This window comes from Xenopus tropicalis, chromosome 6 (genome assembly GCF_000004195.4).
Source record: "Xenopus tropicalis strain Nigerian chromosome 6, UCB_Xtro_10.0, whole genome shotgun sequence".
NCBI classification, from domain to species: Eukaryota; Metazoa; Chordata; class Amphibia; order Anura; family Pipidae; genus Xenopus; species Xenopus tropicalis.
Window position 1 is genome coordinate 40,978,788 of NC_030682.2, and position 114,453 is coordinate 41,093,240.

Below are 114,453 nucleotides of genomic sequence, written 5' to 3' on the forward strand. Positions count from 1 at the left end.
GGGTCCCTGCTATAATGTATTCTGTATTTTAGTGCTACAGTTATAGTGGTGGTGTATCTGTAATTGCTTTTCAGAACATAGTGCTACTGGGGCTTCTTTGCAAAATGCTATGTGCCCTGTTGTATATCTCACAAAATGTGCAAATTGCAGTGCATCATTGCCTGGGTCCGTCACTGGCATGTTATGTCATGTATCAGTGACATAACTAGTACCACATACTCTGGGGTGCAGGATTTCCCCACCCCCCACCGTGGGATGCCCATCTGCACGAACACCTTCCCATTATTTCAATTTTTTTTAATTGTTTGGTAGAAATCCCCTTTATTCACAAATCAAAATTTCCAGAGCCATTATTTTCAAAGCCAAAAATACCACAAAAGAATAAAATGATAAATAGCGCAACTTCCTTTTCCTCGACTGATAGTATAACCGCAGCATAGGTTTCCTGTTCTGTGAATTCTACCCTGACTCATTTCTCAGAGTTTCCCTGGTGATCAACTCCATGCAGAACCGCTCGGTACATAAGGTTTTTTAGCTCAGTAAGTTTTTATTAGTTTCTTTTAGGTCTAACAAATAGATTGCAGTACAGGTATGGGATCCCAAATTACGGATAGCCTATCTCCCATAGACTCCATTATAAGCAAATAATTATAATTTTTAAAAATTATTTTTCTCTGTAATAATAAAACAGTACCTTGTACTTGATCCCAACTAAGATATAATTAATCCTTATTGGAGGCAAACAAAGCTATTGGGTTTATTCGGTATTTAATGGAGATCCAAATTAAGGAAAGATCCCCATCTGGAAAACCCCAGGTTGTGAGCATTCTGGATAACAGGTTCCATACCTGTATTAGTAGAATTTGGTTATTATTCAATCATTGCTTTAAGGGCATCTAAATAAATGATTTTATGGACTTCCTGATATTTACTCGGACACCCCCTACTTTTGTAAATTAATTTATATAGAGGTATTACTGCATTGACTAGCTGCTTCCATTTTCTGACTGAGGGTCTTGTTTACCCCATCCAGGGCTTAAAAGAGAAGGAAAGGTAAAAAAATCACGGGGTGTGCCAAATGTTAGGCATAGATTGTATTCTCTTACCTTATACTCTAGGCTGGTGCTCCTGTTAGGAGAAAACCGCACCAGTCTGGGGTAGCTGTGAGCCAGCTTTAACAAAAAAGCCAGCTTTTTCAACCCAAAGATGGAAGAGAGAAGGAAGAAGATTGCTCTCTTGCAGGTACCCCGGCTGGTGCAGTTTTCTCATAAAAGGGGGGGGGGGGAGGCACCCCCAGTGATTTTTACGTTTACTTCTCCTTTATAAAGTATTTGAATTAAGCTATGGGTGGCTTTGTTTACATTATTTAGTCCCTGAATTTGCTTAGCCTCTGGCATCTGCAGTAGGCCTAGCTTGATATTTAGTAACGGTTTCCCAATATTTGGTGACATGGGGACATCCCCACCACACGTTAATTCAGTTGGCTGAGGATTGGTTGTATCTATAGCATGCACCATGTCCAGGAACTTACACTGGATGAGTTTATCTCTGGCAGACACATGGTGGACATATGGATCGTCAGTAGTTTCCTCCCAGTCTTCTTCTATCTTTATGCCTGTTTTCATAGAGAGCTGGAAATTTCAAAGTGATTTATATATCCTAGACACAATTTTAGAGGGGGAGGTGTTACGTATTTGATTGTCTATTGTATTTGGGCACTGGGGTAAAGATAGGATGCCAAGTTGTTCAGTGCAGCTGCTTGGTGGGACTTAAGGCCCCCATACACGGGCCGATAGAAGCTGCCGATATCAGTCCCTTGGACGGACTCGGCAGCTTATCTGCCCGTGTAGGGGCAGAAACGAACGGGCTGGCCAGGTTAGAAAATCCAGTCGGATCGGGGACCGAATCGGCTCGTTGATGCGGTCCCCGAACCGACTGCCCCATTGCCGTCTACATAATCTGATCGTTTGGCCCCAGGGCCAAACGATCGGATTTTTTTTTTTTAACTTCAAGCTCCCCGATATCGCCCACCCGTAGGTGGGGATATCAGGGGAAGATCCGCTCGCTTGGCGATCTCGCTAAGCGAGCGGATCTTACCGTGTATGGGGACCTTTAGTCTGCATTTATAGCACAGATGGCATGAAATAGTTAGAGGTGGTTTTGTGTAGTTGTGCATCATTTTAGCTAACCTATTTGGAGAATAAGTGGTGATGTATTGTTGCTTTTTCACAAGCCCTCTATTCCTCTGGACAATTTCCTCTTATTGCTATATAATCCAGTTATTGTTTTTGACTTTTTTTCCTTCTTCATCTCCCAAGTGTCTGTGAGGCTATAATTTTTTTTTTTTTATTGTTACATTTTAGAACTTATCTTTCTTTTCAAGTCCTCTCCTTTTTAACTTCCAGTCTCTCATTCACACCACTGCCTGGTTGTTATGATAAATTGGAGCCTAGCAGCCAGATATGTACTGAAATTCCAAACTGAAGAGCTGCTTAACCAAAAGTAATATAAAAAAGACGACTAATTGCAAACTGCTTTTAGAATATCCCTGTCTAGATCATACTAAAAGTTTTAAGATGAACTACCACTTTAGAAAGTGTCAGTGGTGGGAGGTACTGTGGACCCGCCCTTACAACAAAATGAGTACCTGTGTGTATATATATATATATATATATATTTTTTTTTTTATACAGTACAATTACCGTATATACTCGAGTATAAGCAGAGTGTTACAGCACTCAAAATGTGCTAAAAAAGGTATCCTCGGCTTATACTCAAGGCAACTAATTTTGTTAAATATTACCGCCGCCAGAACCCTGCCCGGGCACTGCAGGACTACTCGTCACAGCAGTGGATCCGGCGCCCGAGCGTGCACCCACCCACCCACCTCGCCCAAGCATGCACACACAGCGTGCCTTGTTTGTGCGATGCACGGGGGGTGGGGGGGTGTGCATGGCACACTCGAGCGCCGGATCCGCTGCTGTGACAAGTAGTCCTGCAGTGCCCTGGCAGGGTTCTGGCAGCGCTACAGGTGACGTGCGGCAGTGCGGGCTGATTGCATAGGTGGAGATTTCGGTGCTGCTTGCTTCCTTTGATTAGCGTTTCTTGTCATGCCTACACTCCTCTCTGTATGTAAAAGATTAAATGCACTGTGTATCTGATCGCCAGTATTGTAGTAGTCTCCTAAAATCCTTCTAATGTCAGCTGTTGTCTTTTTAGATGCTCTTAGGTGACATTCTCTGCTAGATTTTTTTTTCCACAGCCTTTTTAAACCACACTTTAGCATTTTTTTTTTCTTAATGGGTGCTTGAAGCTTGCTGGATAATGTGTTTCTGCATAAGGAATTCCATACCTATATTAGCATCCTGGCGGCGCTACATGTGACGTGCGGCGGTGCAGGGGGGGGGGTGAGACATGCGCGTGTACCTGCCTGCTACATGGTATGATCATTTTTATTTAACACAATTAAAAACTAGGATTATTTAATAATTCAGTTAACTCAAATTGTTATACTGTGGGCTATACCGGGTGCGTGCGCATGTGTTGGATGCACCTCATTTTCCATATTCAGCTCTGTAGCACCTGTGGTTTGTGGTGGTGTGGCCAGTGCTCTTTTCAATCCTATCCTGTACTTAGATTTTGGATGTTGGGATTCCCCATACTCCTCATTTACCAGAATCAAACCTCTTGCTGTCTGATTCAAAGCCAAAGACTGAATTTACTTACAGCCCTATTATTTAAAGATTCCATGTTCTTTTATTGACACGTACAAATGCAAGCTTTGCACACGTTATGTTGAGCCAAACAAATCTAGGTCAGTGCCACCACATCGGAAGCATTTGCTTGTTTCTCACAATGTGGCCTGACTGCAAATTGAAACCCCCAAAGCCTGACCAGTTTACAGAGAATTTAATAAAAAAAGTATATAAGAAATATTTATATACCTGTGGGCTACACAGTTATTCAGCTTCTAGCTAGCTTTAAGTCCAACAATGCATGTATTGGAGGTTGCCATATACAATGGCTGACTCTCCATAGTTTCCAGATCAGATGGGCCAAATGGCACCATGTCTGTCTATAAACAGCATGTATGGTCCGCTCACCTGTACTAAGAAATGCTTACTCCTACAGTACAGCTTCCAGAGTACATTTATCTGTCCAATGTGTAACTCTTTTCTAATTGCTGAATATATTCCTTACATAAACCCTTGGGTGTCTCCTGGTACCACCATTAATTCCATTCAACTTGCTCATTTAGAGATTGGTAAATAGATTATTGCCTTCAGTATTGATGTTCTCTGGATCTTATTAAAGGGATTGTTATGATTTTTATGGTGTACTTTTCTAAATTACACTTTTTGCATAACAAATAATTCACTCTACCATTTAAAATGTAATTCTTGAACCAACAAATGCATTTTTTTTTAGTTGTAATATTGGTGCGTAGGCGCCATCTCAGTGCATTGTGCCTGAGTCTGAGCTTTCAGAAGGAACCAGCGCTACACATTAGAACTGCTTTCAGGTAACAGAGCACAAGCCACATGGTTGTGGCAACCTGAGAAATTAAAAATATGGCTAGCTCCATGTGAAATTTCAAAATTAAATATAAAAAAAAATCTGTGTTTTTGAAAAATGGATTTCAAAGCAGGATTCTGTTGGAGAAGCTCTATTAACTGATGTGTTTTGTTACGACTGATGTGTTTTGTTACGAAAGTATTCTTTTAAGCACCAGTCCAGGCACATAACGGTTTCTTTATGTAATTTTACTCTTATTTGTGTGCTCCTTAGGTTCCAATGACAGGAAATGGGGGAAGGGGAAAGAAAGTATGGCTGCTGAAGTAACCAACCATTGTGCCAACCACAATGGGCTTTATTACACAAGCTGATGCAGCGCACTGACTCATGGCATTTTTATGGCATTTGGAGACAGAAGCAAAGAAGCCACTGTAAGTAACTCCAGTGCCAAAATTAGTTCTTAGTACCACCATATTTATTTACAGGCAATTTTTTTTTATCCCCATGTTCCATGCCATAATGGAGCGTGAAAACATTTTACTGTGCATGGCAGTCCATTGCAACCCTGCAGAAAATGAAAGAATAATAAGGATAAGCACACCTAACAATCCACTGGTCTTCCCCTTTCTTTTGTTGGTAGTCTTAGTTCCGTCAGCACCCAAGCTCACGGTGTCAGCCCAAAACATTGTGCTCTGCCTTTAATATAGACATGGCTCCATGCCTTGCACCTTTCTCATCTGTGTGGCACCCTGGTTCCTCTTCTGCAGCAAACCCCACTTTGTTATTTTCCCTTTAATCAATGCACAAAAAGCACTTCCTGTGAAATAAAGTTTATTTACACAAAACAGCCATGCAAGTTTCAAAAGACATTCCTGCAATTTGGTATTCTTCTACAGTCACTTCTTTATAGCAGCTTATCCGGTTAAAATATTTCATAATAAAAACTAAGGCTATAGATATTATTGGTGAATTGTGGAAGACTTTTTCCTGTGTTGTTTTCCACGGTCTTTTATATTATATTTTATTTAAAAATAAAAAATATTTATATATATATATATATATATATTCATCAGCACATTCAAGTTTTTTTTTTTATTATTGTCCTATAGAGTTCAAAGAGTTTACATATTTTCAAATGATGTAACAGGAGGGAATGTATTTGTGCTATTAATTTGACAGAATTGCTCATTATAAAACAGACAAGATGCAGTCATAAACTACAAGGCAAAGTATATCAAAAGGTGACAGTGTACAGCATAAAATGGATAGAAAGTCTTAACATTCATCCAAGAAATAAAATGATCATGGTCTTGTGACCACCCGTGCAGTTCATCCACCAGAATACTTGTCTGTACAGTAAATACTATCAGAAACTAGGAAGAACAATTACTAGGAGAACAATGTTATATGGAAGCTTTATCCTATATCCATCTTAGGAATTGCTGTACTGGTTGCCTCAGCTGAAACACTCTCAATTGACTGCAGTAGCAACAGGCTCACCGGTGGCATTATTATGGTCTATGAAGAATATGTCATTATAGGTATGATATAAGGCAGCCTATAAACGCCCTAAATGGAGTATAAACTCTAACAATTAATATTCTATATTACCCTGTTAAAAGAAGTAAATAATATTAATAGCAGTGATTCCCGAAATGTTACTTTATAGCTATGGCTATGTATAATTCCTCCCCTCCTATTAAGGACCTCAGTGGAGCAGTTGTGCAATAAGTTTGAATCCGCTTCAAACATATCCTTCTGCTCCCTTGAACATAGCATTTTAATTTTAGGGCCCAAAGTTCGCTGTATGGTTCCCTAATAAAGGCATAAAAAAGACCTGAGACTGAACCTTTACCTCCTTGTTTCTTGAAGGGTCCTAAGTTACAATAAAGAGCCTTACTTTGGTAAAGGGACCACATACTAATTCCACTTCAAGTTGTTCCATGAAACAACTCCCTATCTTCAAAGCAACAAAAGACAGAGGCAAAGTGCAAGGTGCACTTAAGTGCAAAGAAAAGACACCCACCAAGTGATTTTAGTTAATGACTAACATACACATGAAAACAAGGCTATTTACATGATTTTCATTGTCAGCAAAGGCAATAGGTGACATTTTATATAGTAAAGATAAAAAAGCCACATCATCCTCTCTTAAATACATATACACAGGGATGTGTGTACATATATTTCTTTCATCAAATACTCTTTTTAAATAGATATAGATGTCCATTTGTTATATTTATAACAGACTGATAAATAATAGAACAATAAATTAGCACTGGATTAAGACAGTAAAATGTGTGATCAAAAGAAAATTGTAGAAGTTTTTAAGAAGGATTCAACATACTACCGAGGTTGCTATTAGCTTCTTTAAAAATGGAGAGGAAACAGGGCTTAGCAAAGTTGTGCGTGTTTAGACACAGAAAATAAAGAAAACCCTTTCCACACTCGATGGAGTAGAACTACAAATTCCAGCAAAGATGTAATGGCTGTGGTTCAGAAGCGGAAACTGGAATTGCTGCTTTTTCCTGAATAAATGTTAATGCTAAGCATCAACCTAAGGAAAGTTGGCCTGTTGCGTTGGGTTCTGCCCAGTGCTGCATTGGAGGAAAGCTAGCGAATGAATACAGACAGCATAACGGTCTAAACTTCCCAGGAAGAAAGGCAAGCCCCAAGTCAGTACCTATGTCCCACAGTTTCTGCATCAATTGTGATGGAGTGAATCTTAAAGCTGAAATGGCAGAGCACTGTTAATTAACTTCATTTTTGAATGAACAGAAGCTTCTAGCATGCTAGAGAGCTGTGGGTTATCAGTGGGTGCTCAAAACTGTAGTTAAGAAGCTGGAAGGAGACACAGAATGCATTCATGCTTTTTAATTGGTAAGAGCAGAACTACTTCCTTTCATGTCAACATCTTGGGCCAGGATATACTAAAAATCATAGCTTATTATTAGACCATATCAGCTCTAGGTCAGAAAACTGTATCTCCAATGCTGAGATTAAAGAGTGTTTGCTATAGGCTTTGTGTACTGTCTGTACAAGCACTTGATTGAATGTAATGCCTTTTACCACAATACAGGACAGTCAATTTTAGCAAATCCTGGATCTTTTCTAAGCTGCCAGTAGGTCCCATTTGTCACCCATGAATCATCACTAGTTTTCCTGTCAAGAAAAAGACAATTTGTTAATGGTACAAAATAATAGATTTTAAAGAGAATGTTGAGCAACAAGCAAGGTAAAAATCTAGTAAAGGTTTTACAAAAATTCACCATTACTACTTTACTCCACTTTCTAGATTGCTTTACGCTTAAGCTGCAACACTATTTTATGGCAAAGGGTTCCTGTCAAAAGTAATACAGAACAGTTTTGGGTGAAATTCTAGGTCAATAAATATATTGGGCATCACTTGGGAAATATTTCTCAATTTGTGTGACCAGCCTCACTTTTAAGGTTCAACTTACCAGTCAGTTTATTATTAACATAAGTAATTTCTCCATAAAGCTTTAAACACTCTGTACTTCTGCATGAAAATGAGATTTCACAAGATTCTGTATTTCTAAAATATTTGCACTCCAGTTGACTGGTTTCTATTTTTGGGGCAATTCAAAAACATACATAAGTTTATGTTGGCAGACACGTAGGTTGTGCACACCACTTTAATTTATAAATAAAAGCTGAACTACTGGCACCAGTTTTTTTTTTTTTAACATCAACAAATACTGTGCTCTTATTCTTTAGACATATCTCATAAATCTATGGTGACAGTTACCACACTCCAAAACCTTATAATATTAATATACTTTTAAAGAACCAGGCTTGATTTCTCTATATTTTTACTTCAACTATTAATATTAGTTCCCTTAATAGCATAAAAATTGTTTTTCCACCCATCTTCGCAGCGACTTGTGCAAAGTGAAAGAAATGGTGCCAATAATATAAATATCTAAGACCTTTATGTTTAAGAAGTGATCACACTTATTCCCAGCTTGCCAACCAAGCTGGTATCTTTGACTTGGCCCCTAGTGAACCCCATACACAATCCAATAACATGTCCTGTGGTGTTAGATCAGCCCCCTAGATGGCAGGTTGAGCCTCAATTTGCAAGAAATAGAGCAGAAATTGAGGAGTTGCACACACTTAGTAGTGAACGGGTGCTTAACCCATTTCATTTTCCAGTCAAAGAATGTGACAAAGGATAACAGTTCTGGGGACACACAATCTTCCACTTAATTGGTTTCTTTTTCCTTATGAAAAAATTCCCAAGCCAAATGACAGGTTTCCTTTGCTACTGGCCTCCTTGCTTCCCTATTCAACATGTTAAGTCTGTTCTAACTTCTTCAAAATCATCTTCACATTAGTTCTCACTTTTTTATATGAATTTGCTGGTTTGCAATAGGTTTTCCAGGGGCATGTTGGTAAATTCTTATTCAGTTCTTTATATAAAGTAAAGTCTGACCCATCCCATATATACTCAATTTCGAAATGTACCAAAATGATCTAATGCGGTACAAAGCTCCTGAAATTATAAAATCTTATCCTTAAGTCCTCAAACTGTAACCATATAGAGATGCCGTATTTCATGGAGAGAGCATGGTATTGCTATTGAGATGGCCAAATAATATATAAATACCGGTAGCTGAAGTGAGTTGGATTTTTGGCATCACAAGTAAAGTTCTTCTGATATAGAAAGAGTTTTCTAAGGAAGTCAGCACAGTATTTGTGAATACTGAAAAGTGCAATCTAACACATGTATTTACTTACATTTGTAGGAAATATTAAGAGGTAAGGCTATACTGTTGACAAGTTTATATTTATCTTGATATATTACACTAAATACATGACCACTCCATTGCCTGAGTTTGAGCTCAAAAATGCTTATGTCAATAAAACTAGATTTCTGACCACTGGTTTGAGGACCTGGGTTTAACATTTCTTAATCATTAGGATGTTTTTGCTCCAATCTATTTAATTCGAAACCCTCACATGTAATAAAAGGCACTTTGGTTGCCATGGGTTACTTCTCCTAGGCAACCTATCAGATGTTTGACCTTAAGCAGATGACCACAAAATTCTACCTGCTGATTGGTTTCTATGGGTTACTACTTCTGCCTTTATTACATAACCCCATAAATGCTCCATGACATATGGTAATTGATGTAATTGATATAATTGATATGACAGAGTGTGTAACCGCGCCATGGCCTAATATACAGAAAAGATTATGCATTATTATGAACAATGCAGTACAATATATACCGGAAAAATCTAGGTTGATGCTCCAAATTGTTTTCTTCTAGGACTTTCCTCCTTTCCCTTTGCAGTTGTTCTATTCTTTCTTTTTGCATTTCAGCTGCCTCAATATTTCCTTCTTCAAGGTATCTGTATAACAATAATAATTTGTATAGATATGAGTATAAAAAGGCATCTTTACTGTGTTAATGAAAATCCAAACTTCCCTACAGTATTTCTGAGCAGTTTTCATTATACTCTGGGGGCAGACCCAGAATGTCCCATATTTAATTTCACAGATTGACAGTTTAACAAACACATTGTTAGTATATACTGATGATAATAAATACAATAACACATGACATTCATTTCCAGCACAATTCTAGAATTTACACAACACTCCAATGGGTGGCAGGGAAGTTGAGTGGGACAAATAACCACAGATTAGAAAGTAAGAAAAGAATATACAAAAGATAGAGAAATATTACCAACTATCATGCTGATGAGATTGTTATGAATTAAAGATGGCCTTTCAAGTAGTTGATTGGGTCATATCTCCCAGCTACTTGTCGCGGCTACTGAAATAGACAGTGCTGATCATTTACTGATAATTGTCGCTATGTGTATTTTAGCAGAGGCAATTCTCAGTATTGTCTACAGCAGGGTATTTTCTGGCATTTAGTAGCCATGACAAGTAGCTACTACTAAGTAGTTCTGTGTGTCTTCACCCTTACAGAGCTGGGGAGAAGAGCTTCCATTGCAGCATCTAAATATAAAAGCTGCATATTTTTGAACTAATGTATATAGCAAAGTTGCTTAAAATTATGTTTACTTTTTAAAAAACTCAAGCTGAGTTTGGGTGCAGTTCCCCTTTAATTTTATCTATAACTGCCTGCATAGAATGTGCTAACTCCCTAATAAAGTTAGTAAGAGTTCCCTAATAGAGTTATTAAGATACTTTTAGCTCTGAAAATGAGTTGATGGGCAAGTACCAAAAACAAAAACCTCACAAAAATGTATCTTTGCCTTAATTAGGTTGGTATAATACATTAGGTGTACAGGATATGTTATGGGAATACTTACCTCTGGTCTGGTCTAAATCGAGTGTCAGTACATGGCAGAGAAAACTTAATTTTTGGATCCATTTCATTCAGCTGAAAAGCATATTTGGTAAACCCATAATAAAGCTCTGAGTCCTTAGGCATTGGATCTAAGATAAAGTGCAAGACAAAGATTAATTTACAAAATAGGTGCACCATAACAACGAAAGAAAGACAGAGGTCTTCAGCTGAGCCATGCCCCCAATCTGCCCCTGCTGCAGCCATATATAATATACACACAAATCTGTAATTAAACCCTATCTAGTTTCAGATAGCACTCATTTTTTTCGCTAATGCTTATGTGGCCAAATGGTCAGTGAGGCCAAAAGGTCAGATGTACTTTTGACCATGCATCCACAGTGGCCATATCTACCTTTGTCCTATTCACCAAGGCTTTCAGGAAATCTGAATGAAAGTGCAATCTTATATTTTTGCTCTGCAGTTCTAATGAAATGTCTCTATGCATGTAAAAAATACAAACTCTTTCAAATAAGTTTAAAGAATTAATTGATGTTGTGTTTTACTGGTTTTGTGGATAGGAGGGGACAAACTTCCAGATGTATATAAAAGAACCTACTTGCTCTCCAGATGCAAGTGGGTGCAGAGGGAGAACCATATAATATACTCTCGTGCCATTTTCCAAAGATCCGATGTACCACTTTGCCATTTCTGTCCATGACGGTCCCCTCAATTTCATGCACATTTGGATTCCAATATTTAGCCTATTGGAGAAGGATACAATCAGATAAACCTGTTGCATATCTTGTACAGGAACATTTGCTAATAAGAAAGTGGTCCACTACCTACAAATTAATAGGCCTCATGTAATCTTCACTTTTTCTATTACACACATATAATTGCTGTGTCTCAAAACCAAGAACAAGCAATAAATCCATTTTTGCTCAAACACTGCAAAGTTTATTATGATAATCCAACTTTCTATGGCCAAAATAGATATAGATATAAATACTTCCCAGTGGGTGGATGACAGATTTGTGAAACTACCACAAAAAAAAAACAACAACATATTTTAAACCAAAACAGTATCCCTACCTGGGGGTCTGAAAAAGGGACTCTATCCATTTTTTTTTATTGTCTACTGTGTATAGGAAGTATTAAATAGGGAATATGAAATGAGTACATTTTCAGTGGATGTAAACATATGCACTTTTTTCCATGCATTTATTGACATTTATCTGTATATATATTTATTTATGCATTAATATCGGCCATTTTAAAGTGTTGAGGTGGGCACCGTTATGCCATGGTTGGACTCCAAGACCTCTTAAAGGGATACTGTCATGATTTTCATGGTGTACTTTTTTGTCTAAATTACACTTTTAACATAGCAAATAATTCACTCTTCCATTTAAAATGTTTTTCTTAAACCAACAAGAATATTGGTGTGTATGCGCCATCCCAGTGCATTGTGCCGGAGTCTGAGCTTTTAGAAGGAGCCAGCACTACACATTAGAACTGCTTTTAGGTAACCTATTGTTTCTCCAACTCCCATGTAACGGGAGGAGTCCCAAGCTGGACTTGGATTACTTCTTACTGAGTGCTATTCTGGTATCTACAGGGAGCAGCTATTTTGCTACCTTCCCACTGTTCTGCTGATCGGCTGCTGGGAGGGGGGAGATATCACTCCAACTTAAAGCTCAGCAGTAAAGTGCGACTGAAGTTTATCAGAGCACAGGTCATATGGCTGTGGCACCCTTGGAAATGAAGAATATGCCTAGCCCCATGTGAAATTTGAAAATTAAATAAATAAATAACTGTTTGCATTTGTGAAAAACAGATTTCAATGCAGGATTCTGCTGGAGAAGCTCTATTAACTGATGCGTTTAAACAGCAGAGTATCTAATGAATAAAATGCTAAGCAAGCCACAACTATTTGTATTTCAGTACAAGTGTAAGGCTCCAGTGGGACAGTGGGATGTAATGTGTCTTTTACAGAAATGTGTTATAACAGTTCCACCGACGTCCTGTTTCTACTACAGCATCACTGGAATGTGCTGGCTATAAGTGCCCCTTCATTAGGAAAAGACCTACTATAGGGATAGAAGGTACCACAAATGCAAAATAAAGGGTAGTTAGGTTAAATACCTTTACAAATGTTACTTTACAATGGCAAGTGTCACTTTTGGTGTTCTTGATAATAATTTCCCCGTAATGCTCTATCCACCGCTGCCCACTTAGAATGTTATGGATGCAAGATGTCACCTTGTTCCACTCATAATGGTCTCCAAACCTAAAAAGGAAAAAGTTTGGAGCTTTAAAAACATGGGAAAAACTCATCATGAAAAACGTTTCCACTCCTCAAAAATATTTTTCTATTATTTTTCATAATCCAGTTTCATTAGGATCTGGTCACAGTTTGGCTTGTTAGATAAAAAAAAATTGAAAGCCTGGTCAGATTTCCACCTTCTTTCAACTCTGGACAAATTGGAATGTATACCTACATTATATGAAAAAATATGTCATCATGCAGGCAAACTGTATGACCTGAACTGATGTTTAGAAAAGCCTTCATCTACATATATGGGAATATATGGGAGGAGAGTTGTGAACTGCCCATCATGAATACAAATTTAGTGAATCTAGAATAAATAACAGCAGGACTTACCCAGGTAAGATCAAATGTGTTGTACCAATCTGAACAATTTCCATAGACTTTCCCCAAAACTTATTTTTCCACCTCATATCTGAAGTAAAACAAAATTAAAAAAAAAATCTATTAAAGTGTCATTTTTTCATTTCCAAAAAAAAACAAGAGCAATTTTTTTCTTTGCTCATGATACAATAAGAACTGCTGAATAAAAAGCAAAACATAAATTCAGGACACTATGCTTTAATAGAATTTATCTATCTAACTTGTAGGTGACAAATCTAATTGCCGATTGGTTGCTATGGGCAACATCACCGGCGAGTTTGTCTCCATTGTTAATAAATATTTCTTGGTTTACTATATATTCAGCTGCTGAACAATTTTTGGTTAATGAAGTTATTAAATTAGTAATACACACATGTAGTGAGGGAAGCCTTGAACTGATCCTGGGAGGAGCAGCCATGATTCACAAGAACTTCTAAGCAGCATCAACTAGACATGCAGACTTGGAGAACAAATACTGACATCTTTTAAGAAATGTCTGGTAACTGGCCAAAGTAAAACATTTAAACCTAAATTACCTTGGAAGAAGACAAAATTTTCTGAATCAGCATGACAAGCAGATATGGGTGGGTGGTGGCTGACCTGCAGGAAATAAAACAAAGGTCCTCATTTATTTATTTAACAGCTGAAACATGACCAGCCCTAATAATAAAGTGCAAAAGCACAATCACAGTATACTGGTTAACTTGTAGAACAGCATGTTCTGTTTGTTTCTGTGACTGACTCAACTGCTTTAGGAAAAAATTTAATTTCTAATAAAGGAAAAGAAAAATGTATCAAAGAAATGAGAATGCTATCACTCCCATAGGGTGAATGCTAAATCCTTGTTAGCAAGGCGAGATTTTCCGTTATCTAAATTAAAGGGACAGTAACACCAAAAAATGAAAGTGTATAAAAGTAACTAAAATATAATGTGCTGCTGCCCTGCTACTGGTAAAAGTTGTGTGTTTACTTCAGAAAGTCTAATATAATTTATATAAATAAGCTGCTGTGTAGCCATGGGGGCAGCCATTCAAAGGAGAAAAGGCACAGGCACATAACAGATAAAACACTATTGTATTCTACAGAGCTTATCTGTTATCTGCTATGTAACCTGTGCCTTTTCTCCATTTTTCCAGCTTGAATGGCTGCCCCCGTGGCTACACAGCAGCTTATTATATAAATTATAGTAGTGTTACTGTAGCAAACACACCAATTTTACCAGTGCAGGGCAACAGTGCATTATATTTTTATTACTTTAAAGCTCTTTTATTTTTTGGTGTTACTGTTCCTTTAATGTTATTTATTTACAACACAGTGGCCTGGCACAATAAGAAAAGAAAATTGGTATTATCTTGTATTATTGATCTCTCTTTGTATTGAATACACAATGCAGTTTCATTAAAGGACTAAAGAGGATTCATACATACTGTATTTAACAAATGTAGTCATATAAACATAAAAGTTTGTTTTCCATAAAGCAAGAACATTACTCCTCCATATAGTTCCACTTTGTGAAAACTGTCTTACGCCTTTCCTCAGCCAAGTCACTCTTGGGCACTTTACCTGCTCTGATATAAACCTGAAGCCTTGGTCTTCTTTGATAAATTCATATGTCTCTCCTAAAACAGGGTTGAAAGGCTTGCTGCCTGCTCTGTAGAAGCTTGAAGCATATGCAGATACTGCAAATGTAGCAACATAGACCTAGAGAAAAAAAATCACATGTATTTCAAATAAGAATCTGTACCTAAGTATCAAATAGACTCCTTTTGCTGATAATGAAAGAAAATGTAATTCTAAAAAACATGACAATGTTAATTAATTAAAGATTTCCAATGGTTTTAAGTTATTTGTAAATGTTATTACTACTAAAACATGTATCTATCTTTCCCTTTCTTCTTGTCCCCATCGAAACAATGGTGCTGAAGCAGTAGAGTAAAATCAGAATTTATAGCTAAATTTTAAACTCTTGCTATGTGTGTGCACAGCCCAGGGCAGGAGACAGGAAAGAAAATGGAGAAGACACACAAAGGAACACTAAGTTCAAAAGTAACTGATCATAACCACTGGGGGTTAGAAGAAGTTGCCTTTTCCTGTCCTTAAAGTATTTATGAACTACACAGATTTATTTAAGCTCTAGAAGTGCATTACGATCTATATGAGTAAAGAGTACTGCACCATAGTACTCAAGACTTTTTTTTATATTACCCAGTAAGTTTACCCAAGTGCAGTAAGCCTTAGCAACCAAAAAGTAAGCAGCATTTACTGGTCATCTATGTAGAAAAGCAAACATCTTATTGGTTGCTATGGGATACTGCACCTAGGCAAACTCTGTTCCTTTTATCACATATGGGGATATAGGTTTTATACCATTCGCTCAAATGGGTCCGGAGTATGTGCTGCCTTGTCCAGCAAACTGCTGTATTCCAGTTCTTCACAAAGCCGCTGCAGTGTGCTCAGGGGCTCGTTCAGCTGCACCGGCATAGATACTCTGGAGAGGTCTTTACCAATATTGTTCCGAAGAATGTTCCACAAACTTATGTTGCTTGTGTTTGGGCATGGAGCAAGAAGACAGGTTCTGTGCTTGTAGCAACCATCCACTGTTGTTACAGAGCCACCATCTTGTAATGAGAAAGCGGCATTCAGTATCCTTACACAGTTTTTATATAATATAGGCTATAAAAAAACATGCTATATAAACATTCATAAGCTTTCTAAGAAAAAAGGTAAAATAGATACAGGACTTTTTGTCTGACTATAGACATTTCCAACAAAGGGAAATCAGTCTTTTGTTTACTAGGTTACTGTGGCTTTGTTTACAAGAACAATAGCCAGCAGAGAACCTTCCTTCTGCCACAAAAATCTCCATGAAAGCTTTGGTGTGTATTGATAACTCATGCACCTTTGTGATGTTAAACCCAAGCACACCTGGTCAAAGTAAGTACTGAAAGGGGTGGCCTACCAGCTACATAACATAAGAGGCCCGCAACAATCTCAATCTCCAAGAGCTTGCAGGTTTATCATTTTGATCATTGCTGATCTGATCATTTTCATCAGCTGGGAGAGCTTAGTCATCGTGCCTTTTCTTTTTCATTAAAGAGATACTGACACCAGAAATGAAACCTTTTTCATCTATCATAACACTTGGCATGCTATTTATAATATTTCCTTAAAAAGTATTTACCCAATGTGTTTACATTACCTATCCGATCCCCCATGTTCCTTTATGAGGGGCTGCCATATTTGTGCAGCAGTCAGGGTCGGACTGGCCCATGGGATACTGGGAAAATCCTTGTGGGCCCTGCCACCTACTCACAAGCCAGCCACCACCACTACCCGCTGCAAAACTTTTAACTTCTGTTGTTTCACTTCTATTTTAAACATTAAAAGAATACGGTCATGGGAAAACATGTTTTTTTAAAAACACATCAGTTAATAGAGCTTCTCCAGCAGAATCCTGCATTGAAATCCATTTTTCAAAAACACAGATTTATTTAGATTTAATTTGTGCTCTGATAAACTTCAGTCACACTGCTGAGATGCAAGTTGGAGTGATATCAACTTGGGGCTCCTCCAGTTACATGGGAGTAGGGGAAACAATAGGTTAGCTGAAAGCAGTTCTAATGTGTAGCGCTGGCTCCTTCTGAAAGCTCAGACTCGGGCACAATGCACTGAGATTGCGCCTACACACCAATATTACAGCTAAAAAAATAAATTTTTTGGTTCAAGAATAAACTTTTAAATGGTAGAGGGAATTATTTGCTATGTAAACAGTGGTTTCTTTTAAAGGTGGAATGCACAGCCATCTGATTTCTTACAGCAAAGTAAGTAGCACAACAGAGTGTGAATGGCGGCTGGCTGGGGGCAAAGTAGGAGCAGCGGAGGTTCGGTTGTGGGCCCTTGAGTTGGATACCCATTGAGCCCCAGGTACTGATTCTGGCAGCAGAATTCCATTAGCACTAGAAGCTATACGGGTATAGGACCCATTATCCAGAATGTTCAGGACCAAGGGTATTCCAGATAAGGGGTCTTTCCGTAATTTGGATCTCCATACCTTAAGTCTTCTAAAAAATAAATAAAACATTCATTAAACCCAATTGGATTATTTTGCATCCAGTAAGGATTAATTATATCTTAGTTGGGATCAGATACAAAGCAAAGGAAACCAGTTTTAAAAAATCTGAATTATTTGATTAAAAAGGAGTCTATGGGAGACAGGCTTTCCATAATTGGGAACTTTCTGGATATCAGGTTTCCGGATAAGGGGTCCCTTACCTGTACCTGATCAGTCAGGTTCAGGAACTTTCAGTAACCATTACTAACAAAAGCAGCCCTATCAGTGAAAAATGATCAATATGCCCTAAAGGTAACTTTCAATGTAATTAATATTTTGAAGTGTAGTTTCTTAGTGTCAGTATCACTTTAAGGTAAATTAGGGATGCACTGAATCTACTATTTTTGGAATCCTTGTCCGAATAATGAACTGAATTCCAATTTGCATATGCAAATTAGAACAAGGAAGGGTTAAAGAGAACCGTGTGTGCAGCAAAAAAAATTCAACTTGCGTGTGTGTTTACGTGGCAAACTGTTACGCAATATTACGCAATATTCAGATTCGACCGAATCCTGGAGAAAAATGCCAATTCCCGGACTGAATCCTGGATTTGGTGCATCCCTAAATTATATTTCACATTTTAGTTTTCTGGAGACTTGAAAAAACACTAATAATACTGATAAACAGGTAGAGGCCATAAATAGTTGTGCTAGCAAGTCTACAGTTGTGAGGTGGAGGGGGATCACCATGACATACTTAATGATAGTCTTTCACTGTCAATATCATTGCTCAGGTTATCCTCTGAAACGTTATCACTTATATCACTGACGTACGAGTCATCATCTGACACCTATTGAATGACAAAAAGATAAAAGGTAACAAAGGACAATCATTAATTGAACAGTGAATAGTGACTGTGACAGCTGCATTGAATACTGTCCAGTTGCACCTGGCTCAGGGAGATAATAGGCTATACAGTAAGGGTGAAGACACACAAAGCTACTAATAGCAGCTACTTGTCACGGCCACAAAAAAGAAAATGCTGATCATTTACTGATAATTGTCTCTACATGTCATTTCTCATTATTGTTTATTGCAGGATATTTTCTAACGTTTAGTAGCCGTGCCAAATAGCTGCTACTAAGTTGCTCTGTGTCTTTGCCCTAAATCAAGGCAACTAATTTGTACAGTGAAAACGCAGTATGATTAGTCACAGCAACTTTTATAAAACCCTATGGCGGGAAAGTCGCTGTTAATAATCAACCCTGCGTGTCTTCGCCCTAAAGGTGGCCACACAGGTTACAAAAACGATCTGTGAGCAGTGGTTGCTCCATTAACGTTAAAGGAACAGTAACATCAAAAAATGAAAGAGCTTTAAAGTAATAAAAATATAATATACTGTTGCCCTGCACTGGTAAAACTGGTGTGTTTGCTACAGTAACACTACTATAATTTATATAATAAGCTGCTGTGTAGCCACGGGGGCAGCCATTCAAGCTGGAAAAATGGAGAAAAGGCACAGGTTACATAGCAGATAACAGATAAGCTCTGTAGAATACAATAGTGTTTTATCTGTTATCTGCTATGTGCCTGTGCCTTTTCTCCTTTGAATGGCTGCCTCCATGGCTACATAGCAGCTTATTTATATAAATTATAGTAGACTTTCTGAAGTAAACACACAACTTTTACCAGTGCAGGGCAGCAGCACATTATATTTTAGTTACTTTTATACACTTTCATTTTTTGGTGTTACTGTTCCTTTAAGAGCTGAATTGTCAGATATGCAGATAGAAACAATAGAATGCTACCCCTATCCGACGATTCAGCAACTGCTGATGTTCAGCGCCTTTAAAATCTTCCACCAATCAATAGCCAATAAATGAGACAATCAATATCCAAGGCTTTTGCAGATATCGATCACCTCGTCAACCCAACAAACGCGCACCGAATATCGCATGCAACCTCATTTGTATGATAGTATCGGTGTGTATTGGCACCTTAAGAGTTAACAAACAAGCCTGCATTTGATCAGCACTGTTGCATCACTGAGCTATGTGAAGGAGTATTTTTATTTAGAAGAGAGTCATCGCATTCCAGAGATATTTTAATAGTTGCTGCCTTTAAAAAAAAACAAACTGCTTTAACATGTACAGGTTTGTTCTAGTTCAGTCACCTTTGAAGCCATACATAGCAGAAAACCATTTTGTCACTTACACTGAATTATGAATGAAGGCAGCAAAGACATCATTTAATATTCAACATAAAAGGCCTCTCACCTCATTTTCAGATGAGCTCGAGGACAGCAGCACTTCCTGAGCATCATAGAACTCCGTGAGGGAGTCTGTGATTGACAAGCGGCTCTCGTTAGACATCTGATGAACTAGAGTCTTTCCTTCTTCACATGGGCTGTCCTGTTAATCAGACATTCACAGAGTATATTGCAGTTATAGTAATAACAGCAAAGACGGATACAAATGAAGCTACACTGGTAGCATTTTTTTTTTCTATTCTGGCAATTGTTGTGGAGTGCACACAAGATTCCATGTAAGGCATGTAATATTGATTTTTAATAGTAGTAAAGTAAACAAGTTACATATTCTTTTTGTGACTACACGGATTAAGGCCTCACATTATGCACTGGTGGGTACAAAGAAGCAGCAATGGCATTGGCATATTTAGTAGATTATATGGACTCTAATTGTCATATGGTACAATAAAAGTCTTACATTTTATGAATGAACAAATTAAAAACAAAATGAAAAGTGACCGTAAAGAATGCTAATATTGTAGGCATCACATTATATTCATGGTCTCTAGTAAACAGCTCATCACTGGTAGGTAGGGTTACCACATGTCCTGTTTTGACCTGGACAGCCCTTCTGGCGGGTTTTCCAAATTAGGAAAACCGGGCAGAACTCACTGCTGGTAAAATGGGAGAGCTGGAGGTACTGGCGTTGGAGCGGAAATATGATGTGATTGGAGTTGCTGAAACTTGGTTGAATGAGTCTCATGACTGGGCAGTTAATATTGGGGGGTATACATTGTTTCGGAGGGACAGGGGCAATAGAAAAGGAGGAGGAGTGTGTCTGTTCATTAAGCAGGAATTAAAAGCAAATATTAGAGAGGAAGTGATGGGGTTAACAGAGGGAGCTGAATCCTTATGGGTTGAGCTTCTCACAGATAGTAAGGAATCTACCAAACTAATTGTAGGGGTATGCTATAGACCCCCTAATGTAAGCGAAGAGGAGGAGGCCCAGCTCCTGTTGCAAATAGAAAAGGCTGCTAGTTTGGGGCAAGTGATAATAATGGGGGATTTTAATTACCCTGATATTGACTGGGGCAATAGTACTGCCAGGACAGTAAATGGGAACAAGTTTATAAACTTGCTGCATGACAACTTTATGTCACAAGTTGTTGAGGAGCCAACCAGGAACCATGCTATACTAGATCTAGTGATCTCTAATGACCCAGAACGTATAGCAAATGTGCAAGTGGTTGAACCCCTGGGTAATAGTGACCATAATGTTATTTCATTTAATGTTTGGTGCAGGAAACAAATTTACACGGGGGCAACAAAGACAATGAATTTTAGGAAGGCAAATTTTAGCTCCTTAAGGGCAGCGCTTCAGGGCATAGATTGGGGCATTATGTTTTCTGATAAAAATACAGAGCAGAAATGGTTGTCATTTAAAATGATATTAAATCATTGCTGTTCTCAATTTATTCCATTAATAAGAAAAAGTAGAAGTGTTAAGAATCACCCTATGTGGCTTAACTCTGAGGTAAAGAAGTTAATAGGGAGAAAAAGGAAAGCTTTTAAGAAATATAAGTCAGAGGGGACAGTAGCTGCGTTTAATGATTATAAACACTATAACAAGTGTTGTAAAACAGCAATCCGGAAGGCAAAGATAGAAAATGAGGAGCGCATCGCGGCCGAGGCCAAGACTAACCCCAAAAAGTTTTTTAAGTATATTAATAGTAAAAAGATGCAGGTTGAGGGTGTGGCCCCATTGAGTTATAATAACAATATGGTTACAGCGGATACAGAAAAGGCAGATGTGCTTAACCAGTTCTTTTCTTCTGTGTATACAGTAGAGGAGCCAGTGGGACAAGTCCCACCCAATAGCTGCACTGTTGCCTCAGCTCCAACTACACAGTGGTTGGCACAGGATATGGTGCTTAAAGGGTTACACACGATAAATGTAAACAAGGCACCTGGGCCAGATGGAATACACCCTCGGGTACTGAGAGAGCTAGGGGCAGAATTGCAGTGGCCCTTGTTTCTGATATTCTCAGACTCTCTTTCATCAGGTATGGTACCTAGGGATTGGAAGAAGGCGAATGTCATTCCCATATTTAAAAAGGGAGTAAGATCTCAGCCTGGCAATTATAGGCCTGTAAGTTTGACATCCGTGGTGGGCAAGTTATTTGAAGGCTTGTTAAGGGATCACATTCAAAATTATGTAGTGGAGAATGCCATTATGAGCAGTAATCAGCATGGCTTTATGAAGGACAGGTCATGTCAGACCAATTTAATTGCTTTTTATGATGAGGTAAGTAAGAAGCTGGACAGTGGGGATGCAGTAGATATCATCTATTTGGATTTTGCCAAAGCATTTGATACCGTTCCCCACAAACGACTGCTTTCTAAGCTAAGGTCTATTGGTCTTAGTGAAGCCGTTTGCACATGGATAGAAAACTGGCTACAGGATCGGGTACAGAGGGTGGTTGTTAATGGTACATTCTCTACTTGGAATAAGGTCCTCAGTGGGGTCCCTCAGGGTTCTGTACTGGGTCCACTTTTGTTTAATTTGTTCATAAATGACTTAGGGGAGGGTATTATGAGTAATGTATCAGTGTTTGCAGATGACACAAAACTCTGCAGACCAGTCAATTCTATCCAGGATGTGACATCCCTGCAGCAGGATCTTGACCAACTGGCAATCTGGGCAGCTAAGTGGCAGATGAGATTTAATGTGGATAAATGTAAGGTCATGCACCTGGGATGTAAAAATATGCAAGCCCCGTATACCCTTAATGGGACTGCACTAGGCAAATCCATAATGGAGAAGGACCTTGGAGTCCTTGTAGATAATAAACTTGGCTGTAGCAAGCAATGCCAGGCAGCAGCTGCAAGGGCAAACAAGGTTTTGAGCTGTATTAAAAGGGGTATAGATTCACGGGAGGAGGGGGTTATTCTTCCCCTTTACAGAGCGCTGGTAAGGCCCCATCTAGAATATGCTGTTCAGTTTTGGTCTCCAGTGCTCAAACGGGACATTACTGAGTTAGAGAGGGTCCAGAGAAGGGCAACTAAGCTGGTAAAGGGTATGGAAAGTTTCAGTTATGAAGAAAGACTGGCCAAGTTGGGTCTGTTTACACTGGAGAAGAGGCGCTTAAGAGGTGACATGATAACTATGTATAAATATATAAAGGGATCATATAATAACCTTTCTAATGTTTTATTTACCAGTAGGTCCTTCCAACGGACACGAGGGCACCCACTCCGTTTAGAAGAAGGGAGGTTCCATTTAAACATTCGGAAAGGATTTTTTACAGTGAGAGCTGTGAGGTTCTGGAATTCCCTCCCCGAATCAGTCGTGCTGGCTGATACATTATATAACTTTAAGAAGGGGCTGGATGGATTCTTAGCAAGTGAGGGAATACAGGGTTATGGGAGATAGCTCTTAGTACTAGTTGATCCAGGGACTGGTCCGATTGCCATCTTGGAGTCAGGAAGGAATTTTTTCCCCTCTGTGGCAAATTAGAGAGGCTTCAGATGGGGTTTTTTTGCCTTCCTCTGGATCAACTAGTAGTTAGGCAGGTTATATATAGGCATTATGGTTGAACTTGATGGACGTATGTCTTTTTTCAACCCAACTTACTATGTTACTATGTTACTATGAGATTGACAAATTGCTGATCACCGCACCATAGCCCCATCCAGTGACCTCATGACCCTACCTCTTCCTGCCCTCGTGACTTCACAGCTCCACCTCTTCCCAGTGACGTCACTGCCTGTCCTCTACCTGGCGACCAATGCCAGCAGAAGTGGCAACCCTACCGGTAGGGTAACAACATTTACAAAAGTGCCCAGTGTTAACATCTTAGGGTGATGGCACATGAGATTTATCACTGTTAAATGTTAAATCTGTGTAACTGTGGATGACAACTCTCTCCATGTGCAATCACCTTTAAAATGTCTATAACTGTATGGATGGTTTGCCCTGCAGAATCTGTTCTATACACCAATTTAGAAACATTTATGTATTTTGATATCCACTGCCTGTGGAATTATTTCAATAAAGTTTCCCCTGTTTGGCTTGTTTTGTGTTTATTCCAGCATGCCCCTAACAAATCTATATATTGTACTTGTACCAGTTTGTCTTGACAGTGTTAGCTATTTCATCGGGTTTAAATAAACATTGTGTTACAGGCAGGTACATAAAATGTAGGAATCACATCACTTGTATCCCAAGTAAATTATGCGGTTTTACACCATTACACTGGATGTACCATTTTTATAAATATAGGCAGTGGTGTGATGTGGCCACAAAGCACAGTCACCCTGCACCTACATTCCATATACCTGCATACTTCTCTTTGTGTTTATGGCCAAAAAACTCCATCACAATACTAGAAGCACTATGGGGAACACCCACAGAAACATATGTAAAGTAAAAAGCAGGAATGCAGTAAATTCATAATTTTGGAGCCATTTTTGGAGGTTTTGGTTGAATATCAAAACCTCACCACCATAAGCAAATAACAGCATCTTTGCAATAAACGGTCTCATTCGGTTGTCTAGTTAGTCATTCAGTTGTCTAAGTTAGATTTGGTTCAGCTAAGTATAAATACCCCAAATAACCTTGTTGGGACCCTATCACTTTGTCCCCAGTGGCAGACATCACACTGTTAAAGGGGAACCTCAAGAATTTTTTTTAACACACAATAGGCAATGTCAAGATTCAATACTGTTCTCCATAACAAGACTGTATTCTATGGCATGGTTCCACTTTTAGTTAAAAGTCCTAAAGGTTCTCTAAATTCTCCTTGGAACAGATCAAGTTTCCTTTCTTTATAAAAATCTAATGGGGTTATGTTATAAAAGGCACTAAGGCAAACTTGATGCCTTTTATTACATATAAAAATTTAATAAAAATACTGACAACAAATATTGTTGGACAGAACGAGGAAAAAGTTAGATATTTTAAACTAAAGAGGGAGAATGAGTGCTGCTGCAATCATCTGCTAAACTTTAACTTTCTTCTATTTATATTTAGTGCTTTATACTTAATGGCAATGAACTGTATAAGTTGGTGTGAGCTTCAGTGTTCTCCAGCAGTATGTCAAACACTAAATCCTAAAATTGTAGTGTAAAAGGGGAGAAAAAAACCAAACGAGTTTATACTGTGTCACCATTTCAACAAAGTAAATATTAATACAAAAAAGAGCTTAAATGTCAATATAACTTTTTTTTTTAATTACCAATTCATGTTAAGTATATACATACAAGTGCACATTACTACTTTGACAGATTATGTGTGCATGTGACACTGAAGAACGGTGTTGGGAACATATGTTGCGCCAGTATAAGCAGTAGCTAAAATCAGGGCTTTTTGTGGATACCTATGCATGTGTCCGAGTGCAATTTCTATCATGGGTAATCACCCAAAGACATAAATAATGTATATAAGGCATACTTAAACACTCAAATGAGAAGACTGCGCATTTACTCCTTGGGTATTTATACCTACTTCACTGCACACTGGAACATTTCCCCATATGAAAATGGAATGAGAATGGATTTGCTTGCCAACATAGGCAATCCATGCATGGTCAGCAACCAACCAATCTGTCACCTCTAGTCGAATCTCCAGATAGGAAAATCCCATTAGAAAGAAGCATGCTTAATATAAATGTTGGAGCAAACCCTTCTTTTCATACCATGATAGGGTAATTGTGGTTTAAAAAAAAAAAAAAAGATCTAATCGCCAATAAAATATGGGCAATTGTAATTTCCTGCTTGGCCTAATTCTGTTGTATCTTTTTATTAGAAAACATTTTCTTACTGCCGTTTCTCCATTAGAGGTCAGTATGGCATTACTGGCAAACGGCATGAAAGCACAACAAGCACCCCCTCCGTACTTGCTAATAACATATTGCCTATAAAGAATTTCTGTACACCTGTCAAAGGCTGGGGTAAAAGCCAACAAAATATGCTTTCTTACATATGTTCAAATTGTACATAAAGCAAATGCATACTGGTGGTCTGGTTTTCTCCTTCCTGGGCTTTCAGACATTCTCCCATATCACAGATATGTATTGGTAATAGAACTTAGAACATTGAACAATAGCATTAAGTCATCTAAAAACACTATATGTTTCCGCACCGGTTCTCTAATATGTATGTGATTATTTAGGGCACTGTGTTGTGCAAGCTCATATAATGTGCTAGTAACAAATATGCTACTTTGCCTAAGCTGCTAAAAGTAAGTGTGTGCATATTAGTATGCATAGATTTGATGATCTTTGACTCTATACAAGAAGATAAATGATTTAATATGCTAAATGACTAAGAACAGAGCTGCTAAGCCCTACAACATTTTATATGTGCATATTTTATGCAAATGCATGGTTTCTCTTTCAAATTACCCAGACACTGAGAGACAGATACTGAAACAACTTCTACTTTGTCCAGTTTCATAAATAAAGACAATACCTATCATCATTGTACTTGCAGTACATATGCAGGTAGCAATCTACAGGCATTGTAGTGTCTGCTTAAACTTTTGCATCCAAAATCTTGTGCCCTTTAAACGCTACTAACTTAAAAAAAAAAAAAACAAAAAAAAAAACCTCGGTAATTAATGTGGAACTAAATCTCATCTTACCGAGGATAATGCATTCTTTAGGCCAGCAATTGGAGCAGATGGGGAGGAATCATGTTCTAGAAACTGCTTCAGTTTTTCCCTCTCTGAGAAGACGGTATTATAAGCAGATTTCAAAGAGAAATAAGCTGTAAAGCAAGATGGAGAATTATTCATTAGAAACATTAATTTATTCTAAGCCACTATTTCTACTCATACAAATACCTCTGAAGTATAATGGCACTCATGGTGTTTTCTCCATTGATGTATATCAGCTAGAAGAGAAATGGCCAAAACTATGCCAGGAAGAAAGTGCCAAATGCACCTTTGCCCCAAGAGTACCTAATAGGTGTGCTATGTTGTATATAAAAACAAAACATATGTGATTTATGGTGCAAAAAATTATGTTACCCTTTTTTTCCTTCCATATTGGTTTAGCATAAAGCAGAAGACAATTATAGTTAAAGGTGCAAATGTTGTCAAACTTCCAAATGGGCCATGCTAATTGTATTGATATGATACCAGCAGGACAAACGCACTGATGCTTTGATGCAGCATAACTTTAAAAGCTTGTTAGAGCAAAATAGATTAAAGCAAACTTTTTACATTTTCAGTTATTGTTTTAATTTAAAAGCACTGAAATTCAAAATTTGTAAGGAAAAACCATGAAATAAATATACACAGGTACAAAATGTATGTGCCATAAGTTGAGGTACAGGAGGAAGGGGGTCACTGTCTGTAAATCTTACAGTCTAAGAATACTGTTTGCAAATGCTTTTAATTTAACCAGGGTCAGACTGAGGGGTGCAGGGCCCACTGGGGATGCCACCCAGGGCCCAGCCCCCCCGCACCTCCCACAGGGGCCCTTGTCACACCCCTAACCCCCTGCAGGGACACCCGCCCAATGGCCTCCCCTGCGCGCGCATAAGTGAAAAGCGTCAGGGGAGGACATCGGCGGCCAGGGGAAGTGGCAACAGAGATCAGGTCTGGACCGCTGGGGCCCACCGGGTTTTTTCCCAGTGTCCCTGCGGCCCAGTCAGACCCTGATTTAAACCCTTTAAATGAGGAGCAAAGTGTAAGGTGTCAAAATATTAGTCAACCCCCAGCCATTATAATTGCTTACCTGAGACCCCAGGCCAGTGATCCTGTTTGCCAAAAACTACACCAGCAATAGGTACAAGGTAAGAGCATCATGTTGCCATATTCTTGCAGCATCTTCTCTAAGGTCTGGCCCAGGTGTGCTCTGGCCCGTAGAGTAGACGATTGTAATGTCGTTCTCACACAGAAGTACCCCAGGCTGGTGCAGTTTTTAGCAAACAGAAGCACAAGCCCAGGGTCTCAGGTAAGCATTTAAAATCATTGGATGGTTCCAAAAGTTGGCACTCTCCACCTTTTCTTTATCTTTAGTATTTTGGAGAGGCACCGTTTAAAGCAGGTGCACATTCTTTTATACATGATGCTTGCACACCTACAGTATGGTGGTGTTATTACACTGCTTTACATGATCAGGGATGAGGCATCTCAATACAAAATAGGAAAAATGGATGCTCTAAAATACAGGGAAATGCTGCAAGGAAAATTTTTCAGTCTAACCAAAAACTGAAGCTTGGGTGAAAATTAATTTCATTTTCAACAGGGCAAGGAGCCCAAGCACAAAGCCAATGTAACAATGGAGTGTCTCAAGGGAAAAAAGGTGAATGGGCTACAATTCCTCAGTCAAACCTTGATCTCATTACAATTAAAAACAACTATTATTATGTTCGAATGCTCTGGGGCAGCTCCAATTATAGGGCAATCTGTTATAAAAAAGATCATTTCCATTACATTTTAAAATGATATAGTATATACAACTGCTTACATAATTGCTTATTAAAAATGCTATGTCTTATTTAAAAGGGCAAAATATGCCTGTGTACACCATGTGAATATTTAATAGGACTTGTGTTGTAAATACTTTGTGTATAGTTATTTAAAAAGACCAACTTAAAAAAAAAAAAAAGAAACCGTTTTGTATGTACTTAAATATATTGTATGTTTACTCTGAACTAATAAACATTGTGTAATTGCTTCAAAAGCAAAGTTATATTGTAGCTACATGAGGGCAGCCATTCAAGTTAATAAAGAGTGATATGACACATGTTTGCATAGCAAATAACAGATAAGGTGTAGCATACAATAGTTTTAGCTCTAAGGGCTCTGGCACAAGGGGAGATTAGTCGCAGGCGACTAATCTCCCTATGTGCCAGAGCCCTAAGGAGAGTGCAACGCGGGAAGATTAGTCGCCCGTGATAAATCTTCGCTATTGCTGGCGACTAATTTCCCTCAAATGCCATTCCACCAGCAAGAAGGTAAATCGCTCACTAGAGGCACTCTACACTACGATATATAATTAAAATCTCTCACATATAAAATGGGACAACTGTTTCCAAGGAGTAGTTTACTTTTAGGTGCTGGATGGACAAATACAAATTTAATGCCAAAATAAATAAATAAATAAATACTCTATGTTGTTAGTGGCCCTTTAAGTAGCATTTATAGTTGATGTTAATTTTTAAAATTAGAGTAGAACACTTTCAATTAAAGTACTTTATTTTCCATCTTTAGAGTAATTCTTGGAAGTGGAAGAGTAATTTACTTTCCTCATTTAAACCCCCTAGATGAACTGTTCCTTATCTGTAGAACAGAGGAAAGGGAAAAATTTGTTTACATGGAGCTCATTCTCTTACAAACTCTCCTTATCACAGATGAAAAAGGGCATTAAGAGAAAGTGGCATTAAAGGTAAAAACAAAACAATATGTACATGCCCCATTAATACAGATAAACAATACTCCTTACCACCCTAAATTAGCTGAGTAAGCTTTATGTATTTATTTAATCTTCATATATTTATATTTCACTAACAAGCAACATTTGGGCTTTGCAATAGTGTAGCAAGCAGGGAATTTACAGTTGATTAACTAACAAGGTTAAGAGAATGAAACAGGAGGTGCTAGGTAGCAACAGTTTATAATGTAAAGGCATTGATTAATTATATCTGGCTGCAAATGCTTTTTGATGTTTGAGCATTTTAATAACTTCCCATGTATTCAACCTTTTCCACCTTTATTTCCACGATTCCACTAGTCAGCTTGGATAAGATTAGAGAAACAATGGGTTTTTTTAATTTGGCAAAACAAAATACATCATCCAGAAGGTGCTTCAAGGTCAGTATTTCCCTAAAGAAACTAGTTCAATAAAATAGATTTTCTGTAAAACCAAAGCCTCAAAAAAATGGTAGCCATTAAATGAGAACAGAGTGGGAAATGAGCACAATCAGGCAAGAGGCAGTTTTCATTGACAAAAAATTATCATGTTATTAGTGCCAGAACTTGTAATTATCTAGTGAAAAAAGACACATAACTTACCTGAAGAAGACAATCACTAGCATTCTTTATAAATGTCTTAATGTTATATATATCTATCTATATATCTACTGTATCTATATTACCGTATATACTCGAGTATAAGCCGATCCGAATATAAGCCGAGGTACCTAATTTTACCTAAGAAAACTGGAAAAACCTATTGACTCGAGTATAAGCCTAGGGTGTCACCAGTAGGGCTGGTGCGAGTGAGCCAGCACACAAAGTGTGCTCACACTTTGGTTTAATTGAGTATCCCAAAAAGATTTATTTATTATAGCCAAAACCAAATGCAGTTTCATTTAGAAAGTCATTTGCTCAGTTATGATTGTGTATAAACAGCAGCTGAAGGTCATGGGATTCCAAAGTCTATATTGATTACCAAGAAAAGCACATTTAAGATTAGCAGAAATAGTACAGGAGTTGGTGCAGCCATTGGTAATCTGTGATGTTCTACCAATACCTAAGGTAATAAAAACAGCAATGACAATAGCCCTTTCCAGTTTGATACTATAAATGCATGGATTACAAGTGTCGGTGAAACAAAATAATTTTTTATTAACCAGAAACCATCAATCTAAAATTCAAAGATAAAGTTTCCCCTGACTCCTACATAGCAAAATCGTTTAGGATTAATTGCATACCCATTAGGCTCTGTAAATTGTTCTAAAAATTACAAGAGTTATTTATGATGTGGTGGCAGCCATGAAGTAAAATCCACCTCAGTTCTAGGACCAGTCTTTGAAGGAAGTATAAAATAGTCAGACTAATACAGACCAGTGTCTTTTACCACACAATCCCCCAAGTTTGTAAATGTTCGGTCTTGCAGTTCAGTTTGGATTTACTGCAGACCATTACTGGCGCCCCCCGACAGACTTGTGTCCTTGCGTACCTGCGCCCGCGCTCTCCCTATGCCAGCTTCCCAGAACGCCATCCTAACTGTTTGCTCTTCTCCTGTGCGCTCTGCTCTTCTCCTGTGTACACTTCTGATCTGCTTGGCGCCGCAGTCGCGCCAGTGATGTCACGCGCCCCCTTCAGTTACTCATGGCCTGATCTTAGACCTTGTAAGATCAGGCCATGAGTAACTGAAGGGGGCGCGTGACGTCACTGGCGCGACTGGTACTACCAACAACCTCAGATCAATCATATATAGAGCACTTGAGTCTTTTAAAATGTCAAACCAATCCAATTTTTAATACAGGTATAGGACCCATTATCCAGAATGCTCGGGACCAAGGGTATTCTGGATAAGGGGTCTTTCCGTAATTTGGAACTCCATACCTTAAGTCTACTAAAAAATCAATAAAACATGAATTAAACCCAATAGGATTGTTTTGCATCCAATAAGGATTATTTATATCTTAGTTAGGATCAATTACAAGGTACTGTTCTGTTTCTACAGAGAAAAAGGAAATCAGTTTTAAAATTCTGAATTATTTGATTAAAATGGAGTCTATGGGAGATAGGCTTTCCGTAATTCGGAGCTTTCTGGATAACGGGTTTCCGGATAAGGGATCCCATACCTGTACTATGAAATACCCAAGAGTGCCCACAGCACTAACTTAATTTATCAACCAGTTTTTTTTTTTTTTTTTTTTTCAACAACAGTTTTAGGGAAGCACAGAACCCTTGTTTTCCAGTGTTTCAACAAAACCCTTGGTATGGATCCGGAAGCAAAATCTGAACCCTCAAAATGGGCGTAAATTGCCAATACATGAGCAGAAAAAGCCAGTGCACGTGCAGAAATTGTTGTGCACGTGGCAATTTTCTTTCAATTACACAGGGTTCAGATTTGGTTTAGCCAGGCTCTTTGGATTTGGACGAAAGTGCTTTAAATGACTAGAATTGATCAGAATTTCTGATGCTCTTCCTTTTCAAAAATCCCATAAATAGGTTTTGCACAATTATCTGACTACTGAAAAAGTGACTCAACAGCTCTGCAGTCAATGATGGCCTAAGGATAAATTGCATGCACATACAGTGTCTCACCTTTGTTTGCAATATGACACAGACTGTCTTGCATCTTAGTGACCTCTGAATTTTCTGAGCCACCCGAGTATTGCTTTTCCTCTGCATAATCTATAGTTGATAAATTTGGGTTGGACGCATGTAGTCTCATAACCCCAGAGAAAGCTGAAGGAACCTGCAGAAGACACATAATATCACACTTTGTAAAATGAACACATAAGTAACTGTCACATTACTGTAATGCCGTTTTAATGAGAGATCTGACACTGTCCACCAATTGCTTAAATGTCATATTTTTACTAACATTAAACAAAACCAACTCTTTAGACGAGCTGCTTACCCACTGAGCCAAAAACAATTCAAGTGAAAGTGTTTAGTGGGAGGCACCATTCAAAATACTGTATAACACAGTCTCAGTGACAACATAATAACATTAAATTTTGTGACATAATTACCTGTAAGGATCCCTTGGAATCTTTATTCAATCCTTTTGACCTCCACTTTCTCCTGTGTATCCCTTTTTCTTTTTTAGGGCTTTCTATGGTGCCAATCTATTAGAATAATAAAAAGTTATATTGATATATTTGATAATAACGAGTTGCTGCTCATGTATAAAGGTAAGCATTAATTGCCAAATCAAACCATTAACAGCCTCTAGAAGGTTTTTTTTAAAAGCATTAAATCTACATTACACAAAGCAACTTAGTATAAGAATGCCAAGATAATTTGATTAGTGAAGTCTCCCAGAACCAAAGGAAGCTATTATAACAGTGTGGCCTGTATGATTGAATAATTCTCAGTCCCTGGAGAGAGCTCAAGCACAGACAGTGCAATTAAGACAAGACTGGATGGCATATGAGGAAAGAGGGAGCACAGGGAAAAGTCTAAAACACAGCACATTATTGATCAACAGAGAGATCAGTGCCCTTGTCCTTTAGTTTGAAGGATCTCATTCCTCTTGTGAAAACTAATGGGCCACCAATGCACTTTTTAATGTTCTGTCTGATCAATAAAAACAGAAAGAATCTTGATTTTTTTTTCTGTTCTTTCTTTTTCTTAGTAATCGTCCACATGGCATGCCGTACACTCGCAATGTTATCTCATACAACTGCTGGGTTTAAATCTTGAGCAAGGAGCTTGTCTAGGGGTACAGTGGGAAAGCATGCAGGATGCGAGCGGCTAAAACAACCAATAACATATAGTTGTATGCACTATATGCACTGTGAGAACACTTCAGCATTGTGTGTGGGTCCCCATTTTTTAATATATAGTGAAAATGGATGGATGAGCATATGTGTAATTATGGTTTTTAGCACTAAAAACCGTAGATTTTGCTAATTACATATTACAATTATTAAGCAAATAAAAACGCTTAAAAAAGATAAAGCTACACCTAGCTAACTTGTAACAGCCTTTATTTTTTGTGGTTTTAAAGGTTTTCAGGGGTTCTCTTTCGTTTGTGAGCACGAAAATTCTTACAAAAATTAAAAAAAAAAAATTAGGTTTTAGCTTCTATTCATTTTCGTTCGGCATTTTAATTTGTTAGTGCTTTTTATATTCAGATCTTTTAATAAATGACTAGACATTCTTGGCTTTAGTGGTAATTAGTTTGAGGTTTCAAAAAATTCTAAAACCACTAAAATCTGAAAGATCTGATAAATTGACCTTCCCAAATGAACGGATATAAACTGAAGCACTTTTATAATTTACATTTATTTTCTATTTTTAGTGGTTTTTGCGATATTTGCAGTGTAGACTTCTAATTCCAGGGTTTGGGCGCAGTCGAGGATCAGCAAATTTAGGGTTATCTCTATACCAGGAAGTGCATAGAACATGCATAGACAGTTTGGGTCACTGACACTGTAGGCCTTGAAAGAGCTACTGCACTAAAGCCTGCCCAGCAGTATAAAACTGCTAAAGCATAAAAAAAAATGTTAAAAATAGAAAATGAATATAAATGACAAAAGTTTTCAGAGAACAACTCTGAGTAAGTTTATACCATTTCATTGTGTAATTTTAGAACCCCTTTATGGTGAACTAATAGCGCTCAAGAACTAAATTAGTTGAGGAAACAAAATTTACTTACTGCTTCTTTCCATTTGGATTTTAGTCTCTCATGTTATGGGCACTTATTAGTCTAATACACAAATAGTATTCCTAATATTTTGTATGGCCTTTTCAGAGTTTAAAAAAAAAAAAAAAAAAATAGCAGTAAACCAGATGCAGGGAACCTTCACACAAAGGCAAAATAAATAACATAGGTGGGGATGTTACACACATAGGGGCCCATTAATCAAAGTCCAATTTTTGGACTTTTAAAAGTACAATGAGAAAAATTTGTATCAAAGCCGATAATTTCTGATGTGTATCGTGGTCGCATAAAAATATTGTGGAACGATCTGAAAGTTCTGAAATTCGTACATTAATGAATGGGCCCCACAATGTGAGCAATACTACATTAGCAGCATAAAATTTACACCATTCGTGTGCTAACCAGCCATTTTAAAAAAATGTATTTTTAACCACAGTTTGCAACCAGTGCTGACTTTATGGGTGCTGCCAACTGTTGGATGATGCCTTTTATTTTTGCTACAGGATCAGCACACATGCATTACAGAAACGGCACACGTGCATGCAGCAAGTTCGTACCAAAGAAGTTTTTTTTGTCACCCCAATTGTAGGTGGAGCAAAAATTCCCCCTTCAGCTGCATTGCCCCCTAAAATTGCCGTTCTGGGCACTGAGCCAAGGGTGCCAATATAGTATATAAGTCTCACCTGAATGGCATTTATGGAAGGTGCTGAATATGTCCTGTGAAGAACCTCCATGTTTTGCAAGAGATTACTCATTTCCACTATATAACTGTGACACTGTGAAAGTTCTGTGTTTTAAGCATAACAATAAAAGAAAGTGGTTAAGCAATTGAACAAAAATGTAAAAGGTGTATTGGAATAAGTGTAATTTTGCTGCGTATAGTAAATTGCAGTGGACTGATTTGTACTACAATAAGCTACCCACAATACTAGGGGATCTTTCAACCTTCTTTGGAGTATAAGGCAGTACTATGAGCATTTTAAAATTGCAAAAAAAGATAGGTACCCCCAAAGATAGGTATAGCAACTGGTTGAATGCTACTAAATGCTATTTAGGCAAACCTCTATATTGTTAACGAGTATGTCCACTTTTAAAACACTTTCAAGAAATAAACATATTTTCCTATTTAAGTAATATTTGCAATTAGATTGTATTAACAAAAATGCACAATTTCCAATATATTTACCTGAAAAGGTTGAACTGATTTCAGCTTTCTGCCCAAGCCAGAGGGATCACTGACCCTGGCTGTGAAAAATCCTTGGGGTCATTCATAAAGTATGTGTGGTTGTTTTGCGCATGTTTTCCCCTAAACGGTTACATTTTGCACCGTTTGCCCATCTTTCCTTTTTTTTTTTTTTTGCGAATCACTGTGAAATGCTCATTTTACATAATTTGCAAATGGCTCTCAAATGAGATTTAGGTTTGCATGAGCATGGCCAGCGTGAGTGTTTGTGGTGAGCGAATATAGTACTAATTTTCACTTTGCAAATATCAATTTGCGAAATCTATTTTGCAAATATTTTTAATGCTACCAAAGTTGCGGTGTAATTTAGACGCAGAGTGTACACACACACAAATTTTCGCAATTTGTGATTATGCCACATTAAAACAAATCAGAAGGACAATCGCACTGTGAATAAAAAATTTGCACATTAAATGCACCAATCTTCTCCAGCTTTATAAATACATGGGCGGGGCAAATATGTTCATTGGGCGAAAAATTTTGTGCTGCACAAACTTTATAAATGAGCCCACCCTGTGCGTAGATATGTGATGTTGCAACCCAAGTTCAACACAGTAGCGCAGGCATCAGTCTGTAATGCACATGCCTCCTTCATTTGCATATCCTCAATCCAATTGTCTGAGCTGAGACAGCCAATAATGAGATCATATCACGAGCAAGGAAGGGACAGGGGCAGTAGTGATCATGTTGTCAGGTTTCTTAAGGTAGGGGGGGGGGGCGGGGCTGGCTTCCTGGAAGTGAGAAAGGGGATCTAAATATCAGTTCAGCACCAACTTTCTAGGTAAATATTTTTAAAAAAGGTTCATTTTTGTTCATGACAACAAACTGCAAATATTATTTCTCAGTCGGCCCTACCTGTCAGTGCAGGACGACTGGGGATAAGCTAATCCTCTCTGGAGGCAGGACAAACTGAAAAAAACTTTCTTCCATCTCCTTCTCCATCGTGGCTCCACCTCTTCCTCCAGTTTTTTCAGTTTGTCCTACCTTGGAGGCAGCAATTTTTCATCTCTCTGTTTATTTCATTATATTTCCTTTTTCATTCCATTTTTGTTTCCTTGCCTTTATTAGTTTTTAGTTATTCTGCACAGAACAAAATCAGAAGAGAAAAGATTCCCACAATACTGATTGCCCCGTGGTGGCCACGCAGAGCGTGGTTTGCGGAACTAGTTCAAATGTCAGCAGACCAACCATGGACTCTTCCCCTATCGGCCGATCTTCTTTCACAAGGTCCAGCGAAAGCACAAAATGTACACAAGCTGAATTTAACGGCCTGGATGTTGAGGCCAGGTTATGGAAACAAGAAGGATTTTCAGACCAAGTAGTTCATACCTTATTAGCGGCAAGAAAAAAAATCCACATCTACAGCATATCACAGAGTGTGGCGACTGTTTCTCTCCTGGAGCCAAACCCACAACATACCTTGGCACTCCTGTGTTTCCTCTCACATCCTAGATTTTCTACAGGATGGAGTAGACAAAGGATTAAGTACTTCAGCATTGAAAGTACAGACTTCGGCCCTATCGGCTCTCTTTCATAAACAATGGGCCCATCTACCAGAAGTTAAAACATTTTTCCAGGCTCTTCTCAAAATCCGCCCTCCACTGAGGGACCCTATACCCCCATGGGACCTTAACTTAGTCCTCCGGGCGTTACAGAGGGCTCCCTTTGAGCCCATGGCGTCAGTGGATATCAAATTTCTATCCTTTAAAGTAGCATTTCTTTTGGCAATATGTTCAGCGAGACGTGTTTCGGATATGGCGGCATTGTCACACCTACAACCTTGGACAATCTTTCATCAGGATAAGGTTGTTCTACGCACAATCCCATCTCACCTCCCAAAGGTCACGTCGAGTTTCCATATCAACCAGGAGATTGTACTTCCGTCCTTTTGTCCTAAGCCAAGCAATACTCGAGAAAAGCAGCTGCATACTCTGGATGCCGTAAGGGCATTAAAATTCTATTTACACAGAACAGCAGATTTCAGACGCTCTGATGCGCTATTGGTATTGTTCGGAAACAATAAAAGAGGCCTACAGGCTTCAAAGCGATCAATAGCTAGATGGATAGTTGCAACCATTCTGGAAGCTTATAGCTCTATGGGAAAGGAAACTCCGTTCCCAATTAAAGCCCACTCCACTAGGAAGATTAGTGCTTCATGGGCACTCCACAATTCAGCTTCTATAGACGCTGTATGCAAAGCAGCTACTTGGAGTTCTTTACACACCTTTGCAAAATTCTATAGACTAGATGTCAGGGCCTCCTCAGAGGCGGCCTTTGGCAGGAAAGTGCTACAAGCAGCAGTAGCACATAGCTAGCTCTTGCATTTAGTTCAGTTCAGTTCAGTTTCTCCATCAGTTAACAGTTTTTTGAACCCCCCCTGATTTTGGATGGCTTTGGGACATCCCCAGTCGTCCTGCACTGACAGGTAGGGCCGACTGAGAAAGGGAGATTTTCTTACCCGAAAAATCCTTTTCTCATAGGCCCGTACTGTCAGTGCAGCATCCCTCCCTGGGGTGCCGGTTTTTTTTTGCTGCTCGTCCCATTAGGGCAGTAGAATAGGTAGTTAGGTTTCTGTCTCCACCGGCAGGCTCTGGTACTAAAACTGGAGGAAGAGGTGGAGCCACGATGGAGAAGGAGATGGAAGAAAGTTTTTTTCAGTTTGTCCTGCCTCCAGAGAGGATTAGCTTATCCCCAGTCGTCCTGCACTGACAGTACGGGCCTATGAGAAAAGGATTTTTCGGGTAAGAAAATCTCCCTTTAAATGTGAAAGTTTGTTTGTTTCAAGTCTTATAAAGGTGAACATCCTCTTTAACAAACTTCTATTTGCACTATTAAATGCAGTAAAACATAAGTGAATTTATATTCCAGCATATTGATTTTTCCCAATTGAACTGAAACATGTGGATGTATAAATAGAGTGTTTTATAGATTACCTTTTGCACATATCTCCATTTCATCTGAAGACTGGAGCCACGCTGGAACCCTTGTCTCATTATTTAAACAAGAGAATGGCAGATTGTTACCAAGCTTCAGCGAATTCTTTCTATTGAAATCCTGTAACAGTAACAGAGTTATCTTTTTAAAGAGCTCCAGCAAATTAACAAAATTTCTGAAACTTGCCAAGTGTATTATATTAGGCCAAGGTCAGGTACACAAATAACATCACCTATACGTCATAAGTCATCTTAAACAAAACCAGTGATCATAAATATAGAAAATGGCATGTGAAACCAGCTTGACATGTGAATAACGCTTACACTTGAAAAGCAACAAAACCTATTAAAGTCTGCTACCATTATTCTACATGAATCTGTTAGTAGACGAATGCCAATACAACCGCTGCCCTGGATGACCATACAGGAAGTTGCAGTGCATTAATAGCCAGAAAAATTTAGGCAGACAACCCATACAACTGCTGACTGCAGCAGAGTCTCCTGAAAACTTAGATCACAATTCTTAAGTATTTAAATGTATCAGAATATCCCTGTAGCACAAGAAATAATATTTCAAATATCAGAGCACACAGGGGTTTCTTAGTAATATGATGCAAACATTAAAAATTATTGAATTGCCTACAGGAATACAGTCGTTATTGCACATTATATTAGTGCTAGTGTAGCAAAGAAATACAATATTTCATTACAGACAAGACACAGATGAAATTCATACTGGAATGTGGGCTACACTGGAATGGTGTCTGCATAACAGCAGAATATGAGACACATACTTTTACCTTTGCCTAGACTTGTCATGTAAGGCTGGCCACTTTAGTAACAAGTATTTTCCTTAAAAGTTTATTTGTTAGGCGGGGGAAAGGTCAGGGTGGTTCCAACTGGGGTTCAGGAGACCATACTAATAAAACAGTGTTTTAGATTAACAAAAATGTAATAACTGTATATACATTTTTAAAGGAGAACTAAAGCTTAACTAAAGATATAGGCTAGAAATCTTGTACTTTATATTTTGGGCTTCTGTACCAGCCAAAGACACCCACAGTCCTTTAGCAGGGAAGATATGGGCATCCAAAGAAGCCCCAGTAGCCCCCATCTTCTTTTCTGCTGATTTACTGCACATGCTCTGTGCTGCTGTCACTTACTGAGCTTAGGGGCCCACTCACAATAAACTGTATATACAGAATATAAATGTCACAATATAAGGCTGATTAGCAATTCATTCACATTGCATTGCACTTCTGTAACCAGTGCAGTTGCCATAAGAATTTCATAATCAACCCTGTAGCATCAGTTTATATGACAGACAAACCTCATTTTCTGCTTGATAATTTGTGACGACCCCTAAGCTTTGCCTCTCTGAAGAGCTCAGAGAACCCGGACAGTTGTCAGTATTTGAGATGGGAAGCTCCTGTGACAACCGTAAAGACCTATATAATTGCTACTTTAGAAATGCTGAAACTTTTGGCTAGTGCAGTCAGTTTAGTATATAAAATATGGCATTTCTAGCTATATTTATTTTAAGGGTTTAGTTCTCCTTTAAAGGAGAAGGAAAGTCTAATAAAGAGTTAATCTCAAGATGCAGGCATACCTTCAGTTGTCTCAATAGTGCCCTTAAGTCTCCCCATACCTGTTCAGATAATCCGAAGCCAAACAGGAAGAAAAAAACGCTTAGCTGTGTAAAGAAAGTTCCCATAATGCCTCACTCCTGCACCGAGACCCAGACCAACTGAACATGCTCAGTTAGTTAGACTATGAGTTAGCTTCCTGCTGATTGGCTCAGATACACATTCCTAAGGGGGGGGGGGAGTGAGTTCTTAGCATTCTTGAGAGAGTGGGGAGCAGGAAAGAGCAGAGAGCAGAAAGCTGCGTGTCTCTGGCACATGAATTACAGACACAAGAAAGCTTTTTGCAGAGAAGTCAGTGCAGCATGTCTGAGAGTGCTTATGGCTGTATTTGCATAGAACTTTCTGATAAAGCTTACTAAGTTTTTACCTTTCCTTCTCCTTTAAACTTCAAAGGGGATATAAAGAGAAAGAAGCAATTCACTATACCTAGTAAAACCATTGTTTACTTTCTTACCTGAGGACTGGGAACAGTATCAAAAGCACTGGAAGCAGATTCTGTGGTTGAGATCATTGGGAAGAACGGAGCATTAAGGTCATGGGGAAAGACAGATATTTCATTCTGGCGATAAAGTCTGTGATCCCGAAGCTTCAGCACCCACTCTTCAAAAACCTCTGGAAATTTCACCTACAAAACAAAATATTTCTTTAAAACTCAACTCTTTTCATCCAATTAGTTTTTTTATTTTGCTTTCACAGAGTTACTATGGATTAATGTATACATTAGTACAATAACTAGCTAATCCTAAGTTTTATCCTAAGTCGGGGAATCAAGAAATAAACAAATTCCAGTTGGAGTTTCTACCATGTAACAAACTTGAGGAGATCCTCAGAGATTCCTAGGTATTCCTTGTACTTCTCTAGAATTAAGGCAAGCTTAGATTTAACTGCTCTACTAAACTGCTCTATTTTACTACCCTGGTGCCATCAGAGATCAAATAGAATTTATTATAGTGTTTGCACTGCTGTCTGCTGACTTGTGACATAACCTGCATTCATCCATCCATTTATAGGACGGCCTGTTTCCTAAGGTTAAAAGAAAGCCATGACATTTTGGAAATGGAGTAGGGTTAGCAGAGATCAGAGGTGTGGATTTGGCTATAAAACTGCACAATTTAACTGTGAAAGCTGGGATGTTGTGATACCACTGTTCAATAATCAGCACAAGTACATTCATAATGATTTCAGTTCCACACCTCTGATAAAGTAAGCAAAACCTTTAAATATTGGGAAATGCTGGAAGTTGTTGTTTGGCAATTACTGGAAAAGCATGTTAGCCCAGAATTATTCTATACTTTGCCCTAGGAAGAAGCAATTCAGGGGTTAAGTTTACTAAGCTGTGACTCAGGGTTACCCAGGCTTATTCCCTGTTGCTCCGTTACTGTAACTTTCTGTGCCTCAGGCACTGATTAGTAATTTAGCAAACACAATAGCCTCTACTCTTCACTAGGATACTTTTGTCTGCTTTACTTTGTACAATTAGGGGCATATTTATGATTGCTTACCTAAACAGCTGCAGAACTTTATTAAAGAACTTTTTTTAGTTCACTCAGGGAAAAAAACCTCAACTGACAAGGTAGTTTTGCCCCAAACCCTGAGCGAGTTCCTAGGGTTTCCTATATGACTGGACAAGTCAAAAAGCTCAAGCAATCTTAAATGAGCCCCTTAGTGTTGATACGGAACAAAAAAAATAAATAAATGATGAATACAGCAATTTTGGTAGCAATATTAGCATATTCCTCTAAAGAGCCTGCGTTTAGTTTACCTTCAGATGGTATATATGTTCCTCTGTATCAAGATCAATGCACTTTGTGGATTTTTTCACAGACATAACAGATAGCCCAACATCAATGCAGCCGTGTAACTTGCCTCTCTCCATCTATAAGAAAAAGAATAGTTTATAGAAGTTGTAGAATGTCTTAAGCAACAGGTTTGTATACTAGAGTTAATAATGTCTGGCCAGTTCTCCTTAGCTAAATGACACAACAAATATATACATTGTATGTTTAATATATAGGTTATATGTGTGTGAATGTAAATATGCTGGTGCTTTATTGATACATGTTAATAAAAATAATAAACAGCAGCAACTTCATAAAACAATCAGTGTAAACTAGAACTTGATTAGTAGCAGATTCAAGGAAAAGGTTACCACAAAATCAACAAACAAGGGCTGGTAGTGTTTTGTTACATGTTTGCAATTAGATACATGTTTATTTATTTCTGCATGATCAATGATTGAAGTGCCTTCAAGGACTAGAAATTTAATCTGTGGCCAGAAATATTGTTACTAGTAATTCAGTACTGTAAAGTCAAAAACACAATTGCTGCAACATTCCAAAAATCTATTAATAAAATAATAGTGAAACACACAAGCATATACACATGTAAAACCATAAAGAATAATTTTCAAAATGATAGTCATGAATTTAAAGGACTAATGAAAAAAACTGCATTCACTGGAGACAGGGAAAAATGCACCAGTCCGGGGGAACTTTCTATAGCCGCACCACCAACTTAAGATGGCCAAACACAGGCATATTAAAGTTGTCAATTTGTGTCCTTCACACCGATTTCACAGCTTATTTGGCCATTTATGGGGACCCTGGATGGGCCTACAGATATATGGCCTAAAATCGGTCAGTTGTTAATTGGACAGGTTTGATTTTCCCATCTGATTAGTGACTGCATCGGCTCATTGATAAGGTCCCCTCTCCAAAGGGTTTTACTCCCATCATTCTAATTCAATCATTTGGCACCTTAGGTGGGCAAATCTGCAAGATCCGCGCATTTGGAGACCTCGCCAAACAAGCAGATCTTGTAGTGTACGGCTACTTTTAGCTGATATTTCTAGGCATCCCCTAGGCATAGGGGCCCATTCATGAAACCATGAATTTTCGTTAGTTAAAAGCACAATTGTAAAAAATTTGGAGTAACCACAATAATTCCTGATGTGCGAAAACTCTTTTCTTGGTCATATGAAATAATATTGTGGTTGAGAACCAAAAGGCAAGAAAATTTAAAAAACGCGCAAAAAAACTTTCTGGCTTTGAAACTTCAATGCATGATTTTGGAAGCCTTCCATAGGACTCAATGGCACTCTGCAGCTCCAACCTAGCCAAAAGATAGTCACGATACCAAAGCTTGAATGAATTCTGAAATGGTCATAGTCTTTGCGAAAAATACTTTTTAGTTGAAGTTAACGAAAACCACAAAAAAGTTGTTCTATTTCAACAATATTATCATGGTCATTGCGAAAAGTTCTTAAAATGAAAAAAAATATGGGCCTCACATTATAGTAATTTTTATCCTATTTTAGCAGTAACGCAGCTATAGGAAGTACCCTGCTCAGTGTATTTTTCCTGGAATTAAACACTGGCCCAGAGAAAAAATAACCTCCTTGTCCTTTAAAGTCATAACAAGAATATGACATTAAAAGCATCCCTACTCTGCAAAGTTGTGCATTATTCATTAAATTAGTGTCATTTGTTTGTTTGTCTGCCTGCGCACTTCATCAGCTTAGGGTAGAAGCATGAAACATTTCGTTATTCAGAAGATAAGGCTGAGTAAGACATAGGGGGCCTTATTTAGAAGCAATGGGAAGGCTAAACTTAATATACTTCATCTGCTAAATCTACTTTTTTTTAAGTATGTATTTAAATGTAATGCATTGTTGCCCTGTGCTGGTAAAAACTGAAAGGCCGATTTATGAACCCTTGTCAAACAGCTGTGATGGTTTTCCATTACATTTTCCTGAAATTTTGAAATTTCATTTTGTCCTTGCTGGCCATTTGCAGAAGGTAGCAAGGATTAAAAGAGATGCTGCTGCTCAAAGTAGCCTACATAGTCTGCCAAACTGACAAAGATATCAGCTTTAATGGATGTGTCAGTTTGTAAATAAATGTTAAAAAAACAGCAAAATAGCTGGAACTGCAAGCTAGATCTATAATAAAGCTGCCCTTTAAGTCTTTGCTTTAGAAATGCTGTTACAGTTTATATAAATAAACTGCTGTGCAGCCATGGTTGCAGTCATTCAAGTTGAACATTATGCTACAGGGCACACCTTTATATAAAAGACAATAGAATAGCTCTGCAGAATTCAGCGTTATTAGTGAAATGCCTACCAACCCCAAAAAACAAACTATAGAATATAATCATTCTTCATGCAAAATAGGACATCTCTTGCCAATAAATAGGCCCCGGGTGAACAGGAACAAATTATATGTTTAAAAAAAAAAAAAAAAAAAAATGACGGGGGTTACTATTCTTTATATATTTTAAAAAATTATATAAGTAAGTTGCAAATGTGCTCAGCATGCTATACATGTTCTATTTTAAAATGTACTTAAATTTACATTAATTTTCCTTTATAAAGCATAAATAAGTTTATATTTTATTGTAAACTGATCTGAGGGAATTCAGCAAAGTGGCGTTAGCCCATAATTTTAGTGTTTGCTTACACTGGAAAACTATCTAATGCCAAATCAGTTTGATTTTTTTTTTTTTTTTTTTACAGAACCATATACAACTTTTTTTTTTAAAGAAAATTGCAATTAATAATGCCACAAAAGCTTTAACTTAAAATCATTGTAAGTAAATTACAAACAGTACTCTCCAAAATGATAAATTGTCACGCCATGCAGCATTTTTAACACTCAAGCTTCCCAAAATGTTCCCAAGACCTTCATGGAACTGGAATGAGGCTTTTGTGAAGACATTATTTTTATAATACTTGCCTGGCTTACTTCATTTTGCTCCACTTTTGTGAATAACCTTTGAAAATGATTTTGGCTCTAAGTGTGACATGAAGTAGCAATTTTTAAAAAGATGAAAATAGATTCAAGACCATCATAGAAAATGCTGTAACCAGCTTGAAATCATTCATGTGACACTAACCTAAAATGGTGATGCATTAAAAAAAAGGATGATCTAGTGCACACCTGCAGTAATGAAATTCTACTAGTATATGGTTAAAAGTTCGTATCAGCAAGAAAATAAATAAAAATACTCACATCTGCCTGACTTTTGGAATATTTCAAAATTCCTTTGTCCAAGAAGAAATAGCGCTATAAGAAAAAAAAAATAAATGAGATAAAAGGAAAGCTTTACAATCACAGGGATAAATATAGAAATTCATAGAATGGAATATCAAGTGTTTATATAAAATGCTTAGTTTTTCATGCTAGTCGTTTTTGTTTTAAAGGACAAGGAAAGGCTTATGGATCACAGAGGGGTCGGTGGTGTCCATGGTGCAAACTAAGGCGGAGGTGCTTTTCAGCAAAGAGAAGTTGCCCCCAACACCCAGTGATTAAGCCTATCTTTGGCTTTTAAGATTTAGAGTAAAATGTTATATATTTTAACAATGCAGAAGGACAGTCACTAATACATAACTGTTGCTGTAAAAAAAGCTCCTCTGGACCAGTCACAGTTTTCCACTGGACGACTGTGCTAAGAACATGGCAAGAATCTACCCCACGTGGGGAGATATTTTCTTATCTTGTTGATTGTACCCCACAGAAAACACTACAGGTGCTACATGAAACTAGAGTGTAATTTAAAATCAGGGAATCACAAATGGTAATTCCCACAAATTCCTGAAAAGCTTTAAAACACAAATTGCAATGCTTACCTTGTGCCAGCCTTTCAGTGGCCACTTTCTCTTCTTCAGAAGGAACCCCTCTTGCTTCTCAGGTTCCTGAACATAGTTTGTGCTACTCCGAAGGCCTTCCACAATCTCCCAGCTATCCTGCTTGGAGAAAATGATGGATCAGTGAAAGCTCTTCCCCAGACATACCAAATACTTTGTGTGTTAAACTGCACTAAGCAACTTCTCTGAAATCTTGTGGGCAGGTGGTGGTATACAGTTATATTGCGAGGTTCAACTTTTTTCTTCTTTAAACGAGCAGTTACAGTTGCCCAAAAGAGGAGTTACTTTCTCAAAAAAAAAAAAAATGAAGGGTGCTAAATTATTTATCATTTTCCCATTCATCTTTCAGTCTGCCTTTCAAGTCAATACAAGTTAACTATGGTAATGGTGACCATACCAACCAGCTATCAGTTTATATTGCAAACTTGAGGACAGCAGAAAAAACATTACTAAAAACAGGCACATAGTTTAAAGACAAACTCAATTGACCAGTTATACCCAACCCTGGATTTTTGAGAAAGTAAAAATCACAAACCAAGAGCAAATCCTGGAATAAATTAGCCAAAACAGAGAGTCCTTATGTTCTGATTTCAGCTTCATTGTGGTGCAGATGAAATTGCTTTGAATCCAGGAACAAGCTGACAGCACAATGACCATTTAACACCTTATAATGGTCCTACATTTGCACATGGCACACCAATATTTACAGTATTAGACACTTTATTTCACGAGGCAGGAGAACTCTTTATACTTCTTTTGAGCACAGCATTGCTTCCCTATATTTTGCCTATCCAGGGAATTGTATAAGGCCCATAAAAATGCAGAGAGGTTTTTCTCAGCAAGAGTCAGAATAATCAGTCTAAGGTCTTGGAGGGTTTTTATACCCTCTTACAAACACACACTATACCAAGGCTCTGCAGAAGGGAGTATAAAGGAGTACAGCAAGCCTTGGGAATTTAAACAGAGTTTCAGGGTGGTTGTTCTTGCAGCTGGGTTTATAACAGTAAAACAATAACGCAGTACATAGTAGCTGATAAGACCAGCTCTGGAGATGTACTCAGGAATGCAGGCTGAACAGTGAAGGGGTGCAAAAAAATCTGCAGATTAACCCTTGCTGTACAGATTCACCCATAACAGGGTACAGATTAAATATTCTGGCTTTAGGATCTAGAAAGAAATAAATCTCTTCAGCAAGCCACTCATAATCCAAACACATGAAACAGCATTTCTGTAGGTTCTGTACACCATTTTTTCCCCTTCTCAGATTGCCAGACTACAGAACAAAAATTACAAAATTTCTACAGAAATCAGCTCTCCAATTTCCACAATGGCCTGAAGAGTCTTGGCTGTAGAAGAGCTGACTATCATCAATACAATTATACAAGGTAATCAGAGGTGGCAGTAGCAAAGGAAAAATTCTGCATTCAATAGCATTACCAAATATTTATTTATTTCCCGTTATCTATATAGTACCAACACATTTCTGCAGCGCTATACAGAGATTATTCATTTTTCACATCAGTCCCTGCCCCAGAGGAGCTTACAATCGAATGTCCCTATAACATTTGCACACAATATGGTCAGAAGTATGTTTTTGCAGTGTGGGAGGAAACCCACACAAACACAAGAACATTTCTTGCATCACTGATGGAACAATGAATTCTGAACTGTACCAGAGAATTCTAAAGGAAAATGACAAGACATCTGTCCATGAACTGAATCTCAAGAGACAGTGGGCCATGCAGCAAGACAACGATCCTAAACACACAAGTCATTCTACCAAAGAATGGATAAGGCAGAATAAATTGAATGTCCTGGAATGGCCAAGTCAAAGTCTTGACCTTAATCGACTGAAATGTAGTGGAAAGACCTAAAGTGAGTGGTTCATGTGAGGAAATCCACCAGCATCCAAGAGCTGAAGCTGTTCTGTATGGAGGAATGGGTTAAATCGATGTCGATGTGCAGGACTGATCAACAGTTACCCCAAATTAGTAGCAGTTATTGCTGCAAAAGGGGGTCACACCACATACTGAGAACACAAGTCACTTACTTTTGCCACACGTAGATATCTTATTGGTACATTTTTTTTTTTCAATAAATACACAACAAAATAATAATTTTTTTTTTCATTTGTTTAACTAAGTTTTCTTCATGTACTTTTAAGACTTCAGAAAATCAAAGGATGTTTTAGATAACATTCATTTAATAACATAGAAAATTTTAAAGGGTTCACAAACTTTCCAGCACCACTGTATGCAAACGATATGGACAGTGCTCCATCTTTTTTACATTGTACAGGTATGGAATTTCTTATTTGGAAACATCTTACACAGAAAGCTTGAAATTACAGGAAGGTCATGTCACATAAAATTATTTGCTTAAAATGGATTCGAATTCTTTCTTGGTTATTTTCTTTTACCCTACTGTGTCTATTCAATGTTTTAACTCTTTTTAAAGACATTAGATATAGTGATCCAAATTACAGAAAACCCCAGGTTTCAAGCATTCTGGATAATAGATTGTATACCTGTACTTCACTGTATTTAGCCCTATGCATATTGTACTGTTGGAGAGTAAAGTACAACAGCAATGATGTTTCAGCATCACTTGAGACATGTAAAGGGATTAAGGTAAAAAAAGATGGTGGGGGGGAGAAAAGTCATGTTCTCTCTACAGAGACTTCTACTCCATTAAAGCCACTTTGCACATTGTCCCATTTATTTGAGCCAAATAAGCAATTTCCTCTAGGCAATAATACACTAAGAGAATATTTTCATTTAGAAGGCCATCTGCAGAATAGTAAGATGTTTACACTATTGCTTTAAACAGTAGTGCTAAACTGTACAGCACTTCCTGGGATATCTATAATACATTTACAATTTTGTAACAGTTCATAATTATTATTATTAAGTTAGAGACAAAGACAAATGTTCATCCTACAGCTGATTCGGTGTGAACAAATTACCAGACAAATTTCACTGCCACTGAATTTTCCCTGGATCAAGGTTTCTTTATAGTTAGACAAAGGGCTGAAACCCATCTGTATTCAGGTATTAACTGAATATGCCAACGGCACAGTGGGCACTAAATTCACTTATTATAAAAGATATTTAAAGTGCTAAAAGTCATAACTTTCTTTTACCATCAATAATACATCTAAAAGGTCCTTGAAATGTTAATTCAAGTTTTTTAAATTATATAAATTTAACATTAACAGTAAATTTTGCATGGCTACACATATCAGTTCAGTCTGCAGCATGTAGCTAAATTAATTGCCAACTAGCCATGCAGGATGTGGATTCAATATGTGGCTACTATTAAAGGGGTGAGGTGGCAACCCTAGCCTGCACCCACAGCCATTGTTTTGGCTGGGGTACAAGCGTACAAATTGTAATTCAGAGTTAACTCTGAGTGAAACTGCTGACGTATGCGGTTTTGTGCTGAATAAAGTATAGTGTGCTGCACCTGGGCCAACACAATGGCTGTGGGTGCAGGCACAATAGCCAGCTTTTTGTAGCATGTGGGTGGATTCTCAGCCTGCGTTTATCTGCCTGTGTGGCATTAACCTGAGACATGTGTGGTAAAAAAAATCTCTGCAAACAGGGCTGAACATGGCACAATCCAGGTATATCTTAATTAGATGGTACTTAAACGCTTGCTTGCTGCCCTTGATGTCTTTTTTTTTCTTCTCAACAACAGCTACTATGATACAATTCCACTAATTATTTTACTAAATAGCAGGGGAAACAGACCCTGCAACGGCTGGGGGGGGGGGGGGGGAAGCAGTGGGACTGATAAACAGTTTAGGGACTAAATAATCTGAAAAGTGTGGAGTTGATAGCTCATAATTCAGTAAATAGATTTAAACAGCCCTATAATAAGGAGTTCGTAGAAATAGTGTAAAGATTCATTAATAAGCTAATAAATCAGTCAGTTGATTGGGGGTTTAGTGAAATTTACCTTAAGTCATTAATTTATTGATGGTCAGTGGAGTTTGCCCATACCTACCCCCTGTCAAGCTTCTGTGCATTGTAATTAATTGCTTGATACATAAGTTAAAGGGGAACTCTGGCTTCGGAACCAAAATTTGAGCCCCACCCATCATATAAACCCCAAATATACCAAAAAGTATGAAAAATACAATTTTTATATGTTGAAATCCAGCTGCAAAACAGTTCTATTTCTGCATCATTAGAAATCCTGGCAGGGGTGGAGGGAGTAAAACATTAACGTTACAAATTCTAATAACTTCTCCTCAGCTTACACACACCATGTAGAAGCTACATAACCCACAATACATAGCACTGCAGTGTTCTTTTCATTACTGATATCACATGTGCAGGGGATTGTGGGATTTAGAGGATCCAGGCTGAGGGCAGTCAACTACTGTTATGTTTTTTAGGAGTCTCAAAATAGTCGGCCAGATCAGCAGGAGAATAGGGTGCTAGGCTTGGGTAACTGCTCCAAACCCTATTATTACGTTACATTAAAAATCATGAAAAGGCTGCATATTCATTAATTGATCTATATTGCAAGGCTTCTTGAAATTATGTTTACTTTTAAAAATGCATAAGTTGTGTTTAGGTGGTGTTCCCCTTTAAGTAAGCTTCTATGCGATTTATGTAAGTTTTTATAAACATTATGTAAATGTCATGAATTTTTCAAAATAACTTTATTTATAACTTATACAATTAACACATCAGTCCCCCCTGTGCATAAAAATCAAAATACATTCAAAGTTTTGTAGAAGTGTCTGAAAGCCCTGTAACCCATGCAAAGCTCTTTTCTCTATTTGCCAATGAAAATGTTGATATAGCCATTACATTATTACAGTTATATATTTCAGGGTTTAACAATACTTTAATACTGCAGTTTTTTAATGTTAAAATTTGCCTTAGGAGCTTAGCTCTGCTCTTCATGGTGAGAAAAATGAATTATGTCTACCACTCTGGAAGCTCGCAGCACATCAACTGTGGGTAGGAGAATACATTATATATCTATTGATCCTGGAGTAGTTTTCCCAGGAAATGATAAGCAGTGAGTGGATTTTTTTCACTGTTCAGATTTCTTTTAGGTCATTGATCTTAATCACACAAAATAAAATTAGAGTGACACCAACATAAACTAAATAACAGGATTCCTTTTAGCAACAGCTTATACTGTCATTTAACCCCATTAAACAAAAAAATAATAATAAGACTTTTACCAAATCCTTAACTGCTTAGCTGCACACCTTCTTTACCCTCCAAAACTGCAAATATATCCTGGCATTAATTTGAAGCCTCAAAATACTTCAGGCGTCCCCTTAGGTCAGTGGTAGACAGTGATTTCAAGTGTTTTGTCACCAAAGCATGATAGATAGATAAATAAATAGACACATAGATGCCATTTGGAAGACCAGCACAACCGAGATTGAGATTGAAAGAAAAATGTGGCGTTTCCCAACAGGGACCAAAGCACCACGTCCGTTGTTTATGCTACAATAAGGGAGATACGTTTTTTTTTTTAATCCCAATCCCGGTTGTGCTGGTCTTTTCCAACAGGTATGTAATTGTTTTTACTATGCACCTAGGTTTCATTTTTGAAATATATACATATTTTTAAAATGTATTATATTTTCTCTGTAATTATAAAACAGAACCTTGTACTTGATCCCAACTAAAATATAATTAATCCTTATTGGAGGCAAAACAAGCCTATTGGCTTTATTCAATATTTGAATGATTTTTAGCAGACTTAAGGTAGGGAGATCCAAATTACATAAAGATCCCTTATCTGGAAAACCCCAGGACCCAAGCATTCTGGATAACAGGTCCCATACCTTAAATTGTACCTCAGAAGCGCCATAAGCGTTTTCTGCCTACCCCTTATTGTACAGCACTGCGGAATATGTTGGCGCATTATAAATAAATGTTAATAATAATACCCCTTGATCCGGTCATGCTTTCAAGCAACTGATGTTGTAATAAAGTAATAAAGTGTGTAGTGCTTCATTTTTTGAGTGATACAAGCTTGTCATGTTACAGGACCTCGCTTTTGGCAGATTTCCCATGGGTGGGAGGGAGATTATGCTTCAGTGATAAAACATTCGAAATCATCCTGCTTGCCATTACCCATCCAGCCACAGGCAAAACAATGCAAATATGAATGAATAAAATGTGCAAATAATGTATGTTGCCAGGGTTTCTCCACAAAATATCTCAAAAACATTTTTTTCTGCTTTTTTTAAGCCAGTTCAGATTTGTCAGTGCTATAAGGTTATATTTTCTTTTAAGGGTGTAAAGTATATGTATATAGTATAATAATGAGTTTTAAATGATTATATATCTATTAGATTCAGTGGCCTAAGTATACAGGAAGCAGACCAGCGATTGAAGGGGGTCCGAACCAATGGGTTTGCTTCCTCTATAAGCCTTAAAAATTCCCCTGTTCTAGGCAGCACCATAAGCTCCAATAAGCAGGGCCCTCTTATCTTTATCCAGAAAAGTCCCAAGCATTGTGGATGATAGATCCTTTACCTGTACCTGAAGACAGGACTGTGTAGATATACTGTCAAAGTTTGTTTAATTATAGTCCCAGTTAATCTCTCTAATAAAGTCCTACTCAGTTATACTGCCTTAAAAAATCCCTTGGAAAATGGGTTAAATTTTCCTTTGTGCTAAACAAAGCACATTTTAAAAAGGTATATATGTATTTTAAATATATTTACATATAGAGGTATAGGATCTATTATCCAGAATGCTTGACCTGGGGTTTTCTAGATATTGGATGATTTGGTCTCTAATTCAGGAAAACCAAAAATGACATATGTTAGAGAAAGAGCTAGTGTTGAAAGGAGTTACATTTTTTAACATAGGGGAGAAAATCCAAGTGTGACAATAGAACCAGTAACCAAAAGATATTGGGAAAATAAAATAGTTAAAGGGGACCTGTCACCTTAAGAAATAATTCCAAATTTAGTTCTACAATGTTAGTTGAGTAAAATAAACTTCACTTGCTCTATATAAATAATCTAAATCTTGTTTCCTTCAGTCTTGGAATTACACAATCCCAGCAAGCAGGCAGGCACCATTTTGTGGACACTGTTATTTAGAGAAGCTTTGCATCATGCCAAAATCTTGTTTATGTGATTGAATTGAGGACCAGATGCCCATGCCCATGCACTGGCTACACAATTAGATGATGAGGAGGGAGAGGGAAAGTGAGGAGTGCATTGACATCTAGGAAGTGAGGAGTGCAGTGACATCTAGGAAGTGCTGAATGGAAAGTTAAAATTATTGTCTGCCTCGCCTCTATGCCTAAGGCATAGAGGTGGGGCAAACAATATATAATTGACAGCCGGGATTTCTGACTGTCTTTATAATGGCTATGGATATGTTAATAAAAAAAGGAATTTGGATTCCATGTTTAATTTGAACAAGACTTTTATTATACAGCTTTTTATGTCAAGGTGACAGGTCTGCTTTAAAAGGAAAGCTTAGAATCTTCGCAAGAACCACTAAAAATGTGCTGATTATATGAAAAGAAATAGTGGTTTTAGTTCAAAGAGATTTTGTTCTCAGTACATACCATCCACGGAGTGTGAAATCTGGAGCTGGAATCATTTCCAGCTTTCTGAAGGCATTCTCCACACAATGACTTTGTGTTCAAAGCTGATTTGTCACAGGCTAAGCACAAGTTGTGTTTTTTTAGCTGCCTTCTTCTTACCCATAGGTTCTTTATTAATTCTACGGTCTTCTGAGGATGAATGTGATTGGTCTATACACAACGGACATAAGGGAAGGCCAGTTAGGCTCCATTTTTATGTTTTTTTTTAACCCTTACTGGATTTTATGTTCTTTATAACCCTTACTGGATGTACAGATAAGCATGGAAATGCTTTGGGGATTTCTAACAGAAAATACCCAAAACACCACAAAAAATCAAATTACATTTACATAAAAGAATTGGAATTTAATGTACAACTTAGTATATTTCAAAGTAAACATACTGCATGTGTATCTTATTAGTCAAAGTTTAACCTCTTCAAATGACTACCAAGGACCCCAAAGGGCCACTTTAATAGTATTCAGAATCAGTCAGTACAAAATCAATCGTAAATCAACCAATACATAAGCTAATGGTTCCCAAAAAGAGAGTCCATAAAGGGGAGCTGCCATAAATCTTTACAGCCTCCTTCTATGTCGATAGAAGCCATAATTTACAAACTCTCCTTTAACATTCAGGAGATTTCCAAAATTTTAGAATTTTGGTGCTCATGGCAACAAATCACAACTTTGGCGTAGTTGGGAAGATTAAAAATATTGCTGGTTTTGTTTTAAGGGGGAAGACTATTTTTAGTAGCTTAATGCACAAAATGCCCAAATTTCTTATACTAATAATGTGGTATACTGATAGGCGAGTGCAGAGAACCCCCATGTCTCTGTATAGAAACAAACCACCCTACTTATATTAACTCCTAAAAGTCCCCTGTTACAGCTTAGTTATTCCCATGCAAAATGCAGTCTTCTGATTGAAACAATATAAAAAAAACTGTAGTTTTGTAAGGAGAGCTAGTACAGAAAAAAAATGAATTCTACTGAATGCAGCAAAAGGGAAAGTACCCTGATATTAAGGAAGTTGGCCTCTCAATCTTCCCTGTGCAATGCAAACAAATACACACTAGAGCAATATTAAACATATTTGCAATGTCATATTTCACTAAAATTGTGTATGCTGCTACCGATGTAAATATGAATAGAGTGCTAGGGGGGGTAACCAAATCAGAACTGCTACCCTCTTCAACTGCCAAACATTTCTGTCACACATAAGATATATTGTACTATAACAGTAATGTACAATGATGTTGCTGCAACTTTAAGTTTAAGTGCTGTTAAAGTGGGTTGTTGACCTTGGAGTTTAATTTTGGTATGATGAAGAGATTAATAATCTGAGACAAATTGCAATTGGTCTTCATGGTTTATTATGTGCATTTTTTAAAAAACAAAAAAATGGATTATACTTATTGTTCAGTAGCAAATAAGTCAGAAGGCAAATAGCAAAAAAAAATATATATAAAAAACAAATAACGGAGATAATAATAACGCAGTAAAAGGTTGCTTAGAATTGGTCATTCTATAATATACTAAAGCTTAACTTAAATGGTGGAACAACCCCTTTAAATGCAGTTTAACTATAGTATCATTTTGTGTCTAATCCACATCCTCAACTACTTTTTCCACACTGATCTGTTCTGTGGTCCTGACATTAAATATAAATTTGACACTGCATTTATATGGCTATGCGTGCTGGGGGCCATTAAGCATGAAGACTGCACTACAATTTTAATGCTATGCATTTTGTGGATAATTATCTCTACGTGTGTTTTAGCAGAGGCAATTCTCAGTATTATCAATGGAAGGGTATTTTTTGGAGTTAACTAGCCTTGAAGTAGCTACTAGTAGCCCAGTGTGTCTTCACCCTAAATCCTACCCACGGTTCAAAAAGTACTCTAGGCGACATGTCATCCACTTCTGACTTAAGGACAGTGACACACGGGGGGGGATTTGTTGTGGTGCGACTAATCTCCCCGTGTGTCACGGCCCTAAAAAAAATGCATTATCCCATTATTTGTGTGCCTGAATAAATCTGATAAGCCATAAATACACCATGAACTAATTTCATTTGATATTGCATTTAAAAATGTATTGTTACTGATTTTCAAATACTGCATTTAACAGAATAATGACTTAAATAAATAAACAAAACTACAATGACATACCAATTCTTCGTTGTGGCTTTTTATTACTCACAAAATTATTTCTTTCAAGCCTTTTTATAAACACCAGGAATAGTGCCAGAGAGCAATATTAATGAAGCCCCATATTTATCCCAAGAGCCATATTTTCACATTGCTAATAGCGTACGGAATACCGACATGCATCAGCATGCATCCACCCACCCCTACTGCTCCAAATGAAGCAAAACCACATCTACAGATGGCAAGGTGATAATAAAGTTCACACCATTCCAGGCTAAGAATTTGCTTCCCAGAAATGGAGGAAAGAAACATGTTGGACCACAGGTGGTATCCCTAGAAACAGTTTCCTAAGTGCACTGTCTAAATATAAATAATTCACTGCTGTACACTGCTTGTATTCCTGCTAAATGTGCCTCCTTGTAAATCACCCCTGCAGATGGCTTACTTGCTGATCAATTTAATAATGAACAAACATTTTTTCTTTTCATGCCTTAAAGAGATACTGTCATGATTTTTATGGTGTACTTTTATTTCTAAATGACACTGTTTACATAGCAAATAATTCACTCTACTTTAAAATAAAAATTTAAAATTTTATTCTTGAACCAACAAATGAATTTTTTTAGTTGTAATATTGGTGTGTAGGCGCCATCCCAGTGCATTGTGCCTGAGTCTGAGCTTTCAGAAGGAGCCAGCGCTACACATTAGAACTGCTTTCAGGTAACCTATAGTTCCATAAATTTTAGAAAGAGAAAAGGACACTTAGCAAAGTGTTGTAAATTCAGCTAGCATTGTTTGCATGGTAGACTAATTTGTTTCTTATATACAACCTCAGGTTTAGCAAATCATGCTCCTGGAGCCTAGGGTTTCCAGATTTGAAAGAACTTGTTGTGAGTTCCCAATAGTATAGAAGTTGGTTTTTCAATAGTTATAATTGTAGTTATACGAGCTTTCAATTGGGGGATTGGGAGAAAGGGGGTACATAAAAATCAGTTGTTTTGCTGCTGTAAATATATAGGTAATACTTTTCTATTATTCCAATTATTATTGGGAATCCACAAGTTCATTAAAACAATCCAAGGATCTTTCTAAGATGCATATATTGATCAAGCCAAACACTCTGAACCAAAAGCATTATAGGACAGTACCACCATATATGGCCCATTGTACACTCTCCTCCACAATTTCTAAAACAAATGAATGAGAGGGGAACATTTGTAGGGATATTCTGGGAATTTTTTTGCCCTTCAGCTTTCTGGCCTGTAACTTGTCGGCTTATTATATTTGCCATAATATTTTTGATTGTGCTATCTTATTGTTTGATCTGCTTTTTTAAGCTGTAACAATTTAAGTTTTGTAGCCATATCATTTCATTGGTTACAAGTTGTTAAAGTAGGGTTTGCTTTGTGGCCCATTATAGTCATGAGAATTGTTGTGTAAGGGTCTGTTTTTTTTATTTTTATTTTCCCTTTTTTCAGTAAGCTGCTAGTTGTATAAATATACCATTCATCATGGTCTTATGAGCACCCCAAAAGGATAGTATGGGCATGGACCGAATTTAGATGATCTTTATAATAATTAAGGAGAGCCTGTTTTGTTTGTTCCAACTGAGTCAGAATGTGTAGTAAGAAGCCTGATAAGTGCAATCGGAATGTAGAAGGTTTAATAATAAAACTTGTCAAAGTTAGGGATACAGGAGAATGATCTGACCAAGTGGAAGAAGGAATGGAGGAAGTATGAGCATTGGGCATTACTGTTATAGACAAAGATATTTGGTCAATCCTTGTATGGACAGAATGAGATTAAAAAAAACACATCATTCTAATGCAGTTGGATAATGCTCCCTCAAAACATCAGTAACTTGTAGATCAGACAAACAGTCTCTTATAGTTTTAGCAGCCGTGCTATCTATGACCAATGGTTGCAGGAAAGATCGTAATTGCTACATGTATGGCCACCTTTGGACAGGCAGGTATGCAGATACTGTTTGAAATATAATGGCTAAATAGCAATTAGTTATGAACAGCCCATAACAAGTTGGAAAATAAAAGCAAAGACCTGACTGGAAAATGCGCTTGAGCAAATAAGAACCTATCTTCATGAATGAGCCCTATAAGTGTAAGGACTATTTTTTTTTTTATACATTTTATACATAGAGAAAATACAATTAACATTTTTTATACTTGAAATAATGCCATCATAAGTCTTTCAGAGGAAAAAAAGGCAGTCATACTAACCTGTCGACTCCCAAGCTTGGAGGAACAGCTGCTTGTGCTCCTAGATGGAGACAGCATTCTTTGGGAGACACCCAGATTTCTTTCTTCACCCATCATAAACTGTCTGATCTGTTCTCAGGAAAGAGGATAACTCCACCAACAATATTTATGCAATAAAAGCTGCTGAACTCCAGATATATGCAGTTCTTCAGTCATCTTTTTTTGCTGTGGCTATGCATCACTTCAACCCTATAAAAAATATATATATATGTTTACATAAGAAAGACTGAAATGCTCACTGGGCATATAAGGCTTTACAATAACACTACTTTTTGTGCTAGATACAATTGCACAGTTAGAAATCTCACCCAATGCCAATAGATGTCAAGCAATGTGATTCAAAGAGAGCTGATGCAAGCACTTACACCTGACTTCCCTTGTGTGACACGCTTCCATTGCAAATTAATGAAAAGGTTCCTCTACACAAATGACTTATGGAAACCCCTCTTTCATAATAATTTCAGTTTTGAAGCATGATTTGTCTTATAGAGATAAAATGCAGAGAGAGATATCCCAAGCCCCAAGCATTCCAGATAATGGATCTCATACCTGAAAATGTACTGACATTGCTAATTGCACCTGAGGGTCAGGCGATTACAGAGCAAAAATGCTCAATGACAAACTTCCAAGCTATAATCACCTGACCCATGTGCTTACCAATACATTTTTTTATTAGGCAACAATATTTCTTTTTTTTTTTTTTGCTATTAAAATAGTAAAATGAAAGAAGTCCATCCTGCATACATTTACATGCGTTACAATACCATAAAAATATTATAGTGAATGTTGTAATGTATTTAAAAATGAGTTAACTTGTAAATACAATGAGAATGAAGATATACGCTGGTTATTTCAAGCACCGCTTGCCTAAGGTTGTCTGCAGAAACACAGATAAGTGGCACAGCTAAAAATAGAAGTAGCCTGGGGAATATTAATAGACATTTTAAATGGAGTGCCGAGAGGCAGAAGAAGAAAAATAAAAAGCCCTAGCCATGGGATTTCAGAAAGGGAACACATTGCCATGGAGATTAAGTCATTTATGAAAGGCACATTAAAATAGGGCAACATATAGCACACTCTGCACGTGCTGTGCACATTTACAGGTAAATACGGATGTAATGCAGTTCATACACGAAGCAGGAGGACTTGGAAAATAGAAATACATTCAAGCAAAGGACGCACAAAAGACTACAACTAGTGTATCTTGTCAGGGATCAGCTGATAAGAAGCAAGACTCAACAAGACAAGACATACAGGAAAAAAAGGCAAAGAAAGTCAACTGGGAAGTAGGTGTTAAAAGACAAACTTGCTAAGAACATTAACACGCTAACTACAGATTACATGATTCATGGTCAGATTACGTGTATTTAAAGATTAAAAGATTTAAGGGGGAAATTAACATTTTATTACTTAGGGCAGTGCTGTCGTACTGAGGGCTGGAATTTTTTTGGCCTATGTGGTAGAGGGCCAATAATGGAAGCCAGTTTTTGCCAATCCCCCTTTTTAAACTGCACCCACTTCAGGCCACACCCATGTAATCACAAGACTATACCCACATTAATGGTGGTAGCACAGCAAGACCCAAATGGTTGGTGCTCACAGCAGGATATTCCCCATTACTCATATGTAAAAGAAGTCATATCAAGCTACACCCTTAATCCATATGCCTCCTCCTCCCCTGTTGGTTGCACAGCAACCCCCAGCAAAAAATAATTACACACCTTAGGGACCCCATAACCACTATTTCCAAATTCTAGCAAACTCCCAGAACTGCCAGGTTCACCTTCCACGGACAGCATAGGGCATGCAGAGTATGGCACACACCAGCAGGGTAGGCCATGCAGCAGAGTATAGCATAGGGCAGGCAGAGTATGGAACACACAGGCAGCAAAGAGCAGGCAGAGTATGGCGCACACACAGGCAGCATAGGGCAGGCAGAATAGTATGGCAGTATGGCACACAAGCAGCATAAGGCAGGCAGAGAATGGCATGCACAGGCAGCATAGGGCAGGCACAGTATGGCACACACAGGTAGGCAGAGCGTGGCAGACACAGGGAGGACAATGCAGTCACAGTATGGAACCCACTGGCAATATAGGGTAGTAAGAGTATGGAAAACACAGGCAGTGTAGGGAAGGCAGAGTATGGCACACACACACAGGCAGGGTAGGGCAGGACAGGCAGAGTAGGGAAGGAGACAAGGAAACCTATTATGGAAAGGCAGGTAATGTGAACACTCCAAGATGAACAATTTGTACTGCAGTATGTACAGTGACAATGCCAGCACTGTTCCTACAGCCTGAGGTGTAAACAAGTAAACAATGTGAGAATGCACAGTGTAAGGTCTTATTGGTGTGAACAATGCAGGGTCTCAAGGGTGTGAACAATAAAGGGGCTTACAGCCTGAAACTGAGGCAATTAAATCTCCCTGAAAAGCCTTTCCACAGGCAATAAAGAGAATCACTGGTGGAAAGGCCTATGCATTTCTTCGGTTTTCCTAAGTTGAGCAAAGTTGCCAGCAGGAGGAAACTTTGTGCGACTTTGGAAAACTACCTAGGTGTCATCTTCTGTCCATTAGAAAATGCTTCAGGTCTCACTGCTGATACAGACCCCTACAGGAGCATGCGCAGTTGGGGCTAGTCAGGAATCAGCTGCGCATGCTCATGCAGGTTACATGTCGGTGGTGAGATCCAAAGCATGTTTTAATGTACAGAAGATGGCGCCTACGTACTCTGCTGCGCTGCTCTGCTTTTTTTAGCTCAGGCTTTTAAATAGGCCCACTTTTCAATGTAATAGGCTGTGCGAGAAGGGAGAGGTGAAGGGGGGCAATGGAAGGCAGTTGAGGGGGCTTTTGTTCTTCTTTAAAATGTACCTGTTATCACAGCAGTTAAAGCAATTAAAGAAATCCTATATGTACTGTACTATTTATAACCAATACAAATTGAAAACATATTTGTGGAGGTTATCTCCCTCTCTAACATGATATCGTTTTAGCCTTAAAAGGCTCAGAGTCCTAACCCACCATATACCGTAAAACCATAATATCAGCTTCATAGTATGAGTAGCAGGAGCTCTATGCTTGTTTAATTACAAGTTTACAAATACTTGCTCAAAGCCACAATGATAAGGGTTTGAAGTCACTTCAGATTTTAGCTTTAACAAAATGTTTAAATATTTCATATTTTAAGTACCCGTTCTAATTGCTTTTTGCTATTAGTATATTTTGCTTGCATGAAAATATGCTTCATTAATCAACATGAATTGCAAGTAAATGTGTTTTTTTATTTGTTGACAACAATCTGTTGTTAGAATGGTAAACCACAACCAACTTTTTGGTTGGTATAATGCATACTAAGGCTACTGGCACACTGGGAAGTTTCTCAGCCTGTTCATGCACAAGCCAAGAAACTGTCCCATGTGGTTGCCTAATACTTAAAAGAATGTAATCCTGTTAATGTATTAGAATATTAATAAAACTAGCATCCTTTAACATCAAAAATATACAAAGCGCATTTCCGCAAATTTCAATAATAATGCCTCCTAGATGAGCCCTGCACAATGTTGGCTCACTATAGAAACAGATAAGTGCTGTATAACCCAAGGGATGACAGTTAGACCAGTACACAATGGAAATGGTACTAAAGAGTGCCAGTCATATTAATAAGTGTTGTATAAACCCCAGACAAGGCAGGAAGAAAAAAAATGAGGTCTTTAATTTGCCCGATTACTGCAGAAACCAAGCAGGGCAGTAGGCAGTTCCATTTCCCACTATGCAAAGTGCAACTGGGTCCAATAGATAAAACTGGTCAAAGACCAGCCCTTTATATAAATATTTGTTAAACACTATATGCCACAACTTTCTGCTCAAAACAAACCATCTATATTTCTTTTATAATTTATAGTGAACTACAAATGCTGGGCAACAGCTATTTGGAGAAAATTGTGTCATGGAAAAAAGGCAGAATGTTTAAAAAGGGGAATACTGTTATTAGATTTCCAGTCGGAGAAACTGATGGGGCTCTTCGTAACTGTCCATGTCACATAATAGGCCACTTACCCTGGTCACATGCACACTTCTCCTTTAACAAGCTACAGGTATAGGATCTATTATCTGGAATGTTATAGACACGGGGTTTCATGGAGATTATTTCCACAATTTAGATCTCCATGCCTTGAATTATCCAGCTTAGTTACTATCAAGTACAAGGTAGCTTTAATATTAAAGAGAAAGCATAATATAAATTATTAATTTATTACTACATTTAAATGATTTGGTTAAAATTGACTGTATGGGAGATGGTCTTCCAATGATTCAATCTGTCTGGATAACTGGTTCTAGCATAAGGAATCCCATAGCTGTATAACTGAGCCGGGACAAAACCTTTGTGTGCACAAGTTAAGGTCCTTGGATTTCAACACCCCCACCACCACCATGCCATAGTCAAATGCCTTTTCTGCCTTCTCCTAGTTCTGGCCCTACTGTATCATATAAACTTTTAGTATGATTAAGACTAACTAGTTTTTATAATTTTTTTTATATGCGTTACAAAAAAAGCCAGCTATCTGGTTTATAAGTCACATCAAAAACTCTACCTCATTCATTTTCTCTAGCACACCATGTGTGAGCTGAAAAGGAACAATGGGACATTCTTTATATGCCTGAGGTAAAGGTTTTTTATTTGCAAGTTTGACTTAATGTAAGAGTTAAGGTATAAAAACAATCCATTGATTTCTACACTTTTCATTTTCCCCCCCGACAGTTTCAAAATAGTTTAGTGAAACTCTTCAGTTTAGCTTTGTTTCGAACAGCCTTCATTTCACATCTCTTCTAGGGGGCTATGATTTTAAAAAAGTTCTCCTTGCTCAAAAGAGTTGTGTGCTTTATAGCAGCCTGAGGGAAGCAGGTGGGACCTTTTTAGCCCAGAAGACTGTGGTTGAATTGAGGGCCCTTTCTGTAATGTGTAGCTATCTTAGTGTCTGTAATGGGCCTGTAGTGGGACCCTAGGCAGAACTGTTAGCTACAGTTGGAATGGATACAATATAATGAGATTTATTGTACTTCATGTTGATGTTATAGCCCCACCTTCTTCCACCTGAATTCACTTTGAGACCCAAGAGCCACTGTTTGGCACCTAAAAATACCAATGACAAGTTCTGTGGTATTTTTTCATTGATACTATTATGTGTAGGCTGGGGCAAAGAGAACACAAGGTAAATTATTGAACTTGGGCACCCATAAATAACAGGACTTTGTGTAAGGATGGAACCTTTATTTTCCAAATAATATCACCTATTATTGTGTAGTTACCCAATAATAACCCTAGTTACATCATTATGAAAGCTTCGAATGAATTCTGGGCTTTGCCAATAAATTATTTTCCTATAAACCTGGCATTCCGTTAGGACTTGTATACAGGCTTAGTCTAGAATAACAGCACATCGTTCAACTCCTAACACTCATTAAATTCAGTCACTGTGCTGTGAAGGTCAGGAAATGTAGCTGTGTCTTATGATTTTAGCCGATGCCTACAATTCATATGCAACACAATGACATAAATCTATTCAAAAGCTATCTAAAGTAGATACTATAGGCCTGTAAAACTCACCTTCAAGGTTTATTTGAGAAAGAAAATAAAATCAGTCAATCTATGGTACCATCTTAAAGAAAAAGAGGACGGCTTAAATTTTTTTTTCAATTTTTTGTTTCAATTTTTCTAATAACCTTTGTCTTAATGACACACAATAGACTAAAAGTGGCCACACACGGGCAGATTTCAGCTGCCAATTCAGGTCCTTCAGATGAATTCGGCAGCTTATCTGCCCATGTATTGGAACCTCCAACCAATATCTGGCCTAAAATTGGCCAGATCTCGTTTGGGTAGGTTTGATTTTCCCACTAGATCCAGGACCGCCGTTGCCCACTCATCGCCAAATAAGCAGATCCCACCATGTATGTGGATAAGCCCTTTAATCACAATTTTCAGGAGCTTCCAGGTCTCCACAGTTACCACTGGCCTTTTGGTTTCCTCTGTGACCAATGCCTTCCTTACCAAGTCACTAAAATTTGGTGGATAAAGAAAGTATTAGCAGCACACTGAAAAATTAACATGGGAAAAAAACGCAAACACACATTTTACGCCACCAGGAACCCTAAATAAATTCTTGCATCACTTTAATTTTTTAGTGTGCTCATGGTACTCTCTTTTATATGTATTAATGACTCTTGTGGGAGGCATGGGTCTTCCATCACATCATCTGGTTCCACAAAAGGTATTTATTCAGAAGTTTGAGCTCTCCACCCCTGTACTGTACATAAAATTTGGTGAATTACTTTCTTTAGGCAGAGCTGCAGTTGTGCCATAGTCTTTCCAATTTTAAGAATGTAAAACAGGAAATTAAAAGTAAAAGATTTTTTTTTTTTTTTTTTGTAACTTAACCCAAATGACTGTGAATGTGATCCCTTTCATGGATTTGATTCCAGATTTTAGCCTTTATGATGATTTACTTAGATTTGTTCTTTTAACAGCTTCCAGAATCTTGTGTACAGGTATTTGTATGTATGTATGTATGTATGTATATCTTTATTTATAAAGCACTACTTATGTACGCAGCGCTGTACAGTAGAATACATTAATACAAACAGGGGGTTATTAAGATAATAAATAAATACAAAGTATAACAATAAATATAGATAAATACAAGATAAATACAGTTGCAACAAGTTAAGAGTCAAAGACACAAGAGGATGGAGGTCCCTGCCTCATAGAGCTTACAATCTTACAAGGGGCAGCAAGGCAAAAAGGTTTAAGGTGGGAAACAGCAGTAGTAGTGGAGGGCCGCAACCAAACGATTGCTCTGCAAGGAATGAAGGAGTTGGCCAGGAATGTACGGAGACACAAGAGAAGAGATGTAGTGAGGAGCAGACGAATGGAGAGCTTTGAAGGTTAAGAGAAGGAGTTTGTAAGATATTCTTTGTTTAATAGGAAGCCACAATAATTACTTTAGCAGGGGAAGGGTATGAACTCTCCTGGATGAGAGGAGAATTCTGGCAGCAGTATTTAATATAGACTGTAGGGGTTAAAGATGGGAGTTAGGGAGGCCGGTTAGTAGCAGGTTAGAGTAGTCAAGTCGGGATAGGATAAGAGCATGCATGAGCAGCCTACCTGTTGCAGTAGAAAGAAAGGGACTCGTCAGACACTTATGTAGGCATGTAGACTCCATTCAACAAAATATTAAATCGCCAATAAGAGACCCTATGTGTAACCCCAGGAACATGTTTCATGCTTGTGTTGCTGGGTTCCCAGTCCAACACCAGCAATGCTCTTTATCATGTGGAAAACGGATTTCTTTCACAATTACACACTGTGTAAGTGGATTGAAAAATGTAAGCCCATTATACATCTCACATATGGGAGAAACATTGTTCTTCAAGCTTTTCTGACAGTGAACACAAGCAAACCCCAGTGAGTCTCAAATCAGTGTGGGAGTTGAAAGCAGAACGGTTTGTGAAGTTTCCTGCATGTAGTTATAATCGGCATTTCAAACACTGCTTCCTATGAGCTAATCTACAGAAGATTTCACCTTGTAGCCACTATATGAGCTTTGAGAGAGATCATACTTTAAAAGCAAGCAAAATAGGATTTCATGAGCCTTTTATGGTAACTGTACAGTAATAATTTAACCACAATTTAGTCATCAAACAAGTTGATTGAATAAACAGAATGTCAAAATGAGAAGCATTCTGAGCAGTTTCCTGATTGGGCACCTGACTCATAGCCTTCCTGAATCACAAGCAGCCTTTCATGTGATTAAAAATGGACAGTTTAAAGTGGACCTGTCACCCAGGGATAAAAAGTTGTATAATAAAAGTCCTTTCCAAATTAAAACATGAAACCCAAACTCATTTTTTATTAACATATCCATACCCATTATATAAGCATTTTAATATCCCAGCTGTCAATCATATATTGCTTGTTCTGCCTCTAGTGGGGCAGACCGTTACTTTCACTTCCACTTCAAATCTTCTTAGATGTCACTGTACTCCTCCCATTCCCCCTCCCTCCTCACCATCTAATTTTGTAATCAGTGCATGGACATGGGTATCAGCTCCCCCCCCCCATACTGGCACAGAAACAAGATTTTGGGGTGATACAAAGCTTTCCTTAATAAAAGTGTCCACAAAATTGTGCCTGCCAGCCAGCTTGCAGCAATTGTGAATTTCAAGTCTAAAGAAAATAAAATTAAAATAGTGTATATAGTGTAAGTGAAGGGGACAGGTCCCCTTTAATCATTATTGTTGCAACACATTAAAAACTTTGAGATATTACTGTATAACTCACTATATTTCACATAACATTTTGATAATATCTATGTTCTATAGTACTTTTTGAAAAGATACACCGTTTGAAAAAATTATATGCGTAATGATCTTTTGACTCCTAACAAATCCACAGTTATTACAAAATCTCTGAAATGCAATTCAAAACATGGTATCTGGCACATATTCTTTGTGACAAAAGAAAAATTATAAGACAAAAGTTTAATGCTTGGGTCAGCGGGTTACACTGATCAAATCACCAATAAGAGCTAACGTTCTGCTTGGTATTTTTTCAACTAATAAATGCTTTTTGGCACCCTGTCATTTCAGAACAGGGGTTCTATTGTTAATGAAAGATAAATTCATATCCAAGGTATAGTTCAGGGGTAGGGAACCTATGGCTCGCAAGCCAGATGTGGCTCTTTTGATGGCTGCATCTAGCTCGCTGCCAAATCTTTATAAAAAACATAAGGGGGGGGGGGCGTGGCCCGCGTTCGGCAGATAGAATACGTGTTCTAAGCCTTAGAACACGTCTTCTATCTGCCGAGCGCAGGCCACACCCTCCTCCGCATCGCATCCGGCATCCTTGGGACCCACCCTACCTTGCCCCTGCGCTCGGCACTTAGAAGACGTGTTCTAAGACTTAGAACACGTCTTCTATCCGCCGAGCGCAGGCCACGCCCTCCTCTGCATCGCATCCGGCATCCTTGGGACCCACCCTACCTTGCCCTGCAGCATCCGCAGCCAAACATACTGCATGGCTCTCACAGAATTACATTTTAATATATGTGGTGTTTATGGCTCTCTCAGCCAAAAAGGTTCCTGACCCCTATAGTGTGTGGTTTTTTTTAAAGGGATATGGACAACAAATTTTTTTTTTTTTTACAACCATCATAACATTGTCTTTGGCAAATACTTTTATAGCAAAATTATAAAGCACATGCAAACACTTTTACATTGTTGTGGGCTTCCATATTTGTGCAGTAGGAGTTCTTTAGCACTACAATCTTTAGATTTTACAGGTTGAGAAGAGACAGTCAGGTTGGCAAAAGTCAGGTTTAGGAACAATTACTTGCATTATCTATAGGTAACTTTTAATGTACATTAATATCTTGAAGTCTAGTTTGTTTTTTTTTGTTTTTGTTTTTTTTAGTGTCAGTATTTAATGATTATAATTGCTAACCACAGACCCTGGGATGGCACTTCTCTTCACTGAAAATGAACTGACCCTGTATACTATTCTAGTGAACATCTTCTAGTGCATGATTTGATTAAAATGGAATCTATGGTAGATGGCGTTCCCACAATTCAAAGCTTTCTAAAGAACAGATTTCCAGATAAAGGTACCCATACCTGTAAATCGAGAGTATTAAAGTTTTCTAAACATATTTTCAAGAATACTGCAGTTTGTGCTTTTTCTGAAATCGTGAAAGATTTTGGAATTTTAGTAAAATTGACACTAAGGGGCCGATTCATTACAGTAATTCAATATGAATTACGAGTATGATTTGTGACAATTTGCATTAAATCCGAAAATTTCTGACGTGCGTGGATTTTGCGAAAAGTCGCATCGTGTTTGTACAAAAATATTGTGGTATGATCCAAAAGTTACAAAATTTTTGTATCCGAACGGCGCAAAAACCTTTCTGACTTTGAACCTTCAGTGCATGATTTTGGAAGCCTCCCATAGGACTCAATGGCAGCTCCAACCTGGCCCAAGGAAAGTCACGATACCGAAGCTTTAATTAAATTCCGAAACTTCCATACTGATTGCGACAAATACGATTTTGACGCACAAATTATCGCGAAGTATGAAAAAGTTGCAGAAATAAACGAAAAAAAATCGCAGAAAACACGCACAGTTCTAAAACTTCGCAAAATACAATTTGTTTTTGTATTTGGACATCCAAAGGGGCCCATTTATCAATTGGCAATACACATACCTGTATGGGATGAGTACAAATGGGTAAACTTTTTTCTCTACATATTTATCTCTGTATCAGAAGAATAATAATAATAATAATAATAATAATAGTACTTTTAACATTTAACCACATTTATGAAGCCACTGAATGCTCCACAGTCTATACTATTAATTTTCTGGCTAAATTAGGCACGCCTTCAGATTTTCTTGCAGAGTTGAACATTGTATTAAAATGCACACCAACATAAAACAAATCTGAAGTATTAAAAAGTAATGTATAAAACAATATAGCTAGCCAGAAATATACCAAATGTGCAAATCTGAAACTACTGCTTTGGACTGCTGCCCTTTTCTTCCCAGAAACACAAAGCTGGTCATGAACAGCTCATTCTAATTTCAGCCTAGCAATTATAAACACATTAAGTTTTGCAATGAATGACCTTTTCTCAATTACACAAGGCTTGTGCAAAGTTAGATAGCATAGTTGGTCATAATCCAAGTAAAATTAACTTCCTTTTAAAAAGGTAAAAATGCAAAAAGAAAATCCAATATTATATGTCCTGAAATTCCTATCTACAATCTGTTACATGTCAACACACTTATAAAATAAAACTAAAATAATATATGAGCTAATATGTGTTTATCATTTTAGTTGGCCAATACAGATATCACCTTTATACCATTTTTGTCATGTTTCTAATCATTATCATAGTTACTCAATAAAGTATCACCTTTATACCACTTTTATTATGTTTTATATCAAAAGTATTACCTAGCAACTTTTTAACTGGCTTACATGGCACCACACCTTTTCATTTTCTTTCCCATGAACAACTGCTGTGCCAACGATTATTAATTTGGCACATCATCAGTTATTTGTATGCCATTGCATAAAATAAAACAATTTGCCCTAAACAGAAACTGGCAGTTAATATTTATATTTAACCCTGACCACAATCCTTATTGGTAACAAAAGTTTGATGATGTGGGACTCTTGGCAGTGTGTTTAGGTAAACATTGAAGGTGGTAGGTATATTACCCTATTGGAGCCTAAGGGCAAGGGCACACTAAGCATTACAGACAGATAGGGGATGTTCCCCCCCCCCCCCCCCCAACTTTAAATTAGAGAAACGGAACTTTCCTCTAATTTAAAGGTCATTTTCAACCCTATGGGGGCGTGGGCATAGGAATGGATCCACTTTCCTCCGCATCTATAAAAAATGCCTGCAATGAATTAGCTTAGTGTACCCCTATCCCCACAGTGTGTCAGTGCTGCTGCAATGTTGTAAGCCAGTGATCCCCAACCAGTGGCTCGTGAGCAACATGTTGCTCTCCAACCCCTTGGATGTTGCTCCCAGTAGTCCCAAAGCAGGTGCTTATTTTTGAATTCTTGGCTTGGAGGCAAGTTTTGATTGTATAAAACCAGATGTACTGCCAAACAGAACCTTCTGTGGGCTTCAAGTCCATATGGGGGCTATGAAATAGCCAATAATAATAATAAAGCCCTTATTTGGCACCCCCAGGAACATTTTTTATGCTTGTGTTGCTCTCCAAGTCTTTTTACATTTTAATGTGGCTCACAAGTAAAAAAGGTTGGGAATCCCTGTTGTAAGTAGTGTGCTTAATACAGAGTGGTACGCTAGAGGCAATAGATTTTAATAGTAATCACTACACACTACATCACTAACCACCTCCAGTCCCTTAAAAAGGTATTTGTTGCCCCCTCTATGTAAGCAGAGTAAAACTAACTTGGAGCAACTAAGTAAACTGGTGATAAACATGATTGGACAAGTTATCCAATTTTTATGAAGTTTTTTAGTGGGAAAAACACACATACAGCTCTCAGGGCAGTTATGGAACAAGGAAAGAAGCATAAAAGCATTCCTCCTAACATTTTATTTATTATAAGAAAGAGGGACAAAAATATGTGACGCAAGTAGTGTAGCAAAATTTTTTGACCACGCCCCCACATGCCACATCCACTTTACATGCCCCAGATGTGCCAGTATAATCACTAAATAAAAAGAATAAAGGACGTATTAACTTCAAACGTGCCAGTATGACTACATCAAGATAAATCTGTGAGCTTGAGCGTAGCAGGGGAGATTTAAGAGTTAAGGGGACGGGCTTTTTTTCCAGGAGCAGAGCAGGCACAGCAATCAATTAAATGGCAATGCTGAGAAGCGGGACATCTAACAATAAATCTGGGACATAGTTACATAGGGTTGAAAAAAGAACAGTGTCCATCAAGTTCAACCCATCCAAGTAAACCCAGCACACCTAACCCACACCTACCAATCTATACACTCACATACATAAACTATAAATACAACCACTAGTACTAACTGTAGATATTAGTATCACAATAGCCTTGGATATTCTGATTGTTCAAGAACTCATCCAGGCCCCTCTTATAGGCATTAACAGAATCTGCCATTACCACATCACTAGGAAGGGCATTCCACAACCTCACTGCCCTCACCGTGAAAAACCACCTACGCTGCTTCAAATGGAAGTTCCGTTCCTCTAATCTAAAGGGGTGGCCTCTGGTGCGTTGATTGTTTTTATGGGAAAAAAGAACATCCCCTATCTGCCTATAATCCCCTCTAATGTACTTGTACAGAGTAATCATGTCCCCTCGCAAGCGCCTCTTTTCCAGAGAAAACAACCTCAACCTCGACAGTCTCACCTCATAGTTTAAATCTTCCATCCCCTTTACCAGTTTAGTTGCAGTCTCTGCACTTTCTCCAGCTCATTAATATCCCTCTTAAGGACTGGAGCCCAAAACTGCACTGCATACTCAAGGTAAGGCCTTACCAGGGACCTATAAAGGGGCAAAATTATGTTCTCATGCCTTGAGTCAATGCCCTTTTTTATACAGCACTTTATTTGCTTTAGTAGCCACAGAATGACACTGCCTGGAATTAGACAACTTGTTATCAACAAAAACCCCCCAGATCCTTCTCCATTAAGGATACCCCCAACACACTACCATTCAGTAGATAGTTCGCGTTTATATTATTCCTACCAAAATGCATAACTTTGCACTTATCAACATTGAACCTCATTTTCCAGTTTGCTGCCCAGTTTTCCAATTTTGTCAAATCGCTCTGCAAAGCAGCAGCATCCTGCATGGAACTTATAGTTTTGCACAATTTTGTGTCATCAGCAAAAATAGAAACAGTACTCTCTATGCCCTCCTCCAGGTCATTAATATACAAGTTAAAAAGCAAAGGACCAAGGATTGACCCCTGCGGTACTCCACTAACCACACTGGTCCAATTAGAAAATGTTCCTTTTACCACCACTCTTTGTACTCTATCCTTCAGCCAGTTCTCTATCCAATTACAAATATTATGTTCTAGGCCAATATTCCTTAATTTGATCATTAACCTTCTGTGAGGTACTGGTATCAAACGCTTTAGCAAAGTCCAAGTAGATGACATCAACTGCCATTCCAGCATCGAGGTTCCTACTCACCTCCTCATAAAAGGCGACTAAATTAGTCTGGCAAGATCTGTTACGCATAAAACCATGCTGGCACAAATTAATAATATTGTGAACTGCAATGTATTCAAGTACCCTATCCCTTATTACCCCTTCCAAAATTTTTCCTACTACTGATGTCAGACAAACAGGCCTATAGTTTTCAGGCTGAGAACGGGATCCCTTTTTAAATAATGGCACCACATTAGCAATCCGCCAGTCTCTCGGCACCATGCCAGACCTCAATGAATCCTGAAAAATTCAGTGAAGAGTTTTGGCAATCACAGCGCTCAGCTCAATTTAATACCCTGGGATGAATCCCATCCGGCCCTGGACCTTTGTTTACCTTTACATGTTCAAGTCTCTTTTGAATTCCCTCCCGAGTGACCCATGCGTCAGTAGTTAAATTACTAGAACTGGGCATATTAAAAGGGAAGCCTTCATTATCTGGCTCCTCAGATGTATAGACAGATGAAAAATAAGAGTTCAAAATTTCAGCTTTTTCCCCGTTCTCATCAACCAACTTACCCCCCCCGTGATAATAAGGTTCCCACCCCTTCTTGCTTCATTTTTTTACTATTCACATAATGAAAAAATAATTTTGGATTCTTTTTACTGGACAGCAGGCAGTGCTATAAATATTGGGACTGTCCCGCTGAAAGCGGGATGGTTGGGAGGTATGTTAAAAAGGGAGAGGGGGAATAGATACCACTGTGTTTAAATGGTATTCAGAGCTGTAACTTTTTCATCTGAGACACACCCAAAATTGCAGGACACCCCGTAACCACCCCCAACCCCTGACCTCCCGTGTAGAGGAAGCTGACCCAGGTATACAGAGTGAAGAATCTTCTTTAAAACACAGTCCTCTGATTGACCCACTACCTGGAACTGCTGCAGATCCTAAAATGTACAATCTGTGGCAGGCTGAGCCTTTGTTTCATCAATTATATGTTTTACAAACTATGGCAGTTACAGGGTTAAGGAAGGAATGCAAATAATGTAGTCTTTCAGCTGTTCTGAACCACAGTTATATTGGGTAACTTGTTTTGACATGGTTGCTTAAGGAGCTTAATAAAAACCTATGATCATAGAGACCTAAAAACCCACAATTTGTTTGACAGGCAGGTAATGCTTACATTAGTAAACATTACTAACAGTCATTCTCTGAATATATTGTTTAATTTTTTGTAATTAATATTATTGCCTTGTAGTGTAAGTGCTACTGACAGAAAACCATAACTTGGGTCTCCAAGGCTTGTGGACAAGGGCTAAGCCCATTTTTGCTGACAAAATGCTGTTTGAGGATAAAAACAGTGTGTTACCAGCTAACATTTGCTTCTTAAAAGGAAAAGTAAAAGGTAAAAACTAAGACTGAGCTAAAATGGCAGCTGCTCAGGTATGGTAAACCTTTCTGCAGAATAAATATAGCGTTCTAAGTGGCACTATGTGGCGAATCTATTGGCAGTAAAATGCCAAAGTGCTGTTCCTTCTACTTTAATGCCTTTTGACAACAATATTGACTTATATGGCATCTGAGTAGATTTAAATAGTTTTTTTTCTTGATTTTTCCTGTTTTTTGAAAACACACAACCACATAATCACAATATCAGTCTCCGTCTTTCTGCAATTCCACGGTTTTGCCCAAAGTTATGCAATTAAGTGAACAAAAGCTTTTGAAGGATATCTGGTACAAAGTAGGTAGCCATAATGCCTGGTATGATATTGGTTACAATCCTGCTGGACAGTGTGGAAAGAGTCGTCTCCCAATATCCTGTGTCATCTGTGTATTAAGTCTGCATTTACAGATGACATCATGTTCCAACAATCAATGGTCATAGTATACTTCTAGACAATTTTTCAATCCAAATTTTTGGTCAACTAGGTTTCACTGCTCTCCACATGCTCATACATCATCACACAGAAGTAAATGCTAATGAAAGTCAATCAGTAATCGCACTTTGGATGCCATTCTTTAGATTACAGCACACTAAGCTGTTGTTATCTCTTTTTTTTTTTTTTTTTTTTTTTAAACCTAATGTGACAATAAAAGAAAAAAAATTATGCCTACAAGGGGAAGGTACACATTTGCTTCCAGTAATTAGAGCTGGAAGTAGTCTTACTTGCTAAGAAGCTATTATATCACTAATATGTAGCTTTACGGAACATTAATTCTCCAAAGACCACTATTTTTTAATTAGGTCTTTACAAAAGCTTTCTAAATGCGTGGGATTTTCTGTAAAGAACAGGATGAAAACACAGTTCGTTTCTGTACTTATTCCAGTGTCCTCAGTGTTACAAGCTAACATATAAGTTTCATAACACATTTTGATGGGCTGTTACAAACTGTTCAAGTGCTGCCATTTAATTGGTCTGCTCATTTTTTGAAAATGGTGAAGTAGAAACAATAAAGGGAGTAATATACACAGTGTCGGACTGGCCCGCCGGGACACCGGGAAAAATCCTGGTGGGCCCGGTCCTGCTGGGCCCCGCTTACTTCAAATGACCAGTTTCCTTTCCTGATGGCCGCTGCCTCCGCAATCCTTGTCACCTTGCTGGGCCCCCTACCACCCTTAATGCTGTCACTTTGTTGGGCCCCATACTGCCTTCGGAGCCGGCACTATGCTGGGCTTTCCACCATCTGCCTAGTACGGGAAAGATGGCCGCACGTTTCACAGAAGAACGCACGGCCATCTTTCCCATACAGGGCAAGCGGTGGATGGCCCAGCAGAGCGACGACTCCAAAGGTAGTATGGGGCCCAACAAAGCGACAGTGTCAAGGATGGTAAGGGGCCCAGCAAGGTGACTGTAATTTTCTTACTTTCTTCTGGCCCCCCGCTGCCTGCACAACCATTCTGCTTGGCCCCTGCCGACATCCCTTTTATTTTGCTTGCCACCCCCACCGTTCTCCTTATCACCCTGCTGGACCACGCTGCTCTTTCTATCACCCTGTAGACCTTCTGCTTGTGCAGTGGTTTTGGTAATGTTTTTAATATATTATTTTTCTTGCTCCTACTGGCATGTGGGGTTAATTTTATGTGTGCGGTTAATATGGTCATTACTAACAGGGCTAAGATTAAGTTTCTCATTGTTCATTTCTTACTGGCTTGTCTGGGGTTAATATGTTTAATGGCCCTTTCTTCCTGGTATGTCTGGGGTTAATTTGCTCATTGTCCACTGGCATTTCTGCATATCCATTCTTACTGGCAGTTAATGCTTATTATCCATTTCTGCAGTAATTTTATTTGCATGTGTGGGTCATTATGCCTACAGGGTGTGGCAAAGAGCCTAAAAATGTTGGCAACTTGTTAAGCACAGTGCATGATTTGAGGTCCCAAGCTTTATTTTCACTTTAGGCCCCATATTATGATGCAGCAGTTGCAGCGGCTGCACTTATGGGTTTGGTGGGCCCCTGGGGTGAGATTTTCTAGTGGGCCCCAGGTACCCCAGTCCGACACTGAATATACATGAGAATGGGTGGAATGATATTTTACCAAATCTATCATTAAAAATTATAATATTTAATTATCTATAATTAAAAAATAGTTCATTAGTTATACTGAATATTTTACAGACCTATAGTGAATTTTTTGTAGACTTTTCCATTTGTGGATAAAGTACTATTTACTTTAAAGGAGAAGGAAAGGTAAAATACTCATAGAAACGCTACACTGAGTCCTCTATCAAAAGAAACACAGGATGTCTTGTCTTTTTTAGTGTACATGTGTACTTCGGTATCAGACTTCCTCTCTCAGAAAAAGCCTCCATTCCTGGGGCCGAACCTGTGCAGCTCTCTCCTCTCTCCCTTCTCCTGCTCACCCCCTCCCATAAGAACTGATAATAATAAAGCACAAATTCAATGAATATGGCTTGGCTTAAAGAAACAGTAACATTACAAAATGAATGTTTTTAAGTAATACTTAAATATACTTTTTGCCTATTTTTAAATCACACACACAAAAAAACTATGGTTTTGCTGTTTCATGAGCTAAACCTAGCAAACAGGGAAATTGACACAATGAGCTAGGACTTCTACCTCACAAAGGACAAACATGGATTAGCTTCAGTGTCCCTCTTTGTCCTACCTTAAGAAATAACAAAAGCAGATTTTGTGGCAAAAATGAAGCTCAGCAAAACATTATTCATTGAATTTATGTTTAACAAGGGGGTATATTGCCCCTTAAATTCACAGAGCACAGTTCAATTCTATTTACATATCAGGTCCCCCAGTGCATCAGAAATGGCCGTCAGCCCAGAAATTAAAAGTATCATGTACCCACTCTTTATCTCCCCTCAACTGAATTTATGCCAGTGAGAGTTTACTGTGCTCATAAAATACATGTAGCTAAATGTATACTGAATTATTGAATTCTCCAGGCTTTTCAGCAGGTTGCATAGCTACATATAGCCACAGGGGATAACACTGTAGATCTGACAGATCTATTTTATCAACCAACCAAAGAGTCCTTTAAAAACCTATAAGGTTTCAGATTTTGTGACACACAACCTAAAAAGCCATGCATTAAGTCTTCAGAAAGTACAACACCAAAACAGATTCCTCTGATATATACCAGAGGTCTTTTTGAACTTGCAGGAATAAATGCCTGTCTTTCTCCTTGTTTCCTCATAAGGGCGATGACACAAGGAGATTAGTCGCCCCAAGATTAATCTCCTTGAAAGCTTTTCTACTGGCGAGAATGTAAACACCAGTGGGAAACCGTGTCCCTTTGGCTTTCCAAAGTCACCTTAAATTTCTTCACAAGGCAACTTCAAGTGACTTTGGAAAGCCAAAGTGTCACATATGTTTTCCTACCGGTGATTCACATTCTTGCTGAAGTTAAAAGTACAAAAAAATCCTTCTAGCTGTATGTCTCTGACAAGTGACTAATGGCCTAACTTGTATCTCATAGAAACATACACAACTGATTAACACCACAACAAAAAGAACATTTCCTTTGTTTACTCAACAGAATAACATGTATGCGCAGTACCAGAAAACCTGATGTACAGGTTAGTTCAGAGTAGGTGAAGAAGTTAAATTGGGTGTGCAAATATTAGAAAGTCATACCAATATCAGCAAACACTAGAAAGTGTGAAAATATATATTTTTTTTTTAGAACTAAAGCTTAACTAAAGAAGTAGGGCAGAAATGTTGCAAATTATGTTTTGGGCTTCTGTACCAGCCCCAGGCAACCACAGCCCTTTAGCAGGGAAGATCGTGCCCCCAAAGATGCCCGGTAGCTCCCCATCTTCTTTTCTGCTGAATCACTGCAAGTGCTCTGCACTGCTGTCACTTACTGAGCTTACTCACAATATACTGTATATATAGAATATAAACAACAGTATAAAGCTGGTTAGTAACTCATTCACATGTATGTTATATGGCAGCTCTGAAACCAGTGCATTTAGCATGAGAATTTAATAACCAGCTTATATGACAGGCCAGCCTCATTTTCTGCTTGATAATTTGCAGCAATCCCTAAGATCAGCTTCTCAGCAGCTGCTCACGGCACACTGAGCATGTGCACTGCCCCGGACAGTTCCAACAGTATCCAAGATGGGAAGCTCCTGTGACAATTGTAAAGATCTATATCAGTACTACTATAGAGGTGCTGAAACTTTAAGCTAATGCAGTCAATTAATTCTATAAAATATGGCATTTCTAGCCATATTCATCTTTGGGGTTTAGCTCTACTTTAAATAGTATCTAATGGTTTCTGCCTGATACTGCTAAGCCACAAAGCCACAGTGTATTAATAGAGGAAACAAGTAACATTTAATTAATTTAAAAAGCAACTAGTATGTTAAACTGGAGAAGTGTGTGAACTGCATCTCGAAGAGCACTGAAAGGCTTTAGGACCTTATACATAGCTAGAGGATCAATAAAGGGGATAAAGGGGTAACAATGGGGGGCACCAGGCAGGTACCTCTTCTTTCACCTACCACTAGTTCCGGGACCTTTCCCCCCCCACTGCAGTACCTCCAGCCAGCGGCCCTGGCAACCCCATCGCCCAGGGGTGGTTGGCCGGGGGTGAGCGGCACTGCTCCTAATAATATCCAACTGTAATGTTAATCGATTCTGGCGAAATGTTTGTCTGTAAATATAAACCATTTAGTCTTGTGTTTGTATCCCCGTAATATGTTAAGCACAGGGATTATACAGAATGATTGATATCTGGGGTTTCCTTATAAGGAAAACATCATACCTTGAGGCGACCAGAAAATGTTAAAAAAACAAACAAAAAAACCCCCAACAATAGCTTATTTAACATCAAGTTTAAGGTACTGTCAAAATTTAGAACTGTTTGTTTGAACAGACAATACAGAAAGGCATGCCCATATTTCGACTCTTAATGTCTAACCAGCTTCCAGATAAATATATACACACAAGGGTTCACATATGCATCATCTCTTCCCAAACCAGCTGAACGGGCACCCTCATGTGTCCCTTTCCTGACTCAGCACTGGAATTCAGCACAAATGCTTTGTGTTCCATATATAGATAAAGCTGAATTTGCTTTCTTTTGTATTTGTAAACACATCCATTTTGCCTTGCAGTTCTGCAAATTAATTTAGGAGTGAAAATATAATTCCTACAATAAATAAATAAATTATTTATTTATTTATACAGGCATGGGATCCGTTATCCGGAAACCCGTTATCGGAAAGCTCCAAATTAAAGGAAGGCCATCTCCTATAGACTCCATTATAAGCAAATAATTCTAATTTTTAAAATTGCTTTTCTCTGTAATAATAAAACAGTCCTGAATAGAAAAAAAAATAAAATAGTGCCTTGTACTTGTACTTGTACTTGATCTTAATTAAGATATAATTAATCCTTATTGGAGGCAAAACAATCCTATTGGGTTTATTTTGTAACTTCTTTTTATTAAACATAATCAGTATTTGCGTTTACATAGTTTCAATCATAAAGGAAATGATATTACTGTTTTGGATTTATACAGTATTGATAAGGAAGGAAAAACAGGGGTAGATTAAGGGTATGGGTATGAATTACCTTTATTGATAGTCAGATTTTAGTTTCCTATTGGGTTTATTTAATGTTTAAATGATTTTTAAGTATGGTATGGAGATCCAGATTATGGAAAGATTATGGAAAGCTCCAGGTCCCGAGCATTCATATGCAGGTCTCATGCCTGTGTGTGTATATATTATATTAATATTATATAGATATAGATATAGATATAGATATTTTACAAACCCATACCTGTATGGATATTCTAATAACCTGACTTGAAAGTTGTCCAACCATAATTCATCAAGATTTATTCTGTGTATGAAATATATATTGTTGAAATGAATGAAACATAAGTTAAAAAGCTGACCGCACACACCTCTGGGATGATATCATTTTCAGTATTACTACAATACTAATAGCTTTGCCCCCAAAGAAAACAAATGGCAGCACAGAACAGGAATCTTCAAAATGTCTCCCAATAATACTTAATATTCCCAAGCGTACTGTAAATACTTAGAAGCATTTTCCTGGAATCTTAATCATATATATGTAATCCAATATTTATGCTACTTAATGTAGTTCTTGAGATAAAAGGTGCAGATGCCACAGATGTCAATTCAACCATGATCTTCTGTAACAGACTTTTAACAAAGTAGCAGTATCTAGTAAAACAAATAATTTCTTTATCCTTTAAATATTGTGTGAATGTATCGTTGATTACACAGGTGGCAAAAATAAAATTGTAGGAATTAATGAAGTTTAACTTTACTACAATGTAATGATAGTCAATAGGTTACTTATCGCAGTTGCAGGGGGCGTTTCTATTTGTATATTACAATACCAATGAAATGTCACAAAGTATAGAATGCAGTTTATGTCACTACTTGGTTTTGAGAAAGATGGAATCAAGATGGTGAGGTTTCATCACCCCACACCATGAGTATAATAAAAAAGCAAATATACAATAATTATTATTTAGCCAGTGCACTGTAACCAGAATCATGCAGAAAACACCTGTAGGAGAAAGGGCTAAGGGCTTCATCCATTATACTACAGAGAAAAGGTTGTGTTTTTGTTTACCTTCTGGACTGGTACAGTAATCCTGTTGTTGCTGTTACCATGCTGGCTGTATGTAGGGCCTTCTAACAACCACAGAGGAAAGAGGAAATATTACATGCATCCACAGTAAGGGGCAAAGGAAGGCACTTACCCGTAGGGTTGCCACCCTACCAGTATTTGACTGTCCCAGTCAGTAAATCACAAGCTAGGGCCGGGACAGGCCTACTTGACTGATATCTGGCCTAAAATTGACCTGAAACAATCTAATTGGCCCGATATCTACAACCTTAGGTGGGCTTATTGGGAGAAAATCTGCACATTTGCAGACCTTGCCAAACGAGCGGATCTTACTGTGTATGGCCACCTAACTTGTAGGTGACCATCTAATTGCTGATTAGTTGCTATGCGCAACATCACCAGTGAACCAAGGGAACCCACTAAATCCCAGTACAAGCTTTTCCATTTATTCTGTTAGGAGAAGGTCAGTTTTATTGTCTGAATATCACTTCACATAAAATATCTTATGTTCTGGCTCAGTCCCCCATTAATAGGCCCTTCTCCTCATTGACTGCTAGTTGTTTTCCTGTTTGCCAGTTCTGTTTTTAACCTATCCCAATAAGACTCTATATTTAAACACTTACAAACCATAATATATTGCAGTTTGGATAGCCACATACATACCTGTTTGCTTCGGGTAAAATGTTTTTAAATCAATTTAAATGCCAGCACCTATTAGGTGTTATTAAAAAAAAAGTTCTCCTTGAGAAGAGAGCGGTGTATGTTATAGTGGACTGTTGGCTACAACGTAATCCAATACATTGTTCTTTATATGGATGTAGAAGTCCCACAAACTTCCACCTAGAATTCACTTTATATTATATATTATTATTACTGTTATATTGTATGCTTATTTAGAGGCCCTAGGGGCATGCTGGATACTTTGCAAGTACAGCTGAGTTGCAGGTAATACAATGTGATTAATTCTTCTCTCTGTAAATTGTAAGTACAATTTTGGTATTTGGTATGTATTGCTAAGGCTGGTTGCGGCCACTGTATTAGATAATTAATGCATGTGATATTGGTATCTAGAGACTCACTGAGATATAGCTTTGTAGGAGGCCAGTTTTTCACAGTAAATGGATATGGAAGATATGTACATGTACAGTGAGCATTCAGTGGAGTGACGTGAGAAGGGCCCTCACAATAAGCCATACAGAAACCGCCCCCCCCCAAATAGCTTATGCTCATATATTCCGCAGCAAGCTACACGTTACTGATACCCTAGGCTACCATCTCTAAAACTGGTTGCTTTAGGTTCATGACCTTGCCCCCCTCTGGAAATTGTTTTGCAGATGCCCTTGATAACAAGCTAAACATGCACAAAAACGAGAGAAATAAATGTGACATTAAGATGTGCACTCATATTAGCTGGAGTATATTAATTCAAAGAACATTACCTGGTAGAATTGCACTTAAACTACTACACATCAAAGATGCTTAAAAAAAAAGTAAAATGGAAATATCTGGTGCTTTTTATATAACTTTGTTCCACGAATTGAACACTAATGATAAGCTTTATCAGCACAGAATTTTTTTCATTCGGATGGGGAACCCTTTTACCATGCATTAATAAAACCCTGAAATAAGAAACCATGTTACTTCCGGACCGTGAAGTGTATATGTCGGCAGCCATCCAGGCCAAACAGTCAACAGCATTAGGCATGTTTTCAGTTTATTAATTACTATTCTTAATCCCCTGAGGGTTTTGGCAACTCTGGGTTTAAACTGTGCCAGAAGCAAAAAAAATACAAAAGGGTGACAAGGAAACATATAACAGCCTTTAACATAATTTTACACATCCAGAAGCACTAAGCAAAGCTTTGCGTTTAGTTATGAATAAGGCATGTATCTACCTTCTGTGGCAACAAGGCTGATAGCAGAAGTTCCAGTGTAGCTCTTTGAAGTTCACAGGGAAATAGGGAATATTTTTGGGTGAAGTCGGACTCTAAGCAGTTTCTTATCAATTAGGCAAATGATCAGTGAACAAAACCTGCAAAAGAAGATACATAGTTAAAGAGCTTACTTTTGTTAACCTAAGGAAAAAAACATCATTTTATGTGTACGCAAATGTACATTATCTGCAACAGAGAGTATTTACACAATTTGTCACAGAGCGGTTAATCACCAGCAATAGCAGAGATCAGAGTTCCGAATTATGTAAAGGCCATCTCCCATAGATTCCATTATAAGCAAATAATTCTAATTTTTAAAACTGATTTCCTTTTTCTCTGTAATAATAAAACAGTACCTTGTACTTGAGCCCAATTAATATACAATTAATCCTTATTGGAAGAAAAACAAGCCTATTGGGATTATTCAATATTTAAATTATTTTCAGCAGACTTAAGTTATGGAGATCCAAATTACAGAAAGATCCCTTATCCAGAACACCCCAGGTCCCATACCTGTATCAGTAAATTATAAGAATTGTCTATTTTTATAGCCATGACAAGTAGCTGCTAATAGTAGCTCTGTGTGTCTTCGCACTTAGAATAAACTAGGCACAATATTACCACAATCACTTTATTTCTGTGGGTGTGAAGTAAAGTAAAAGTCTTTGCTAAGACTTGCAAAGGCATGGAAACTTCTCAAGTTGGATTTCACAGTTCAGATGGTTTAAGAGAGTAGCAGCCTGCTGTGTGTGTTTGAGCATAGACTTATCTAGAAAAAACTCAGGGCATTCTGGTATTTTTGGAACCAAAATGAATAACACATGAATGGCACACAACAGAAGCGAAACCATCTCCACTACCAATTTACCCACCATTTGCAGTAAATTCCCAAACAAGTGCTCATGGAATTACATTTGTTTTGACACAACTCAGAGTTCTGGCACAATTACACTAGAATTCTGTGGGGAAATACACAGCACTAATAATGATCATAGACAGCAATATCCGCTCGTTTGGTGAAGTCGCTAAACGAGAGGATCATCTTCCGAAATGCCCAACTATGGTGGGCGATGTCGGGCTAATTCGATCGTTTGGCCCTAAGGCCAAATGTCTTGAGGAACTACTTAAAGGAGAAGGAAAGGCTAAGTCACTTGGGGGTGCCAAAATGTAAGGCACCCCCAAGTGACTTCGATCGCTTACCTTTTACCCCGGGCTGGTGCCACTGTACAGAGAGAACAGCACCAGCCCAGGGTAGCAGCGAGCGCTTCCTCCTTCCTTTTCGCATGCGCCGGCCGATGGATTTCGCCGGCAGAAGAAAAAGGAAGGAGGAAGTGCTTCCTACAGGTACCCTGGGCTGGTGCTTTTTTCTCCTAACAGGGGCACCAGCCCAGGGTACAAGGTAAGCGATCTAAGTCACTTGAGGGTGCCTAACATTTTGGCACCCCCAAGTGACTTAGCCTTTCCTTCCCCTTTAAGAAGATTTAAAAGGAAAATAAAGTCTGTTTGATGTCTGCTCTGTAAATCGGTTTCCAGCTGCTGCACAGAATGGCTTAAAGGTACAGTAACACCAAAAAATGAGAGAGTTTAAAAGTAATTACAATATAATGTACTGTTGCTCTTCACTGGTACAACTGGTGTGTTTGCCTCAGAACTAATATAGTTCATATAAACAACACTGCTGTGTAGCCACGGGGGGCAGCCAGGTGAAGGCACAGGTTACATAGAAAATAACATAAAACACCACTGCATTCTACAGAGGTTATGGGTTATCTGCTATATAACCGGTGCCTTTTCTCCTTTTTTTCCAGTTTATATGGCTGTCCCCATGGCTACACAGCAGCTTATTTATATAAACTATAGTTGTGTTATTGTAGCAAACACACAACTTTTACCAGTGCAGGGCAACAGTACATTATATTTTAATTACTTTCAAAAAACGATTTTTTTGGTGTTACTGTTCCTTTAATACTCTGAAATCAAACTCCTGTCTAGAACTAAGTCTGCCTGGACTTGCATTTAATACAAATTACCTAACTGTCTTTCCTTACAAGAGTTACCTGGGTTTGGTTACAATTGTTAATCAAACTCGCAATAGCATGTTGCATGAGTCTAATAACCAGAATATTTTGCACGGGGTGTGTACAGGATGCTGATTAACAGCAAAGAAACATTATACCAAACACTGCTGCATTATGGAACATGGAGGAGCAGTCAAAAACACAGCGTGCCTGGGGGAGGGTAAAATGTGTAAAAAAAAAAAAAAAAATCCCCCTATATCCTGATGCACACAATGTGTATTAACCCCTGTACCAAATCAACCCAAATAAGATGGGAGCTTCCCAGGGGTCATTTGCAGAGAAAGGAAAAAGAAAAGAGAATCCACTGAACTATTGGAGCTACAATTCTGTTCTCTTTTTTTTTTCTTTTTATATTCTCTGCAGGTAAAATGTGTAACGAAAAAGTACTGTGCTGAACAGGCTCAGTTAGTGTAACTGACTTTAATAAATAAACATATCCCTGAGGAAGACCACGATGATGTGCTTGAAACACTAGAACTTCTTGTTTATTAAAATCAGTTACACTAACTGGACCTGCGCACCATATTTTTTTTGTTGCTATATTTATGCTTTTATACAGGTCATGGAACATTGAAGTGACTTCTAATATCCTCATATTCTTCATATCCAATACTTTATTTTATTATAATACACATTTCAGCGAGTCATGACAGAAATGGCATCACTAAGCACCGATTATAACTAATGACATCAACAAGCACCGTTTATTAGGATATAATTTATAGGATAGCAGGGTTGGACTGGGCCGCCGGAAAAAATCCCGGTGGGCCCCGGCGGCCCAGACCCGACCCTTACCAGGGGCTCCCTCTGCCCGACCATTCCTCCTTTGACGCGTTAAATTTACGCGCGCTCAGGGGGGCTAGGGGACGCAGCCTGCGGGGGCACCTGCAGGGCCCCTGGGTCCGGGACCCCCCCAGTCCGACCCTGTAGGATAGTCATGGCTCTTGTGTATTATATACTTAAACAGTTTTTTTTTTCATTAAATTCTTTATTTCATGTGTTTGTTCTAACTTACAATGACATCATTAGTTTACATTTGGGTAGCCGAGGTCATGGAATGTGCTGCCAGGTTTTCCTGCCACTAAATATGTAAATTGGGCTTGGATGCGGGTTTTTATGCTTTGACAAATGCTGGGGACCAAGCTGAAACGTTAGTCTGTCAGTAAATACATTTGCAACTTCTTAAGAAATGCGAGTATGAACTTTTCTATAAGACAATAATATATCCACACACTTTCACAATATAGACAAATGTATCCAGACATCTTCTCTTTAATTGAGACCAGAGCGATGTAATCTCCAGCATCAATCATTAGCAATATTAGCAATAGCTATAATATAGAGCGGCAGCCTTATAAGATGCCACCTTTCCAATAAATCAGCTGAGCAGATTTCTACCAGGTCAAGTTCAAATAAACGGACAGTAAAAAATGTAGCAACAAGTTCATTCGCAAAGCCGTAGGTCACACAAACTCAGGAAATGTGAAAATGAAGTGCAAAATCTATAACACATAAAATCACCTCTTCAGTTGGAAATGCATGGGCGAGTTCCAAACCATCTTCGCTAGCAAGATGGGCTTTACAGAAGCCTAACATTACAATGCTCAGTTTTAGCTAGTGTGGAGTGAAGGTTGCAGCTACTAGACCAGGGGTCTGGAACCTTTTTGGCTGAGAGAGCCATAAACACCACATATTTTAAAATGTAATTTCGTGAGAGCCATACAATATGTTTGGCCGCGGATGCTGCGGGGCAAGGTAGGGTGGGTCCCAAGGATGCCGGATGCAATGCAGAGGAGGGCGTGGCCTGCACTCAGCGAATAAAAGACATGTTCTAAGGCTTAGAACATCTGCCGAGCGCAGGCCACGCTCCCCGTTATTTTTTTTATTAAATATTTGGCAGTGAGCCAGAAGCAGCCATCAAAAGAGCCACATCTGGCTCCCGAGCCATAGGTTCCCTACCCCTGTACTAGACTCTCAAATGGATGCTAGTTGCCTGACAGTGCTACACTAGCAGCTAGTGAAAGCAAACCTTATCAGTACAGGGTACAATGAAATGCTTTACATTTTTTTCAAATCTATCCCAATATATTGGAAAGGTCTTTTTGTGATCCAGTGGGGGCACATTTGAACTGTGCCAATCACAGTACCAGTGACTTCAGTGTCACTATACCATGGACATTTCAAAGGCCCTGACAGCATTAAATGACTGAATATTCATACACATTTAGTACCCAAGTGCTTTCAGGACAAACAAGAGATTATTATCTTGCCCATATTCAGTTCTGTTATCTACACATGTCCATGTCAGATTCCTACTTTGATGTAAATGTTGTTGTTGTTGTATCTCTGTTGTTGCTGTTGTATCTCTGTGCTTGCATATATCAATTAGCCAATAAATGATATCACGTTACCACAAGAAATCTAGAAATCTTTTTTTCTTTTTCTTAACATGACAATGCTACCACAACCAGAAACTTCGGGCTGAAATCTGCCCCTAATGCACAATGACAGGCAGATTCCAGCGAGGTCAGTGGGATTAGCCCCGGGGATTGACCCTTTTGGCAAATAGTGTATGTCTTTGAGTGAATGTACCTTTTGGCCATACAATGTATTTGACTTGTGTATGTACAGTATATTATATTTTGTTTACATGTGTGTATATGGAAAACGATGATGGAAATTTTTTTTGCTGAAATCCAGCTGCAAAACCAATACCATGGTCCAAATGAAAAGGGTTTACTTGTACAGGTATAGGACCCATTATCCAGAATGCTCGGGACCAAGGGTATTCCGGATAAGGGGTCTTTCCGTAATTTGGATCTCCATACCTTAAGTCTACTAAAAAATCAATAAAACATTAATTAAACCCAATAGGATTGTTTTGCATCCAATAAGGATTAATTATATCTTAGTTGGAATCAATTACAAGGTTCTGTTTTATTTCTACATAGAAAAAGGAAATAAATTTTAAAATTCTGAATTATTTTATTAAAATGGAGTCTATGGGAGACGGGCATTCCGTAATTCGGAGCTTTCTGGATAACGGGTTTCCGGATAAGGGGTCCGATACCTGTACCGGAAAGCAAAGTGAGAAAATTAAGTTTTATTTAGCTTTTGAAATAACATGGGAATTTCCTGGTACTTATGTGACAGGCAGTGACAAATTCAGGATATAAGAAGATATCTCAGAAGACACATGATATAACTATCTTTCATCTACAAAAATTACATTTTAAAACACTGCTACTCTAATAGAACACTTTAGCTAATTTATTTATGAGTGGAAGCAACGAGGAAAGTTTAGCTTTCTTAAATATCCAGGGTTATAAAAAGGTGGCTGATAAGGTGATAAGCATCCATTTACATAGAGTAGAGGGAGAAATAGAGAATTTGTCTACCAGTAAATATGGCAGCAGAGAAACTAGCCATTTACCATTAGTTAATTTTATGCATTTAATGTTTATTTTCTCTCATTCCCTTCCTCTTTTCACCCACTAGCTACTATGCCTTTTGTTCATGTCTTTTAGGCTAATTCCCCACAGAGAAAAGAAACCCGTGATAAATCCTTGCTACCAAGGGGGACTAATCTCTCCGAAATGCTTTTCATTGGCAACAAAATGAATCACCAGTGCAAAAGTATATCTGCCACTTAAGTTTTTCTGAAGTCGTGCGAAGTTTCCTTCTGCAAGCAACTTCTCGCGACTTGTATGCCTTTCCACCAGAGAATCACTTTTTTGGTGGATTAGTCGCCACAGTAACAAGACTTTATCGCGGACGACTACTCTCTCCATGGGGCATTTGGTAGTTTCCTTACCTTTTCCACCCTGTTATCTTTCTGTAATTCCAATCTAGTCCTTATTTACTTGTTTCTAAAGTAGCCTATGGGTAACACTGTGCCTGACGCACATGTATTGTTGATATGAGGAAAAGCTGAGTCATATAAAACAGATATAAGAAATCAATAGCCGAGGTAGTAGCTGCCTGAAAGGACTTGCATGATGCTGTTCTGGCTATTTCTGCACACACCATTATTAAAATGTATTATTTGCAATTCACACACTGTAATACAGAATTTAAAAACTACACCATAAGGCTAATGTCCCATGGAGCGAGTATGTGCCTGCGATAGTGACTAACCACTCCAAAATGCCTTTCCAGCAGCAATAATAGGAGTCACCGATGGAAAGGCCTACGCTTCACTTCAGCTTACCGAAGTTGGACAAAGTTTCACCCTGCAGACAACTTTGCACAACTTCGGAAAGCCGAAGGGACACGTAGTCCTTTGCACTGGCAATTCATTTTGTTGCCCATGGAAAGGCTTTTCAGGCAGTTCGTCACCTGCGGTACCAGAGATCTGACGGGTGGGTTGCCAGAAACATTCGAATTTGCCTCTTCGTAGACTTAATAGTGCACCCACAGAACAGATTATCACGTAAAAGTTCATCAGTGAACAGTAATCACCTGAACCAGGCGAGCACTGACAGGGTCAGAAATTCTATGAAGAGGCAAATACACTGTAGGTGTCAAAGCCCTAAGGCATTATGCCTCACACTATGGAGGGGTCCCTTACCAGTAAAATCCCAGGATTCTGGATAATAAAACTCATCCCAATAGATACTTAAATATAAACTGGTCAAGGTTACTCAACTTAATTAACCACTTCTCTTTCAGGACTCCTTCATCTAGCAGTACCGTACGCATACCTGACAACAGACAGCACTGCACACACCAAAAAGTAATCGGAAATGTACATTCTAGAGCAGACAAGTGGTTAAACCATCTTTTCAATGTGGTGCCATCTTAACTACACTACAGGGCAGCAGCATATATTGTTGCCAGTAGTTTATATTTTATCATTGATTTCCCTCTTAGTGTTTTAAAGGGATTTATAAAATAATACATTTTTGGATGCAATGCAAAGGTATTTTACCTACTAAAATGCATTTGATGCAGAGTAACAGCACAGCAAAGAATTACACTTTCTAGAGTAAGGTCCTCCAGCTGCTAAGCTTGTTTATCAAGTGTCTAGCAAGTTGAGAACACAGACTGCTTATTGCATACACTCATAAATATTAAAACAAGATTCCATGCACTTAGTGCTCACAAACCAATTAACCATGCTGTCAACAGTAGGGAGGGAAGGACAGACGGAAAGGGTTCTCTTAAAGGGGATATCCACCTATTGCATAATGACAGAAAATGTAATTACAAGCAAACTTTTCCAATATAGTTAAACATTTAAAAATATGAATGAGGCAGTACTTAACACTTTCTGTTATACAAGTCTGACTCTTGAAATGATGTAGCCAAAATCACTTCTAATCCCTTCTATGACATAGGGTGATTTGTAGCTTCATGGGTGGGTGATAGAATGCTCCAAAACAGTGATCCCCAACCAGTGGCTTGGGAACAACATGTTGCTTAATGCCAGTAGCATGTGTTTATTTCTGGTGTGCTGCCAAACAGAGCCACTTGTAGGCTTCCAGTACACAATGGGGCTATCAAAAAACCAAGCAAGCAAAGGCCTTGTTTGGCACAGTCCAGGAACTTTTTTCATGCTTTTTTTGCTCCCCAACTCTTTGTGCATTTGAATGTGGCTCACAAGTAAAAAAGGTTAGGGACCCCTACTGCAAAACATCCTCCATTTACTTTGAGTTTAAGTGCACTCTGCGTTTCTCAATGAGAACCCCCTGTATAAAACTGCACAGGGCATTTTCAGTTTATTTGAAATCAAAGTTAAAGAAAGGGCAACTTGAAGCATGTCTCAAATCACCCCATGTGCCATTACCCTTAAAAAAGCTGCATTCAAGCAGAGAATAGAAACAGCAAGACAGATACTGCCATAATAGCAATAACATTTACAAATAATTTCAACCTATAAAAAAAAACATTTGAATACTTTTAAACTATTAGAAATTCATTAACATATATTAGAAAGTTGTTTATAATAACATTTTCTTTCATTAGTCAAAAACTTTTTTTGGGGGGGTCAACCTGTTATATTCATGTATGAACTGAAGGAGAGGCTGCAATAAGTCTGTAAATGAGAAATACAGTGGAATATCACTTTTACATTTTCCCGGGGACCACAAAAAATGTAATGTAGTGGAAAGTGAAAAGCGTAAAACCCGGGAAGGAAAGAATGCAGCTTTTTGCCCAACTTGTTTTCAATGCACCCGTGTCTCCTAATATTTTGTGAGGGCACTCTTACACTCTACACATGATTATCAGTTGGAACACTTATGCAGTAATTTAGTGATATTTGCAATGATGTTCAACTTCATGAAATTTTTACTTTGTATATACTGCACATGGATGACATCACAGGGAGTGGTTTGGACACCAATTTACATAATCAAGTGGTTATTTTAGGTTCCGGGAACCTATTGTGTTTGGGCTGAAGATGGGTCCTCCTAACAACACCGAAATTTTGACAAATATATTTTTTCACTCATTTATAAGTCCCAAGAGTGATCCATATTCAAAATTTCTCTTAGATGCACCTGGGCCATTTCCTCTATATAGGAAGTTTGAGACAATCATTTTATGATATATAATGTCACTTTTTATTTGAGTCTACATACTCCAAATTCATTCCGTCTTTGAAAACAGTAGTGCCCCCTTTGCTGTGCAAAGAAAACAAGTAGTAAACGGCATCACATTCTAGCTTTTGTGTTTATTTATGGCCGAATATAAGGTCTTGCTGTTCCATACAGCCAGTTTCATTTTACAGCCAACTGAAATCATCAATGAAAAACACATCTGTCTCTCACCCCCAGAGGGTTGTTATACTCTCCAGGGTTACCGGTCTGTGCTTATTTGTGCTGAGCTAAAGAAAACTACAAAGATATACTGTATGGCAGGGATTCAGTGCCAGCAAAGCATTTCCACACGGCTGGAGGAGGAGGAGAAGCTTGCTTCTAAGCCCTAGCCTAGTGAGAGGTTAAAGTGGCTTAACACTTTCCTAGCCTGAGTTTTTGCTTTCATGAAAGAACCTCTGGAACGGAGAATTATACTTCTGGTACGTGGTGCACCGTACATACCATTTGCATGTGTGGTCTTCGTAATATACTAAAACATCAATTTCACACTTTAAGAAGCGGTTACACAATAACTTCACAATGAATGAGTGAAATCTGTCCGGAAGCTACAAGTGTTTAACCCTTTCACCAGACACACATTTTAAGACTTTGTGGGACCTAACTAAATCTGTCAACTAAAACCCTCTATTTAATAGATATATTTCTTTATTTCAATGATGGCCAGTTTGTGGTTGTTGAACTGCACCTTTCAGGAACTCAGAGGTAACAAACATTTCACAACTAGTTTTGGTGTGAGGTGGGTCACCTACATCTAAGCAACATCAGGGAGGAAACAAAGTTTCCTGTGTCAGTCTTGTTAACAGTAACCTAGGCTATACACCACTTACATAAACTGGAACTTGCTCAGGGGCATCTTTACTTCCACTTTCTGCCAATCAGACCACATCATTAGCCCAATTATACACATACATTATATAACCACTTGATATAGCCATTCAGCAATACAGACAGGCAGGTCAACAAACGGATAAAATGGTGTAGAGGCATAAAGTGCAAAGCTACCATATGAAGTTGTCTCGTTGGCAGGGTGTGAGGGCGTATAAAAAACTCATGGTGCCGATTTGGGACATCAGTGCCCGATGAGACAAGGATGAGACATCTCCAGAATGGGCACCCAGCACCCTGCTATATTTCAATGAGACCCAAAGCAACTCCCGGTGTGCAAGTGAAGCAGCGGTACCTTGCCGTGTGTCAGCAGCGCCAGAGGATCTATAAGCCCGGCATTTACGCTGCTCTTTAAATAAGCGCATTGTTGCGGCGGCGCTCCTCTTAATTCCTACCTGTGTGTCTGCAAGGAGCCGTCATGTAATCGCCTCGCCAGCTGCCGTGTGACAAGGAACAGAGCGCTCTCGGCAGCTTACAATAAGCAGCTCACCCGACAGCAACAAGACGCCTCAACACCACGGTCCGGTAGTTTCGCGCAGCTTGGCCGGCCCTTAGAGTTGCGGGACAACCTCAATAAAGTCCAAGCAGATTCCGCGAACGGGTCCTTCTCCTGTGTAGCAATAGAACTAAGAACTGGGAGGTTCCACACAGGGCGTGACCCACCACTACTGAGTGACAGACACGCCAAGTCCGAGCGCTATCTGGCGGGAAACGCCCCCATTTCCGCTACGTCACAGGTGTGCGGGCAGGTGAGGGCGCTCTGTGCTGAATGTCAGACACGGAGTATTGCGTGGAAACTGGTGCTGACTTAACGAATAAACTTACGAGAAATGGACGTTCCATTGTTAAACGGAGTGCGCACAGCAGGGAGACAGTACTGAAATTAGAGGTGACTCCGACACCGCTGAAATGAGTGAACCCTCAGCCGTAAAGAAGTAAACAACAGTTCTCGCCCATTGTCCTGTCTCGGGAGTAGAAGTCAGTTACAATTAAGAATATAAAGCGCTGCGCTTGGAACAAAGTGGCGTTGCGTTTCCAGCTCGTAGCATCCCTTTAATGCGCATTACTGGTGCTGTCATTCTACACTGCGCCGTAGAGGCTAACCTGCTGCTCAGCGCTGCGCTCTACACACTGTATGGCTCTGAGCTCCTTATTGACTTACTATACATTTCAAGGACAACACAGTTCCCCAGAGACTGACTGCTAACAGCGCTGAGTCAGAGAATGCTGTGTTGTGCAGCTCTGTGCCTTAGTGAATGCAGTGCTAAATGGAACTGTTCCCAACAGACTGCCCAGCTGTACTGAAATGTTCCTCATGTGCTGCTGCCCTTGGGTACAAGGCTCTAAATATTGTTCAGTGTTAGCACCGTGCCATGCTATACAGTCCTGCTGTACAAAGCGCTTATTTCTGACTATTCCCCCTTGTGGCAATGAAGTGGTTTTGCATTGTCAGCATTGACCCTGGTTGACTCACTTGTATTAAAGTATGGGGCTGTCCAGTTGCACAGAACATCAGCCAGACTAAAGGTGGCCACACACGCGGCGATTTGCGTTCTTTCGTGCGACCGATCATTAAATTCCCACTAACCTTCAGGGCTGAAAAGGCAGATAAGGAGGTAGAAACAATAGGATTTCTATCTCCTTCTGCCGATTCAGCCCTGACGGCAGATTTTGCTCAGACGCCTTCTATGGCGCCCGATTGGCGAGTCGACCGATATCAGCAGCCTCCTGCGATATCGGTCGACTTGCCATAGATGCACCGAATATCGTACGAAACAAGGTTTTGTACGATATTATCGGTGCGTGTATGGCCAGCTTTACTGGATATGCAGTGCTAATTAACTCAGATTTGCCCATCACATTATGCTACCACACTCTCATACTAAATATAGGGCAACCCTTGTGTGTATGGCACTGAGTCTTTCTATTTGAATTCTTATTTTTACTGTAAAGAAAAATCTTCTCTTTTGCTACCTATTCCATTGAGAGGTAAATAATTATTTAATATTATTAAAGTAAGGCACTTTCCATCTGTAATTTACACATACTAAGGGGCACATTCATTAAAGTACGACAGGTCCAATTACTAAAAATTCATATTTTTTCTAAAGTTTAAAACTTTTGCGTATTTTCTATGATATTTTCGTTAATTTGCGAGACTGTTTCATACTTTGCGACAATTTGTGCGACAAAATCTTATTTGTTGCAACGAGTACAAAAGTTTGGTAATTCATTCAAGCTTCTGTATTGTGACTTTCCTTGGGCTAGGTTGGAGCTGCAGAGTGCCATTGAGTCCTATGGGAGACTTTCCTTGGGCTAGGTTGGAGCTGCAGAGTGCCATTGAGTCCTATGGGAGACTTTCCTTGGGCCGGGTTGGAGCTGCAGAGTGCCATTGAGTCCTATGGGAGACTTTCCTTGGGCTAGGTTGGAGCTGCAGAGTGCCATTGAGTCCTATGGGAGACTTTCCTTGGGCCAGGTTGGAGCTGCAGAGTGCCATTGAGCCCTATGGGAGACTTTCCTTGGGCCAGGTTGGAGCTGCAGAGTGACATTGAGCCCTATGGGAGACTTTCCTTGGGCCGGGTTGGAGCTGCAGAGTGCCATTGAGTCCTATGGGAGACTTTCCTTGGGCTAGGTTGGAGCTGCAGAGTGCCATTGAGTCCTATGGGAGACTTTCCTTGGGCCAGGTTTCAGCTGCAGAGTGCCATTGAGTCCTATGGGAGACTTTCCTTGGGCCAGGTTGGAGCTGCAGAGTGCCATTGAATCCTATGGGAGACTTTCCTTGGGCTAGGTTGGAGCTGCAGAGTGCCATTGAGTCCTATGGGAGGCTTCCAAAATCATGCACTGAAGGTTCAAATTCAGAAAGTTTTTTGCGCTGTTTACGATTGTTTAGATATGAAAATTTTGTAACTTTTGGATCGTACCACAATATTTTCATATCGTAATTTTGTAACATTTCCGAAATTAACGTTAACTATACGAATTTTCGCAAATCGTACTTTCAAACAATCTAAATACGTACATTGATAAATGAGCCCCCAAGTGTACATGAAATGGATATTGTTCTCAAAACACAAAGTGTTTTTCTTTTGCCTGAGAAATACCTGTAAAGTGAAATGGTATGTACAGTTGTTTAGTTAAGGAAAATGCTTACTTTATGTACAGTGGATATAAAAAGTCTACACACCCCTGGTAAAATGTCAGGTTCCTGTGCTGTACAAAAGTGAGACAAAGATAAATCATTTCAGAACTTTTTCCACCTTTAATGTGACCTATAAACTGTTCCACTTAATTGAAAAACAAACTGAAATCTTTTAGGCGGAGGGAAGAAAACAAAAAAAACTAAAATAATGTGGTTGCATAAGTGTGCACACCCTTAAACTAATACTTTGTTGAAGCACCTTTTGATTTTATTACAGCACTTAGTCTTTTTGGGTATGAGTCTATCAGCATGGCACATTTTGACTTTGCAAGATTTGCCCACTCTTCTTTGCAGAAACACTCCAAGTCTGTCAGATTGCGAGGGCATCTCCTGGGCACATCCCTCTTCAGATCACCCCACAGATTTTCAATCGGATTCAGGTCTGGGCTCTGGCTGGGCCATTCCAAAACTTTAATCTTCTTCCAGTGAAGCCATTACTTTGTTGATTTGGATGTATGCTTTGGGTCGTTGTCATGCTGAAAGATGAAGTTCCTCCTCATGTTCAGCTTTCTAGCAGAAGCCTGAAGGTTTTGTGCCAATATTGACTGGTATTTGGAACTGTTCATAATTCCCTCTATCTTAACTAAGGCCCCAGTTCCAGCTGAAGAAAAACAGCCCCAAAGCATGATGCTGCCACCACCATGCTTCACTGTGGGTATGGTGTTCTTTTGGTGATGTGCAGTATTGTTTTTGCGCCAAACATATATTTTTTTGGAATTATGGCCAAAAAGTTCAACCTTGGTTTCATCAGACCATAACACCTTTTCCCACATGCTTTTGGGAGACTTCAGATGTGTTTTTGCAAAATGTAGCCTGGTTTGGATGTTTTTCTTAGTAAGAAAAGGCTTTCATCTTGCCACTCTACCCCCATAGCCCAGACATATGAAGAATACAGGAGATTGTTGTCACATGTACCACACAGCCAGTACTTGCCAGATACTCCTGCAGCTCCTTAAATGTTGCTGTAGGCCTCTTGGTAGCCTCCCTGACCAGTTTTCTTCTCGTCTTTTCATCAATTTTGGAGGGACGTCCAGTTCTTGGTAATGTCACTGTTGTGCCATATTTTCTCCACTTGATGATGACTGTCTTCACTGTGTTCCATGGTATATCTAATGTCTTGGAAATTCCTTTGTACCCTTCTCCTGACTGATATCTTTTAACAATGAGATCCCTCTGATGCTTTGGAAGCTCTCTGGGGACCATGGCTTTTGCTGTGGGATGCGACTAAAAAATGTCAGGAAAGACCAACTAGAGCAGCTGAACTTTATTTGGGGTTAATCAGAGGCACTTTAAATGATGGCAGGTGTATGCTGACTCCTATTTAACATTATTTTGAATGTGATTGCTTAATTCTGAACACAGCTACATCCCCAGTTAGAAGAGGGTGTGCACACTTATGCAACCACATTATTTTAGTTTTTTTGGTTTTCTTCCCTCCACCTAAAAGATTTCAGTTTGTTTTTCAATTGAGTGGTACAGTTTATAGGTCACATTAAAGGTGGGATGATTTATCTTTGTCTCATTTTTATACAGCACAGGAACCTGACATTTTACCAGGGGTGTGTAGACTTTTGACATCCACTGTATATGAACCCAACCCAGTATTGTTTTTTGTACCACCTTTAATGATACAGTGTAGATCAGATCACATTAGAAGGTTTATTGGGAATAACTGGAATATTCTCCAAGCTGATCAGGAACTTAAGAAAGTGCTGCCAGAGCCTCCTTTGGTCAGCTATAGGAGGGGTACGAATTTACATAACCAACCTTTTAGTACAGAGTGATCCAATTCCATGTTATCAGAGGGAGTCTGTATCGTGGCTACATAGTGATAAACCTGGGTGTTTCAAATGTCCTAATTTTACCTTGTAGATATATGACTCCTGGAGAGACCTTTTTACATCCTCAGATGGGAAAACACCTTTCAGTTAAACAACATATCACTTGCACTACCTCGCATGTGTTTTATCTAATAATTTGCCCATGCTTTTATCCTATGTATGCAAGACAGATCCGACTTTAAGGTTACGAATGGACTCTGTTCAGCGATCAGTACAGCATTCAGAAATGACGTGACCAATAAACCGGTGGCGAAACATTTTTTGGAATGTGGGCATAAACTGCTCCAACTAAGGGAAGTGTTTTGAATAAAGACTCTCAATACATTATCCCCATTTGGATTTAATGAGCACTATTCATATCTATGCTTTCTTAATCAACGGTAAGAGGTATTGGATATTGAGTAAAATGCATTATCCCTGATATGATGATTTTTCATTATTATACATGTTACATGCTCTGCTGCTATTTTTTCATTATAACTTGTATTTTATAGTTATAACTATAATATGTTGTAGCCTTTGATGTATTTAGTGTTGTCTGGGTTTTTTTTTCCCTTGGTGCAGGGTTTCACTTGGTGTCTGAGTTAGTCACATGATTAGGAGGAGACACGCTGTTGCCTGTTCTTTTAATTATTTATACATGTGTTGGTTTTAATGTGGATGTGGTCTTGATAAAGGTCTTAGAAGGAGACCAAAACTTTGACCAGGTCTGTAATGTATTGCCCCTGTCTACCTATGAACTTATATATATATAATCAGGATTATCGGGATGATTATTCTGAGCCTACACACGGTCCAAAAATTGTACAAAACTAGGTTTCGTACAATTTTATTGGTAAGTGTATGGCCAGCTTAAGAGTTAAACAACAGAAAATAACTTTAATCAGCATAACACAGAAAGGCAGTGGTAACGTTTAACTGCAGGTAAGTTCTTGGATTAAAGCACGTCAGTGCTGCATTAAAGTCAAGGCAGGGAGAAATTCCAAGGATCAGCACAACAAGGGTTAATGCAGTACAGGTATCAGACCCCTTATCCGGAAACCCGTTATCCAGAAAGCTCCGAATTACAGAAAGCCTGCCTCCCATAGACTCCATTATAAGCAAATAATTCAGAATTTTAAAACTGATTTCCTTTTTCTATGTAGAAATAAAACCGTACCTTGTAATGGATCCCAATTAAGATATAAATAATCCTTATTGGATGCAAAACAATCCTATTGGGTTTAATTAATGTTTTATTGATTTTTTTAGTAGACTTAAGGTTTTGAGATCCAAATTATGGAAAGACCCCTTATCCAGAATACCCTTGGTCCCAAGCATTCTGGATAATGGGTCCTATACCTGTACAAAGTCCAATGTTCAGGCAAACAGGTCACAGCTGGCAGAGTTCTGCCTAGGTCAGGCTCACAAGGGTCAACAGATAAACAATCAGCAAGGAGCACTTACCATGAGTAGAGTGACTAGTGGGGAGTTGTAGTGGACTAAGCGACAGACAGGGGCTCAGGGACTAGACAATGAAACTAATAAAGGAGCAAAAGTAGACACTGTCTCTAAAACAGGCAACAGGGGTGGCAATCAACAGTGGAGAATATTCAGGTACAGGCACCTGGTGTCTGGTTTAAAGGAAAAGTAACACTAAAGAGTAAAAAAGCTATTCTACCCTGCACCAATAACTGCCCTATCCTGCAAACCACTTAGTATTTTAAATGCTTTAACCCTTTAAGTGCCAGCCGAATTCGTCATTTCGGTTCCCCCCAGTGCCAGACGTTTTTTAAGCATTTTGTACTCATTCACTTTAACAATGTTTTTTGGTAGGAAAACCTCCACGAAACTAGGGAAATTATATATCGTTTTTTTCGTCACTAATTGGGCTTCGACATACATACCAAATTTTATAACTTTTCTGGAGATATGATGTGTATTTTGGGTGAAATATGTAAAAAAAAAATAAAATTATGAAAAATTTCTGTATATTTTGAGGTTTTTTTCCATAGAAAAGTTAATTTTACTCACTTTTTTTTATTGTTTGTAAAAGCCCTGATACTCCCAATTCCAACGATACCAAATATGTGGTGGTACCCCACAGTTCCTGTCCAGAAGTAACCCCCAAACTAAAGCAATACTTAGTACAATATCACACCAGAACAAAGCAGAAAAGCGCTTGTAACAGTTAATGCAGCATAACTTATATGTAAATCTAAAATATCCCCTCATGTTTGGTATCTTTAGAAACTACAGACCTTCAGGTTTCTAGGTGCAATGTAGTTTTCACTCAAAAGCCAAATACCTTTTGTCAGTGCATTGTGAAATTTGGAACTTTTTATGACATTTTTTTTTTTTTCTAAAACGTAAACTTGGACGCATGATCAAATGTGGATTTGACAAAAAAAAATCTCATAAAAATTTTCTAACAAAGGCATATTTGAAAGACAAACTTCTCCTGAATAAAATGATGCCCCATATGTATGGGTGCACATAAAGACATGGGCACCAAACACTCCAAAGCAGGGGCAATGCACAAGGGCAATTACAGCTAAAAATGTGGGGGCTGCGCTCTATGTGCACTTCCTGCAGTTTTTCAGTGTTAACCCCCCCTACCTGTGAAATAACCCCCACAAACTATATATTTCTGAAAAGTGCACACCTTCAGCTATTCAGAGACACCACTCTTCTCTTTCTACATGGAAAATTGTGGCCGCAGTCCCTTGCAGAAGTAAGCGCTTTGGTCAGAAATCAAGGAAAAACCAGATAAAAAACCTAGATTTCTCCCCAAAATCTCCATGGCAACTACCAAAAACTTACTAAACATCGATCTGCAAGTTCCCCTGAATAAAACGATACCCCATATGTATGGGTGCACATAAAGACGTGGCCACCAAATGCCCCAAAACAGGGGCAATGCATAAGGGCAATTTCTGTTGAAATTTTGGGGGCTGCGCTCTATGTGCACTACCTGCAGTTTTTCAGTGTTAACCCCCCCTACCTGTGAGATAACCCCCACAATCTATATATTTCCGAAAAGTGCACACCTTCAGCTATTCAGAGACACCACTCTTCTCTTTCTACATGGAAAATTGTGGCCGCAGTCCCTTGCAGAAGTTAGCGCTTTGGTCAGAAATCAAGGAAAAACTAGATACAAACCTAGATTTCTCCCCAAAATCTCCATGGCAACTACCAAAAACTTACTAACCATCAATCTGCAAGTTCCCCTGAATAAAACGATACCCCATATGTATGGGTGCACATAAAGACGTGGCCACCAAATGCCCCAAAACAGGGGCAATGCATAAGGGCAATTTCAGTTGAAATTTTGGAGGCTGCGCTCTATGTGCACTACCTGCAGTTTTTCAGTGATAACCCCCCCTACCTGTGAGATAACCCCCACAATCTATATATTTACGAAAAGTGCACACCTTCAGCTATTCAGAGACACCATTCTTCTCTTTCTACATGGAAAATTGTGGCCGCAGTCCCTTGCAGAAGTCAGCGCTTTGGTCAGAAATCAAGGAAAAACCAGATACAACCCTAGATTTTGGTCAGAAATCAAGGAAAAACCAGATAAAAACCTAGGATTTCTCCCCAAAATCTCCATGGCAACTACCAAAAACTTACTAAACCTCAATCTGCAAGTTCCCCTGAATAAAACGATACCCCATATGTATGGGTGCACATAAAGACGTGGCCACCAAATGCCCCAAAACAGGGGCAATGCATAAGGGCAATTTCAGTTGAAATTTTGGGGGCTGCGCTCTATGTGCACTACCTGCAGTTTTTCAGTGTTAACCCCCCCTACCTGTGAGATAACCCCCACAATCTATATATTTCCGAAAAGTGCACACCTTCAGCTATTCAGAGACACCACTCTTCTCTTTCTACATGGACAATTGTGGCCGCAGTCCCTTGCAGAAGTTAGCGCTTTGGTCAGAAATCAAGGAAAAACCAGATAAAAACCTAGATTTCTCCCCAAAATCTCCATGGTAACTACCAAAAACTTACTAAACATCAATCTGCAAGTTCCCCTGAATAAAACGATACCCCATATGTATGGGTGCACATAAAGACGTGGCCACCAAATGCCCCAAAACAGGGGCAATGCATAAGGGCAATTTCAGTTGAAATTTTGGGGGCTGCGCTCTATGTGCACTACCTGCAGTTTTTCAGTGTTAACCCCCCCTACCTGTGAGATAACCCCCACAATCTATATATTTACGAAAAGTGCACACCTTCAGCTATTCAGAGACACCACTCTTCTCTTTCTACATGGAAAATTGTGGCCGCAGTCCCTTGCAGAAGTTAGCGCTTTGGTCAGAAATCAAGGAAAAACTAGATACAAACCTAGATTTCTCCCCAAAATCTCCATGGCAACTACCAAAAACTTACTAACCATCAATCTGCAAGTTCCCCTGAATAAAACGATACCCCATATGTATGGGTGCACATAAAGACGTGGCCACCAAATGCCCCAAAACAGGGGCAATGCATAAGGGCAATTTCAGTTGAAATTTTGGAGGCTGCGCTCTATGTGCACTACCTGCAGTTTTTCAGTGATAACCCCCCCTACCTGTGAGATAACCCCCACAATCTATATATTTACGAAAAGTGCACACCTTCAGCTATTCAGAGACACCATTCTTCTCTTTCTACATGGAAAATTGTGGCCGCAGTCCCTTGCAGAAGTCAGCGCTTTGGTCAGAAATCAAGGAAAAACCAGATACAACCCTAGATTTTGGTCAGAAATCAAGGAAAAACCAGATAAAAATCTAGATTTCTCCCCAAAATCTCCATGGCAACTACCAAAAACTTACTAAACCTCAATCTGTAAGTTCCCCTGAATAAAACGATACCCCATATGTATGGGTGCACATAAAGACGTGGCCACCAAATGCCCCAAAACAGGGGCAATGCATAAGGGCAATTTCAGTTGAAATTTTGGGGGCTGCGCTCTATGTGCACTACCTGCAGTTTTTCATTGATAACCCCCCCTACCTGTGAGATAACCCCCACAATCTATATATTTCCGAAAAGTGCACACCTTCAGCTATTCAGAGACACCACTCTTCTCTTTCTACATGGACAATTGTGGCCGCAGTCCCTTGCAGAAGTCAGCGCTTTGGTCAGAAATCAAGGAAAAACCAGATAAAAACCTAGATTTCTCCCCAAAATCTCCATGGCAACTACCAAAAACTTACTAAACCTCAATCTGCAAGTTCCCCTGAATAAAACGATACCCCATATGTATGGGTACACATAAAGACGTGGCCACCAAATGCCCCCAAACAGGGGCAATGCATAAGGGGGGGCTGTGCTCTACCTGCAGTTATTTAGTCTAAACACCCCCATACCTGTGAAATAACCCCCACAAACTATATATTTCTGAAAAGTGCACACCTTCAGCTATTCAGAGACGCCACTCTCCTCTTTCTACATGGAAAATTGTGGCCGCAGTGCCTTGCAGAAGGCAGCGCTTTGGTCAGAAATCAAGGAAAAACCAGATACAACCCTAGATTTTGGTCAGAAATCAAGGAAAAACCAGATAAAAACCTAGATTTCTCCCCAAAATCTCCATGGCAACTACCAAAAACTTACTAAACCTCAATCTGCAAGTTCCCCTGAATAAAACGATACCCCATATGTATGGGTACACATAAAGACGTGGCCACCAAATGCCCCCAAACAGGGGCAATGCATAAGGGGGGGCTGTGCTCTATGTGCTCTACCTGCAGTTATTTAGTCTAAACACCCCCATACCTGTGAAATAACCCCCGCAAACTATATATTTCTGAAAAGTGCACACCTTCAGCTATTCAGAGACGCCACTCTCCTCTTTCTACATGGAAAATTGTGGCCGCAGTGCCTTGCAGAAGTCAGCGCTTTAGTCAGAAATCAAGGAAAAACCAGATACAAACCTAGATTTCTCCCCAAAATCTCCATGGCAACTACCAAAAACTTACTAAACCTCAATCTGCAAGTTCCCCTGAATAAAACGATACCCCATATGCATGGGTACACATAAAGACGTGGCCACCAAATGCCCCCAAACCGGGGCAATGCATAAGGGGGGGCTGTGCTCTATGTGCTCTACCTGCAGTTATTTAGTCTAAACACCCCCATACCTGTGAAATAACCCCCGCAAACTATATATTTCTGAAAAGTGCACACCTTCAGCTATTCAGAGACGCCACTCTCCTCTTTCTACATGAAAAATTGTGGCCGCAGTCCCTTGCAGAAGTCAGCGCTTTGGTCAGAAATCAAGGAAAAACCAGATAAAAAAACCTAGATTTCTCCCCAAAATCTCCATGGCAACTACCAAAAACTTACTAAACCTCAATTTGCAAGTTCCCCTGAATAAAACGATACCCCATATGTATGGGTGCACGTAAAGACGTGGCCACCAAATGCCCCAAAACAGGGGCAATGCATAAGGGCAATTTCAGTTGAAATTTTGGGGGCTGCGCTCTATGTGCACTACCTGCAGTTTTTCAGTGTTAACCACCCCTACCTGTGAGATAACCCCCACAATCTATATATTTACGAAAAGTGCACACCTTCAGCTATTCAGAGACACCACTCTTCTCTTTCTACATGGAAAATTGTGGCCGCAGTCCCTTGCAGAAGTCAGCGCTTTGGTCAGAAATCAAGGAAAAACCAGATACAACCCTAGATTTTGGTCAGAAATCAAGGAAAAACCAGATAAAAACCTAGATTTCTCCCCAAAATCTCCATGGCAACTACCAAAAACTTACTAAACCTCAATCTGCAAGTTCCCCTGAATAAAACGATACCCCATATGTATGGGTACACATAAAGACGTGGCCACCAAATGCCCCCAAACAGGGGCAATGCATAAGGGGGGGCTGTGCTCTATGTGCTCTACCTGCAGTTATTTAGTCTAAACACCCCCATACCTGTGAAATAACCCCCGCAAACTATATATTTCTGAAAAGTGCACACCTTCAGCTATTCAGAGACGCCACTCTCCTCTTTCTACATGGAAAATTGTGGCCGCAGTCCCTTGCAGAAGTCAGCGCTTTGGTCAGAAATCAAGGAAAAACCAGATACAACCCTAGATTTGGTCAGAAATCAAGGAAAAACCAGATACAAACCTAGATTTCTCCCCAAAATCTCCATGGCAACTACCAAAAACTTACTAAACCTCAATCTGCAAGTTCCCCTGAATAAAACGATACCCCATATGTATGGGTACACACAAAGACGTGGCCACCAAATGCCCCCAAACCGGGGCAATGCATAAGGGGGGGCTGTGCTCTATCTGCAGTTATTTAGTCTAAACACCCCCATACCTGTGAAATAACCCCCGCAAACTATATATTTCTGAAAAGTGCACACCTTCAGCTATTCAGAGACGCCACTCTCCTCTTTCTACATGAAAAATTGTGGCCGCAGTCCCTTGCAGAAGTCAGCGCTTTGGTCAGAAATCAAGGAAAAACCAGATAAAAAACCTAGATTTCTCCCCAAAATCTCCATGGCAACTACCAAAAACTTACTAAACCTCAATTTGCAAGTTCCCCTGAATAAAACGATACCCCATATGTATGGGTGCACATAAAGACGTGGCCACCAAATGCCCCAAAACAGGGGCAATGCATAAGGGCAATTTCAGTTGAAATTTTGGGGGCTGCGCTCTATGTGCACTACCTGCAGTTTTTCAGTGTTAACCCCCCCTACCTGTGAGATAACCCCCACAATCTATATATTTACGAAAAGTGCACACCTTCAGCTATTCAGAGACACCATTCTTCTCTTTCTACATGGAAAATTGTGGCCGCAGTCCCTTGCAGAAGTCAGCGCTTTGGTCAGAAATCAAGGAAAAACCAGATAAAAAACCTAGATTTCTCCCCAAAATCTCCATGGCAACTACCAAAAACTTACTAACCATCAATCTGCAAGTTCCCCTGAATAAAACGATACCTATGTCTGGTTGCGCATAAGTACATGGCCACCAAACCTGAAAATGCATAATATTGGGGCTGCACTCTATGCACCCCTTTTTTTTTGCCTGCACCCGAATGAATGGAATACGCTCGGGTGCAGGCACATGTAGCCGATATACGCATGAAAACGCGTGAGAATGCAAAGTCTCGCGTTTTCATGCGTATATCGGCTACATGTGCCTGCACCCGAGCGTATCCCATTCATTCGGGTGCAGGCACAAGTAGCAAGCGTAGGGCTGAATTTTCGGCAATCGTTTTTCCACTTGCTGAAAAAATCAGCCCTACGCCATGTGTGGCATCAGCCTAACCCTTGGCAATAGAAACTACCAGAACAATCTTAGCACCTCTGGACCTTTCTAGAACAACTGAAATCAAATGAAGTTAAAATGGAATAAAACCACTAAAAGCAATCAAAGAACAATAGTTGCAATGAAATCGGTGGTCAGAGCCCTGGATCCACCAATGTCACTGCAAAAGCAACCTTTTAGGGGCACTAAACACACAAAGAACAATGCAAAGATAAAACACCATAAAATCAGTAAAATCCAATAAAACCACCTAAACCAACAGAAGAACAATAATTGCAATGAAATCGGTGGTCAGAGCCCTGGATCCACCAACGTCACTGCAAATTCAGCACCCAATAGCAATAAAAAAGTTACAGTGCAATAGAATAATTCAAAAACAGAAATCAATTATGAAAATGCCAAAAAAACACTAAAATGCAACCAAATAAATCAGATAATTATAGAGCAAGATCAGAAATAAAGTTTTAGTAAAAAAAATAGACTGCCAAAGAAAGCAAAGAAAGAAAGAAAAGAAAAGAAAGAAAGAAAAAAAAAAAAAAAAAAAAAAAAAAAGTGTAAGTGTGTGTGTAAGTGTCTGTGTGTGCTTGGGAAAGTTGTAAATAAGTGTGTATGTGTACAAAAGTGTAATAATGACAAAGATAGAAGAAAAAATTGAAAAAAAAAAAAAAAAAAATTTTTAGACAGTTGAGATAGAAATAAGCAAAATAAACAGTGGTAGAGAGTTGTAGTTCAGCTTACCCAAGGCAGGCAGGCGATCAGAGGCGATCAGGGTCGATAAATCCAGCAGGCAGGCAGCAGGGGAGCTCCATCCGGTCCAACGTGCGCAGCAGGAGTGAGGGAGCCGACAGTAGGCGGCGCTATTTAAAGGGACAGCAGTGGACACGTCATCAATGCGTGTCCACTGCTGTCATTGGCTGGAGCGACGATCGGTGCGGCTGGGCGACCGGATCGGTGAGTATGTCCTTATTCGCTCGTTGCCTAGGGGGTTGTGAAGGCTTTACAAGCGCTGCGCTGCTTTAAAAGCGAGCGCAGCGCTTGTAAACCCGACAGTGCCATTGGACGTAGATTCTACGTCCCATGGCACTTTGGTCCCTTGGTACCTGGGACGTAGAATCTACGTCCCTTGGCACTTAAAGGGTTAATAGTGGATGCAGCTCCTTCCTTCGCCTTATTGTTGTAGTTCAATTGACAGGAAGCCAAGTTTTAGCAGGTATTTTCTATTAAAGCATTTAAAATACTAAGGGGCTGATTTACTTACCCACGAACGGGTCGAATGGAGTCCGATTGCGTTTTTTTCGTAATGATCGGTATTTTGCGATTTTTTCGTATGTTTTGCGATTTTTTCGGATTCTTTACGAATTTTTCGTTACCAATACGATTTTTGCGTAAAAACGCGAGTTTTCCTATCCATTACGAAAGTTGCGTAAAAAGTTGCGCATTTTTCGTAGCGTTAAAACTTACTCGAAAAATGCGCAACTTTTCGCGTAAGTTTTAACGCTACGAAAAATGCGCAACTTTTTACGCAACTTTCGTAATGGATACGAAAAACTCGCGTTTTTACGCAAAAATCGTATTGGTAACGAAAAATTCGTACAGAATCCGAAAAAATCGCAAAACATACGAAAAAGTCGCAAAATGTTCGTTTTCAAGTCGGAACTTTTCCAATTCGGGTCGGATTCGTGGGTTAGTAAATCAGCCCCTAAGTGGTTTTCATGATAGGGCAGTTATTGGTGCAGGGTAGAACAGCTTTTTTACTTAAAAAAATTTAGTGTTACATTTCCTTTAAGAACAACAGACAGCTGGAGGTGGCTGGTAGCTGGAGGACCTGTTCAGGAAAGTCATTATCCTTCATACAACATCAAATGGGTTTGCTGTAAGAAGATGCAGGGCAATTGGTTGCCCACAATAAATCACTTCCAAGGTGGGTGACAAACCCTTGTATTGAAGCTTAGTGTATTTCAGCTGCCCAAAAAGCACCTGTGATTGCCTTTCATGGTTCTCACTTAGTTGAATGGAAAACACTGGACACTGCAGAGTGAACCCATTTTGGCCTAAGCATTTTCAAGCCATAAACTGCTCACAACTGCAGTGCCTGGATTATTTTGGCTATTGGTCTTTCAAAGCATCAATGCTGTATCCAAAGGCTAGGGAGGGGCAGCAGATATGAGTTCCTATAATGTTATTTTTGACTTGTGTGGAGGATGATGGAACTAGGAGTAATAAATTCACAGTACAGGTAAGTGCTGATGTACAGTGTTGGCCATACTTTGATACAGATATGCTGATCCAGAATGCTTAAGACCTTGAGTTTTTAGAATAAGGGGTCTGTTTAATTTGAATCTTCATACTCTTGTCTACTAAAAAAAAAATTAAAGGGGAAACTCCATCCAAACGCAACTTTGCAATATACATCAATTCAAAATATGCAGCCTTTTTCACATTTGCCAGAAAACACTTCTGCTCCCTTGAAAAAACTTTTATTTCATATACTCAACACAACTACAACATATATAGCAAAACACTGGAAAACTGGAGGCCCCTATGATATACATCAAATTACAGGGTACAAGGTACAAGACATAAGGCTTTGCCACTCAATAACCCTCAGCAGGATCTTTAAAAGACAAATCTGGTGTCTGTATAAGTTATGTATCTTTTCACTTTATTATTATACCTTTATCTCTTCCATTCCTTTTTCCTTTCTATTCTTCCTTGTATTATGGTACTACCGCAATATTCTCAAACTGCTCATTCATAGAAAGATAAGACACAAGTAAAGAGCAATGTTAATGATAGCTAGAAAATAATGTCATAAATGGGATTTCTATGCTATTGCTAACTGTTCAATAAAAAGATAAAGAAAATAAAAAATATGCAGACTTTTTAATGTAATACTATAGTTTGTAACAGTTACCTAAGCCTGGTCCTTTGTTCTCCTGCTTATCTGGCTAACTACTTTGAGACTCAAATAAAATATAACTGTAGTCAACTATCCTCAGCCTGTATTCAGCCTGCATCCTCCAAGTGATATCAATAAGAAAAAGTAATATCAGAGTGTAGTACAATGCTTTGTGGGTTATGTAGTTCCTGTATGCTGTCTGTAAGTTGCTACAATCTCTTACGTCAATGTTTTAGTCCGTCTTACTCTGCCAGGATTTCAAATGATGAAGAAAGAGAAGAATTGTTTTGCATCTGGATTTCAGGATATAAAAATACTTTTTAAAGGAACAGATTATGGTGATAGGTATATTAGGGGTTTCTGTGTTGTGTGGGGCGTTTTAACTTTAAATTTTGGTTTGGAAGGCGAAGTTCCCCTTTAAATTTAAAGAATAGGATAGTTTTTTTTCACAAATATAGATTAATTAATCTTAGTTAGGACAAAGTAAAAGCTGTGTTATTATTGCAGAGAAAAAGGAAATTATTTTTAAATATTAGAATTATTTGCTTAAATTAACTCTATGCTAGATGGTTTCCTGTAATTCAGAGATTTCTGAATAAAGGGTTTCAAGAAAAGGGATCCTCAAACCTATATTGTTATCCAAGGGTTAACTTTTGCCTATCTGGCCGCAGCCTCAGCATAACACTGCAGAGCACTGTATAAGTCTTGCCTAGCCCTGGCCTAAAGGCAGTGATTCACTATAAATATTCTTGTGGAATATCAGGAAGTCGCATTCTGTTATTGTAATGCGGAAATACAGGTGTTAAAAACACAGCATCATGTATATTTGTTCACTTAGGAGGTTTTGCAAACTAAGTAGCAAAAGGCAGGTTGCCTAAGCCTTGTACTCATACTCATGTTCAAAAACATAAAAAAGAAGATATTCTATTTATTTAAAAAATGTAATCAGTAATGAATAATTTACATAATTTGTATAATCAAGTAATAATGGTCTTTGTATTTCTTTGCTTCAGGACATTTTTTGCCCTTAATGAGTTTAGTTAGGAAACAACCACTAGGTGTCACTGAAAAGCCTTAAAAATAGCAAAGGAGTCCAGAAGAGCAAAGGAGATGTATCTTTGCTATAGTATGCATAAAATGGGGTTTTGATTTGTATTAAAGGAGAAGGAAAGGGTTAAAATCGCGACACGCCCCATTAATGCAATGTCCCTGTAGCTGCTCGCTATATATTTTTACCTTTATATGCTGTATATTCCCTGCACTGTCCGATTAAACTGAACGTTATAACTCTCCTATTGCGGCTGCCATGTTGGATATTCAAATTAGTCCAACATGGCGCTGCTTAACCTACTGCGCCTGCGCGAATTCCCCCCCCCCAGACGTGAGCGCAACATGCAGTACTGTGCAGAGGGTCTGTGGGAAGGGGCGCGCTCTTGCTTGTGCGCACTCAAAAAAGTTGCAGATGCGCATGTGCCACCTAAAGAAGCCGGTCTTAGTGTCTGTGCAGGAGCAATGCATTATGGGAATCCTCTTTACCCAGCTCAGCGTTTTGTCTTCCTGTGTGGCTTCTGATCTTCTGAATGATTGAAATATGGGGAGACTTAAGGGCACTATTGAGACAACTGATGGTATGCCTGCAGCTTGAGATTAACTCTTTATTAGCCTTTCCTTCTCCTTTAGAGGGTGTTACTCCCTACAGGTCTTTGCAATTAAAAGCAACGTTTACAAACACTTATGGTATTTTTTTCATTCAATACCACAGATAGAATCAGAGCAGCAATTCTTAAAGGAGAAAGAAAGGTAAAACTAAGTAAACAGAAAGGTCTACGTAAATACAGCCATAAGCACTCACAGAAATGCTGCACTGACTTCTCTGTAAAAAGATTAGTTGTGTCTGTAATTCAAGTGCCACAGACACGCAGCTCTCTGCTCTCTCCTGCTCCCCCCTCCCTCAAGAATGCAAAGAACTCACTCCCCCCTTAGGAATGTGGATCTGAGCCAATCAGCAGGAAACTGACTCTTAGGGGCAGATTTACTAATCCACGAAGGAACCGAAAGCGTCCGAACACGTTTTTTCGTAATGATCAATATTTTTGCGACTTTTTTGTCCCCCAGTCGCGACTTTTTTGTATGTCCCGCGAAAAAATCGGATTGGTTTTTCCGCCATTTACTATCGCTCAATACGAAAAAATCGCGACGGCGACGGAAAAGTCGCGCAAAATACAATAAAGTCGCGTCGGCGACGAAAAAGTTGCAACAAATACGAAAAATCGTGACGGCGACGAAAAAGTCGCAAATTTTTTGTTTCCAATACGATTCGTGGATTAGTAAATCTGCCCCATAGTCTTACTAACTGAGCCTGTTCACTTGTTCTGGGTGTCTGTGCAGGAGTGAGGCATTATGGGAACTTTCTTTACACAGCTCAGTGGTTTTTCTTCCTGTTTGGCTTTTAATTATCTGAACGTGAGAAATATGGGGAGACTTAAGGGCACTATTGAGACAACTGAAGGTATGCCCTGCAGCTTAATATTAACTCTTTATTGCCTTTCCTTCTCCTTTAAATGAAATTAAAGTAACAAGTAGCATGGAAGGGTAAGCAGCAATCATAGGCAAAGTAGATGGGATTTTCCCTGAGAGTCATGACCTTGTTATTTTTGAGTAAATCAAAAGAACAGGGCTAAGATCCAATAACAACTATATTACAGGACCAATAATAGATTTTAACCTGAGGTTCAATTTTAATCTAAATTATATAGATATAACTAATATAAGCAGTATTTTACAATTGCTCTTCTTTATTTTACAGTTGTTTAACTAACTTGATTACCATTTCTCAAAAAGTAATCTTTAAATGGTATCTGGTTGCTTGCTCCAATGATACTGGTAACTAGAAAGCCAATTCAGCGTAAGACTAGTTAAAGGTGAACAGGCACTAGAAAAAATTCACTAAAAATCAGCTAAACTTAAATGGATGCATAGTAACTTTGAATAGGTTTTATTTTATGCCTAGAGTGTGTGATATATTTGAATATATAACACAACCTACGATTTTGCTAGCTTTTTTCAAAAGTGCTATGCAAATGACTGACCCATGCTGGAATCAACCAGAGCAGGCAAAATTTGTCAGCAACTCACAGCATGTATGTGTCAATTGAAGGCAGAAAATAGGCACATTCTACGTTTTCTCTACCTGCTAGAGGAAACACCAACGTGCTGTCTCCTGCTCTGTATTTTGTTTGCACACTAACATGCATAGCATCAGCCTGCCAACCTGTGCACAGTGTGGATTTTGGCATTGAAATTTAAAAGTTTGCATTTTCCCAGTAACATCGTCCCTGTCCTCCGCCAGTCTTAATAAATATATAAACAAGTGCAAGGAAAAAAGATTGTGGAACAAATCTATTAGCCCCCAGAAGTTACAGAAGTTCAGTTACTCTCAGTGCCAGACCTTTTTTTTTACATTTTGTGCTCTCTCATTTTAGGGGCATTTACTGGGGGGTGGAGTGGGTTTAGGTAAGAAAACTATAAATAATTTTTTTCAGGCGAACTTTCCAAAAGTTCCAAACCTGGAATTTTTGTGTATTTTCCACTTATGGATCAAGATTTAGAGCTCTAAATACTGAAAAAGAAAAATCCTCATGTCTCTTGAACATGCCAATATCAGATATTTAAAGTTTTATGGAGATTTCTGACTTCTATAGATCAAAAACTCCCAGCAGTAAATTACTGAATTTTCAAATCAGTACAGCAGTATACGGCATACTTTAAATTGCAAAGCCAAAAATCTTGGTACATTAGGTTTACCGGAGGAAACCATATATTTTTGAAAAGTATGTATTGTGCTGAATCCAAAATGTGACTTTCTACTCTTAAGTACCAAACAGCAATTTCTGAGCAGTTTCTAAAAAAATTTATGAAAAATTCTAAAGAATCAACCTCAAAGCTTCCACCTATAAGCATCTTATCTAAACATCCTAAATATGAAAGCCAAGGGTTTACTAAACAGTTTGATGTCAGTTGTGCATAGGATCACCAAAGTATCTGGCATTTAAAGACACAATACAAATTGCTCTGGAGATCACTACTAAAACTCAACACATTTATTGAATTTTGTAATGGGATAAAAACACAAACAAATTCACAAAATATGTGGCTTTGAATGTAAGTACACATTTGGGTGAATTCAAATGGTTACTCATGTCTTTATACTCCAAACTATGGAGTCGCAATGCTTTCCCAAAATTGGTGGTTTTGAAGAAGTACCTGAAAATCGCCTCAGATTTTCCACTTTCAAGCACCATATCTCCCACATAGCATTAGGTACCTAGACAAAACATCCTAAATATGAAAGCCAAGGGTCCACTGAACAGTTTGATGCCCATTGTGCATAAGATTACCAAAGTATCTGGCATTTAGAGACCCCTAAATTAGGTTTTTGCATACAAATTGCCCCGGATAACATTAAATTGCTCCGCTACTGATAATTCAACACATTTACTGCATTTTGTGGGGTTAAAACGTGAATGTAAAATAGGTACATTTTAAAGTAATTTCTGAAAATTGTAGTCTCAAATTGTCTCTAAATCATTAAAATAACATAAAAAATGTATTGCACAGTGCCGTTGGCAAATATTTGCAATGGCAACTAAACAATTTTTCAGGCAAAAAAAAAACCCCACAATGTGATAAAAAAGCAGCCACAAAATTGTGTGTAAGTGTGTGTACAAATTGTGCATTGTGTGCAAGTATGTGTGAGTCCTGTGAATGTGTAAAAGCCCCCCTATCCCCCCAAAATTGATGTGTGTGTTTGTAAATGTGTGGGTGTATTGAAGAGGAAGGCGTGTGCAGCAGAGGATCTGGTGAGTGGGTGGTGCTTGGGGGTCCAGAAAGTGCAGGCAACAGCAGGCACATAGTTTGCACGTGGTTCCTGTTGCCTAGTGGTCCCTGGGTGATCGCTTAGGGTTAAACTCCACAGGAGATTTTGTCAGATGGTGTCATCAACAAAATGCATCCTACAAGTCAGATGTAGTTGCATGTATTATAATACAGTATAATGGGACCAATACAAAAATCTGATGTGTAAACTACATGAAAGATTTGCCGTCCAACACAACATGCCTTAGGGCTCTGGCACACGGGGAGATTAGTCACCCGCGACAAATCTCCCTTGTCACGGGCGAATAATCTCCCCGAACTACCATCCCACCGGCGAACATGTAAGTCGCCGGTGGGATGGTACACGCTGCGCAGGCGATTTCGGCAAATCGTCGAAGTTGCCTCGCGAGGCATTTTTGGCGATTTGCCGAAATCGCGCCGCCGCGTGTGCCATCCCACCGGCGACTTACATGTTCGCCGGTGGGATGGCAACTGACGGCTCTCTTATGGCAACTCGGGGAGATTAGTCGCCTGCAAACAGGGAGATTTGTCGCGGGCAACTAATCTCCCCGTGTGTCAGAGCCCTTATGGAACATCCTCCAACGAGATAAAATCTGATGGTGTCTGACAGACTCTTTTTCCTCATTGACTGTCGGATGTGAATGTATGAACAAAACACACCATCCGACTTTATCTGATCCAACTTTACATCACAGCCTATAGAGATCAGATTTTGTAGGATTCTACAAAATCTTGTGCTGTTCTATGGTGTTTGCATGATAAGATCAGATAAAATCTGACCCACAAAATATAATGAAACTCTCCAATGCAGTTTAGCCCTTTAGGTATGGAGATCCAAATTACACAAAGATCCCTTACCTGGAAAAGGTCCTGAGCATTCTGGAAACAGGTCCCATACCTGTAACTTAATACTATATGATTAAATATTGATCTATAAAACACAAGTTTTATGAAGAAATAAATAAATATTATATGAAGAATTTTTCTGTACCAACTCTGTGTTTCTATTTTAACTGTGACCAATTTTTAATGTAATGGCGTATATCTCAACATTTTAATTTTAAAACTTTAATTTAAATTAATAACTTAATTTGAAATGGACTATAAATATAAATGAGGAGCTACTATACCAATAGCTGTCACTGCTTTTACCCAGTGGTTTGGTAAAGAAGATATTGATTGATATTGAAGTGGTGCTACAATTTTTGTTTTTTTTTTATTCAGTGTAGTTTGTTGCCTGAAAAGCAACAGTACTTTAATATCTCTTTTAGCACAATCTTTTTCACATTGAGGCTGGAACATGATGTCAGTACTCGCAAGAAACATAAGTTTATCAAATACAAAGAGAACTATAGCAGTTATTATACTGTATATGTCTTGCACAGACCCAAACCTATTCTAAGGCAGGGTTCCAGAAGTCATGACAAAAGTTTCCGTCTCTAGCAAATTGCCGGACAAACTCACCATCCTGTTTGATAAAACAGATGTTCCTATTCTGCAAAAAAAAATTATTCCATAAACGAGAACAACGTCAACAGAACAGGAGAACGGATAAAAGAGACTAAAAAGAAAAACACTATCATGAACTAGATAAGGGGGCAAATGACACTGAAGACAAAAGATACAAAATACAGGTGCAGCCAAGGAAAAAGGACAGTATCTTCTAAATGTCTTAAATATTATCACATGAACTTTTATCTCTGTCTTGGAAATAAGTATGTCAATCTGACTAATAATTCTCATTTGACTGATGATCTGAATCCAGGAGTTTTCCCTGCTAATGCCCCAGATACACCTGACAGTAGTTTTTTTGATGGAGGGCATATTCATCCTTACTTTCAGAGAAACAGATAATTATCATTTTAATACTGTATTTTATATTTTCAATAACTCTTTTTCAGACTTTTACAGAGTAAACATCATGATGCAAATGTCATATAGAATACAGATGTTTATTCAGGAAAGTGAAAGAAGAAGGAGAGAAGAAAGAAAAGATTTGATTCCATACTGATGGAGTCAAGGTATAGAGAAAATATTAATGGAAAGAAACTTCAACTTAAACAGGTTAAAAAGACAGATTATGCAAAGATTAAAGATAAAAAATTATTTATCTAACCTACAAGTTATCTGTCCCCCTTTTTTCCAGAGAAAACAACCCCAACCTGGACAGTCTAACGTCATAGTTTAAAACTTCCATCCCATTTACCAGTTTAGTTACACGTCTCTGCACTCTCTCCAGCTCATTCCTTCCTAAAAAAGGAAGTGATTGTAATCGCTTACCTTATACCACGGGCTGGTGCTGCTGTTAGGAAAAAACTGCACCAGTCTGGGGTAGCTGTGAGAGAGTGATCCCTTCTGTCTTTGTGCTGCTTTCGCATGTGCAGTAGTGTGAAAAAACAAACTTTAACACAAAAGTTGGCTTTTTCACTGTTCTGCACATGCACTGGCTCTGGCATTCCAAAGATAGATGAGAGAAGGATCACTTGCTCAGAGCTACTCTGGGCTGGTGCAGTTTTCTCCTAACAGGAGCACCAACCTGGGGTATAGGGTAAGCAATTGCAATCACTGGGGGGTTCCTAACATTTTGGCAACAGCCCAGTGATTTTACCTTTCCTTTGACTGGAGACCAAAACTGCACTAAATAGTCAAGGTGAAGAGGCAAAATTGTGTTTTCATCCCTTGGGCTAATGCCCTTTTTTATGCAAGACAGTACTTTATTTG

At 38.7% G+C, this 114,453-nt stretch overlaps 1 protein-coding gene across 3 annotated transcripts; it reads right to left on the reverse strand.

The window, feature by feature from the left end:
• Window positions 1–5,329: 5,329 nt before the first annotated feature.
• Window positions 5,330–91,398, reverse strand: osbpl3 (oxysterol binding protein like 3). 3 transcript variants are annotated; one of them, XM_012964407.3, is made up of 24 exons: window positions 91,033–91,398; window positions 81,034–81,170; window positions 57,320–57,547; window positions 52,913–53,101; window positions 45,326–45,442; window positions 44,709–44,762; window positions 41,462–41,575; window positions 40,154–40,324; window positions 38,054–38,174; window positions 34,561–34,664; window positions 32,241–32,336; window positions 31,807–31,960; window positions 26,440–26,564; window positions 19,825–19,959; window positions 18,305–18,398; window positions 15,865–16,115; window positions 15,061–15,198; window positions 14,034–14,097; window positions 13,471–13,549; window positions 12,951–13,095; window positions 11,422–11,566; window positions 10,828–10,954; window positions 9,772–9,894; window positions 5,330–7,677 (listed from the first exon to the last, which is right to left on the reverse strand). In XM_012964407.3, exons 3-24 carry the CDS (start codon window positions 57,413–57,415, stop codon window positions 7,581–7,583), a joined length of 2,739 nt encoding a protein of 912 aa, XP_012819861.2. In that variant the 5' UTR covers window positions 57,416–57,547; window positions 81,034–81,170; window positions 91,033–91,398; the 3' UTR covers window positions 5,330–7,580.
• Between the last annotated feature and the right edge of the window lie 23,055 nt (window positions 91,399–114,453).

Coding starts and splice junctions, on each gene's coding strand:
- osbpl3 (XM_012964407.3), bottom strand. CDS start 57,415: ATGATGGGTGAAGAAAGAAATCTGGGTGTCTCCCAAAGAATGCTGTCT. Junction 13,096..13,470: donor ACACATTTGATCTTACCTGG/GTAAGTCCTGCT, acceptor TTTCCTTTTTAG/GTTTGGAGACCATTATGAGT. Junction 10,955..11,421: donor CACTTGCATCTGGAGAGCAA/GTAGGTTCTTTT, acceptor ACTTTATCTTAG/ATCCAATGCCTAAGGACTCA.